At 45.0% G+C, this 106874-nt stretch overlaps 9 protein-coding genes and 1 long non-coding RNA gene across 14 annotated transcripts; 6 read left to right on the top strand and 4 right to left on the bottom strand.

Moving 5' to 3' along the window:
* Nucleotides 1–1990: 1990 nt before the first annotated feature.
* IK (IK cytokine) lies at nucleotides 1991–14083 on the bottom strand. Its single transcript, XM_077933518.1, has 20 exons — nucleotides 13935–14083; nucleotides 13014–13080; nucleotides 11793–11885; nucleotides 10996–11055; nucleotides 10220–10387; nucleotides 10023–10137; nucleotides 8967–9037; nucleotides 8671–8717; nucleotides 8415–8578; nucleotides 8198–8306; nucleotides 7706–7745; nucleotides 7073–7292; nucleotides 6577–6595; nucleotides 6348–6428; nucleotides 5561–5639; nucleotides 5245–5302; nucleotides 4694–4782; nucleotides 4364–4472; nucleotides 3702–3736; nucleotides 1991–2307 (listed from the first exon to the last, which is right to left on the bottom strand). Exons 1-20 carry the CDS (start codon nucleotides 13948–13950, stop codon nucleotides 2280–2282), a joined length of 1668 nt encoding a protein of 555 aa, XP_077789644.1. The 5' UTR covers nucleotides 13951–14083; the 3' UTR covers nucleotides 1991–2279.
* A 662-nt stretch (nucleotides 14084–14745) lies between these two features.
* Nucleotides 14746–20214, top strand: NDUFA2 (NADH:ubiquinone oxidoreductase subunit A2). The gene is made up of 3 exons (XM_028738235.2): nucleotides 14746–14903; nucleotides 18399–18505; nucleotides 20004–20214. Exons 1-3 carry the CDS (start codon nucleotides 14797–14799, stop codon nucleotides 20093–20095), a joined length of 306 nt encoding a protein of 101 aa, XP_028594068.1. The 5' UTR covers nucleotides 14746–14796; the 3' UTR covers nucleotides 20096–20214.
* Nucleotides 20215–20687: 473 nt separating this feature from the next.
* On the bottom strand, nucleotides 20688–31044 carry TMCO6 (transmembrane and coiled-coil domains 6). 2 transcript variants are annotated; one of them, XM_028738234.2, is made up of 12 exons: nucleotides 30326–31044; nucleotides 30045–30169; nucleotides 29557–29666; nucleotides 28496–28679; nucleotides 27201–27305; nucleotides 26315–26400; nucleotides 25050–25166; nucleotides 24308–24419; nucleotides 24038–24218; nucleotides 22615–22706; nucleotides 21067–21234; nucleotides 20688–20973 (listed from the first exon to the last, which is right to left on the bottom strand). In XM_028738234.2, the coding sequence occupies exons 1-12, from the start codon at nucleotides 30516–30518 to the stop codon at nucleotides 20791–20793; spliced, it is 1656 nt and encodes a 551-aa protein (XP_028594067.2). In that variant the 5' UTR covers nucleotides 30519–31044; the 3' UTR covers nucleotides 20688–20790. The 2 variants fall into 2 exon arrangements, with proteins under 2 accessions (XP_028594067.2, XP_028594066.2); XM_028738233.2 differs by having other exon boundaries at nucleotides 29557–29669.
* Nucleotides 22703–24516, top strand: LOC144328762 (uncharacterized). The gene is made up of 2 exons (XR_013394067.1): nucleotides 22703–23607; nucleotides 23983–24516. It is a non-coding gene; the product is annotated as an uncharacterized LOC144328762 (long non-coding RNA).
* Nucleotides 31045–34154: 3110 nt separating the features above from the next.
* On the top strand, nucleotides 34155–38432 carry CD14 (CD14 molecule). Its single transcript, XM_028738239.2, has 2 exons — nucleotides 34155–34477; nucleotides 36506–38432. Exon 2 carries the CDS (start codon nucleotides 36516–36518, stop codon nucleotides 37875–37877), a length of 1362 nt encoding a protein of 453 aa, XP_028594072.2. The 5' UTR covers nucleotides 34155–34477; nucleotides 36506–36515; the 3' UTR covers nucleotides 37878–38432.
* Nucleotides 38433–40722: 2290 nt separating this feature from the next.
* Nucleotides 40723–61103, top strand: LOC114601426 (uncharacterized). Its single transcript, XM_077933521.1, has 14 exons — nucleotides 40723–41132; nucleotides 42537–42622; nucleotides 43190–43237; nucleotides 43932–44060; nucleotides 44974–45051; nucleotides 45324–45406; nucleotides 46113–46241; nucleotides 48824–48943; nucleotides 49159–49289; nucleotides 51503–51717; nucleotides 55165–55242; nucleotides 58079–58219; nucleotides 58476–58643; nucleotides 59252–61103. The coding sequence occupies exons 1-14, from the start codon at nucleotides 40949–40951 to the stop codon at nucleotides 59465–59467; spliced, it is 1806 nt and encodes a 601-aa protein (XP_077789647.1). The 5' UTR covers nucleotides 40723–40948; the 3' UTR covers nucleotides 59468–61103.
* A 1215-nt stretch (nucleotides 61104–62318) lies between these two features.
* On the bottom strand, nucleotides 62319–64900 carry SLC35A4 (solute carrier family 35 member A4). Its single transcript, XM_028738240.2, has one exon. It carries the CDS (start codon nucleotides 64896–64898, stop codon nucleotides 63927–63929), a length of 972 nt encoding a protein of 323 aa, XP_028594073.2. The 5' UTR covers nucleotides 64899–64900; the 3' UTR covers nucleotides 62319–63926.
* Nucleotides 64901–64987: 87 nt separating this feature from the next.
* LOC114601157 (SLC35A4 upstream open reading frame protein) lies at nucleotides 64988–68509 on the bottom strand. Of its 2 annotated transcripts, none has more exons than XM_028738245.2 (3): nucleotides 67950–68509; nucleotides 66719–66778; nucleotides 64988–65712 (listed from the first exon to the last, which is right to left on the bottom strand). In XM_028738245.2, exons 1-3 carry the CDS (start codon nucleotides 67962–67964, stop codon nucleotides 65515–65517), a joined length of 273 nt encoding a protein of 90 aa, XP_028594078.1. In that variant the 5' UTR covers nucleotides 67965–68509; the 3' UTR covers nucleotides 64988–65514. The 2 variants fall into 2 exon arrangements, with proteins under 2 accessions (XP_028594078.1, XP_028594076.1); XM_028738243.2 differs by having other exon boundaries at nucleotides 66719–66817; nucleotides 67950–68506.
* Nucleotides 68510–69853: 1344 nt separating this feature from the next.
* APBB3 (amyloid beta precursor protein binding family B member 3) lies at nucleotides 69854–93489 on the top strand. 3 transcript variants are annotated; one of them, XM_028738237.2, is made up of 12 exons: nucleotides 71003–71332; nucleotides 77863–78041; nucleotides 79230–79306; nucleotides 79840–79900; nucleotides 82103–82249; nucleotides 82955–83082; nucleotides 83516–83630; nucleotides 84184–84271; nucleotides 84590–84673; nucleotides 84911–85026; nucleotides 91020–91208; nucleotides 91754–93489. In XM_028738237.2, the coding sequence occupies exons 1-12, from the start codon at nucleotides 71284–71286 to the stop codon at nucleotides 91985–91987; spliced, it is 1467 nt and encodes a 488-aa protein (XP_028594070.2). In that variant the 5' UTR covers nucleotides 71003–71283; the 3' UTR covers nucleotides 91988–93489. The 3 variants fall into 3 exon arrangements, 2 of the variants coding, with proteins under 2 accessions (XP_028594070.2, XP_077789646.1); XM_077933520.1 differs by lacking the exon at nucleotides 79840–79900 and having other exon boundaries at nucleotides 71225–71332; XR_013394068.1 differs by lacking the exons at nucleotides 83516–83630; nucleotides 91754–93489 and having other exon boundaries at nucleotides 69854–71332; nucleotides 91020–91156.
* Nucleotides 93490–96716: 3227 nt separating this feature from the next.
* SRA1 (steroid receptor RNA activator 1) lies at nucleotides 96717–103936 on the top strand. Its single transcript, XM_028738242.2, has 5 exons — nucleotides 96717–96842; nucleotides 96931–97110; nucleotides 99614–99822; nucleotides 100957–101065; nucleotides 101340–103936. The coding sequence occupies exons 1-5, from the start codon at nucleotides 96818–96820 to the stop codon at nucleotides 101534–101536; spliced, it is 720 nt and encodes a 239-aa protein (XP_028594075.2). The 5' UTR covers nucleotides 96717–96817; the 3' UTR covers nucleotides 101537–103936.
* The last annotated feature ends 2938 nt before the right edge of the window (nucleotides 103937–106874 follow it).

The following is a 106874-nucleotide window of genomic DNA, read 5'->3' on the forward strand; positions in this document are numbered from 1 at the left end:
AAAACAAATCAAAAAAGGTATGTAGTTTGGACTGTGGTTAAAAGCTGCTTTAAAATGCTGTTGCAATGCTGCTCCCCATCACTTGAGGGCTGGTTCAGTATACCACCAAAAACATATCGTTGATTTCTGACCCAGTGCAAAGTGCAAGTGATACCATACTATGCAAACAAACGTAATGTTAAATAGCTCCCTCCAAAGCTCACCCACCCAGGGAAATCTAGCACTAAGTTGTACAGTACACAGAAGCCTTGTGCTCAATTGACTTTTTTATTAAAAAAAAAATACTTGAATGTTTTTTTCAGTTTTACAGTTATATCTTCTTTTCCATACTATATACAGTCGTACCTTGGATCCCAAGTTCCGGTTTCCAAACGTTTTTTTGGAACCCGAATGTCTGGCAGGGCTTCCAGCTTCCAATTGGCTGCAGAAGCGTCCTGCAGTCAATCAGAAGCCGTGCTTTGGTTTCCGAATGTTTTGGAAGTCAAACAGACTTCTGGAATGGATTCTGTTCGTCTTCCTGTACAATAAATCTATTTGACTTCCCACCCAGCGTTTCATGACACTTCACGATACATCTCATTTGGCTGCATATACATTAGATCCTTCACCCAATTTTCCACACCCTCTTAGCTTTCATATTGTCAGCTGTTGGTCACAAAGTACCCCTACCTGGAATTTATGTGCTCAATTGACTTTCATGCAGTTTGAAATGAACTTTTTAATCACACTAACAGTGGGACAATATATCAGTCTAAATTTGCTTCACCTTTGCGCTAGGAGAAAACGAAAATGAGGTTTGTGTGGGGATTTGATAAAGGGGGATACTTATCTCTATTAGCAGCCTCGTGTGTCCTTGAAGGGTTTTCTCACACCACAACTCTGAATGGGTGGTGCTTCAAATCCCACAGAAATTGATCTTTTTGCCTCAACTTCATTGAAATGAATGTACTTTTGATTTATACACTTCCATATCTAAACTTCTAGTGTTTGCCTTTCTACAAAAGCCCAAGAATGAGGAAGCAGTGTGCTTCAGCCTTCCCTTTTCATGACCAAATGAACAGATTTAACAAACTTAGTTGGTCTCTAAGGTGCTACTGGAAGGAATTTTTTTATTTTGTTTCGACTACGGCAGACCAATACGGCTACCTACCTATAACTAGATTTTTTAAGAGACTTTGTTGACCAAGTGAAACTATGGCTCGTCTCCTGCCACCACTTTGCCCACCAATTGCCAAGAGTGGGACAGGCACCCAAGCAGCTGTATTATCTGTCATGTATGCCAGCCCAAAAGCCCAAATGCCTGTTGAAGAAGATGCTGAAAAGATCCGATAACTATGGAATGTCAAGGGTGTTAAAGGAAAAGTAAAGAGGAGGAGGGAACTGGCCTGATTGAGTACTTGCCAGTTTGAGTTTCTAACCCTAATAGGGTTACTTAGAAGCCAGATGAGTATCTCAACTGTGTGGTTAAAAGACCAGATTGATTCTGCAGTTTTCCACACCAATGCCTGGTAGACGGTTTTAAGTTATGTAAATATTATTCAAATAGAGCTGATTTATGTAACATTTATACAAGTAACAGAAGTACACACAATCCCTGTTGTATCTGATCAAGACATGCTAATTAGTATATAAGATTGCTGTTAACCTGCAGTTTACCTCCCTGTCATGTTATTTTTGGGAAATTATTATTTTTAATTAAACTGTATCCAAATGTTTCCTTTTCTTCTCTGCAATCTGTTAGTATTCTTATAAACGCTCCCCTAGAGACATTAATGAGCTGGGAGTGAGGAGAAAAATGTAAAGACACTGTAAAACATTACTGATTGACATCATATTCTAACGATCAACTCAAGAAAGACTTGCCGTAATGCTTTTAATAGAATGAAGAAATCATTACTTTCCAAAAGCAAATCCCCCCCCCACTCCATCATACTATTCAAGGAAAGTCTAACTGCATTACTGTTTGCAAGAAAAGAAAAAGATCAAAAGGTTTGTAATACAGACACCAATAAGAGATTTTATTGGATCTAAAAGGATTACAAGCCACAAAAACCTAAAGTACAGGCTCCCAGCGAACAGGCACCAGTGCCGCCAATACAGGACAAGGAGATGTGGCAAGAAGGTTCCTCAGCAGTTGCCCTTTGTGCTTATATGCCCAAGACATGATTCTGAGAGCAGGAAACAAATTAGCTTTGCTCCAGAGCAGGAAGAAGATCTAAACACTTCCATCAAAGCCCCATCTCCAATACAGCTGAAGGGGCCGGGAGTTCACGGTAACTTCAATATTTTGGTCTCTTCACCTCAACCCTGAAAATACAGACATTTTATGAGACACATGATACAGAAGAGTCCAATACAGAATACAGCTCACAGGAAGTAAAATTTACAACCAGTGGGACTTCAGCACCAATTCAACTCTTTCAGGCCTGCACTCGAATCTTCAGAGTTGCACTCCATCACAAAAGCAGACACGCTCACTAATGCGAATAATCTGCACTGTGTGCAGTAATACGTATCACCTTTCCAAGCCATGAGAACAAAATATGGCCTTGCATAACCTCAGGGATGCACAGTTGCTAAAACATACAAAAGAATCCTTCTGGCAAGTGCCAGATCATAAAAACTTTTCCTTCAGCTAACAAGTACTGCAGAGACAAGGCGTCTGCTAGAATCCAGTTACAAGCAGAGCATCAGAACTAAAGGACCAGAGAAGAGCTTCAGCCTTTGTACAAGGCTGACATGGTGAAGGCTGAATGGGCACATAATTTCAGTGGGATTCTGATCTATTGGCACCCGCATATTGCCAGCAATAAAACCGTACTGGGGTGGATGAAATAGCAGATAAATTGCATGGGCAAAACTCTACAGCTGCGCACCCACAAAGCATTCTGAATATTCAATTAAGAGGAGACATCAACATCATCAACATCATCATCATCATCATCATCATTGGGGGTTGGACTCGATGGCCCTTGTGGTCTCTTCCAACTCTATGATTCTATGATTCTATGATCATCATCATAATTTATTATTTGTACCCCGCCCATCTGGCTGGGTTTCCCCAGCCACTCTGGGCGGCTTGCAACAAAGATTAAAAATACATCAAAATGTCACACATTAAAAACTTCCTTGAACAGGGCTGCCTTCAGATGTTTTCTAAATGTCAGGTAGTTGTTTATTTCTTTGACATCTGATGGGAGGGCGCTCCACAGGGCGGGTGCCACCACCAAGAAGGCCCTCTGCCTGGTTCCCTGTAGCTTTGCTTCTTGCAGTGAGGGAACCACCAAAAGGCCCTCGGTACTGGACCTCAGCGTCCGGGCAGAACGATGGGGATGGAGACACTCCTTCAGGTATACTGGGCCGAGGCCGTTTAGGGCTTTAAAGGTCAAAACCAACGCTTTGAATTGTGCTCGGAAACATACTGGGTGAGTCCCTAGTTTTATGTGCACCCCATAGTTAATGAATCATAGTTGGGGGTCTGGACAATTGGACTTGTGAAAGGTGTAATTTGGCTTCACTTTTTAGGAATGTGGAAAAAAAATATGCATGGGTCAGAGCAAAAACCTACAAGGAGAATATTCCTCAGTTCATACATGCTGAACCCTCACCCCCTGGATCAGAAGTCCACCACAACTAAGTCACAGCACTCTGTTGAAGACCCATACAGCAGCAGATTCTCAAGTAAAAGCGTTTCTACTAACCCATCAGCCTCCAACTTCTTCCTTTTCTCGATGATCTGCAGAGAAGTTAAAATCACCGCATTACAATTATTGTATTATGTATACAGGGTTGTATCCAATGACATAATTAAGTTTGCGCAAGGACTTCCACTTGCACAACACCCCCCCCCCATGCCTCTCAGATCTGTTCAGGAGGAGGTTTGGGGGCAGCACTGGCAGAGGGCAGTTCCACTGCACAAACCAAACCACTACAACCCACAACTTTTAAAACTTCCTATGTTAGGACGGTACTGAGGTTTAGCAAAGGAGCATGCAACAACACATAACAGAAAACAACTGATTTCTAGCAGGCTAGATCAGCATTTGATCTGTTATACAAGGGAAAGCAGAGGAACAGTCTACAAGTTCTATAGGAGGAGGCACTGTTTTCCTTGCTTGGCTTTCTCAGCAGCAATAGAATAAACAGGATTGTAGAACAACTTGGTAATACTGAGCCAATACATAAAGATGGAGAAAATATATGCATGTGACTGAGTAAGCTGGCCAAAGATCCATTCTCCTTTTAATCTTAAAATAAACTCTGGAAAGTGTCTCTGGCACTCTGAATACAGTTCTGAAAAAATTACACATTCAGATGGAAAAAGGGAATATAACTAAAGAGCCATTCTGCTCAAAATGCTCACCGCACTGATCTTTTTCCACTGCCGATCCAACTCCGCTTTGTCATTGGTCTCCTTGAAACGACGTGTCTTACGGCCTTCAGACATCTTAATTCCATACTGGAAAGCCGCTCTAGGATAAAACAGCAAAAACTCTAAAATGGAGGTGAAATTCCTTCAGCAGGAAGGCTAGGTTCAAAAAAGCCTTCCCATGGTCTAAATATACATTCCCACCAATTTTACAGGAAGCAGCTGACCTGTAGGGTCCTCCCAAAAGCTTAAAATGTTGGACCCACCATAACCCACTGCTTCTGCTTCTCCCATTCTTACCCTCAGGACAAGTGGCAAACTTACTTGGGCAGAGCCTCTTTGTTATTCATGTACTCGCTATATTCTTCTTGTGTGTCAAAGTCCCAGCGACCAAGGGGTCCCTTTTTATTTCCCTTGAGGAGAGAGAGAAAAAAAGATAATCTTAACATATCCATGTAGGAGAACCATATTTCTGCAGGCCTCCCTAAGAAACAGCAACCAAAAATTCCACTGGACTCCCCACAACTATCATGCCAAGGAGGAACGTTTAAGACCACGCTGACCCTTGCTATAAGAGTTTTCTACTTGCAAGGAGGTTGGTTGTTATATTGAGGAGCACCTGGGGTGGGGGGAAGATTAGTGCCACACATGCAGCCTGAAGCAGTAGAATCAAATCTACACACTTCATTCTGCCACAAGCCAGGCCAGAGTGTGAGGAGCTGCCACCACACAGTCCAATAGGAAATGAGAGTCATGTGAAATCTTAGGCAATCTACACTTTAGGAGATATCACAACTAATAATATTCCCCCCCAAATATCAGCCCCACCCTGAAGTAGAAATGCTTATCTTGAAGCTAACCAATTGACAGTTTACCTGATCCATTTTGCTGTAGTCTACTTCTTCATCACTATCCACAGCCATGTCATCCATGCTAAAAAGAAAAGGGATACAATTGGAAGCTCTTATTTATACTTGCAGCCCCAAGTCTGTATACTTCCAAGTTTCACCAGTTTGCAAAGATTCCAGATTAATATAATTAGCTTGCCAGTGAAGAGGAGTACTTAACCACAAATATGGCAAACAGCTGCCCTTAATATCGTCCACTAAAGATTAGGGTAAGGCAAGTAAATATCTTGCTTGGCTTCATGTGGTTCCCCAGAGCCCACTCCCCATTCCGAGGAATACTTACGTCGCAGGGTAGCATTCAGCATAGCTGTTTGACATCCCAAAGAAGTCGCCCAATTGCTTTTTGTCTTCAGGCTTTTTTAATGTGCCCAAAGTTAAGGGAAAATATAATACAGGCATATCTAGGGTCAGAAAGCATCTGACATAGGAAAGTGTTGTCACCCCAAAGTAATTGGGGAGTTTAGATCTATAGGAGATGACAGGAGAATAGAAAAGAAGCAGTCAGCCAAGTCCCTCATTTCTCCTTAGCAAGCCAAGGAGTTAATGGCCCCAAAATTTGATGGTAAGAGATGGACCCTCCCCACTTATTGCTCCAATTCTCCATCTATAGCAGCTACTTCTTTATGGACACCAGCAGCACATGAGGCAAGTTACAGGTGTTAGGGAATACCTTTTCCCTACACGTTTGTCTCACAGTGGTAATTAAAACACTCTACCATGTTAGTTCAAGGCAAGGAAATCTTCCCATCCCATCTTGCTCTCAGAAGCCAATAGCCAGCAGCTTCTTGGTCACTTGAAACATACATGGATCTCAAAAAGGAAAGATGGGGAAAGGATCGCCTATGAACAACAACTGAATACTTAAAACGAAATGCTTCTGCCTAAAGGACCAGTGTCTTCTGGAGCTTTCCCAACTACACAAGAGGAAAATATCACCTTCAAATGAAAGTCTGAGCCTAGAGCGAGAGACAATTTTATATAAAAGAGGTTAGTAAAGATAAATCGAACAGCCAACTGTAGCTATTTGCACCCAGTGTCAGCACACATTTGTATATACATATAAAAAGGATATGATTCTGGCCCATCCCAGCCACCTGCTCCAGCAAACTTCTCATTGATTGATTTAATCAACTCTTTGGCTGAGCCAGGTCCTGGAAACAGTTTCATAAGAAGGTTAAGAAAGAAGCATACCTTTGGTTCAAAAGAACCTTTTATTTTAATGTTTGAAATGGTTAAAAGTTAAAATGTATAAAATTGTGAAAAACCAATTTAATTTTTTTTAAAAAGAAAGAAGCATACCTTTGTCGATATCAATGGGCTAAGGAGGAAAGAAAGAGCACATTACTCTAACATGGCAACTAAAAAGCAAGATGAACATCAGTCTTTTGTTGGGAGAGGGTGAAGTGGTGCAGGCCTGTTAAGTGCTAATTCTTCTCCATACATACAGTATACTCCACTGCCTTCTCTCCCTTGCCAAAATATTCATCCTGAGCCCAGACTGGAAAATCTGCACCATTTAACACAGTCTCAACTTATTTAAAACAAATCACCAGTATCAAATTATCCCTAACTCTAGGAGGATTTTATAACCATTTTATCCCAGTAGTGTTTGGGTGCCAGGCAGAAACATTCCTCTTCTTCCAGTTGATTAAACCATCTATGGCCTTTTAAATGTGGGTGATTATTTTTTGTTTGTTACTATGTTATGTATTTTTGTGTTTTTATATTGTAACCTGTGACCCTTGGAGGAAGGGCAGCATAGAAAGTTTTCATGGCCAAAGTACTGTCTGCTCACCTCGTCATCAGCTTTGGGTTTCTCAAAGTAGCTGTGCCTCTTCTTCTCCTCCTCACGTTCACGCTCTCTCTCTCGGTCGCGCTCACGATCTCTCTCATGTTCCCTGTCTCGCTCTCTCTCTCTTTCCCGCTCTCGGTCCCGTTCCCTGTATCTCTCTCGCTCCTTCTCTCGTGGCACTTTTGCCGCAGACGGCACATAATCACCAATGTCCTCAAAAATACTTTTTGCCAAAAAGATACAAATTAAAAGGGCATGAAACATAAATATACAATAGCCTCAAAAATAGCAGAACATTTCTTACAGGCTTCTTGAACAAATTACTCCATCAATCAATCCTGCTACCAATCTGATGGATCCTAAGGTGGCTTCTTCTTGCTAAAATATTACTGTTTCCTGCGCTCTGGGAGAGTGATAAGCCAAAATTAGCCCACTTTCTAACAGACAAACTCCGGCCCTCCAGATGTTTAAGACTACAATTCCCATCATCCCTCCCAAGGTCTGCTGGAGGAGCTTTCAAGACCTCTCATTTCAACCAAGTAAGAGCTTCTCGTCAAGGGTGGCAAATGCAATTAAAAGGAGTCTTGCTAAAACCCTGGAGGATAATCCACCCAGCAAAGAAGGTAGATTACTTACCTCATATCTGCTTCTGGAGGTTTCTTTTCATCTAGTTTTCCTACAAACAGAGAGAAGTCAGAATAAACCTACTTCTGTATTCATGTTATCTGTTTCATCTTTGTTGTCTTAGGAGGGGATAATGAAAACACTACACTGCAGATATATGTGGCATCTGTGCATTGTGGCATGTGAAACTACATGCTTGACAGTTGAGATCACTCAGCTTGTGCCTCTTCACCTCTCGAAGATTCAAGAAGATGAAGATTAAGTACAGATCACCCTAATTTCTCCCATTTTAAGTGGTTTCCTCAACTAGGAACTCACCCCTGCTGTGTAAAAAACAACAACACTAGCATCAGAATTCTGATAAGCAAAACTCTGGTGTCTCTCTGCCATTTGTTTAATTTGTACAAATTTTAATGACACTTTCCCTTCAATGCCCCTTGTGCTTATGGGAAAAGATCCCGTCAGATCCATACATCCTGTCAGATCCCAAAATACAAGGCCCACCTTTGTCTTTCTTCTTCAACTTTTTGTTACGAGTGCCTTGCCTCAAGTAGGAAAGAATCTGGGTCAGTTTACTGATAACGATGTCATTTGTAGTCAGTGTTGTTTGGGCCTAGAAGGAAAGTCAAAGGTATCAGACCCCAATAGATAATGTGTGCCTCATCATACACACAACAAGAAAAGCACCTGCTAATTCAGAGAAACCATTCATAACTTATACCTCCATGGTAGGGCAATCTGCCTTGCTTCGGATCAAGGTGGTAGGAATATCTGTGTCTGCATATTCATCATCAAGATCCACCACATACGCCATCCTCCCTGGCAGGAAGAGCTCATTTCGCTCATATGCCTTGCTCTTGAATAGCATTCGGTAGATGTTTCGACCTAGGATTTGGTGACACTAGAATATTTTAGTTACTTGCTCATGGTACCGTGATTGCAACCAAGCTTCATAGAACATATATGAACATGCCTACCCAAACGAGTCTTGAATTCAATTTTGTTTTCTGGATCTTCATCTTTTCTAAAGGAGAAACAAAATGAATAGATATAATATGCCTCTTCTCTAGACTACATTCTCTGTTAAGCTAGAACAGGCATAGGCAAACTCCGGGCCTCCAGATGTTTAAGACTACAATTCCCATCATCCCTAGCTAACAGGACCAGTGGTCAGGGATGAAGGGAATTGTAGGCCCAAACATCTGGAGGGCCGGAGTTTGCCTATGCCTGAGCTAGAAATTCACAGGCCAGAGTTTGTCTTGTTACCACTTACTTGGTTTCTTTTTGGGGCTTCTCCATCAGTTCCTCTTCTTCCTTTTCTTTGCTGGAAATCTCAGCACGCACCTGACCAGAGAGAAATTTTCTTCAAAATGCTAGAAGAGTCCCAAAACCCAACAAATTGGATAAGGTTTAGATGCCCTTTATCTTACACGTTGGCAAAGGAATGTATGTTGCTCTGGAGTTACCTGTGTGGCAGTATCAATTGGTGATCTACACAGAATATATGAACCTGAAGTTATTTGTATGAGACTGTGTCAGTGTTATGTTACTCCTGGTTTTGTTACTAATTTGGGGTGGATGTGATTTTTATCACACCATGTGTGCTCTGTATACAATGTATGTTGGAAAACTCAATGAAGACTTTAAAAAATGCTACTCTAAACTATAAATAATTTATAAACAATATTGAAAACTGAAAAACAAATCAACAGTACTGTTTGTTTGTTTGTTTGTTTGTTTGTTTGTTTGTTTGTTTATAATAGCCTTAATCTCTTCAGGAAGAGATAAATTACCAGAACAAGGTGGAGGCTGAATAAAGTCAAATTTCCCCCACCTGTTGCTTTATTCACATCTGAAAAATACAGTCAGTGGCCATTCAGACAGAGGAAGTACCAGGTGACCACATATATGAAGTAGTTTATCTTATGCAGTTATAGGCCAACTGCATAACTTAATAACCAACAACAATCTCTTAACAACCAAATCTCTAGCAGCCAATAAAAGACACTGAAGATTTATGAAAGACGTTCTTCAGAAAAAGCATTGCAGAAAATTAATCAGCTCTTAAAGCAGAGAACATAACCCAGAGTTATTCCAAAATTCCAGACAAGTTTAATACTACATAGATTATCATAGTGTTCTTGATCAAACAGAAGTAAAAAATCCTTAAAGGGACAAACATTACATATCAAATATGGAATGGTGGCAAAGTGAATAGCAGTTTAGCTATCAACAACATGCATTACTGGAGATCTCACTGAACACATGGGGAAGAGGTTCTCCAACATGAGAATTGCTCATTTACTATTGATTGTATCATCTGGCTTACCTTCTGTAGCAAAGCAAAATCCAGACCCTTCACCAAGTGAGTGTGCTCCATGTCACCACCCAAGAATTTGGACTCCTGAATCAACTGCCGCCTCTTTTCTGCAGCTGATTTGTCCCTAATGCAATAAAAAGAACTCCATGACATCAGAGCCACATTGTATTGCAAAGCAGAAAGGCAAAAACAGTGACTGTACTCACGCTTCTGCAGTGGGTCCCACTGCCCTGTAGTTAGCAGTTGTGCTGATCAGCTCCGTTTCCTCGTAATCCTTGTTGACACCATCTCTTCTCTCCTTTGCACGGTCCCTGTATTTCTCAGCCAGCTCCCTCTCTCGCTCAATCTCTTGTTGGCGAAGCTTTGCATAGTAGCTGGCGTGAGAAAAACAAACCGATTATCACTGAAATATTCAGACCATGGTATTATAAGAGAATTCCCAGTTCTCTTAACAGCGTCAGATAGTAGCTAGAATCGTGAAGGCTTGTCTCTGGCATCTCCAGTTAAATGCCTTTTTTCTGGATCCTGCCTCCCTGAAGTGATGGCACATGGCTACAGGCTTTGTAGACATGTCACCAATACTTCCTGCTCAATTATTTCAAAGGCCACAGAAAGATCTAATAAGATCAAGAAGATAAGCAATACCCCTCAAGCTCCAAGTGAATCACTGACTGAAGTCACAAGTGTAATCTCAGCACTACAACAAGGGTAAAAGTCAAGATGGCAGAAGCACTGAAAACAAAGTTTCCAGGTGTTTCTGAAGATGTCCATTACCACCACTATACAGAAGGTAATTCAATGGGGATAAATAAGGCACAATATTTATTTTAAGGTCAACTAATCACTGGGTATCCCTCTCTTAGCGAGGAGACAGCCAAGAGCCCGACTTTTTCTGGCAGGGTTTTTTATTTAGGATTTTTCCTCCACATTAAGGAAACATCAGGGCCTTAGGAAAGCTTTGGATCAAAATCTCTCAATTTACCTTTTCTTTTTTCTCCTCCGAGCAGCTGGATCTTCATCTTCATTGTACTCTCTTGGCATCCTAAACAGGACAAAAAATTGTGCTCACAGAATGCCCAACTTTGAGACAGTGTGCTACGAACATTTCATGCCATTTAATAAAACAACTAGCTCAGTCAAAGGAAGCCAAAGGTGACCATGAAAGCCTTCCGAGTAAGAGTTTTGAGGCTGCTTTAAGATCTGCATATAGATTTTGAGAGCTAGGTAGCATACTGGCAAAACCTAGGAGCTGCAAAATCCCCCAAACAAATTTTGCCCCAGTCATATATGGTAACGTTCTCTCAGTCTCTGCGCATCTCATTAACAATTTAGGATAATACTATCTTATCTCTCATTGCTGTAAGGACTGATATAATGTATGTGAAATGCTTTGAACACTCAAAAGCAGGGGTAGCCAACTTGATGCCCTCTTGGTAGCCAACTCCCATCCAGCCTAACCAGCATGGCCAATGATTAGGGTGATGAGAGTTATAATCCAGCAACATCCAGAGGGCACTAAAAACAATACTGCTGCTCTGAAGTGTTATATTACTGCCAAGCATGATCACTACTGTTTTAAGACCAATGTATTAGCCTCATTAGATACCCAATTCTGAATTTAGTTTCCTTCTATTTTGTGCCCAAATTATACAGAATACACAAGCTTATGCCAAAACTAAGTACTGAATAAATATGTACCAGCTGACCAGGGGTGGGCGGGGGACAGGGAGAAAGACCTCAACAAAGTTTTGTTAAGTAGTACAGAAATTACATGCTTACTCATGATGGCGAGATTTGGAAGGTGGTGCAGATGTTGGAGCTGCTCGTGGGGTCATAAGAAGTTTTCGGAAGTCTTCATTGGTCAGTTTAGATCTAGAATAAAAACAATTGTGATTTACTGCCAAAAAAACCCCCACAATACTTTATCCTGCCTTCAACACACCATGGTACAAGATTTACTGAAGGACAAAAACTTTCCAAATTCCATTTTATGATACCAAATAGCCAACATGCTTGTATGGACTGAAAAACCTCTGCAAGCAAAACAAAAACAAAAAAACAGGCATCCATTGGCTAACCCATGGGTAGGCAAACTAAGGCCTGGGGGCCAGATCCGGCCCAATCGCCTTCTCAATCCAGCCTGCGGACGGACTGGGAATCAGCGTGTTTCTACATGAGTAGAATGTGTCCTTTTATTTTAAATGCATCTCTGGTTATTTGTGGGGCCTGCCTGGTGTTTTTACATGAGCAGAATGTGTGCTTTTATGTAAAATGCATCTCTGGGTTATTTGTGGGGCACAGGAATTTGTTCATATCTTTTTTTTTCAAAATATAGTCCGGTCCCACCACAAGGTCTGAGGGACAGTGAACCAGCCCCCTGCTGAAAAAGTTTGCAGACCCCTGGCTATCCTGTCCTCCTCCACTGGTTGAAGAAGGAAAATTAGCTGATGGATGGTGGGACAGTGGTGGGTGGGAGGACACATAATAAAAACAAAATGCATCAGGGCCACTGCAGGACACACTATTGTTCCACCATGATTTGGTAACTGTAATGAACTACACATGATTCCCTCATCTGCACTGGCTAGAATTCCACTTATCCAGTTCTTTTGGTCCTTTGCAATAGTAGTGGCATGAATCCAGAACTTTTCAGTAGTCTTGATAGCCGGGCTCATGGTTGCCAAGACCCCTTATCCCAAATGACATGCTGCATCTCTGTATGACGCAATGGACAATCCCCTGATCCCACCTCCAGTTTCAAGTTCAGGACTGTCCATGTGGTTGCCTTGGAATTCACTATCCCAGCACAACTGGTAGGATAATCCCACCCCTCCCCAGCTCTAAGGTAGAAAAGAGAAGGATGGGCAATCCTTGAATCACCCTTGCTTGAAGCCAATAATACATTCACCACAGTGAGTAGTTTAGTTACACTTGGACAGCAGCAATGGTAAAAACAGGACACTTGAACCAACACAAAACATAACAAAAAGTTCTACTCACTGGTGAAAGGAATGAGAATCATCCACCTCATGGCCATCTGGGGCCAGAGGATTAGAGAACGGCTCACCTAGAAAGAAGAAAAAGAAGTGATTCCAAGCCAATGCGGTGCCAGACATGTAAACACACCATTTGCACAGATTATTGCAGGGTTTTCATTCAGAAATGAAACCAGCCAGAGAAAAAGAAACAAACAAACAATGAAGATGTAACTTCAGTGTGTCAGAGAGACAGCACATTTGCAGAAGAGACTGGAGACAAAGTTAGCAAAGAGCAGGCGGCTCTAACAGCAAGAGTGAGGAACCTACACACACACACACACACACACAATGTTGTTGAACTACAATTTCCATCAGCCCCAGCAAATATGGCTAACGGCAAGAGAAAAATGGGAGTTGTAGTACATCAGTGCCTGGAGGGCTGCAGCGTTTTCCCCACAGCTGCTCTGGATTGCCACTGCCTACCCAAGTTAGGATCGCCCCCTTCCTTCCCAGCCACCCCACAGATTAAGTCCCAGGCAATGTGCCACAGGCGCAACTAAGTTCATTTATCTACCTGCCGGTATTTCACAAAACGTGCACATTCCTTGGTCGTTAAAACAACACAAAACCCTCAGAGCGGTTTACACAAAGGTGAGGCGATAAAATCGAGGAAGATTCACAACCCCACACTGAAACGTGGGGAGGGTGTTTTCGGCAGGCGCCCCAAAGGGGGACACGGCCGCGCTCTTCCGGGGGCGCCGCGGGCCTGACGGGGCGCCGGCAACTCGCGCCGATTCCGGGGGGCGAGTGAGGGGGCGAGGCGGCGGCCGAGAAGACGACGAAAACTCGTCTCTCAGACGCGGCCGCTGCCTCAGCCGGCAACTATACCCCCCTCCCCCCGGAGAAACACGGCCCGCCCCCCGCCCCCTCCGGAGACACTCACTCTCCCGCTCCGGCATCTTCGCTCTCGCCCTCGCCGCCGCCGCCCGTCTCGGCCTGAGGTAAAAAGAAACACAACAACAACAACGCAGCGAAAGCCCTTCGCTTTTCCCACAAGGCACCGCGCGGCGGAAGGAGGCGGCGGAAGGGGCACAGCCTGTGGCCCACAACGCCCTGCGCGGAGATCGAGAACATAGAGAGACGTAATATTATAAACCTGTCATTTCCCTCAATAGCAAAATTCCGGGTTTACTTGGGAAGCCACGTACAGTCTTTATTATTATTATTATTATTATTATTATTATTATTATTATTATTATTATTATTATTATTCCCCTGGCATGGGGTTGGGGCGTGAAAATTGACGCTGGAAATCCACCCGGGAATGTAGCATGTTTACCAAGAAGATAAGCAGTTCCTCTTCTTCTGACTTGGGCTTTATTTCATGTGGTCACCTATCACCCCCAACACAAACACTCACACCCCCCCCCCGAAAATAGCCTTGCCAGTCTTAATTGACTGATATGCATTTAGACTCGAGCATGAAATCTTGAGTTTCCAATGGGTTGGATCGGTCTCTAGTCAGCCCCAGGGAGAGAGGCGTCGGGCGGGGGTAGAATTAGAAGTACCCGTATTGCACCTTTGGTGTATCACTCTATTAATTAAGTCTATGGTTCGGTGCCCCCATTGACTGAGTAATTGGTTGATTTACCCACAATACCGCGCGACTCCCCAGAAAAACTTTGCATAGCCACGCCCGTCGCCTTGTGCTGATTGGCCGCCAAGACGACAAGACTAAAGCAACGGGACGCGCGGATTGGCCAGCAGGTTGCGCTTCGGGGAGCGGGGGAACCTCGAGTGCCAAGATGGCGGCCTCCTCAGCTGCGCGGGTCGTTCAGGGCGGCCTCTCTCGGAACCTCAAGGAGCTCCGCATCCACCTCTGCCAGCGCTCGCCGGCCAGCCAGGGGGTCAGGTACGCGAGGCGAGGGGAGGCCTTTCCCTCCCCTGACAGCCCGGCCTTTTCCGCTCATTTTTTTAGAAGGTTGCAGCTTGGTAGGTCGTGGGGGGGGGGGGCAGATGCTCACAGGCAGCTTTATTATAATATTTAATTGAAATACTTTATTGTCACTTGTGCAACTTGTATACAGTTGTTGGGTTGAAATAAACGACAGACGAATGGCAAGTGTTATATGGGAGGCATCTACCGAGCATGTCTCGGGGAGTCCCTTTTATTGAATATTGCAGCATTGCCACATATGTGCTTGTTGCTGATTGGTTAACACAAATACAATACAAGGGTTGCATATAGACATTAATAATCAATAGATTAAAGGTTGGGAAAGGGAACACAGAATTGGACAGGCATGAAAACCTCCTTATTAAACTATTACTAGTGATTGATATCTAGGGACGCAGGTGGCGCTGTGGGTTAAAGCCTCAGCGCCTAGGACTTGCAGATCGAAAGGTCGGCGGTTCGAATCCCCGCGGCGGGGTGCGCTCCCGTTGTTCGGTCCCAGCGCCTGCCAACCTAGCAGTTCGAAAGCACCCCCGGGTGCAAGTAGATAAATAGGGACCGCTTACCAGCGGGAAGGTAAACGGCGTTCCGTGTGTGCTGCGCTGGCTCGCCAGATGCAGCTTGTCACGCTGGCCACGTGACCCGGAAGTGTCTCCGGACAGCGCTGGCCCCCGGCCTCTTGAGTGAGATGAGCGCACAACCCTAGAGTCTGGCAAGACTGGCCCGTACGGGCAGGGGTACCTTTACCTTTACCTAGTGATTGATATAGCAAAACTTAAAAGAACATATAAACTATTACTAGTGATTGATATAGCAAAACTTAAAAGAGCATAACTTGTATTCCGTAGATGTGGCCAACCATGCATTAAGAATAGGTCAGGGTACGATGTTTCATGAACTCAATGTGAACTGAACATTCTAGGATGGGTGCGGAAGGAATGCTTCAGCTTAGATGTTTGCCAGAGTCATGTGCAGAAGCAAAACTTCCCATCATACAGTGAGATTACACGAGCACCTCCACTCAGGTCTTTTAGTCTTAATTCCCCTCGTTTACTGACGCACACCAACCAAACCCCAAAGTCAGTTGCCCTGTTGTTATCTTTTCATTTAGCAGCCCAACAGCCCACGGATAGAAGCTGTTCTTTACCCTGTTGGCGCGACGAATCCTGCTTCTATATCTTCTGCCTGAGGGCAGGAGATCAAGAAAGTGCCGGCCAGGGTGGGAATCATCCCTGAGAATTTTCCACACTCTCCTGAGGCACCGTTCTTCCGCAATGTCATCCAGCGGATTCACGGGACAGCCCATAATATCTTGTGCTGTATTCCTAGGAATTTAAAGGAAAAGACACTCTCCACACAGCCCTCCCCAATGTACAGCGGGGCTAGTTCTCCTCTCTTCCCCCAAAAGTCCAACACCATCTCCTTTGTCTTGCTGATATTAAGGTGCAAGTTGTTCCCTAGGCACCATGTAGATATTTTTGGACCTCCCCTCTATACGCTGATTCGCCTCCACCTGTTATTAAACCTATTATGGTGGTGTCATCTGCAAACTTAATAATTGCAGTAGACAGGTCAGATGATACACAATCATATGTATACAATGAATACAGGTAGGGACTTAGCACACATCCCTGTGGTGTGCTAGTGCTGATTTTTAAGGAATTAGATGTTACATGTCCAATCCTCAATGTTACTATCATATATTTACTGTGCTCATTTCCCTCTTTTTTCCCTTTCAGGGACTTGAAGCGGCTTAGAGATAAAAATTAAGAACCACAAAACAAAAATAGGAAAAGCAATAATTAAAAACAATTAAGTATTCATAGAATCATAGAATTCTTAGCCTCTCTCCTCTTTCGCAAGATGAGGTTTGCTGGTTTGCTTAGGGAATGAGGGGGCGCTGGTATGAAAAGCAGTAATAGTGGCCGTTAGTTGTCCTTTTGCGTGTTCGTATCAAACACTTGAAAAAACTCCCAGAATAAGCCATAGTGGACTTATACTCAAAAAGGAATCATAGAATCATAGTCGGGTTGGAAGAAATCCCGAGGGTGATCTAGTCGACCGCCTGCAATGCAGGAATCTGAACTGGATGCTTTATCTGAGATTCCTGCATTGCAGGGGTTGGACTAGATTGATAGGTGTGTGTGTGTGTGTGTGTGTGTGTGTGTGTGTGTGTGTGTGTATTACAATAGAAACAGCAGAGCACTAGCTTTACTACTAGGAATGGACATTGGTTTTGAATCACAAAAGTAAAGGTAAAAACCATGTTGACTAATAAGGAAAAAAAGCCCAAAAGGCATAGTATTTTTCTTATTTATTAAATTTGTATACCGCACTTTATATGGATAACAGGGCAGTTCACAGCACAAAAATAAAATATAAAAACACAAAATATTTAATAAAACAAGAACAAAAACCATTCAAATAACCCCCACATTTTAAATGATAAAGGATGTTAATCAGCCAATAATATTAGAAGCAATACCTTTACAAGGCCAACTCGTGCTTTTATGGAGGGGGGGGGGAGCAGGAAGAGTAAAAAATGAGGTTCCAATAAATACTCCTATTTTGACTAAGGTGCTGTGGGTGCCCTAACACAGATTATGGTAATTTGATTTGGATGTATCCAATAGGTCAACCCACCTTGAACACTTTATTGTGATAGCAGCTAACCAGCTGAGCAGAGAAGCCACAAAGCCAAGTCCAGTGCTGTTCTAGTTGTTGTTATATATACAGTATATGCCACAGAAGTAGTTTGCTAAAGCTTAAACACATCTGGTATCAGGATATACTGAACATTACTGGATTATATTAACCTCTAAGGCTACTGGGAAAATTGTAGAAAAAAATTATATACAGTCAAACCTTGGTTCCTGAATGGCTGTTTTCAAACATTTCGGCTCCCAAAGCCAAAAACCTAAAAGTAAATGCTCTGGTTTTCAAACTTTTTTGGAAGCCGAACGTCCGATGCGGCTTCCGCTTGAGTGCAGGATGCTTTTGCAACCAATCGGAAGCCGTGCCTAGGTTGTTGAACATTTCAGAAGCTGAACAAGCTTCCAGAACAGATTACGTTCAACAACTGAGGTTTGACTGTACTAGTCATATTGTTTTCTTCACGCCTTGCTGAGCTTTAGCTCAGTTTTTTAAACTGTGTTCATGGGAAACAGGGTTTTAAAGAAATTTGTAATGTTGGACAAGCTGCTCTGAAATACAATGTACTCACCACTACAACTCTGGAATTTTGTTGAATGTGTTTGGAGCGCACCCAGTTGTTTCAAAAATGGCAAGACTCCTGAAACATGCCCCCAAACCCCTGTGCTCCAGATAAATATAGGAAGTATTCTCTGAATGTTTGACACTTGAAAGCCACTATCTGTATCCTGCTGACTTTTCATGAAAGTGTAGAAGACCCTCAGCCTAATGCATGCTGGTGTGTTTGCTTCTTCTTTGCAGAGATTTCATTAAACAACATTATGTGACTTTAAAGAAAGCAAATCCAGATTTCCCTATCCTGATCAGAGAGTGCTCAGATGTGCAACCCAAGCTCTGGGCTAGATATGGTGAGTTTGGCAGGGGGTGTATGTTACAAGTTTGCTATACAATTACCGTAGGTAGAAATAATACGTTGGGCAGTTCAAGTATTAGCCTTTCCTTGAGGAACAAAGCTTTTCAGCCCTGCCTGGATTTTTATTGTTGAAAGCCACTAGCAAGCACTTCTTGGACAACTCCAGCCCAGTAAGCCACTTGCGCTTTCCCCCCACAACTACTCCAAATCTGCTCTATGATGTTTTCTCTCCAATACAAATAGATCATGTCAGAAAACATTTCCATTGACAGTCAACAGAAACCTTGGCAGTTTTTTCAAACGTTGGCTGGTAGCTTACATGAAGTATCTAGTGGGAACAGAGCTGGCAACTCTATTCTGATAGAAATATGTGTCCCCAGGGTGCTCCCCCCCCCCCAGATTTACCTTTTAGAATTTTTAAACAAAAAGTGTTTTTAAAAAATCGAGTTAGAATTTTTTGTTCGTGAGAGCTGCTTTTGTTGGACATGGAAATTGCTGCATCTCTGTAATGCAGAAAGTATCAAGAGAAAAATGGATAAACTTAAGACAAGAGAGTGGATAGAAATGGTCTTTGGCTGCCAGAGAGGAAACTTAATTGAGCACATGGCCTATGGCAAATAATGAATTATCTCCCTCTCCCCCCCCCCCCACCCAAGGGCTCTTGTTTCAACACTTATCCCACTCATTTTCTTGCAAAATAGGTACTTAAGTTTAGTAGCTGCTGAAAAAATTCAACAGCTTTAAAGTTTTAAAGTAAACTTAGCTAGTCTTGACTTAATTAAGGCTCAGGCCCCTGACTTAATATTTCTGATAACTGGCACCATGAGGCCTCTTTACTAGTACTTTGCCAGATACATCTAAATAGAGAATAGTGGCATGGAATCATAACCCTACAGCAGACTAGAGTTCCCAATAGCTAAAGTAGCTGAGGACTGAGGTGATAGTGAAAACCTTTCTTCTAGCTTTATCTGATGTGGCAGCTTTGATGTCAACTGGGTAGTCTACAAAGTGGGGGAGCTAAGGATGGACCAGCTGGCCAAATCCTGTTCCCCACCCCTGAAGCAGAAGTGAATGTCAGCTCTTCTGAAAAGCATTTGTTTTCACCAAGTCTGTGCTAGTGCATCCAAAAGCAATTCAGGTTATGGGTGGAACACATCCCCCTTGGGCACTGCATTTCAGTTTTTAATGTAGTAGCTTCCTGAAAGTAGAAATCCCTGTATCATGCATTGTCTGTGCAGGGCGTTTTGTTTCCTAACACTGCTTGCCAGTGAAATTGTAGGAAAGTGAAGCTGCTATGTGTATGCATTTCCTGAGTTTTATTGCTGTACCTACATTTACATCTGTGTATAGTAAAGCAGAACATGTCTAAAGGGAGCTGTTAGCAGTGTAGGTTGCAGACACATGGTGGCTCAATCAAAGTGTCTGAAATCATTTCTTCAAATGAAAACAGTCCATGGTATATGCCTTTCACCCAACTTTTGTGTTTTCCTCAGCGTTTGGCAGAGAGAAGAGTGTACCACTGAATAACCTAAACATGGACCAAGTTGCCAAAGCCTTGGAGAATGTTGTTAACAGCAAAGCATAAGGAAAACAAATGGCAACTGAATTTGAGTCTAATTCCAGATGTGGATCACTTCTATGTGTAACTTGCATAAAAAAGAATTCAACTTAGAAAATAAAGCTTAAGTATATTGTTTAAGCCAAGACAGTCCCCTGTAAGTTGATTCTTTTCACTATTGTTAATCTTTGCACAACAAGTGCTAGGCTAAAGAACAGTTTAGAGAACAGTAAACATCACAGAGGGGACGCAGGTGGCGCTGTGGGTTAAAGCCTCAGCACCTAGGACTTGCCGATCAAAAGGTCGGCGGTTTGAATCCCTGCGGCGGGGTGCGCTCCTGTCGTTCGGTCCCAGCGCCTGCCAACCTAGCAGTTCGAAAGCACCTTCGGGTGCAAGTAGATAAATAGGGACCGCTTACTAGCGGGAAGGTAAACGGTGTTCCGTGTGCTGCGCTGGCTTGCCAGAGCAGCGATGTCACGCTGGCCACGTGACCCGGAAGTGTCTGCGGACAGCACTGGCTCCCGGCCTATAGAGTGAGATGAGCGCACAACCCTAGAGTCTGGCAAGACTGGCCCGTACGGGCAGGGGTACCTTTACCTTAAACATCACAGAATAAGGCTTCTCTAGAAGTGCCAGGGATATTTACTTTTACCACTCTTCAGAAAAACAAGAAAGTGTTCTGTTCACAGGCTTGTTAGCTGGCTGCTTTGTATGTATCGCTATCAACTTTGTAAGGAAGTAGACTGTAGATTTTCAGCTGAAGCACGAAGGGGACAATTCTGGGGGAGAGCGGTCAGCTCTTTGGCAGTCCAAATGAGCACTTTGACCCGTTCTTGCAGCTGTAGTTTATCCTGATGCTGCTCTAGGGCCTGTAGTCCTGACTGACCTACAAAATCAGGGGCAGCCTGGGGCAAAAAAGAGAAGACCAGAGTTAGTTCTGAGCTTGCTCATGACTCTTGAGCCTTCAGAAAATACAGGAACAACAGATAGCCAAATACCTCTGGCCAGTGATGGAAGAGGAGATGCAGTAGTTCAAGATCTTGAGCCACGACTTGGTCATCAGGAAGGGCAAGGATGCTAATGAGGGGGAAGAGTACAGCCTTCTGATGCAGTGCCTGGCAGTAGGCAGAGCCCTTAGCAGCTATGTTGCACAGCACTGTCAGAACCTGAAGAAGACACCAAAAGGCTAAGGTTAGGATTCTGCCACTCTGATCTTTACAGTAGTATCAAGGAACTTCTGTGGCCTTAAATATCTGGCACTGATTGCTTGCCTGTTTGCTTTTCACTGCCGCCTCTTTGAAGATTCAGGAAGCTGCACCAGCTAGTGACATACCTAGAACTTCCTATATTGTTGAACTGGTGCTCAGAATATGTAGCCTGCTCAGTTCCCTTAGCTGATGCAGCTCTCTTAATTTCAATTGGGCTGGAAGCAAGAAGGGCACCCTCAAGCAAAATGAAGGTTTCCAAATACCTAGTGGAACCCTGAGGAATACTAGCATGGCTTGGGACCCAACTACCTTCCCCAGTACCAACCACCTTGGACCCTACAATCAGCAGATGAGTCCTTGCTGGTGAGGGCTGCCTAGTTGGCATTGACCTGTGACAGAGCCTTCTTAGTGGCAGTTCCTGGTGAAGTGCATTTGTCTCCCTCACCATTGACATTCAGGAAGAGTTTAAAAACATTACTGTTTAGCCAAGCTTTTGATGGCTGAAAGATACTGCTCCTGGCAACCCTTGAAATCACTGGTTGAGAAAATGTTTAATTGCTTTTAGAATGCTTCCTCCCTTTGTGGGGAAAGGCAGTATATAAATTAAACTTCCTAGCCTCTAAAACCCCTTGGAAAATGGTGTATTACAGAACCAAAAGACAAAAACTGACGAAACAGCAAAAAAAGTTTTGCTAAGAATTTAAGTACAGAATGAATCTCATCGCCATTGACAAATCCAGTATTTATAAATTAGTATTTTTATTCTACTAAATACCCTTTTAAATGTATTTATGGGAGAGGGGAGGGAGGTTATTGCATTTGGTTTGTAGTTTTTTTCCTTGTTTTTATTATTTTGTTCCTTGTTTTTATTATGTATTTTGCATTTTTCTCTCCTATTTTTATGTTGTGAACCACTTTGAGAGCTAAGGATGAAGGATGGTATACAAATTGAACAAATAATAAAGTAAGAATAATTTAAAAAGACAGATTGCCAGTTTCACATCAGTGGCTGAAATGGCTGTTGAGAGCCATCCCCTTAGGCGTCCATCTGCAAGCAATTTGAACACATCACACTTCAAAGGGATGGCTCTCAGCTCCCATCAGCTAATGAACACTAAAAGCCAAGCAGCTGCACTAGGGGGTTCCCAATGGATACTTCCTAGTATGGCTGATTTTGGTGAGGCTCTCTACCAATACCAATCAGTCTTAAGAGGCAGCCCTAATTGCCAAAAGTCACCTTTCCCAAAACTGCACAAAGTGAATATCCAGTTTCAAATTCTCTGGTCTTCATAGAGGGGAGGAAATCCATCCTCAACCCTGATCAATACTGTAACGTACCAGCAAGCTCAGCCTCTCGTAGCTCAAGAGTTTCAGTAGAGATGGAAAGAGGTCTGGGTTGAGCAAAGCAGAGCAAGATCTGATGCTGTCAGCTGGGGAAAGAAAGAAAAATCTCAATCCCTATTGGCATTCTGTTCAACAGAGAAAAAGTGAGCTACCTGGAAGAGTCATCTGCAGAGGAAACTTTCAGCATGTTTACAGTAGGCAGCTAAAACAGGCTTTAACTACTGATTCTAGCCTTTCCCAGCCCCAATGGAGAGAAGCCTAGCAAGTCACCCTAGTTTTTTGCTGCATGGTGCAAGGATACTAGACCTCACAAATCATTTTGTCTGCCTGAAAACCTCTCTGTACTGGAAACTTTTAATAATACCTTATGCTGTATGCCACCTAGACAACAATGTTATTAGGTGACTTTAAATGGGTGTGCAGGCGGGTTTAAATCCTGAAGAATTTAAGCCCCACACATCAGCTTAGGAGCAGGGGTTAGATCTTTTCAGTCTGGCAGGATTCAATGCAAACCCTGATTCAGGATGGTGTTTGCACTGCAGTCACCTGCTAAAATGGACACCCACCTACAACCCCCACCCCGGCTTTAGCAGAGGATTCCACTCACCCCCTCCATGTATCAGAAGGGGGTATGCGTCAGAATCTCCTGCTAGAGGGGTGTTTTTCACATTGTTTTAGCAGGTGATTCCATACAAGCCTGCTAAAACGATGGGGGAAAGCCTCTTTTTTTTAGCAGCACCTTGCACAAATCATTGTGATGTCATGTGATTGACAAGCAGGCAGCCCCACCTACCAATCCTGTTAATCTGGGTGGGGAGCCAAAAAGGTCCCCCCCCCACCCCGTTATTAAGTAAATTATTAGGCTGTAAAAGAAAATGCTAATCTCATCAAATTATTTTAACTGTTGAGATCTACCTAGCCTTAGTACTATCAAGGTCAATATACTTTGCCAAATTAGAAGAATCCAATCAATAAAGGAGAGGCAAGGCAGCAGTGGGGACGCGGGTGGCGCTGTGGGTAAAAGCCTCAGCGCCTAGGGCTTGCTGATTGAAAGGTCGGCGGTTCGAATCCCCGCAGCGGGGTGGGCTCCCGTCGTTCGGTCCCAGCGCCTGCCAACCTAGCAGTTCGAAAGCACTCCCGGGTGCAAGTAGATAAATAGGGACCGCTTACTAGCGGGAAGGTAAACGGCGTTTCCGTGTGTGGCTCTGGCTTGCCAGAGCAGCGATGTCACGCTGGCCACGTGACCCGGAAGTGTCTCCGGACAGCGCTGGCCCCCGGCCTCTTGAGTAAGATGGGCGCACAACCCTAGAGTCTGGCAAGACTGGCCCGTACAGGCAGGGGTACCTTTACCTTTACCTTAAGGCAGCAGTACCACTTGGTTTCTCATCTAGTGCTAACTGTGTGTGCCAGGACATACCTGTCAGGTTGTTGATGAGCCACAGACACTCCTGGGCAATGAAGAGGTGTTCGGAGACAAAGTACTGTATGAATTCAAACAAGGCCCTTAGAAGTCTCTCTTCCTGTTCTACGAGTTCACCATCGCCCACTTCATCTTCTGCAAGAAGATTGGCAACACACCGCACCACAGGACAAATCAACTGACAAAGAGAATTGAAAAAAATAGATTCAGAAGGAGAGCTGCGGGGGCACAGCCTGGCACTTCAAATATATTTCCTATTTACTTTACCAGTTCTACACCCTCAACTGAAGTTGTTGACATCACAGAAGCCAGTTCTAGCAACAGCTGCACAAGGGATGGCACAGTCCTTTGAGAGATCAGCAGTGAGTTGTTCACCCGGCTACAGAAAGGAAAATAAAGGACAGCTATCCCACTTCAATAGGACTAGGTAGAGTCCCACCTCTATCCAACCCATTAAAAGGCTTTTTTCCTATTCAGTCTGCTCATTTTTCAAGTGAAATCAGTTTTTGAATATGCAAAGTTGAAAGCGGGGGGAATGGGATGTTAGAAATGGTTGTAAGGTGCAGGCAACAGTAGCCATGAAAAACAGTTAGACTTTGTGACCATGTTATATTATCTCACTCATCACCCTGGCTTTACAGGAAGGGGTTAGCTCAGTGGGCCTTAGGCCATTTTCAGGTGAACCTCAGGGGACCAGCAGGATTTAGAACCAAAGGATACTGCCCACTTAACAAGATGACTGGCATGGATAAAAATGATCTGCCATTAAAGAGCCAACATTTTCCATTCTTCATATTTCCTCAGCAAAGGGGTGGGAGGTGGGGAACGTTGTTTGTTTACGGAGCAAATATTTGTGCAAGCGTCCCTAAACTGGAAGTCAGGCCCATGCCCTTTGCATCTTTCTTCCCAATGTGCACTACTAACATGCACAGACAACCCCACCTCCATGTCTCACTCAGGAATCCTAACCCACTACTTAGGACCTCCTATGTACCACAGAAACATTTACCTACAAATAATGTAGTGAAGACCCCATGCAAATTCCACTGCAGCTCCTATTCCTTCTTCCAGGTTGGAACAAACCAAGTGAAGCATGTCTTTGGGGAGGGTGGAATTTAGGACCAAGCTGGGGGCAGAAGAAAAAAAAATACTCTGTTAAGTTATATGGGGAACCATGTCAACTATCCCAGAGGCAGAGAGTGACAGTAGGTGGAGGAGATATTGCTTTTGGTAGCTTTACACATGCCTTTCTGTATAGTTTTAAGGACAAGCTACATATCATCTACCATTCCATAGATATATTTGACCCCAAAAAAATCTGATTGACTTTTTAAATATATCTGTTCTAGTGAAGGGTTGAGGAAGATACACATGAAACTGCTCCAACAGCTCCACGGTCAGGACATCGGCATCAGACATGGTCTTTTAACAATACGTCCACCTCTCCTCAAGCCACATGATTTCCTCCCTCCCTCCCAGCCTCCCCAAAACTTCAGCATTTCAGAAACTAAAGGTGCAGCTTATTATCTACTTGCTTAATTAACATGCAGAACTTGGAATGTTAAAAGGGTATTTTGAATATGACAAGGTACCAAGATTCACATGATAACACTTGATACTTCGTATCAAAATACAATGTATAATTTGTGGGGCTGATCTTCTTGCAACATTGATATAAATACAAGTGACAGTTTCTATGAATCTAACTGTAAAGTAAGGATATGAAAGACATCATAAAATAAAGGAAGAAATTTCACGGTATAGGCAAGGTCCACCACGTAAAATGATTAACACCACACAAACTCCGATGAGAAAGATGTTGGTGTGGCAAAAGAAATCTTCAGGATTTTAAAGCCAGATCATTCCACTAATGTTAAAGACTAAGATTATAGCTAAAGTATGTCCCCATAGAAAGCTTATTTGTGGAGCTGGTTGATTCATTTCTGCTGCCAGCATACAGGAGACCAGGGTTTGAATCCCCACTCAGCCATGAAGCTCACTGGGTGACCTTGGGCCAGTCACCATCAGGGCTGAAATGGGCAGGAGGAGAACCATGTACACCACCTCAAGCTCTTTGGAAGACAAAGGAGATATATAAATGCAATTAATAAAATAAATAAAAAATAAGTTAGTAAATGAGTGACACCGAGATTGGTGCCTCATGTGCACATATACTTTTTTTAACGGTTTGGAGTAACCAAGAAGGAAGCTGGCTATGTCATGCACAGACACACAGATACACGTCAAATTCTGAAATGAAGAGATTCCACTTACGGTATGATTTCAGCTGGAGCTTCCTTAGACTGCAAGAGCTGTGACAGAACGTAGCCAACACCTTCCCGCACCACCACATGAGGGGACTGAAATCAGAGTACAACAGTCACCATCCACTGGTTCAGAGTAAAAGGCTTCAGTGTGTTATGTACCCTGTGGAAACACATACAGTGGTACCTCGCAAGACGAATGCCTCGCAAGACAAAAAACTCGCTAGACGAAAGGGTTTTTTGTTTTTTGAGCTGCTTCGCAAGACGATTTTCCCTATGGGCTTGCTTCGCAAGACGAAAACGTCTTGCAAGTTTGTTTCCTTTTTCTTAACACCGTTAATACAGTTGCGACTTGACTTCGAGGAGCAACTCATAGAACACGGTGTGGTAGCCTTTTTTGAGGTTTTTAAAGACTTTGGTGATTTTTGAAGCTTTTCCAAAACTTTCCCGACACCGTGCTTCGCAAGACGAAAAAAAATCGCAAGACGACAAAACTCGCGGAACGAATTAATTTCGTCTTGCGAGGCACCACTGTACGTGGTTGCGGGGGTGGAGGGTGCTGATTAACTGCTGTATTCCTTCAGACATTTCTCAGGAAGTTAAAAATATAAGCAAAAAGCTTAACGAGGCTAAGAACAGCAAGCTGCTCTTTGAGAACATCTTATTAATTGCTTTCATGGGTTATTGTATAATCAAATGAAATAAGCCACAATAAATCATTCAGTTCTGGGCAGCAGGGTACAGAGTCCTCAGTCTCTGTGTTGCGTATGCAGTCGAGGGATTCTACTTATTCTAACATTGGTAAATGGATAGTGCATGACTCAAATGCACTCTTTGACAAGGCTTGTACGCAGCTGGCATTCAGAATGTCTGGGCAAAGACTGTTTCCCACTTACCTGGATGCAGGATGCCAATACTGGGATAATGCCCTGAGGTAGAAGTTGTTTCTTCACAGCCGTCATCTCAACCACCAAGTTCCCCAATGTGTACAAACACAGCTCCTGAAATACAGCAGAAAAGAACATGCTCCATATTCTATAACTGCAACTTCTTGCACAATGCTACAATTCCTGCAAACAACTCTAGGGGCAGGAAACATTTCCACTGGAGCGGAGAGTAGCTGAGAAGATTTGGGGATGCAGAGATGTAACAGCTCAAGCAGAGCTTGAGAAATATAGGCAATGGAAACATATACTTCTGAAAATAATATTAATGTGATCAATAACTTTACACCAATTGTCAGAGGTCAGCATCCATGTGAGCCTTTGCTGCCACCCCTCAATGGGAAACCCCCTATCCAATTAACCTTACAATGATTCTTCCAACTATAGCCGGACTACAATCACTCCCTCATTCCAGGATGTACTTGCAGCCAAGTTCATGTCACTGCAAAAGGCCCAGGCAGCCGCAACTTTCTCTAGTCTTCACTTTTAGCTCTCCCATGTTCTTCTGACATTTAATCCACACTTTGCTGGTATCTAATGGCCTACACTGAGGCACATTTGCTTCAAATGTGCAAAAGGGCCTGTTTTATCAGATAAAACCCAATTAAGTTGAAGTCAATAGCAATGTACTTTGTTCCACCTTGAGCCACTTTTTAAACTCAAAAAATAAAGAGCATGCTGTGTTACGATATGGATGCAATGCGACCGCGAGCAGCAGGTGGCTTGAAAGCAAAACATAATGGGAATGTTGGAACTGTTCCGTGGGAACAGAGGGAGGGTCTATTTTCAGTGCAGAGCACCGGAATTGGCTCAGAGTGAAATATGACCTGTACAGGAAGTACAGGAGGAGGAGTTATGTCTCTCTACTGATGGACTCTGATGAGAGCAGACGTGTTTCTCTGTAATGCTGCAAAGACAGAAATAAAGGCATGTAAATACATTTCTGTCTCTCTCTTTCCCCCTACCTGGGAGGGGGAGAAGAGCGGTGTGTTCTTCTCACGTTGAGGAGGATCGCCGATCGCGACCTAGCCTGCATCTGCCGGGAATGCAGACAGGGAGGTCATCAGGAGATCATGCCGGGTACCTGGAGAGTGGCCAGTTTCTCCTGAGATATGGCAGATTTCCTAACATGCTGGAGAGGATAGTTTTCATACTCTGTAACGTGGAACCTGGTGTAGGCAAAAGGTCACACTTCACTTGCCTTACCAGAAGCTGGAACAGCCAAGTACTGCCAGCCTGGATCTTACCATAAGGGCTACACTGTGTCCAGAGAGGTACGTCAAGAGGTAGGAGGTTGCTGGCAAACACGCCTCAACCACATCAGGGTCACTGGAATGGGAGAGTTCATGTAAACAGCGAGCTGCATCCATCTGCAGATCTGCCAGATTGCCAGTGAAGAGACCGATCAGCACACGCATACTGCCCTCCAGCCTACAAAATTAAAACACCATCTTTATGCAGTCCTCTGCCAAATCACATACTCTTTTTACTGAAGGAAAGTAAGTGTGAAGTTGGAGCTATCCCAATAGCCTAGTAGTTGTCACTATTGCTCCTACTATCATTATTATCACCATATTTCTCTTTTACATTGACATAGCCACTCATCAAAAAATATCCCATGGGATATTACTGTTCATCTGCATGGCCCAGGAAATCAGACGAATTCCAACTGAATGGCACTTAACAAACCTAAACAACTTGACAACTTATTTCCCACCCAACCCAAACTGGAATAGAACATTGGAAAGTTTATTTAACCCAGATTGGAACAGAATATAAAGTTTACCCGTTCTTCCCACACTAAACCCCCACAAGTTAGTTCAGGTTATCAATTCAAAGTTAGAGTCTGTCTTAAAAAAACAGGAGGTTGTGCACACACTAGCCACAGCCAAAGAATAGTGAAAACAAACATCCAAAATCTAAAAGAAAGTTTGTCCTTGGGAGGCTTTTATACTGAGCCCTCTTCTCAACCCAGAAAACAGCAGGGAGGCCAGAAACTGTAACAGACTAGCATTCAACACCCTGTTGGATGAAGAAGACGAGAGCATTTCTGTGCACTAGAGAGTGCCTCTCTTCTTCTGGGGTGCTCACCTAATCTCTGGAGCTGCCACACGTTCAGGGTCATGGACATCTAATAGAAATCCAGCTAACAAGGAAGTTGGACCTCTCTCCACTTAAGTTTGGTTGTTTCTGCACAAGGTAAGATGGTGTACTGCACCTAAATAGTTCCATTTACTTCAACACAGACAAGGAGCAACCCCCCCTACTCCAGAATAGGCATCAGCAGGTCAAGTGCACATTAACTAACCTGATGAATTTCTGCTGGTTTTCTCTGTGCTGAAGTCCTTGTCGAAGGAGACGCAGAGATGCTGCCCTGTCTTCTTTTCCTCTTTGGATGTTTTTCAGCAGCTGTGAAATCTGCTAGTGAGCAATACTGAATCAGTGACAGAACTTGAAGAGAAAGCAAATCTCAGGTGGAAGCCTCTTGCTGCTGTCCACCTCTGTGGTATGAAGGGCTGAAACAATCCTGGAGTCTCATAGACCAGGGTGCGGTGGGCTATGAAATTTAACTATTTAACATCTCTTTTGAAAGAAAAGGGACATCAACTTGAAATATTACTTGGACGTTATACTGCTTACATGGCATACATGGCACTTTAATATACTGTGATCATAAGCTAGCTATAAATAAAAAATATCAGTTATATCTAAAAGGATTGTGTGATTAAATGAACTGCATTTATTAATATCTAACACTCAATCAACTTCAAAAAATAGACGAGACGGTCTTCCTACCTCTTCTTCAGAGAAAGGAACTGCTGCCCCACTGTCCGTTCCAACCTCCCCTTCATCCATCAAGGTGTCTTCACATAAAAGCCGCTTGCTGATCAACTGCTGATGCCTCCGCGCACTCCGTAGAGCTGCAAACAAAGCAGCACATTGTTATCAAACAGCCGCAATACAAGGAGCAAAACAAAGGAGCAAAAAGAGCTGGTTAAATGTTAATTATGATACTGCCACACGGAGCAAAGTAATATGCAACTCTCTCAATAAAGCTGCAGAAGGAAGTCACAAACCTGACTCGCGCTCCCTCCTCCAAGTCCGCAGGTCCTCCACGCTGCAGTTGCGTGGCCCCCAGCGGCTTTTTCTCCAGCTCCTTGGACCAGCGACTCCATGGGAGGCAACAGCTGCCGCTGCTTCAGCACCCGGGACGGACCAAAGAGAAATCATAGCTCCTGCTCTGAGCCTGGGCTGCCCCCTTAGCAACATATAGAGGTATGCAACATATAGAGCAACCCTCCTAAAAATTGGGGGCGGAGCTGTCCCTTTAAAAGGACCAGCAGCCGGTCACTACTGTCGGCTCCCAACGCGTGTCCACAGAGCCACACATTTGCGTGCAATTATTGTTATATATTTATTTGCACCCCGCCTTTTTCCCTGACATGGACTCAATATGACTCCCCCCGCGCGGGCCACGGCTCAAGGGCCTTCTCCCTCTTCCCAGCAAGGGGCTGCCGCCCAGAGGAGCCGGGCCTGCCTCTCAGGGGCCAACACCAGCGAGGCCGGGAGGAGGAGGAAGGCGGGGAAGGTCTCTGAATGGCAAGAGAGATGGACCAGCGGAGCCGCCGCAGCCGGAGTGCGGGCCGGGCGGAGGCCTTGGTCCAGGCACAGACCAACTTCGCGCGGTTGCCAGGACAACAAACCCAGAGCTATCAGACGGGGTGGCGGCCGGAGGAAAGGAAGTAAGGAGAGGGAGGGGCAGCCATCTTGGCGGATGTTTCAACTATCGGCTCAGTGCGCCTGCGCACTCCGTCCGGGAAAGGAAAAACTCAATGAAGGGAACCATAGACCCAAAAAGGCTAGAGTCGTCGAGCTCCCTGAATGAATGAGTTCCCTTGTCACATTGCGATGTTATTTTCAACCGTCTCCCCGGGCCAGAAGTGAGGGGTGCCCTTAGGAATCCGAGGTTTTTCTTTAGCATCATTTGGAAGCGAGATAGGAGCAAAGAGACGAGGTCATTCGGGTCTTATAATTTATACTGCCTATTCCAATGCACACACAGTCCTCTTACGCAGCAAGGATGCGTTTGGCAGAAAGCTTGTGACTTCCAACAGCCCTGCAGGGCAGGCCAGTGTTTAATATTGGGACTGGCGGGGGGGGGGGTCTAACTCAGGCTGAGAGGGCGGTTTGCCACAGCCCTGCAATACACGTCACTGCCCTCCCCCGCGATCAAGTAAAACAATAGAAATACTTTACTAACTGACCAACCATGTCGGTTCTGTACCCCCCCCCCAAAAAAAAAATCCTGACTTCGCCCATGAAGCAACGTAAGGTTCCCCCCCCCCCTTTCCCTTTTGTGAACTTCAGTAGCCCTATGGCAAGAAAGGATATATTGTGAGGGTAGCTTACGATAGCCCTGCAGTGAGGCCTACTGTTAATGCTACAAGTCAAATATTTTTAGGGCGGGAGAAGTGGTTTGAGAGAGGGGTTTGAGTTACAGACAAAACTCCCCCAAAGAAAGCACCCCACAGGTTGCAGCAAAGGCGTCAATCTACTCATATTAATGCATTGGTTGGGGTGGGGACGAGGCTGAAATAAAGAAGTACAGAAATAATGCTCTTTGATGGGACCTCTAAATAAATCATGCTTGGTTATCATACCAGCTATGGGAAAGAACTTTAATATATGAAAGAAATATTGATATGTTAAGTTAAGGAATAGAGAATTCTATTTGCATAGAAGAGGGGAATTTCGGTGATGAAATGGCTAAAATAGCTTAGGTTAACTGAAGCATAACATTTTGACTGCTGATAGTAAGTAGAATTAGAAGGCTGAGGACTTATCCACATCAGAGCAGCTCATGGATCTGCACCGTTCTAAGCAAGGAATTTTGAGAAAAGTCATATACAAAGTCCAGTGTTCACCATTAGAATATACACATAGACAGTATACATTTGAAAAGGGACCCCACCTTATCTAACCACAGCAACTGCTGGTTTAGTATGATTCTTACCAGCTGATTGGCCTGATCAACCAATTCATAGGGTTGATTATTAGAATAATGAGTGTGTATTGAAGTATTGCTTATAAGAGTTGTATTGATCATAAGATGAATAAAGCATCACAAAGGTATTTTGCGTCTGTCTTCTCTTGCATCTGTAACAAAAAATACCAGTGGTCACTGGCTGTATAAAATCCCTTTTTAGGACAATCAGGTACATCAACCATGACATGACGAAAGCTGGCAAAATCAGTATATATTTGGTGATCAAGAACCTGATTGGCTAACAGTAAAGGTAAAGGGACCCCTGACCGTTAGGTCCAGTAGTGACCGACTCTGGGGTTGAAGAAGAGGTAGGAAGATCGTCCATTTTTTGAAATTGATTGGGTCTTAAAGGTAAAGAGACCCCTGACCATTATGTCCAGTCGTGACCGACTCTCGGATTGCTGTGCTCATCTCGCTTTATTGGCCGAGGGAGCCGGTGTACAGCTTCTGGGTCATGTGGCCAGCATGACTAAGCCACTTCTGGCGAACCAGAGCAGCGCATGGAAACGCCGTTTACCTTCCCGCCAGAGCGGTACCTATTTATCTACTTGCACTTTGACATGCTTTCGAACTGCTAGGTTGGCAGGAGCAGGGACCGAGCAATGGGAGCTCACTCCATCGCAGGGATTCGAACTGCCGACCTTCTGATGGGCAAGTCCTAGGCTCTGTGGTTTAACCCACAGCACCACCTGCGTCCCCATGATTGGCTAACAACTTCAGGCCAAATCCAGCAGCCAACTGCATGCAGAAGCCTTGTGCTCTACTGCAGGGCCAGCCTTGATAGTAGGCGGAGTGAAGTGGCTGCCTCAGGCACAGATGTTGGGCAATGTACAGTTGTGAGGTGTCTGAGGGGGAGAGAACTGGGTGCCACATTGCCTGCCCAGTGACCCCTGAGCAAGCTTGCTGCCTTCATGTGTGCTGACCTTTTTGCCAGTGTTGATGTGAAATTTAGTAGCTGTGTCTACTAGGACAACATTTTTCCTTCCCCTCAGGGAGCAAAATACCTTCTTGGACAATGCAGATTAAATGGTAAAAAAAACCAAAAAAAAACCACATTCGTTTTTTTAACACACATGAAGAGATAAGTGAGAAAGAACACAAACCACATCCTTGGTTGTTTCTTTTAGTTTCTTTGTGGTCATGCCAGCCTAAAATTAATTGATTTATGTGGACAGTTGACTTCCCCACCCCAGAAGATTAAAAAAAACACAGGCCTGTTGAAACTGGAAATTCAAGTCTGTACATTCCCCACTCACTCCTTATCTATGAAGGGAACATGATGGAACTGGTTTTCAATACAACAGAAAATGCATATTCATTGCATGTATAGCCACTCACAATTTGTATGCTACAAGTGCCTCCTTGTGTTTTGGCATTCCCTCCATGTTACTGAAATACATTTACAGTACTAACCTTTGTGGGCCTTGGTAAAAAACCAGATCTAGTATTATTTACATAGATCCTCATGAATTTGCATGAGTTTTATATACAAAGCATACAAATTGGTAAAAATGCAAACAAAAATAAGCTTAAAAGCACTATCAGAACATTATCAGTACTGCACTGCCAATATAAAAATTAGCACAGGACAGCCCAAAATCCAGTACAAAGCAGCACTCAGGAATGTGAAGTCCCTGTTTGCTTTTTATACCACATTAACCACATGCTGTCTGCTCTGAATAGGAGCCAGTGTGGGGTTGAGTAGTTTGGTCTACTTATCTTGTTTTTCTGTAAGGTGGTGGCTGGAATACTAACAAATACCATCCTCTGCCCGGGAGCTAGCCTGACTTTCAGGAAGTGTGTGCAGGATGGACATGTGGAATTAGTAAAACAAATGTAGCTGCTGGGCTACTTTTGACAATAATGCCTTCTGCCTGTTATTTTTCGGAAATGAACCTGAAAGTTGAGATCACTTTCCATCTCACTGTTTCCCAATTTGGAGCTCTTTGTTATGTAATCTTCCTGTGTTGGAAGTTCCTCAAAAGGCTTGTAAAATTCTGTTAAAATAACTAGAAGCAGATTGGGAGGAAGAACTCAGCTGGAAAATTAAAACTGAGTAATCTTTGCTGCTACTGAACACAACAGGACAGTTACTAAGATATCGTGTTGTGTGTGGAAAGGAACAGAAGGAGATCTGTGGCAGATCTGTGGCAGAAACGAGTCTCAACTTCCAGAGCAGTTGGTAGGTGACTTTTAGCTTTGTTGTTGAAATGCCATTTTTCTCCTCTTAAGCACTAGAGGGCCATTCTGGCACATGTACAGCACAATCCTGTACGTATTATCCGCATATTTTCAGAAGTAAGCCCTGCCACCCGCCCGCCGTGTTCAGTGGTAGCTTTCTTCCAGCTAAGTATGCAAAAGCATTTTGTGATTCTGACATACCTTGCTGGTAAAGAAATGCCATCTCATACGCTACACTACTTTCCAGTTCTATTTTAGCTTTGTGGCCTACTTCTGAACATAGCAATATTTAAATAGATTTCAGTTCCAGGAGAGCACTATAACTGGCAGAATGCAAAAAACCCCAGACACGAACATTATTATTTTCTAAGGATGAACTATACGTAGTCAGTGGTTGTGGGTCTTCCAGGAAAAAACTGCACATGCAAACAGGGTGATTTGTATATAGTGATTATCTGATGCCCTTAGAGAGTGATTTCATTTAGCACGTTTATTTTTACTTGTACTGTATTTAGTAAAGAAAGCTATGAACTTTGATAGGGTCAAGCTTGTCTAATAATTAGTTGCAATTGGCACCCATTGTTATTAAAGAACTTGTGAAATGTAAACTTTTCTGCAGAAAAGTTAAGCCCTGGAAAATTTTGTGTCCCACATCACTGAATGCAACCATAAACCAAGAGTGTCATTTGTGTCACATTTCTCTCAACAATAGGCTTGTTAGGAGTGTTTCCTTGGCTATGTGTTATTTGAAGTAATTAAAAGTATCCAGGGGAAAGATCCTCTCCTCTCCCCATCTCCTCATTGCTCACAAACACAAAACCCATCTCCTGTTTGTTTTGTTAAGTAGTGAGCAGCAATTTCCTTGCCTACCCTCTCACTGAGGCAAGTGTCCCATTTCTGACTGCAGGTGGCACTTCATGAGACTGAATGCCTTTCCATGCAGAAAATAAAATCAAATAATCATTGTACATGGAAAACTTGTCTATCAGGACAAAGGGCTCTAGCTTCTCCCTGGGCTGCTAGTTTTCTGTGTGAGGGAAGTTTTTGCACACACCACTATTTCACATGGTGTGAGCCTGTGAGGTCTATGTTTCGGCTGGAAATGCAGATGGGGCTGAGCCAGGAGGGGAAACTGGCATAGTGGCGAGTGGCATCACAAGGCCAAACCTGCACTGTGTCTCCATTATAGTTTCTAGAGGGAAGGAAGGGCATCTTTTTATATGCGGCGGCGGCAGCAAGAGTTCTGATCGCGGCAAAATGGAAGAGTAATGAAATCCCCTCTATACAAGACTGGATCCAAAAGCTGACAGAATATGCTAAATTAGACGGTCTATCAGAAAAAATAAAGAATAAATCAAAACAGGAATTTGTTTCAAAATGGGAGGTTTTCAAAGAATATTTGAAAAATAAATATAGTTGTTTAAATTCTGTAGCAGCATTCGAGGAACTTCAGTATTAGTTGCAAGGTGGATATAAGAAACTAGATATATTAAGAAAAAGTTTAATTATGATAAAAGTGTGTAATGGCAATAATATGAAATCGAAATATGGAATAGACGGGAGGTTGGGTCTTTAGTGTTAAGACCAAGTTTTATTGTTTGTTAAGAAAATTATGTGTCTATGGTTATTACTGTGTGTATTTGTGTTTTTTCTTTTTTCTTGTGTATCATATATATATATATATATATATATATATATATATATATATATATATATATATATCTGTGTGTGTGTAGTTTCTAGAGGGTCTCGGGTGCCATGCTACCTCTCCCATCCCCACTAGCAAAGGAATCCAGAATGGGAAAATAGACAAAACCTCAGAGGTGTGTGGCATTACTTGGAGTACGTTGTTCCCACTGACTTCCCATGCGATCTGTCAAATCCTGCAGCATACAGATGGTTGCTGACACTTTAGGAAATAATGTTGTGATTTAACTGTGACTTTTCTGGCATGTGCTTTTGTAAACCAATAAAATCTTTAACAATTTTTTTTAAAAAAACACAACAACTGTGGCTTTTCTCTTTTCAGGGTTTGCATCATGCTCAGAACTCAGGCCTTTGTGTTCTCCCTTCTCCTGGGACTGGAACTCCCCAAAGCAAAAGCCAACTGTAACTTTACAGAGTCCCAACGTCACTGTGTTTGTTCACTAGAGGCGAATAACTTCATTCAGTGCCTTCCAGCCACCACATATGAGCTTCGAGGAGGAAATCTGGAACAATTTGCAGGTTCTTCTGGAATGAAGCCAAACCCACAGATAACTGACATTCTGGAGGCCCTGCTAGTTCGCAAGCTCATATTTACAGACCTCATTGTGCCAGAGGTTCTCGTGCCAGGGTCCCTGCAATTTCTTTCCTACACGCAGGTCTCAGAACTTGAATTTGTAAACTGTACTTTCCTTAGAGCCACTGACTGGAGCCTCAAAGGTGGGCTGGACTTGAAGGTTTCTTCCTTGCGCTTTCACAAAGTGACAGCTGCCCCCCTGGATGACAGACTGAACATGTCCCGCCTGAGAAGGTGGCTGGAGACCCTGCAGAATCTGACAGTTACAGAGTCACAAGTCACATCTGTCCCGTGCGAAATTAGCAAGATGTTCACATCGTTGCATTTACTGGATGTTTCGGGAAACAATTTCCAGGACCAAACCATGAAGTCAACATTCTGCGAAGGGGTTTTCCTGCAACTCCAAATCTTAAAACTCCACCATAACAATCTGACCTCTTTTGAGACTGTGTGCAAGACTCTTGGCCATCTCAAGATGCTCACTCACTTAGACCTAAGTCAGAATAACTTTCAGCCCCGAGTCTTTTCCTCCTCCTGCAGGTGGCCACATTCACTTCAAATTTTTAATTTGTCCAGTACAGGGTTAGAGCAAATAGGTAGCTCTCTGCCACCCAACATTGAGATATTAGACCTGAGTGCCAATAACATTTTTACCCTTGACTTCTCACTCCCTGCCTTGAAAGAGCTCTACCTGTCCAAAAACAGGCTGCAAACTGTTCCCTCACTTGACAGGCTTCCTAGTTTGCAGGTCCTCAGTCTTGATCAAAACCAGATCTCACAGCTTCCCAGCAACCATCTCCTGCGTCTGCAGAGCTTGAAAGCTGGCCACAATCTCTACAATTGCTCTTGTTCAAGGGATATCCAGGACTTAGCAGCAAAACCATCATTACTGCCTGATTGGCCTCAGGATTATATATGCCATTCCCCTCTCAATTACCAGGGCTCCCTGGTAAAAAATGCACATTTTTCATCACTGCAGTGCAAGGCTCTGGTCACTCGTGGCTCAATATTCAACTTGCTGATATGCCTTCACCTTGTTTTTCTGTTTGCTTTCAGTGCTACAATTTCTGGACATTTTCTTTCAGCAATTCTGAACTGTTGGGAATCGTCAGGGAGCTAACAAGCAGATCACAATTGATTGTGGCATAAATTAAGTGTAAGCTACTCGACTGGGCTAGATTGAATCGTATTTGTACATTTTGTACTGTATTTTATGATACTATTTTATGACACTGCCTGTGTGGTGTAGTGGTCAGACATGGGAGACCAGGGTTCAAATCCCCACTCTCAATTAAGTGTACTAGGTGAGCTTGGGCCAGTCATTATCACTCAGCCTAGGCTACCTCACAGGGTTGTTGCAGGGGATTAAATGAGGTGGGGGAGAACCATGAGCTTATTGGAGGAAAAGCTGGGTTATAAATGCAATAAAAATGCCTGCATAACAGGTGGTATATAAAAACCTCAATAAATAAATAAACTAGAAAATTAGAATTTGGGGTTGGGTATTGAATATTACTGGGCAAATGGTATGAGTGAAGAATTTGTAAAAAAAAATAAAAAATAAAGAGGGGGAGCAAGAGTATGCTTCAGTTAGAATATTCCATGTTGCTTTGACTGTAACTTTTCCCCTACCTGCTGAAACACAAATGTTATTTTTATTAAAAATTAACCACAGTCTTCCAACATCTTTTTAAAATAACCCCCTGTGCTAAAAACTCATAAATATTTACAATTGTTATAAAGCAACAACAAAAAGGTAGAGTGTACATTTGATCTCCAGCTGCTTACAGATGCCATTTTTAAGAGAGAGATATATATAATTATCCCATACACTGCATACATCCCACAGAGCCTGCTCTAAGAGGGGTCATCCATGGATGTGGAAAACAGCGAGAGGCAATTTCCATATGCTCCACTCCTTCTCCAGTGCCGCTGTGATCTGAATCTCCCATGGCTGCATTTGCCATGTTTAAAAACCGTAAGAGACCCAGCCACCTATATGTCCAGTTTGGTCTTCAGAATCTTTTTCTCACTGTGGGGGAGAGGGAGGTGTACAAGTACAGTCAGCCTACTAGAAAACTAATAAATCTATTATAAACAGTTTAATAGGTTGTATGACCCTAGAAAGAAACCTTGGATGGGCCTTGGATTAATATACTTTCCTTCCTTGGACCGTTGAAAATAAGATGTCATTATAAAATTGTATTAGCTATCCCATGTTATCTTGAAAGGTAATACTCTTTGTAGACTTGAGAAGCTATATCTAATAAAATGAAAATTATAAAATAAAGAGGAAATGGGACAATGATTCTATGTTGGAAGTCAGCTAGAAGGTGTGGCTTTAGATCTTTTTAAAAAGCCTCCCTGGCTAGTTCAGATGCTGCTCCCTTTCTGCTGTGACAGGCTTCATTGCCTGGGGCTCAGGGGCTGAGCTTCAGAAGGCTTACAGTGGTACCTCGGGTTACATATGCTTCAGGTTACAGACTCCGCTAACCCAGAAATATTACCTCAGGTTAAGAACTTTGCTTCAGGATGAGAACAGAAATTGCGCAGCAGCGGCATGGCAGCAGCGGAAGCCCCATTAGCTAAAGTGGTGCTTCAGGTTAAGAACAGTTTCAGGTTAAGAACGGATCTGCAGAACAAATTAAGTTCTTAACCCGAGGTACCACTGTAATTAGGTAGGGCTCGGAGCCAACAGTTAGGAAGCAGTGAAAATTGCTTCTACACCATGCTGCTTTCTTCTGCAAAGTGCCCTTTTGCCATAGTTGCCATTGCCAAAGATTCACCATGCACGCTCTGAGTGCCACATGAGGCCAGAGTGGTATATGCCCCCATTACGTTCCATGTCACCTGAATGATAATGGAGGGGTGGGATATAGGTCTTGGTCAGGGCCCAGGAGGCAACTGCCTCAGGCGGCAGGATCTCCAGGGGCAGCAGATCTGGCCTCCAAGGAATGCATCACTGTCGGCAGCGGTGGCTCCCTCCTTGTGGCTCACAAGCTCTGCCCCCTCCTCAGCAGTGTCCCCCATGCCTCCTCCACAGCAGACTCTTGACAAATAGGAGGCACTGCTGGTCTCCTCCTAACCCTAGGAAGGCCTCCTGGGGTCTTCACCCACCCAGAGTGATTCAGAGTGGGCCTTTGATTCCCATTTCAACCATCGGGTAAGTTTGATTTGATCACCCCGTCCCTTTTTCCTGCCCTTCTTCCCAGGCTCTCAATAAATCTCAGTGGAAATGGTGTAATGTACGCTACTGTTTTTCTGGGGCAACATTGCACAATAACTGAGTCATGATGTGGACTAAGTTCTGCTACTCAGTAGGGTTCATAGCTGTCAACGTTTCCCTTTTTTAAAGGGAAATTGCCTTATTCCGAATAGGATTTCCCTTAAAAAAAGGAAAAAGTTGACAGCTATGGTAGGGCTTATGGCCAACCACAGCCTATATGGAATGTGCAAGCAGTTCCCATCTCTATGGGGTTCGTCTCTCTGCTCTAGGGCCACCTTTCACTTTCCAAACAGCATTGCTTTCACGTCTGCTTCTTTTCTCTCTCCCCTCCCCCAAATTCCAGAATGGGGAACAATCATGTTCTGGGCTATATCAAGGGAGTAGGGAGCATCATCCCAAAAATAAATTGCCCTTCCAACTTTTGGGGTTGGGGAAACAGGGGTTGCCTTCCTGGCTACAGAATGCTGAAATAACATTCCAGGAGTCTGGAAGCAGAGAAGCTATTCCGCTTGCAGGTTAAAGCAGAAGAATAAAGCTGTTTGCTGCCTAACTCTTCACACCCAGAAGCCCTAGCCAATGTTACCACAGGGCCAGTTAATTCTCTCCCTTAGACTGCCTGTCCATTTCTTGCTGTCACTGCTAGGCCCCAATCTGCCCTTTCTAGTGCTTCAAGGACAGCTGCCAGGAAATGCCTGGGCCACAGACAGAAGGATTAAACATTAACGGTAACCCTATCACTCTGGTAATGCTATCTGCTTCTCACAGCTCCCATGGGGAAAGCATTAGGCAAATAAGAGCGCAATACAGTCAGCCATGGATGCTGGGCAGGTGGGTACTGCAGAGGGGAGCCCTGCATGAGCTAGTCAACATGCAGGGCGTTGTAGAGAACACTCTTTTTAGGGAGCTGAGAACTGTTCTGTCTCCACTGCACCCTGCTCAATGTTTCCATCTTCTGCTAGAGCTCTATGTTGATATTGATGTCCACCAGAATTTGGGACCTGGCTGCCTGGTTGCACATGCCTCTCCAAAACAGATTCCCAAGAACTGACTCTCACTGGCACCCCAAACTGAGCTGTCTCTGCTGTGTTTCCTTACAGGCTGAACAGGAAGTGCGTGTTCAAGCAGCTGTGGGAATTCGACAGATACCAGGTATAGTACTCAACAGCTGGAGAATGGGAACCCGCTTTCTTTGGGGATGGCTGCATAGCACCAAAAAACTTTGCTGTATCCTATTCTACACTATTCCTTTTTCATATTGGCGAATTACATATAAGCAACAATAACATTTAGGGGAAACAGAAACCTTCTCTGCAGCCTACAGTGAGGAACGACCTCTTCTTAGCAAGAATAAAAATGGCCTTGAGGAGTGACATGTACAGATGTGAGCAACGAGGGACTAGCAGGAGTTGGCAAAAGCTAATTTTCCTTGTCCCATTTTTATTGATGGCACTTTTTTGTAATAGTAAAGATTGTCTTCCATTTTGACAACCCCTTCCTGCTTTCAGGTCAATGCTGCCTTCTTACCATTGCGGGCTGTCTTCTCCTCTATTTCCATATGTGGTGTGGGAATAAATGTCTGTTGCCTTCTTGATCCAAGAATGTCTTTAGCGAGTAGTTACTAGGTACTGTTGCACTTCACTTCTCAATCCTGTCAATCTTTATTATGATTAGAAAATCTAGCTGAAACACTCTGCCATTGGCCCTAAACCCCTTGGCTTCATGATGTCACCTAAAGGACCCAGCGTCCTTCAGAGACCTTTACAGAAAAGGTTGTGCCTCTCAGAGATTCCAGGGAGCCTTTGGGGCTGAGAGATGGACTACATGTGCTGAGGCTTCAGGGTTCTTGTAAGATGCTAAGGGGGAAATGGGTGTTCCTAAATCAGCTGCATAACTCTTGATTCAGCAGTTCCACAGCTAACCCTTTAAAATAGTTTCTCTGCCGCAACTTCCACTTTATCAAACTGCACGGCAATAGTAGGCCACAAGCTTAACACGAGTCAACAGTGTGATTCACTGTTAAAGAGAGGGGTTCCCCAGGGAAAGCAGTAGGGCAGAAAGAAAGAAAGAAAGAAAGAAAGAAAGAAAGAAAGAAAGAAAGAAGCATTCAGACATGCAGCTTTAAAGTATAAACCTGTACTTAGAAAGCACAGGGCAAAGTGTGAGTGAGTCTTTCCTTGCTCTTAATCTCTCCTGAGATTACAGCCAAAGGCAGCATGTGCTGCACATGTTGTCTTATGGAAATCATGTAGACTTTACCAACAAAGGTTTCATTCAGCAAAGGCCACTTTAAAAAAACCTGTATTGCTTTCAGGTTCTGCCCATGTTATTGCTTTGTATTGATTCTGGCTGGGATACTTAGGAGTCATTTCCACTTGATCTCTTTGTGAATTGCCCCATCCCAGATTTTTCTTCCCATAAGGGTGGAGAACCTTTAATTAATAACATTATTATTCAGAAATGATAATTAATAAAGTCTCTCCCTGTGCCCATAGGATGCTGAAGAATAAGGTGGCTGTATTTCTAATTAGTACTCTTGCTTGATGTTCCTTCCAGGCTCATTGAAACAAGACAGCTTCCTGGTGGTGAACAAAGATTCTAACCGTCTGATATTCATTAGTAAGGCAGACAAAGGAGTGCAGGTGAGAAAGCTCCCAGAGCAGGGGTACCCTCCAGATATTGTTGTACTCCAGCTCCCATCGCCCCCAGCCAGCATGGCCAATGGTCAGGAATGATGCTGTTGTGTTCCCTAGCCCTAACCCCATTCAAGCACAGAGGAAGACACCTCTTGGAATGTTGCCAGCCCCTGAGTTCTTCCAGGCCATAAGGCATTGCCTTATCAGATTCAGAAGACTCACTCTCAGGGCAGTCTCCATCACCTCAATGTCATAAGAGTCAATGGCCCCAAAATAAGGCAGTGGCCCTTTTAGGCTACAGACAGCTCCTTTGAGCGGATAGGTCCAACTAGTTCTAGGCTAGCCAGCCTTCGGTTGGCTATGGGAGATCTGTGCACAGCTTCTTTCTAGACGCAAGATACATTAGCCAGCTTTCTCACAGTGATTTGCCCAAGGTCCTGACCGCATCTGCCTTGTATGTATTATCCCGTGAACCAGACACTGACGACAAAGAAAGATGGGGAAATTACTGGAAGGATTTGAGAGAGACCTCAAATCTTCAAGCACTAATTGAGCACTGCTGTCTCTTTCCAGGAAGGATGCTTCACCATTGATGGAGTCTTCAGTCTGGACACTGGGCAGGTACAACATACCCAGGATATTGTTCTGTGCAGCCCTTGCAATATATAACTTGATGATGTGCTGAGCTAGGGTGGAACACTTGGTGCACCAATTTTGATTTCTGACATGACAGCTTTGATTTCACAAATGAGAGCTAGTTCTTAGGAAATTTTGAGAGGTTCAAGTCCCCACCACCACAACCTAGGGCAGCTGTTGTGGCAGTGAAGTCTATAAATTAATTTTGCACTGTGTGAAGAAATACCTTATTTTGTTTGTCTTTTCTGCCAATTAGTATCACTAGATGTCCTGAGTTCTAGTATCACGGCAGAGGGACTTTATCTCCACCATGCATAATTTTATAAATTTCCATTATGCATTCCCCGGCCTTTTTTCTAAGCTAAGCTAAGCTACTGAGCTTTTCTTCCATGTGAAAATGACAAATGTATTAGCATTAGCAGCATAATTTGTTGCAAACATGTTCCAAAATGAATTTGGGGGAGGATGTTTTCACTAAATTTTTCAACATTTAATTTGTAAAAAAGAAAAAGAAAAAAAGGTTCATGCTGTACAGTAGGTTGTATTCAGGGAATAAACCAGTAAAGAGGGCTTCGTTTTGTCAAGTGTCTGGAGCCCTGGTACCTAACCCAAGGCCTTATCTGGGTTGATATGCACTAATGCTGGGCATGCAGATTATCATTTTTGTCCTTCACTCCAGGACAAGCTCTTCCTGGAGCAGCTGCAACCTCTGCTGGACATGGTGCCTTTGGGCTACAGTGTGTCCCTGCTGGTTTGTGAAGCCCATCACGACGGAACCCAGACACAGATTCAAGCCTTTGTCCAGAAGGTGAGGGAGACTTCTATACTGTAATATGTAGTCATTATGGAATGAAATTATGAACAGGGGAGGATGATACTGTAGATGGCACCTGACTCTTAGAAAGAAGGATGCTGCCTATGAGAGCTTTGTTCTTGTTGTTTAGTCGTTTAGTCGTGTCTGACTCTTCGTGACCCCATGGACCAGAGCATGCCAGTTACTCCTATCTTCCACTGCCTATCGCAGTTTGATCAAACTCATGTTAGTAGCTTTGAGAACACTGTCCAACCATCTCGTCCTCCGTCGTCCCCTTCTCCTTGTGCCCTCCATCATTCCCAGCATCAGGGTCTTTTCCAGGGAGTCCTTCTCTTCTCATGAGGTGGCCAAAGTACTGGAGCCTCAGCTTCAGGATATGTCCTTCCAGTGAGCACTCAGGGCTGATTTCCTTCAGAATGGATTGGTTTGATCTTCTTGCAGTCCATGGGACTCTCAAGAGTCTCCTCCAGCACCATACTTCAAAAGCATCAATTCTTCAATGATCAGCCATGAGAGATTACATGCAGTTCATTCCCCATAACACTGGGGTGGGGAACCTCAGGCTCAGGGGCTGAATGTGGCCCTCCAACGTTCATCCCCAGTCCAAACCCCCCACTGGCCCAATAGCACTTTGCCAGTCTACACGTGAAAGGCTTCAATTCCATTGCACACTGAGAAACTCACCACAAATCAGCTAAAAGGGAGGGCAGCTCAGAAAACACCTGATTGCATTGTGGGCTGATAATGACACCATTGGGCTGCTTTGTAATAGGTGAGCAAATAAAGTACTGAACAACAATTCCAAAAGGATGCAAAAGCATCAGTTGTAAGCAGCCACTTGTGTATGCAAGGCATAAACTCTGATGAGTTGCATTTTTCTTTCTTTCTCTCTCCCATTTGTCTTCAGGTAATAGAATCTGTCTTGCAAGAAACTAGCCCTGCCAAAAATAGTACTCAGTACCTCCAAACCATCACCTTTGTCCAGGTGAGCATACCTTGCATAGGGTGGCACCAGCTTTATGCACTCAATGCTCTTCCATAAAAACATTCTTGTAAGTTGCCTGTGTCCTCATTGCTGTGGCCCATGGGCCACTGTCCCAAGTATCTGTTTGTTCTGCAAGCCATGGAAGCTGTATTTTCATTTTGACTGATGTGACTATAATAGTTTTTGCCCTTTCGGGTTTGCCATTGCCATTTTCCAGGGTTCATCCCAGTCACAGCTGCATTGATACTTTTCTCACATCCATCCCATTTCAGATCTACACAGATGGAAAGGCTCAAGACCTCCTCAGCCCCAGAAGTCAAGTCCTGCAGGTGATGGACCTCCCTCCGCTGGGGCTGTAAGCATCCAATTCCAAGGCTATGGTGTTGGATTGGTCTTTGTTGAGGAGGAGAGGAAACATTAGCACAGAAAACAGAGAAGAATCTGGGATTTCACTTTTTATTACTCAGAGATCAGGGAGAATTTCACCCAATGGAACAGAATATGACAGGGCTGTTCAACAGTGGAATGGACTCCCTTGGGAGGTGGTGGACTCTCCTCCCTTAGAGGATTTTAAGCAGAGGTTGGATGCCTATCTGTCATGGGTGCTTTAGTTGAGATTCCTGTCTTGCAGAGGGCTGGACTAGATGACCCTTGGTGTCCCTTCCAACCCTACAATTCTATGATTCTGTGAATGGCTGGGGAGGGTATGCACAAGAGGGTATGACTGGATGGTATGCACAAGAAATTTAGTTCAGACAGATTACAGTTTATCTAAGACATAAGGAATGTGGATATGTTGTTGGTTTTCTTGTCCTGGCACTTTCCCTAGGAAAATCTGTGTTTTACCACTGAATCGGAGCAAACAGCAATCGGGTTTTTCCAGGAAAAGTGCCAGGGTAAAAAAACAACGCCCACCATCATGCTTGACCATGGAGCTGTAAAGCTCGGACCTGTGCCTGGAAAGGGTGGCGTAAATTCTGGATGAGCCCTGAGTTTCTGAGGTACCTCTAACTGCCTAATTAAGATGCCTCACACTATCAACTCTCTCCATCTCTCTTTAGGATGGTAGAAGAAGCGACTGAAGTAGTTGTGGCCAATTCACAAGCTGCCACTCATTGCTACTTGCAGGGGATGTCGTTGCACCAAAGTTATTTGCAGGAATCTTTCCAGAAGCAGCACAAAGCAGCCATGTAAGGGCAGCAGAAAGGAAAGTGCTCTTTTGAGGGGAAGAGAGCAGCACACACAGCTAACGCTGCTCAAGATTCTGACATTCTCTCTGATGCACCTTCCTGAACTTGGAGATCTCCACTCGAGAGGCCGAATATTCTCCTCCTGCAATCTGTGCCACTTGAGTGCCCCTCAGAAGTGTACTGGCCAGATTTTGGCCTTGCTCACATATGTGCAGCTCATAAGCTGCTTGCTTGCATCATGGACGTGCAGTTTAGCTTCAGGAGCTGCACAGTCACTGGTACAATCACTACTCTTTGGTGGAAAGTTGAGACTAAGTCAGCCCACACACTTTTTCCTGGTTCTTCCTAGGCCAGGGGTGGCCAGCTTGGTGCCCTGCAGATTATCTGAATGAGAACTTCCACCAGACCCAGTCAGCATGGCCAATTAGGATGGCAGCTGTAGCCCAGAACATTGGGAGGGCACCACATTGGCGTCTCCTGCACTAGGCCTTTGGCTTCTGTGACTTACGATCAAAGATTTGCTTTTTAAAGCATCATCATGTCTTGCTGAACCCCAAGGCTATTCTTACTCATGATGACACAAGAATACTTCCCTGCCAGTCCTTTCAGTTTGAGGAAGGAAAGAGCTAAGAACTTGCACAATGCCTGCTAGGAACGCCCCAGGTTTTACAGGAATGCCACAGCCGTTTCACGTGTTTTTAGAATGTACACAGCAGCATCCCAGCAGTGAGCTGCCCCTTTAACTTATACACATTCAACCTGAAGTTTAACAGACACCCGTCCATCCAAAGTTGTCTCTTCTCTGCACATTTGGGACCTTGCATTTCCAGGGTTCGGATCTTACTAATTCAGTCATGGGGCAAGAGGTGGGGTGCTATTGCTTGCTGGGACTGTGAGGGAGAAGGGCAAGGGAAGCACTAGGTTGGAGGTGAGGAGCACAGATACACACACACTAGTGCCCCCCTGCTGCCACCAGCCCACTGCCTTCTGCACCTGGCCTTGGAAAACAGTCATGCACTGCACTATAAAAAGAAAAAATCTGATCTGGGAGGTAATCAGTAGCTGAAGCTGTAGCAGTCCTGGTATGCCAAGGAGTTCCAGAGTATACCAGTCTGTCTGGATGAGGGATGTTGCTTAGGGAAGCAGTGTAGGATGAGGCACATCAATATCTGGCAGAGACCTTTGCTTCACCCGACAGCAGAGCCGGCCCAGGGTCAAGGAATGGCACCATCAGGCAGTTTGTTGATCCACTGCCTATCATGCCACTAACTCTATCTGCTTGCTGGCTTGTTTATGAGACACCTCATAAAATAATTTGTCTAGGGGGCTGTACATATAAAAGAGAACAAAAATGTAACAGTAAAACCACACTAATAAAACCAAATTAAACTTAAGAGAATCAATCTCCAAAAATAGCACAGCTGTATTAAAAATAACAATTGCCCTTGCAGGTGAGAAAGGAAGGCAGGAAAGGAAGTGGCAGCCTTTTGTCCAAGTGACTCCAAATCTTTGCCTGGCTTAGAGAGGCACACACATTCATTCATTCATTCATTGACTGCTCTTTTGTGCAAATCTGGTATATATTAAAAACTTGTATTTCATTATTTTTCTTTTAAAAGGGGTGTGTTCATAGCTGCAAATGCATGTTTGGATACCCACAAAGGAACTCAAGTGTTCCTTTGCATGTTTGGATACCCACAAAGGAACTTAGCAGCGACCCACATACATTTTTAAAACTACTCCTTTGTGCAAATCATATACAGTATGCATATGCATGCAAGGAAATGTAAAAAAGGGGTTGTATTAAATGCTGTGCTAGCAGAGGTCCACTGGTGCAAGAGGACTTCTGTTTCCTCTTCCCTCTCTCACCCTGCCCCCAATGTGCCCTCGAAATCTGCTGTGGAAGGTTCTGCAACCCTCCAGAGCTGATACTGAGGGTGCAGAGCGTGCTGGAAGTGACAGGAAAGGAAGTTCCATTGCAGACACAGAAGTCCCTTGCACAGCAGAGCTGCAGTGTTGGTTTCATTCCTCATACTTGCATGCATGCCAGACCTCAGCTTCCAGAAACTTACAGTGAGTGGGGAAATACTGAGGGGAGAAGGCAACACAAAACCACACAAAAACCTCCCATCAAGCACCGTCCAGGAAGCATCAAGGTATATTTTGGAAGTATATACTTGAGTGCACTCATATGTGGGCAAAGGTGCACATATGTGCACATGGAAACAGCAACCCATGTATGCATTAACACCCTAGTCTGGACGCAGCCCAAGTCATACATTGGTCCATATAGCTTAGGGCTGTTTGCTCCATCAGGATTCCTGATGCAGGTTGGAAGAAGGCCTTCCATTATCCTTTCCCTCACTGCCATTCCAGAACATTGCAGAAGCAGAGGCGAAGACAGCACTGGAAATTACACAGTGGAGCATTAACAGTGAAACTGAGTTGCACAATTAGGACAACAGCTTTATGTAAAACGTAAATGACAATGGCCAGATACTGGTAGTGGGAGCTTAGAGATGGCAATTCTCACCAATCTACCCAGACCATCCTAACCTTCTCTTTCCTACCTTCCCCCTGAGATGTGGCAACCTCTTCACCATCACCATGGAGACAAAAGCAGAGGGTGGTCAGGGGCTTCAGCGTGCTGCTGTCAAGATCTTTGAGTTTTCTGGAGGGAATGAGCAACACTCAGCTGATCCGTGAGTATGGGGTGAGCCTCAGTAGAGGTCAAGCAGATTATCAGAGAATGCGCAGGAAGCACAAGGCCTCCTTTTCTGGGAATGTGTAGCCCCTAAATCTTTGGTACTGGGGCACAGTCACCTTCACCGCTCAGCCAAATGAATTCTGCTTTAAGAAATGTGCTTATTCTCTGCCTGCTGGCTGATCTGTTCCTTGCTGCTCCTTTTCTGTACAGTTTTTTGCCTCTTTTCCGAGCTTCATCTGCTGCGGCACTTCCTGCTGACACAGAGTTCCCCTGCTGGATGCTGAAGCATTTGCTGGAAGAAAATGCCCTCACCTTCCTGCTGTTGTGCCTCACCCTGCCAGGTACCACAATTACACGTATCGTTTTCTTTTTCTGTATGATTTTGAAGGAAGGTTGTTTTTGCTGTAGCTCGTCAAGCACTGTTCCCTTCTCAAGTACAGTGGTACCTCGGGTTAAGTACTTAATTCGTTCCAGAGGTCTGTTCTTAACCTGAAACTGTTCTTAACCTGAAGCACCACTTTAGCTAATGGGGCCTCCCGCTGCTGCTGTGCCGCCGGAACATGATTTCTGTTCTCATCCTGAAGCAAAGTTCTTAACCTGAAGCACTATTTCTGGGTTAGCGGAGTCCGTAACCTGAAGCGTATGTAACCTGAAGCGTATGTAACCCGAGGTACCACTGTACATACATGTTCCATGATCTGATTGTGAGGCTTGTTAGTTTTTCTCCAAAGACCTGAAAAAGGCTCTTGTGCCTGAAGTAGACAATGTCTCCATCCATTAGATGGGGAAAGGATACAGTACTCTGCTTCTGGGCGCTTCCTTACCTCAGGCTTAAAACAGTTTAATATTAATCTTGGGACCCTGAGGATTGCAGTTCTGTGACAGGGAACTAAGGTTCTTATCACTTTACCAAACTACACTTCCGTGAGTAATATCAATTTATTATCAATTTACAGCATTTTCATACTCCCCATTAACAATTCATTCTCTAGGCGGTTTGCATTATTCAAAAAATATTGTGCTTTGAATAAGTAAGGTAATTTTTTGTTCCTTGTTTCTTTTATTCTGGTGTGCTGAGCTGATTCTGCCTCTTCACTGCAAAAGGGAACCGGAGAAACATCTGTCTTAAAAGCCCTAACATTTTAAAAACTCACAGGAAGTGACTGTTTCAACCAATGTGAACCATGGTTATGCAATGCATTTTTTCCACTCTGTCTTATAAGCAGCAGTGGTTGTTTTTCAATGGAATTGGTAAGAAAAAACATTGCCACAAATACATAGCCCCAACATTTACTCAACCACTCTGAGGCCAAAATATTAGCAAGTACATAGCTTGGATTTGTTTCTTCATAAAACATATAGGGCAGATGAATTCTTAACATAGGTTGCAGCTTGAATATAAAACCAGCCTGCTTCTGCACTGCAGAATTTAAAATACTATAAACAAGCTAGAATCTGTTTGCTCCTCCTTGAAAAGCCGCAGTTTGAGAATTCAAAATCACCAAACTGGGACTGTTGTGTAGGGTTTTAATATTTATCCTTTAACTAATGAGCAGTGAAAAATGCTAGCTAGATATTTTTTAGGCCAATGATAAGATTTCTTTGCCTGTTGAAAGCATGAAGGAAACAGCGCAAACCAAGTGGGAAGTGGCTGCAAGTGTATACAGGTAATCTTCACAGCCAGGCTGAATAAACGCAGCCCAGCAGGTGGGTTCTAATGCACTCTGCTGCCACTTGCACGAGAATAAAACACTGCAATTCTCACACAAATAACGGTCTGTGTAAAAGAGTTTTAAAACTTTACTACAATAGCTTTATAAAACAAAAACTACCGCCATGAAATATAAAAATACAACATGAACATAAAAGTAAATACATATAAAATAACATCAAAATAAAACAAGTTTAAAACTTGTGGTTGTAGGATAGTTATCCTTCTCGTGTTGGTTCAGATCCAGCACAAGTATATTGCTTTATTTTATTAGCAGGAAAGGCAGTTAGTCTCAGTAGCCCCTGCTGGAAACTGAGTGGCACCTGTTTAATCTGGAAACAAAATTTTTGCAGAGTACTACTACTACTACTACTACTACTACTACTACTACTACTACTAAACTTAGTTCTTACCTTTCCTCTGCTCTGTCTAGGAACAGTCCACATTTTAAAGCACAGGGTCTGATTGCCCTTTTGCATTTCTTTTTTGCTCTGGAGCTTCCTCTGCAAAAACCCGCTTTTTAAAGCTCAGTTGGAGCAAACAGCAATAATGGAAAACCTGAATTGATGTCCAAGTGCTAAAGAGCAGGGTTTTTTTGCAGGGAAAGCTCTGGAGAAAAACCCACACACAACCAAATGAACACTTGGACATAGAGCGTTTAAGCATGGACCTGTACTTGGAATGAGCAAGGCAAAATATGTGTGGATAAGCCCACAGTGTGTCTTTATCAGAGATTTAAAAGAGAATGATGTTTGCCTCAAGTGGTGACTACTGCTCTAGAGGCCAACCAAGAAACCCAGATGTTACAAAGTCTGGCTGAGAGTTTTGTGGGGTTTTTCCCAGATGCTTCTGGAGAAGAGATACGGTCTGCCATCTCACTGACTGAACAAGTGAGGACTGTGACAAAGAAAGTGGCACCAGTCCATTGGGATCCCATGCATGAGGCTCAGAAACGAAGAGAGGTGATAGGAGAGCTGAGAGCCCAGCTGTCCTTCAGGAGTCGGGTGGAGCAGGAGAGCATGCTCAGCCAGTTGGAGAGGGTGATCAAGGAGATACAGGTAACTGTGCAGCATCAGCATACAGCGATACCTTGGTCCATTCCGGAGGTCCGGTTGTAAACCAAAACAGGTTGTAACCCAAGGCGTGCTTTTGCCAATGGGGCCTCCAAAAAAAATATTGGTTGTAATCCAAAGAGAGAGAGGTTGTAATCCAAAAAACAGGGACACACACTTCAGGGTTTGACGTGCTTGTAATCCAAAATGGTTGTAATCCAAAACGGTTGCAAACCAAGGTACCACTCTAGTTGGTATGAACTCTGCATAATGAAGTATTTGCCAGAAATCTCATGCAGCCAGAGTTGAAAGGCCATGTTTGAAGCACAATATTCTGGACTCGCAGAAGACTGGGCAGTTGACTGTAGAATCTCTCAGGCACTCACAAGAATGATCTGCATTTAATGGACAGTTATCTGAATTAAAGCCTAAATAAGTAGAACACAGCCACCCATAGAGCTCTGCTGGATCAGACCAACAGAGCATCCTGCCTCCCAAAGGGACCAGCCGGATGCCTCCAGGGGTGTCAGAAAGAGGAGCCCTCTACTGTTAGTGCTGCCTCGCAACTGGTATTCCATGGGATACTGCCCCCATGTGCGAGAGTTTCACATGGCCATAATGACTAATAGTTGATACAGGACTTGACAGCTGTGAACATGTCACATTGTATTCTAAAACCAAGTTTATTTGCTATATAAGTACATCTTGTGGCAGCAAGTTTCATAAATTAATTAGGCACCAATTAGTTTCATGGGTGGATTCCAAATTTTATTATAATGAGAAAAACTTATGTTCACTTTCTCTACACCATGCATAATTGATAAAACTCTGTGTATCTGAAGAAGTGTGCATGCACACGAAAGCTCATACCAAGAACTAACTTAGTTGGTCTTTAAGGTGCTACTGGAAGGAATTTTTCTTGTTTTGACTATGGCAGACCAACACGGCTACCTATCTGTAACTGATAAAACTCGAGTGTGTGTCAGCCCCTGTCCCTTAGATTCCCCCCCCCCCCCTATGTTATAAAACCTCGAACACATTAGCCTTTCATTGTAGGCAAGGTGCTCCAGTCCTCCCTGATAATTTTGGCTGCTCTTTCCTTCACTTTTCCAAGTTTACAACATCCTTTTAGAGATGGGACAACTCAATTTATATGCCATGTTCCAATTGCAGCTGCACTGTAGGTTTGTCTGTGGTCATTGCAATACTGAAACTCAGTTTTAGTCTCAGTCTGTTTCCTAGTTATCCCTAACATTGAATTCATCTCACTAAACTAAATTAAAATTAAAATTAAACTGTAATATTACTATTTTCTGCTTATAAATAGATATATAAAAGATTTTGAAAAATGTTTAGCAATTTAAAAACAAGTTAATTTTGAAAATGCTAATCATTGACCAGTCTCTTACATTTTAATTATGGTTTCTAACCTATGTGGGGGGTTCCTCTCCTTAATTGCACTGTTCCCCCCCCCCCCGAAAATCAGTAAAGTCGTACCTTGGATACTGAAAACCTTGCGACTCAAATGTTTTGGCTCCCAAACAACGCAGACCTAGAAGTGAGTATTCTGGTTTGCGAATGTTCTTTGGAACCTGAATGTCTGACGCAGCTTCCGTGGATTCCGATTGAGTGCAGGAAGCTCCTGCAGCCAATCAGAAGCCGCACCTGGGTTGCTGAACGTTTTCGGAAGTCGAATGGACTCCCAGAACGGATTCCGTTCGACAACCAAGGTATGACTGTAATAAAAAAAATGAAAATTCAGACATTTAAAAAAATCTGAATGAAAAGTGGTTTTACAGTAAATTATATTTCTTTAAATCAGATCAGAACATACGATTTGGCATCCTGGATCAGGTCAGTTCTGTTTCCAAAGAGGCCAGTCAAGTACTTCTGGGAAGCTCAACGGTGGGGAATGGAGGCAGAACTCCCTGTGTTGTTTGTCCCCAGCTGCCCCTGTACTCCAAGTTTTTAATTTAGCTGTTATAGTGATTCAGATGCTACATTTTACTGGCTTAGTAGTTGACAAGGAATCTTATGATGCATTCCATGAAGTGCTTTTGAAGGGATATCCCTTCTCTGGTTTTAAAAAATCAAGGGGTTATCTCACAATCTCTTAGGGTACACAGTTGTGGTAGATGTGCATTTGTGTAGGTTGAGGTACTTTCCAAAGCTCTGAGCACAGGGCTGGCAAAGCCTTCTTTCTCTCGTTCCCATCAGCTGACGGGGAGGGGAGAAGAAGGCTGCATTTTGCAAACATCAGCTCCATGAGGGAGAAGTCCCTTTTAGAGCTGATGCCTGCAAAAACCCAGGGCTGCTTGATTTGGCTTCGTGCGCAGATTGGCTTGGAGGCTGGAGGTTTCCCCACCCCTAGTCTAGGAATAGCATAACCACTGGCTTAGACTAATCAGTAGGTTGAATATGTTCCATAATTGAGTGAACTGGTAAGACAATCCTGGTCCACCTGTTGCTTTGTGTTGATTTCTGTCACCTGGCAGAATGTGGCAAAAATGTAAAGTACAATGGGCTGCCCAGAACATTTATTATTATTATTATTATTATTATTATTATTATTATTATTATTATTAAAATTTATATACTATCATTCATCCATAGGGCGGTTCACAACAACATTTCTGTGTCTCCATGTTGCAAGAAATTTCAGATAGGGTTGGCGCTGTGGGTAAAACCTCAGCGCCTAGGACTTGCCGATCGCATGGTTGGCGGTTCGAATCCCCGCGGCGGGGTGCGCTCCCGTCGTTCGGTCCCAGCGCCTGCCAACCTAGCAGTTCGAAAGCACCTCTGGGTGCAAGTAGATAAATAGGGACCGCTTACCAGCGGGAAGGTAAACGGCGTTCCGTGTGTGCTGCGCTGGCTCGCCAGATGCAGCTTGTCACGCTGGCCACGTGACCCGGAAGTGTCTGCGGACAGCGCTGGCTCCCGGCCTATAGAGTGAGATGAGCGCACAACCCTAGAGTCTGTCAAGACTGGCCCGTACGGGCAGGGGTACCTTTACCTTTAGGGGTTGGTTCGAGTGTGTGTGCATGTGTCCCTATGCGAAGGATGCTGGCAGGAGAGAAATGAACTGCACTTTAAAACTCACATTGTGCCAACTCAGGGCCAGTCCATCCATGAGTCAGCTGCCTCAGGTGGCAGAATCCAAGGGGCACCCCCATGGGCATGCCTCCCCTCCGTCCCCGCTGCCAGAAAAGCAAGGAGAAGCGCCTGTGGCAGCTTCCGGCTTCCAGAAGATCTTGGAAGCCACTGCTGCCATTCAGATTCATTGAGTCCTTCTGAATGGCCATAGAAACTAGTGGAGATGGTAACCATTTGCATGGTTTTGCTTGCTAACTGTTTGGCTATTACAGCAGGGCTGGGTGGAGGGCTCCAAGAAGCGTGCCCACAATAGCTGTAGACTATTTTGAGGCTGAGGAATTGGGATCAACTGTTTTTAAGGTTCTGAAAAGCCAACGCTGGAAGAAAAAGAAAGAGGCCTCAGCATATGAAGCAAAGGATACTTCTCCTGAAGGCAGAGTAAGTACTTCTCAGGTATTTCAGCTTATCAGACCCACCCTGTAACCTTAGGGGAATAAATGTTCCTCTCTGTGTGAAGGGGGTTCAAGTTAGAGAGAATTCTGTTAAGCTACCAGTATCATCGCCACTCCGTATTTTGAATCACTTGACTGTGTTCCACTTCAGGGTAAAATTACATCAGATATGGATGATGGGGGTGAACTTGGGAATCAACAAGATGATACACGGCAGGACAAAGAAACATCAGGTTTGAAAACAATTCAAGGCCGGAATTACTCTGTACCTATCTGGAGGTGAAACAGCTTGATAAATATATAGATAACTCATTGATTTGTAGGATAAATGAAACGGTGAGTGATCTTTAAACCACAGGACAACAATAAAGGCATGAAATAGATAAACCATCCAAAGGCCAGGATGAACAGTTGCAACCTAAGTTATCTGCCAAAACATGTAAAGTGCCAGGCACACTCCTATGAGAAAGGAGTTTCATAGTTTGGGGGCTGCCACAGATAAGACCCTGTCATGAGCCATCACCACCCTGAGCCTCTAAAGGTGGCAGCACTGCCAAAGCTTCCCCCATTGATTTCAATACCCAAGCTGGCACATATTGGGGGAGGCACTCCTTCAGAAGTTTGGGGTCAATGTTATTTAGGGATTTATACATTAAAATAAGCACCTTGAATTGACACAATTTTCAGGATACATGTACTATGAATCCTTTCTGCCATGTCAGACACCATCTTGGCTGCTGCACTCTGCACTAATTGTGGCCTCCAAACCATCATCAATGGCAGCTCCACATAGAGCACATTGAAACTGTCAGTAGCCTGTCAGCAGCCTGTAGGCTACTGGAGCATGGAATATAGTGTCTCAGAGATGCTGTAGCTGGTGAAACAGCTGTAGCTGAAAGTAGGCCTAGCCACCCCGGCCACATGGGATCTTCGTTAACAATGGTGGATCCAAGAACAACTAACAGGTCACCACAACACCTCCCAGATTCAGGAAAGCAATCACACAAAATGCTAAGAACTAATAATTCACAAGTGCTAATTCATAAAGTTCTGCTGCAGAGTACTGTATATAAGAAGCAAGTATTAGGAGATAATGAACTGAATGCTAATACAGCTGCAGTTGAGATCACAGCCTGATATCAATCACACCTGACTCACCCAGGTCTACCTGGCTGTCATCACCCTCCATTCCCCCGCCCCCATGGACCATCTCTGGCTACAATCTCCACTCATGGGGCCCTGCCTGTGAATCGCCCAAAAGACCCTTTGGTATTGCCCTTTCAGCTCCTACAGGAAGCAATCAAGGGAAAACATGAAGTGTGGAAAAGAAATATGGAGAGAGAGATGGTTTTACAGTATAAAGACCTGTGTATGTAAACAACACGCTGTATGGCAAGACGTACTAATATAAATCGGGTATCTTTATATGGCGGGGGGCCCCAGGAATTGGTACATTTTATTTCACCATACACAGCAAGACATCCCCTTCCTTGTGTCTAAATATTGTCTTATTCCTCCTTGCTACTAGCTTTCTTTCATACAAGACTTGTTTCTGACAGGAGGTGGCAGCATCCCAAAGATCCAGCTTGAGCAGGTTGGTGTACTTCAAAGTGCCATGGAAGACAAACCTTTCACTGCTGCAATGCACAGAGCCAGAGACTTGAGCGAGGCAACCAAATCATCCAGCCCTGTAAGTGACGTGTGGGAGTCTCAGACCATGGTCTGTGCCTGAATCCAAGTCCTCAGAAGACTGGGAAGATTTGATTTCACCACCAGCAGTGAGATTTTTCAAGTGCAATGCACTTGAATTGCTTGTGAATGTAGCAGGGGATCCTGAGTCTACAGTAGCTCACACCTGCATCATGGAATATGTTCCCTCAATGTAGACCATTTTAATAATTGCCCATAGAATACTGAAAGTATGTGAACACTTCAACAGCTTCTCCCCTAAACACTTGTGTGAACTACTTTTAACTACAAGTAGTTGCATGCTGGGACGCGGGTGGCGCTGTGGGTAAAAGCCTCAGCGCCTAGGACTTGCCGATCAGAAGGTCGGCGGTTCGAATCCCCGTGGCGGGGTGCGCTCCCGTCGCTCGGTCCCAGTGCCTGCCAACTTAGCAGTTCAAAAGCACCCTTAAGTGCAAGTAGATAAATAGGGACCGCTCTGGCGGGAAGGTAAACGGCGTTTCCGTGTGCTGCGCTGGCTCGCCAGATGCAGCTTGTCACGCTGGCCACATGACCCGGAAGTGTCTGCGGACAGCGCTGGCTCCCAGCCTATAGAGTGAGATGAGCGCACAACCCTAGAGTCTGGCAAGACTGGCCCGTACGGGCAGGGGTACCTTTACCTTTAGTTGCATGCTAATTGAAACGTAATATGAACAGAGGCAGCCACACACGGCATGCATGGTGATTTCCAGGACATCCGTTCAACCCCACCCCATTCAATGGTTTGTACCAGGGACATGAACGTGGCCACAGCGTCATAGACAGCCTCCAGCTGTTTGCGTTTTTAAGTAGCAACCACATGGCTCTATGCACGTAAAAACTGGACCTTAGAAACAAGGGCCCTGGCTTTCTGTTTTTTCCCAATCCTGTAGCAGGAAAAGCTTTGCCTGATAATGTTTTGCATAATTCTTAAAGGCACAGGAGGGAGCAGAAACAGCCCCAGACCACAAATATTTCATGTGCATACTTTATGTAACTTAATGCACTCTTGCAAAGAGATTGAGCTGTATGAACAATTAAAACCAGAGAGTGGAGATTTGCTTTGTGAGCACTTATTGCAGTACTTTGGACTGTCTTCCTGCGCTGCTCTTTTTCAGAGCCTGGTTGGTGAGCAGCACCAAGACACAAAGGGGAGCTTCTCTCAAGCAAAAACCCGGTGGCAGGTTCTTCAAGAGCAACACCATCTCCTGATACAACAGGAACTTTTGAGAATGGAAGAGGAGCTGGCAAGGCAAGAGGTGAATAGTTCCTGTCTGTGATGGCAGGAGACTAACTTATCAGCTCCTTGAGGAAGCAGACTGTGTGTGGGAGAGAAACATACAGCAAGGGAGGGCAGATGAGCCAAGGGCTTTCCCACCAATCACACAATGCTGGAACCAGTACCAGGAATTAACATCGTAACTAAACAAATTCCAAACCTCTGTTTTATCTGTTCCATAGTCTGCAGTCCCACAACAACTCATCTGAAAGGTTCTTTCTCTTCTCAAATTGCAGCTTCCTCCAGGCCAGCAAGGAGCCATGCTCTGGCAGAAAGAAAAGTCTTTGCTGATTTTGCGCATGGAGGCATTGCAAAGAGAACAGGCAGAAGCAGAAAGGGATCTGGAGGAGCTGTACCAAGAATGCCAGCGAGAAACTGAAACACAAAAACAACACATCCTGCAGGTCAAGAGAGCTGTCAGTTCAAACTCATCCTGGGGAAGGGTCCTTCTGAGTTTCAAACCAGCCATTGTTTGGTAGCCCCTTTGAGATGGCAGGTTTAAGCTCAGAACTAGCTCTTTTGTTTCATTGTTTGGAGGCTCAGTGGGAACTTTCAGATTCAGGGAATCTTTAGGAGGGACAGACCTCTAGTGGCAGCATCAGATAAGGGCTTCACTTGATTGCGTGAGAGAAACAGCAACCCTCTGCAACATTAGAAGTTTGAAATAAATATCAATATAGCTGACAGCTTAGCAGCTTGCCTGAAGGACTAAAACACGTGATTCCAATGGCATAACCTCCTAAAGAGCCCAATTGATTTTTCTTTTTTTGGAGCTGGAGCAAGAAAAGTCTATGTTACAATAAAAACCCTGCAATTCCTTTATTTATTGGATCACTGGGATATCTCTCCATATATATACTTGCTCTGCAGGGCAGCAGTAGAGAGCACAGTTTCAGTTGTCAGGCCAGGCTATTTCCTGTTGAATGTGTAAGAGAATGGGAGAGTTCATGCCTTTCCATGCCTTGACCTCTCTCTTTCATCTACTAAAAGGCTTGTTGAACTTCCTCTACAGGTATTCCAGGCTTATAGGAAACATGCTGAAGAGCATATAGATGTCCTCGAACAGAGATATCGAAAGCTGCTCCAGGAGTCCCTTCAGGATGCGGTTCTCCTTTCCACTCAGAACCAGCAACTACAAGCTCAGAAGCAACTGGGCTACATGGAGAAAGCCACCCAGACTGACTTCCAGACCCTTACGCAGAGCCACGAGAGAGCCTCCCCATCCTAAGAGCCTGTATTTTGTGCTTTGTAATTTCATTTTTATGTGCTTTTGACACATTAGCTTTCACAACTAAGGTATTGCTTACACAAAGTTACCTGAAATTTTGTCCTACGGATGACACTTCCCCAGCCTAGTCAAACATTTAGTAAGTACTTTAATGGTGTTTCATCCCTATTTGCTTCCTTGTGGCCAGTACACATGCTGAAATGTAAAGAAAGCAATGGTTGAAACTGAAGAATGATCTCTCTCCAAAGTAAATTTGATAAGGCAGAATGGCATTCTATGACAGGAACAGAGATTATCCACATCCAGCTGGTTCAATACCAGGCAGAGGGCCTTCTCGGTAGTGGCGCCCGCCCTGTGAAACGCCCTCCCATCAGATGTCAAGGAAATAAACAACTATCTGACTTTCAGAAGACATCTGAAGGCAGCCCAGTTTAGGGAAGTGTTTAATGTTTGAAGTTTTTATCTGTTTTTAACGTTCTGTTGAAAGCCGTGAAGGGTGCTTGAATCTCTCTCAATCTGATCTGATTTGGGGGATGGAAATGGCCTCAGCGGCCTGGTTAACAACCTGCAATGTATGATGGGAAGGTGGCTCTTGGACCGTTTGCCAGTTTCAAAATCATATAGTCTTTTGCATTTTCTATTTCTGTGCATTGGTTTGGTAGCTTTGGGCTGTGATGTGGGACAGAACACAGGGCGCTGCTGTTCTGGGATGGTGGGTTTCAAAAGGTGGCATTAGAAGCTACTACTCTGCTCCCTTGGGCTTGGGGTTTAGTATTCTACCTGGTCTCCATGGGTTGGTGTTGACCACCAAGGTAGTATGGAAGACTGGTTCCCCATCAGAACTGAGTAAGTCATTCTCAAGTAAGTTTAATGCTACAATGCACTTCTACACACCACGCATTGAGCAACACAATATAATACTACCTCTTCTCATATGAAACTATTACCCTACTGGAAGGGTGTGTGTACAGTTAGCTATATTTTCTCTACCACATGCTCAGATTACTGTATTTACTTGAATGTAATGTGCACCTTTTTTGGCCAAATTACATGGTGAAAATTAGGGTGTGCATTAGATTCGATGGCACATTTACATCCTCCAGCAAAAAAAATTTGGTTTCAAGGTTTTGAAAATTGAGGTGCGCATTAGATTTAATGGAGCATTAAGAAGGTAAAGGGACCCCTGACCGTTAGGTCCAGTCACGGACAACTCTGGGGTTGTGGCGCTCATCTCGCATTACTGGCCAAGGGAGCCGGCGTACAGCTTCTGGGTCATGTGGCCAGCATGACTAAGCCGCTTCTGGCGAACCAGAGCAGCACACGAAAACGCTGTTTACCTTCCCGCCGGACCAATACCTATTTATCTACTTGCACTTTGACGTGCTTTCGAACTGCTAGGTTAGCAGGAGCAGGGACCGAGCAATGGGAGCTCACCCCATCACAGGGATTCGAACCGCTGACCTTCTGATCGGCAAGCCCTAGGCTCTGTGGTTTAACCCACAGCGCCACCCGCGCTACATTTGAGTAAATATGATCTTATTTGGAGTTAAGGGAAGTACAGCTGTTTCTCCCTCCAAATGTGTAAGTTCACAAAGTGTCTAACTTAAATCTCTCACCATAAAGTATTGGTAATATACATGACATTACTGGAAAAAATATTTGTTTACACCTGTCCCATATTAGCAAGCAAATATTTACTATGGAACCCGTAGTAAATACTGTAAGCCAATCTTCTCTGAGGTCTCCTCGACTAGCCTATTCAATTCAGATATTCTCAATTGCTTATATTTCATTGTTTTTGTGTCTATTTCCATTAGATCAGGCATGCCCAAAGTCTATTTTGGGGGCCTAATCCAGCCCATTGGTCGGTTTAATCCAGCCCCTGTGGCAGTTTATTTCCTGGGGTAAAATCCTAAAAAACCTCAACAACTTCAACCCTAAATAAAGGTCAACGGCCCTTCACTTCATCAAATCTGGCCCTCTTTAAAAAAAGTTTGGACACCACTGCATAGTTGCTATGCTACTTTCTTCAAGCAGTTAGATAATACTGTTTAAAAATAAAGCCATAGGAGGCTTTCTTCTACTCAAGATCCTTTGTCCACTGGAGATGTAAATACAGTGGTACCTTGGTTTACGATCTTCATCTGTTCCTGAAGTCCATTCTTAAACCAAATTGGTTCTTAAACCAAGGCACGCTTTCCCTAATGAGGCCTCCCGCCGCTGGTGCCCTTCCACCATTTGGCTTCCGTTCGTAGACTGAGGTAAAGTTCGCAAACTGGAACACTACTTCTGGTTTTGCGGAGTTCTTAAACCGAATAGTTCGTAAATAGGACTGTTTGTAAACTGAGGTACCACTGTAACTGAATATGGGAATGTGTGCTAAGCATATGCTTCTTTCACTCAATTATTTCAACTGTGTTAAATAAAACAGTCCCCTAAGGAAAACATAAGATACCATAATCAAAATAGTAAAACATTTGTTGAAATAATTTTCTCTGGAAGAGGAACCCGAAGTTGCATTCGGAAGAGGCAGGCTTGCCCAGTGGAACAGATCAGTTCTTTTGCTCTTTGCCTGGCTAGTGAAACTACCTTCTCCCAAACATCAGATAAGTACTGTGCTCCCACCTTGAAACTTTCGTTGAACCATGAAGGAGGTGGTAAATTATTTTGGATCCTGCACACAGAAACTGTTCTGGAAGAGTTGTGTGATTAAGCTTTCTCTATTATCTCCACATGAAGGTGCTCAATTCTATTCCATGTCAAATTCAAAGTTGTCTTTATGTTTCAGCATTTTAAATAGTTTCCTCTGCAACAAGCAAACAATAAGAGATCACACAAACACACAACCCTGTAAACTAAATTTTAATTTTATTTCAAACTAGACATTTTTGCTGCATTGAATTGATGCTAGTTGAACCTGAGTGTATAACAATCCAGATACAATCCCATCCAATCACTGAGCTATCAAAATGTTATCAAAATCATGAGCTAGAATAAATGCGGCAGCACCACAGATAAACACAGAGAGATATTGCAAAAAAGCAAAACAAATGGTAATAAAAAACCCTATGTAACCATAGCTCTCATTTAGAGCTGTTATCCCACCACACCTGTTCCAGACATTGGCACAGAAGGTGCATGAGAGGTAGAGTGATCAACCCAGTTTGTTAAGTTTATCAGTAATACTGAAGATAAAAAAAAGCAAGAGGCGCACAGTACATTTCTGAACATCTGTACTGGTAGCAAATATATATATGCCAAGTACATGTTACAGACAGAAATATTAGGGTGTGGGGAATTTCAGCTGTGTGGCAGCAGAAATGCGAATGTTGTCAGAAGCTACCTGAACACTTTAGTGTTGGATGAGGTGGATTATAGTTGCTTCAATAAGGAAATGGTGATGCATTGCATAATGTTCCCAATTACCAGCAGCTGAATTCAGCAGAATACAGATTATCAGAACATCACCTGGAAAAGTTAAGCATGTGTGTTTACATGGCTGGAACCTCTGGCTGTATATTGAGGCAGGTCTACACATTCAGTTTCAATACTGAAAGGGAGAAATGAGTCCTGTTTGGAAAACGTCCAGAGAGATGTAACAGGAAACTGTGCTCCATTTATTTTGGAGGGTTTTTACAAAACATTCACAACTCATCACCAACTATCTGGTAGCAATGGACTCTTTCAGGAGCAGACAAACACAGAAGGGCATTAACTTGCAAAAGGCACTTGTCATTTGTAATCACTGGGTTGAAGCAGAACCTCTGCCAAGAACATCAAAAGCAAAACACTTCCCTGTGCAGAATAAATAGCTGTTCATACTACACTCTTCTAGATTAGTAACAATGAAAGTGTTAGTTAAAAAAGAAAAGAAAGATACAGAGCTTCCCTTTCCACAAGTGTAGAAATGGGAGCCTGGGAGACTGCTTTTGCTCAATAAGAAATAATAATTCATTCTTTCCTTTTGAGGACTCATGAATCTAGACACTAGGTAGACAATACAGTGGGAAGGAGTAGAGGAGTGATATATTGGAGTCCAGTTTCCTGTTTGATACCAGGAGTGGCAGATCCTACTGAGCTGTAACCAAAAAAAGGAAGCATAATTTTTAACCTCTTGTGGGATGAAACCAGCTATATACAGAATACATACAACTCTTCTCTTTTCCACCAATGCCTATTCAAAATGACAGGAAAGTGGGCTTTTAGATAACAATTTGCTTCCTCAAACTATGCTTGCTGGCTAATGATCTAGCATACTAGGTTTAAGCTGCAGCTCAGCCAAACAACAAATACTTTTTCTGAGCCCAGGGAGAAGTATGAAACAATAGCTATTAAGCCATTCACAAGGGAGGTGTAAAGTACTTGTGCATTCTATTATACTCTTTTCAAGGTAATATATATATAAGCAGCAAATTCTTTCCATATAAATGATTTCTCTAAAGATACAGAGGCAAGGAAGCTATTTGATTCCATAATAAAAGTAAACAGCGAAGCTAATCAGCAAAACAGAAAGGAAAAAAAAGGTGGTTAGATGAAGACCAAATAGGAGGACAGAGAGCAAAGCATTAACCATAATAGAGGAGGAGATCACAAAGAGTCTAGTGATGTTACTACTGTGCTTCATGACCACAGACATTATCAAGCCATTCAAGGCTTGACTCACAATAATTAACAGAACCCAAAATGAGAAACCCTCCAGGAACCCAGCCCCTGAGCTGCTTGACAGATGGATGATTATGTTCAGCAAAACACCAAAAAAGTAGAGAAATGCATTTTGGAGGTTAAGAGGCAGATCCTGGGTCTTCAAGACAACTTCAGTGTAGACTGCTGAAAGGCCAGAGATCAGGCAATATAGAAAGATCAGCACTAAGCCAATGGGGGTGATGTGCAACTGCATGTCAGAAGCAGGCATGTGCTGTGGGTCCTGCAGGCCTCCATATGTATAAAAGGCTCCAGCAGCAATCAACAAGAAAAGAGCTAGCCACTTGCGGGCAGTCAGTCTTTGGTGCAAGAATATGCTGAATAGGAGGGCGGTGCTTCCAATTTTCAAGTTGCTGAGCACTTGGAAGGTACTAGGATCCATGAACAGCTGCAAATGAACTACTAAGTTGTTGTTGGCTGCATAGAGCAATGCCGAAAGAGCAAAGGGAGCAGCATGATGCCATGACACAGATAGCTTTTGTTGTCCACAGCCCCAGATCATCAGGAAGACTAGTGAGAGCATCAACTTGGTTAACTCAATCAAAACCACCACAGAGGAGGCACTGAATGGGATCTGGCCATTTTCTTTACAGAGAGTCAGGAGTGGTGCATGGGAGCCATAGATAAAAACAGACAAGATCAGCATCAGCCCCCATCGGATTTTCCCAAGTACGACAGCAGCAGCTGGGCTGACCCGGCTATCACCAGTACAAGTGTTGTCAAATAACATTTCTCTGAAGTGTGGAGGCAAGGGAAATATCAACCTCTAACTTTTATAAGAGGAGAAAAATGAAGTTAATATAGGGTTTTTTTTAAAAAAAATAAAATGTCATACTCATGGAAAGGCAGAAGTATCCAATGAATCAGAGCAATATGACACATTTGTGATGAGATTCACATGTCAGTATAATATGTATGCATGATTAAGAAAAGGTTTGGACAATGTGAACCACTCAAGCCACATTTTCTGGGTACATGAAAGGACATGGGGTGGGTTCCAGTTTAAAGCTGGCAGGCATGATGACCCAGCAGTTGCTCTGTGTTCCATCAGAATGAGAATCCCATCATGTGAGAAATGCAGCTGTCCGAGTTGATAGTCAGGAACCATCTAATCCCTGGATGGCTGAAGCAGCCACCAAGACTTTTCATGATTGAATGTCTGAGAATACTTACAATCAGACCTGCTGAAATTTCATCTCATCCAATATAAAAACACTTCAGATTGATATGACTGGTGAAAGGGGAGCAGCAGGAGTCATTTCTGACATAAATTGAGTTTACATTGTTTAGAAAGCCTAATATAAGAGGGGTTTTCTGGAGTGTATTGCTACATGAGATTCTATATTCTAGTCTGGTCCTTTCCTGAATGAACTGAAATAGTCTTTGATTGTCTTTTCCACATCAGGAACTGCATAGGTTTGAGCAGCATACACACCAGTACAAGTCCCCACTAAAAATCCAAGGACTGCTGACGATCTGAGTTTGGCTACAACATAGCCAGCAAGAAACCCTTTGAGAAAGGGGGATGCCAGCAAAGAGACTTCCTGTAAAAAACAAAAGACATAAACATAAACGGGCAATTGAAACAGCCATCTGAACACAACTAAAATGCAGACTAGGATGTGTTCTCATGGTTCACCCATTTCTCCTAATATGCTGGATTACAATTCAAGGCTGATGTAGTATTTATAATCAAAGGAGCAAGCACAGTCTCAGTATTTTCCAGATGTAACACACTGAAAATAAACTACAGACCGGTACAGGTATAATTACCATATTTTTCGCCCTATATGGCACACTTTTTGGGGGAGGAAATAAAGGGGGGGAAATTATCCCCCCCCCCGAGCTTGCGGGGCTGGGGGAAGCCCGAGCTTCCCTCAACCCCAGCCCCCAGAACGGGTCCAGGAGCAACGGCGAGGTTGCATTCAACCTCGCCATTGCTCCCGGAGCTTGCAGGGCTGGGGGTGGGGAAAGCCCGAGCTTCCCCCGACCCCAGCCCCCAGAACGGGTCCGAGAACGATGGTGAGGTTGCGCTCAACCTCGCCATCGCTCCTGGAGCTTGCTGTTATCCGAAGCCCGGGGAGCGCAGCCCGGGGAGTTCCTGCTGGGCTCCGCAGGCTTGCGGATAGCTTCCTGAAGCCTGGAGAGCGAGAGGGGTCGGTGTGCACCGACCCCTCTCGCTCTCCAGGCTTCAGCGAAAGCCTGCATTTGCCCCATAGGACGCACACACATTTCCCCTTCATTTTTGGACGGGAAAAAGTGCATCCTATAGGGCGAAAAATACGGTACATTGTACTCTAATAAGTTACTGCAGGCATAGTCAAATTCCGGCCCTCCAGATGTTTGGGACTACAATTTCCATCATCCCTGATCATTGGTCCTGTTAGCTAGCGATGATGGAAATTGTAGTCCCAAACATATGGAGAGCTAGAGTTTGCCTATGCCTGAGCTACTGGGCCAGACATATAAAGCACATTATTAATGACATTTGAGAGACAAATACGGTGACAACAGACTTGGAGAAATCAGTATTATCAGCCCCACTTTTACCTGTCCTACTCCAGCCTGTACCTCATTTTCGACTCTTCGTTTCAAGCTTTCCAATTGATCCTTCAAAAAAGCAAGATCTTTCAGCTTTGGCAGAGAGTCCTATACATTGGAAACATAAATGAGCTATTCCAAACTGCATGCACACATGCATTTTAGTATCTTTGTTATAGAAAGCAAATATCTAAGAGGAAAGGCACAGTCTAGAAATTCTAATGGGATGTCTAATACAAGACCAATATTCTGTTTCTGGCTATCACTGCCACCACATCAGAGGGGGCACTTTAGGTAGTTTTTTCTCTCCAACTTCTATCCCAGGTGCTTCTATCCACAATGAGTTCTATACAATAGTATAAAGCAATTTAGTATGATGCTGTTTTGGGTGTGGGAAATGGACTTGATCAGTGGATTAATTTTCAAATATTAACTTGTGTTATAAATCAATGAAAAAAATCATCTGTCTAGTCTTTTTATACTTTGCTGCCATGACCAATTATAGGCTGCATATGGATAGCTCACTATTTTAGTCCGGATAGGTTAACAAAAGACATGCATTTCGATTTTTTATACAGCTAGAATTTTCTGGATAAAAAAAAAAATAAAAATTGGGGGGGGGGGGGAGTTATTTTAGTTCCTTCCCAAAACTGAAAATGTCAACATTTATTTATTTGATTTATTCATTCCATTTATACTCCACCCTTCCTCCCGACAGAACTTCAAGTTCCGTCTTATACAAGCAAGTGCCCATGTTCACACAAGCAGTTTCGTGTTTTCGTTTTCCCTCACTTGATACGTCTCTGTCCTACCTTAGCACCCAAACTGGGCCTAAGAGGCAGTTAAAAAAAAAACAAGAAAGCTCCAAAGAGGCCCTTTACAAAGAAAAAAGAAAGAAAAAGCCAAAGATCATCAAGAAAGCTACAATCCCCGTCCCCTCCCAAAAAAAAAAACCTCCACAGAAGTATCAGGAAAACACGTGTAAGCAGAAGCTAAAAGTGCGGGTGTTAAAAAAGGGGAGCTAGCAGGGCTTCCTGAAAGAGGCCGCATCCTAAGGAGAGTCACGCTCCGGCTTCCGCCCCGAAGCTGCCCCGCTTCCCCTCCGGCACGACGACTCCCGAGTAAACGGGGCCGCAAAGCTTCCCCCTCGCCCCCCCCCTTGCAGGCCCCGCCACACGCGAGAAGCCGAGGAGGCCGCGAGCGCCTTCCTCCCGCCACCCCGAGAGGACGAGGCCGGTACCTTGTCGTCCGCCATCTTCCTCGCGGCTCCGCCCTCCGCAGGCGCCGCCCTTCTTTCCGGACCGGCCTTCTCCGCTTCCCGCGGCTCCTCTCTCCAAGGAGCCCCTGCGAGGGGGGCTCTGAGGGCTGCTCCCCCCGCAGAAAGGTAGAGGAGGAAGGGTCCGTGAGGAGGAAAGGTCCCTTAGTCCAGCCCCCTGCTAGGCGGGACTCAAGGGAAAGGAAGAGAGGCTGGGGACGGGGATTCACACGTTACACGTTACACGTGTCGCCCGGCGCCTCCATTGCCGCCAGGCGGAAACGCTTCTCCTCAGCCAGGTTCACATTCCATGGCTTTTTATATGTGTTTGTTTTGTTATGAATTTTGCATTCTCGCTCTCCCCCTGTCGCGAACCGGCTCTTCGGAGGCAGGGCGGTATAATAATAATTTAAGAAGTCATAATAACAACCATTTCCACATGAAGCAACGTCTAAGTAAGAAGAAGAAGGAGAACTGCTGCGCTCGCGCCTGGCCAATCGCTGCTTCGCCCGAAGCCTTCGATTTCTGCGGCTTCCCAAGGCTGATCCGGAAGATCCAGCCATCGAGGGGGTTTACTCTACAGATTCTTGTGTCTATGGATTCAGTTTAGCTGCCTACCGGCGGCGTTCTCCTGCCGCAGCCTCGGCACGTGCTCCTGACGTCAGTTTTGCGTCGCCCTCGCCGAGCGGGGCGCTCGTGAAGTTTTGTTTTTTGGCTCAGAAATAGGCGCGGGACTAAGCGGCAGCGGCAGCCGCCATCTTGGTTGTCGCGACCCCTTAAAGGTCCCAGGGACCTGAGGGCGCCGCGCTGCCGCTGCCAGACGCCCTTGTCCTCCTCTCACACGGTCTGAGCTGCTGCCTCCGTGACTGAGGGGGATGCGGGGCTTGGGGTTGGAAAAAATAAACAAATCAGTAAATAAATAGAAAACTAAACATCAGGTAGCAGCCTAGCGCAGTTGCATCGTAGCTGGAAGAGCTATTGCTGCCACAGCATAACACACAGACATACAAGCAAACCACGAAATGACCAGTCTTGTGGCACCACAGAGACTAAAGGATTGACCGTGAGATAATTTATTACGGTCAAAGACCAGCTCACGTAACATAACACGATAAAAACAGCGTTCATAAAGATAAAATATACAGTCGGAGCAGATTGCGGCATTAGCTCATGAGTTAAAATTGAGATATATACATACACCCGTACAACTGAGATTTGGGCTACCATAAAAAATTGACCCTGAGGCGCCCCAAAGGGCGACTTCAGCATTTCCCTAGTAAGCTATTTTATTTTAGAGGATGACCTGTGCCTACAAATCTGGGTGCAGAATCTGGCTACCAGCCAGGACCATGACTTAAGCTATACAATTTCAAGCATATTGGCAAGGCAACTATGGCTATGGCTCGCCTCTCCAAAAGAGTATGGGAGAATGTGATGATATTGACCGATACCAAGAGGAAGGTCTACCAGGCTTGTGTTTTTCAGGCTTGTGTTTTGAGCACGTTGCTTTATGGAAGTGAGATGTGGGCAACTTGCACCCTCCAGGAGAGACTCCTCAAAGCCTGTGTCAGGCAGATTTTGGGATTCACATGGCAGGACAGATAAATATGTATTCTCCCAAGCCCGTATTCCCAGAATGTTCGCACTCCTGTCTCAGTGACATCCACACTGGCTTGGTTATGTTCCTAGAATGTAAAATGGCAGGATCCCCAAGGATCACCACAACTGGACACCTTCATTTGCCCCAACTGCAACAAAACATGTCAGGTTTCGGTCTCTACAGCCACAGCACACAAACTTTCCGAAGGTTTGACTACACCGCAAAAGGCGCACACTTCCATTGTCTCCTGAGACAGATGAGTGTCAGCCAACCAGAGGGGTAGTTGGGTTAGTCTCTTGGGGCAAAAAAATAGCAACAAAGCGCTTTGTGGCACCTTAAAGTCTGGACAAATTTATTAAGGTTTACACTTTGATGGATTACAGCCCATTACTTTGGTTGCATGAAATGGAACGGACTTCCTCGGAAGGTGGTGGACTCTCCTTCCTTGGAGTTTTTTTAGCCAGGGATTGGATGGTCATCTGTCATTTATACTTTAGATCCATGCATTGCAAGGGGTTGGACTAGAAGACCATTGGAATCCCCTCCATCTCTTTCAACTACTAGCAACTCCAGGCAGGACTGGAAAAGACCCATGTCCAAAAAACCCCAGAGCCACTGCCAGTCAGTGTAGTAGACAATGTGGAGCTGAGCTGCTATAAGGCAGCTTCTGGTGTCCCTCCCAAGTTCTGACTTGGTTGCCCAACCCACAGAGGGTGGACGTGTTTCAAGGCACAGAAGAAGCATCATAGTGGGTAGCTGGATGAAGATGTTGACCCAGTGTGTGACAACTGAAAGGGTGAATTCCATGATAGGAGTCGTTGGGAAAGTGATTGAAAATAAGACTACCGGTATCATAATGTCATTATACAAAGTGTCATTATACATGATGTGAGACTACACTTGTACTGTAATACAGTACTGTGCGCACTTCTGGCCACCTCACTGCAAAGAGGACATTGTGGAGCTGGAAAGGAGGCAGAAAAGGCAAGCAAAATGATCAAGGGGTTAGAGCAGGTTACAATATTTTGGGCTGTTTCGTTTATGTGTAATAAGGGGAACGTGTTAAGAGGTGTATAAGATTATGCAAGGTGTAAAGGAAGTGCGAAAGGAGTTTCTCTCATAATGCTAGAACAGTGGGGTTCTCCAATTAAGCTAAATGTTGGAACATTCAGAGCAGGCTAAATAATTAGCTACCTCAAGAGGCTGTAATGGCCACCCACTTGGACTGCGTTAAAAGAGGGCTGGAGAAATTTATGGAGTGTTTGTGGCTGTGTTCTGGCTCCAATGCTTGAGGCAGTGTGCCTCAGAATACCAGTTGCTGGGAATCGCAGGTGTGGAAAGCTCTGGTCCTTTTGGTGGGCTTATCAGGGGCATGTGGTCCAGCAGTCTGAGAGCAGGATGTTGGACGAGGTGGGTCCTTGGCCTGATCCAGGAAGGCTCTTTTTCCCCCCAGCCTGTTTACTCGGAAGTAAGATCAGCAGACACTTCCTCCCACCTTGGGCTGCCATTCTGTGCACGCTCAATTTGGGAGGCCAAGTCCCACTGGAGCCCGTGGGCCTCTTGCGTCACGGCTTTGGATCGCCCTCCCTCGTCAGCATCTCTCTCCTCCCGGATCTTCGCTCCGCCCGCCCCGCATTCTGGGGCCGGCCTCTGGCACAGCGCTCCTGCTGCTGTCGTCCTCCGCGCTCGGGGCTGCTCGCCGCCCGACCGAGCGAAGCCATGCTCGGCAAGGACTATATGCTGGCCATCATCCTGGTCAACTGCGACGGTAAGAGCAAGGGGTGGGGGAAGATGGTCGCGGCGCCCACCCAGGGGTGCTGGGGGCGCAGCCCCAAGCGGAGCCCCCTCCGGAGAGCGGGGGCCGCGGAAGAGCCAGGCGGGCGTCTCCAGGACAGAGGCGGGCGTGATCGCGCGGGTGCGCGCCTCTTCCCTTCGCCTGCGCGGCTGTTTTGGAAGGGGCGCCCGGACTCCCCCCCCCCCAGCCCCGTGCGGGGAGCATTGCCTCGTGTTCCCGCCCCGCTCACCGGCCGGCTTGGGACTTCGGGCTCTTCGGCCAAGTTCTGCTCCCGGGGAGTTGGGTGGCTCGGCTGAAGCAGCAAGGGTGCGCGCCCCCTCCCCAGGTCCCCGCTATGTACTCCAAACCACTCGGGCTGTTTGTCGCTTGGGGAGAAAAGGAGGGAGGGGGAAACTTGCTGTCGGGGAAAGGGTTATGGCGACCCCTTGCACTTCGCCGGAGACGTCTGCAAGTGCTTTTTCTCGACGCCGTGGGGCAGAGGCTAAGCGCCGCCTGTTGTCCCGCTCTCTAGCTTTGCATTGGGGAGCTTTCCATAGTGCTGAAAGGAGAAGCCCGCTGTACCCTAGGGAAAGTCGGCTCGAGTTCTGAAATCCCCCTTGAGTTCCCCAACTTCACAGGATTAGGAGTACAACACACACGCAGAGGATAAATTGTACCATATTTCACCAGTTTCTTACAGTGTGCAGAATAGAAAGGCAAGCCTGCGATGACTGGCATCGTCAGAGGGTTCTACAGGGCCAACAACAACCCAGTCTAAATACAGCTGTATGGAAGCACGTCCTTTCAAGTTCAGTGGAATTCATTCCCACGAGATACGCTTAGGAACTCAATCTAATAGTCCAGGGATAACCACCTTCTGAATTTCACTCCCCGTTGCTCTCATATTGACAGGAGAGCTCTTACTTCAGGCACTCTGAACTGCAAGAAAGTCTCCAGGGAACCCTAGCAAGTTCTGCACCACAGGCATCCACTTGGCCACTGTGAGAACATGATGCCGGACTAGAAAACCCATTGTCCTGACCTAGTAGGGCCTTCTTATGTTCTTCCTTGTTTCACTCACCAACCCTGCCTACCCCCACACACACCCCAAATCCACTCATTATCTCCCTTTACCCCTCACCAAAGCCACCAATACTCTCCCTTTATGCCTTACCAAAGCCACCCCTCTCCCTCTCCTTACTCATGAAAGCCTAACTCATCATCTACTCACCCCTTATACCACATCAAACATCAGCTTGCTGACCTGGGCCCTCACCAGCCTTGGCTGGCTGGCTGGCTGCCTCCCTCCCTCCCTCCCTCCCTCCCTCCTCCTTGCCTTCCAGTGCTGCTGTCATGGCCCAGCCGCTCTGGGGCCATGAGGGAGGCTCCTTGTCAAAAAGGGGGTGGGGAGGGGAGAAATGTAGTTACGAAGTTGCCTGCATGCTTCAAGGGTAGGAAGCCATACACTTGGGTGCAATATCACTAACCAAACCTGTGCAGTCTATGCTACAGGAACTCTAATATATCAACATGGTTATTTTGATGTTTTATTTGTTTCTTACAATGAAAGTTTAAGATAAAATAAACAACAGATCCGCTTCAATTTCAATAGTTTTACATAGTGTTCTCTAAAATAAACCACCAAGATAAAGTTCATTGTGGTATACTACACAGTAAAAATAACAGATCCAGTGCTTGCCAGCATCACAAAAAACATTTATCTAGGCATGGATCTTCATGAGTTTTGCAGAGGGTGACAAAAAAACCAACAAATCAACAAATATATGTGGATACAGGGGTGAACTATGGTTTGATGGTGGTTTTGAGGAGTTCCCTTTTGAAAAAGGATGAGGACCCATAGGGATCTATGCCTCTGATCTATGGTTCAGTCAATAGAAACAGATGTGATCTGTGATGTGGTGCTGCTGGTAAGCCTGTGAAAAAACCTGAAGTTTCAAGAGGATGGGTGTTCCCTGGTCTGACATGGGTGTACATGTGTGCATGTTTCTCCTGTCTCTGCCCCTCCATTCTGTCTGTCTGTCTGTCTGTGTCTCTTTCTCCAGGTCTTTCTTCCACCTGGATTCATGTGGCATCCTACTATCGCCTCACCTTCCCCTTCATTACAATGTTTTCCTTCTCTCAGTCACCCAGATCATTCTCCTTCCTCTCTGATACCCACTTTCTTTCTTACCTCTCGGTCATTTTGTTGTGAGCCTGAGCCTTAAAAAGCACACAGAGCTTTGCATTTTGCTCTTCCCACCACCTCCTCCAGCTGTATGTACTCATAATAAAAGCGGTAGTGAGCACAGAGAGGGGGCACACATAGGTCTTTCATGTGCCAGGGGAGGTCCTCATAACTGCCATTGCATCCATAGATGCCATATTGACATTCCAAACCTGGGCAAATACAAGCATATTTGCCTGGTGCTGGCAAGACAAGAAACTTGGTGCCAGTGTACCTCTGTGTCGAGAGCATTTAATAGGCATGGCACCACCCCCTCTCCTTGGTTACCACCTGCCAATTGCCACTTAAAATGTAGCTGGGTCTGTTTGAGAAGAGCTATGTTATTTGGAGATTCTCAAGATTCACTCTCAAAGCCAAAATTTTGCTCTGAACCCTGTAAGATTTGCAAAGAGCAGGATTTTGCTAAAGTACGGTACTTGCTAAGAAAATCACTCCCACACAATTTCCCAGCTTTTTTGAGCCCATCTGCTGCCTTTTTCCAAGAGGGGAAATGCTTCCATTTCTTTGCAAATAAAAATGAAGGAAAGTTACTACCATCCCTCATCCCAAATATTCCATCCCCAAGGCCTGAAAATTGGGAGGAACGGGCTGCGCTGAGTTGTGGACATCACTGTTCTAGCCAAATCAATCCCATCTGTGAAAGCTGCATTTCCTTGATTAAATTCTCAGAGCTTGGCACAAGCGTAACAATTTATTGGTTTGCCAAGGTAGGGAGGAGGAAGGTTAAGATGTTATTTCCCCCCCTGTGCAACCATTTTAGTAAAGGGACAGTAGAAGAGGCAATTCTACTGTACAAAGGGTCCTTAGCAGCACAGATCTTATAAGAAGCCACCATACAAAAGCCTATCAAACAAAATACTATGGTGAGATGCACAAATTATCTAACTTCTTTTCTTCTTACTCTATTCCAGTATGAATTTGCTCAGAGCTGAAGTGATAGGGAGGATATGTTTAACCCTTTCCCCACTGACCATTTGGCAATTAGTGTGGCCAGATGTAAAAGCAGACAGTGTTCTTTAATAGTTGTGTAGAAGTGGGAGTTTTAGAAGGTGCAGCATATGTGACAAGCTATGCCTGCTCCAAGTCCCATTTCTGCATAACTATCCAAGGTGTAGGTGTTCTGTCCTCTTTCACATCTCATAACTCAGTCAACACACTTTGATTATGAAGGGGCCTTGCGGTGAATGCTGTGGTTTAATGAAAGCTGTTATTAGAAGCTCTAAGTCTGGGTAGTGTTGAGTGTTCCTAGTTGCTGTCATATCCTAATAGTTGGAGTGCACACAGAATTAGGGACTATTTCTTTCGTGTAATTTTGGGCAAGTCAACACACAGCCTGGTGTGTAGGCCTATGCACATAGAGGGCTATGGGAAAGAACCTGTAAATCTCTCCCCTACCCTGCCAATCTACATCATCTTTCTTATTAACTTGCTGTTTAGTATGAATAGCCTCTCCATTCCAGTTCCCAAACCCCACAACAGAGAAAATTAAGCCTACGGCTACCTCACTGATGTTTGTTTATTGTTTTGCTTCTTAAAGAATAATGCTGCCTTGAAAAACGTGTATTATTCTTCAGTGATCTCTCCTTTTTATTCTTGCTGATCTTCAGATTGCACCATTACTGACCAACTGCTTCTCTACAGAGGGCAAGTTAGTGGTGGACTTGGTTAGATGCTAATCCTTTGTTATGTCCTTGCATTTGGAAGTCAGCAGCTGACAGTTTCTTTGCCAAATCTGACTCACTTGTGATGCTAGATGATGAAAGTGGGAAAAGGATGGAGTGCCATTTGTGGCATATGGATACAAATAGGCCGAGTTGGACAGTGGAGGGTTGGGGCTTCATTCCCACCGCATTCCTTTATGCAGGTGGTCTTACAGCAAAATTAGCTGTTGGACTAACTCCCATTCCAGGTTGGTGAACAGAGAAACTTGCCTCCCACACTCCATTTCTCTTTGCAAAATATGGATATCACCAATTTTTCCAAAGTGGGTACTTCTGAAAACAAGAGCAGATGGCAGAGGTAAATGATTAAAACTAGAACTCAGCTTTGGTTGAATTAAGATGTCAGCTCACTGCCTGAGCTATGCTGAGTATGAATTTCAGGGCAGGGCACTATTTGGAGGAAATGGAAAATTGGAGCATTCTTTTTCAGGAAAACTTGCCAGATCCACTATCAATTTCTAGGATTTTCAGAAAAACTTTTAGAGACACAGTCTGTTATAGAAAAAATACAATCCTGAAAGACCAACAATTTTGCTATGGTTTGGATTTAAGTCTGCTTCCCCAGGTGAGAATACACATAAGACCTGTTTGTGTGTTCACCTGAACACTTGTAGCCTCAAAGTGGGTATGGGCAGAGATGAGCATGCTTAAGCCCCATTCTAACAGCCCCTGGGCACACAGGCTTCCTTTTAGATATCTGCACAGGGCTTCTAAGTGCATTCATGGGAACATGCTTCAAATCCTCATTGTGAAGAAAAACCCTGATAAGACAGGGATCCTGACAGTGATAAGGTCTCTAAGCACATTCAACCGAATGCAAGTGGCTGGGACTTTCATGTGCAGCCCTTCTTGTCCCCACTTTGAGCCTGCACAAGTTCAGGAAATTGCCTGAATGGGGGCATCATTAAGGTGAAGTCAACAAGCTTTTATTTTCATTTTCAACTAGTGAATTGGGAGCCAGTTTGATGAATCCAGTGGCAGTCAGGAGAATTTGTCTATTGACTCTAACAGTTAAGTTCTTGCTGTGCTTGTGCATACTGATTAGTCACTAGGCATGTCTGCATTTTGCTCTGGCTACCCTTTCCAGAATGGTGTGAACAGTCAGCCACATTCAGTCCAGCCAGAGGCACCCAAATCAACTGCTACTTGGAGGCTGTTTTATCTTATTCCCCATAGCAACAGCCTCAGCGTATCAGTCTGCTCACATCTAGCATCTTGCCACAAAGTTTGGCACAGAAATAGCTTTGTGTGGCAGTTAGAAAATAGCCCAGCCTGCAAGGTGCGATGCTGCGTGTAAACGGCTTGCTACCTGAAGAAGGCTGCTCTGGAGAATAATTTCAGATAGTCTGTGCGTCATGGCTGTCCATCAGCGCAGCCTTTGCTGGTGCAGGTCAGGCTCTTGGGTGCTGTTTCCTGGGAGACAACTGGCAGTCAGGAAATGTGTGAATGTCAGAAAGCAGTTTGGTTGGTGCTTCTCTGCTCTGATCTCTGCAGGCGGGAAGTGTCAACCTCTGTGCTGCTACTTCTGGCAGCTGGTTGAGCCACTCTAAAGGATGGCGAGACCTGATTAAATAGAATGCAGCTTGGCAGGCAAGAGACAGCAGGGCCTGCAGTATGTAATTGAATGGCAAGTGATGGATTATTCACCTTCTGTCCCCTCCATACTGGGAGAATCAACAGGATAATAAAGCAGAAGGGGCACACTGACCTTTGGGTATTTTTAGCTGTGTGCGCTGGGGCAGATACAGTTACGGTCATAGCTCTGCTCCTGGAAGTCCTGCAGGGAAACAGCAGGTTTCATATTCTGGTGCCTGTACATTCATTCTCCAGGAAAGTAGAGAGTGGGGGAAACTGGGCTCCATCTCCTCATTAAAACCGTGCTTTTTAGGATTTCCAGAAATTTTGCATACTGCTTCTGATACTGAAGATTGTGCATAGCTATCATGATTAGTAGCCACTGATAGCTTTATCCTGCATGCATTTGTCAGATCCCTTTAAAAAGCTGTCCAAGTTGGTGGCCATCACCACTGTTTCTGGGAACAAATTCCATAGTTTTACTATGTCCTCTGCTTCTGGTATCTGTGTGATGGCCGTGGGGGTTGTGGCTATTGATTTCACATCTTTACAGTGTTGAGTCTTCTGCTCAATGCTGAACACCCCACTGTGTAATGTTACTACATCCTTGACTTTTGTTAACTCTTTATTAACCAGCTAGGGAGAAGAAGGCTTTAAGTTTAACCCTTGCAAATATAGTAGTAAATACTGACTGAAATTTTCCACTGGACTGCCCAGCAAGGACTGGACAAGGGGCTCAGAAATATTCTGTGGTTTGTAAGAATAGATGGAAACATGTAAATGTATATCCTTCATGCACCTGTCCTCTGTTGTTATTCCACATTAGATTTTTCAGCTGGAATATTCAGAAATGATGTGTCTTAAAATAAAGAGAGAGTGGCATTTTGATGTATCCCTTTTCTACCTTTCTGTAGAAGCTGTTGTCACCATCCTTTGAAATGACACTTGCCCTTTTCCTCATCTGAAGTCTTTTCTCTCTTTAGACAACCTATGGAACGACCAGAATCTGGAGGCAGATCTTGATCTTCCCCCAGGATGGAGGAAAATCCACGACTCCTCTGGGACCTACTACTGGCATGTGCCCACGGGCACCACCCAGTGGCAACACCCATCTTGCCCCTCTGGTTTAGCGCACACTGGGGAAGCGGCATTGCCAGAAACGGTATCAGGATTCCAAAGCCTTTTTGTGTATGATTGACAGGACCCATGTGAAAAGTAATGCCAGCAGCCCAACCCTTGCTCTCTCTAGGGCTGCTGTTTTTCTTTACATATACCCATAAATGCACTCGCCTGTGTCTTGTGGTGACACATATACAGAGCCTTGTGTGGTAAAATTTAACAGAGTAGTAACTGTGGACTGTCAGTCCCACCTGGCACCATTTGTAGGTTTGCATGCTTCTGCATGATCTTCTTGTTCTTACTGGGCAACAGGGACTTCTGGCTTTCAAAGCTGACCCCAAAGACTGATAACATCCAGAGGGCATAAACTGGTGGGGGTCAACTGAGTCACTTGACTGGGTGAACAGCTGTGGAGAGAGGGAGATTACAGCTGCATTTTCCGTGGCGCTTCTGCTGTAAAATGCAATGTCTTAAAAAGCCTAAATTCGTTTACTTGGATTGATTTCAGTGGGTCTTCCAGGTATGTTTAGGACTGTTGTATTAGTCAGCAGAAGCTATCCAGTAAGGTACTGTGAATGCCTAGGGTAAAATAGATGTAATCAATGCTAAAATCTATTGATTTGCCATAATGATCTTTTTTTATTCGTGCAGTAAAGTAACATTGTCTATTGGGGTACCAAACTGCTTTCCATTAGGACTTGGCTCAATGCATCTGTTTTGAAAATCATGATAGAATTTACTTTTTTAGAAGAAAACAAATGGAGAGTACAACAAAATATGTCCTCAGCTCCTTTCAGAAGTTCTCTTCTTCACAGCTCCAGCCAGCCCAAAACAGAAGTCCTTGTAGTGCTGCTTGGGGCTTGCAGATGACATGTTTCCCCCCCCCCCCCCACCTTTCTGAAATGTTCCTGTGCTGTCTAAATAGTGCTAAAGGACTCAGTACTTCATTAGAAGTGTGGGGATAAGAGCTTTTTAATATCAAGGTATACATCCCGCCAGAGTACTATAGTGGCTTTAGCTGGCCAATTGCCTCTCCCCCTCCTCCCGGGATTTTACTTTCTTTTTTATATAAAAAAATCATCACAAATGTTTCATGGCTCAACTGCTTGCAACCGTAGACTGAATTTCTACATACACACTTTAGCTGCTTGGCTGAGCCTCAATGTTAATAAAACAACAACGGTGCCACATTCTCTTCACTTTCACAACCTTCTTTTCTGTCCTCATTCAGGATCTTCAGGTTACAACAGTAAGACGTCTGCCAAGGGAGAGACCTATCCCAAGTCCGATGGCATCGCTGCCCAGAAGGTAGGGTTGTCTCCTGGGGGCAGGGGCACTTCATCCAAACACTAGGGCACATCGAGTCTGAGTAAAAGTGAAAGAGGGCTCTAGGGCCTGTTCATGGTCTCTTCTGGTGACCTCACAGGTAACCCAGCTCTGTGCAGATGCAGAAGCAAGCAGGTTTGTTTCCATCCCACAAGTCTTTGGTCTAACTTTTGTGTCATAAAGAAATACTGATCCTCTGCTCCAATCTCCATCCTACTCAGATGGCTCCACCAAAATGGGAAAGGACTGGGATTGCAAAGTACAGGCTGGAGGTGCCTAGTCCCTGCAAATCACATCAATAGGGTTAGAGCTGACAAGCCCTTTGGTTAGGACCAATGGAGGCTGATACCATTGAATTAAACTTAATGTAAGTGAATTAAACTTAATGATGTGTTGGAGAGTTGAGAGAACGATGAGATCCACAGCTGCCACTCTGGGGATGAACAGACGCTTGCTAGAGTTATGCCATGACTGAGAACCTCCATGTCACTGCTATGCTTGTCTACCTGTTACAGGACATCAGTGAGCTGGCATGGGGAGGAGCATCACCAGGGCAACCCAGAGCTTGGCTCCAAGGTACAGTCAGGTGAGGTGGGGGACACAGGGGGTACATAGCTCAGAAACCTGGCTGATTGAGGAAGCCCCTTCCTTTGAGGCAAGGGGTCCAGATTCAGCATAGGTAAGGCCCTTCCTTGGAGGCTGCTGCAGAAAATTTACCCCTCTGTGAGCTTTGTTAGTTTGTTTATTAAATTTGTATACTGCCCTATACCCATATATCTTAGGGCAGTTCACAATATATCAGACTCTTCATTGGAACCTGAGAGTCTCTCTCTTATTTTGGAGAAGCTGGCATGTGTCACCTTCTGGTACTGCTCTGAAAATCATAGCAACTGCTTTGAATATTCCCTTGGCATTTTACAGTGCATTCCCAGTATCACTCAATATGTTTTAACTACCCTTTCATTCATGTGAAAGATTGGCTAGATGGTATAAATGAGTAATCTAGGCATGTTGAGTGGTCTTATCCATGTCCTTTGTGATGTTCCCTCAACTATCCTTGAACCCTGTGGCCCCTTTCCTTGATAAAATAGTTTATCAAGTAACTGAACTATTTTTAACTGGGTAACCTATGTGTTTTTTTAAAAACTGAATGATACCTCTCTTAAAATTATTTTTAAAAATTACAAGCTCCTTCCCCAGAACTTAAACACAGCCCAAGTATTTTGGAATCTATTGTTTTACTGTAGTAGGATAAGTTGTAATTTTAATTGTGAACTGCCTTGTGTGCTGTGCTTGGTGAAGACAGATGACTAACTGTGCCACACATCCCTGTTGTCAGATTACTATAAACATGTATGAAGTACCCTGCCTCTGAAGAATAAGTTATTCAATCCAGAGTTACCTAATACCTAATCAGAATTAAACAGCTCTTAAATCACACAGCGCTGCAAGTCCAATTTATAACAAAATAGTAATTAAAGAACGCTTTAGAAAGGGGGAGAGGGAAGGACTTTCTAAAAGCAAATTTTCAGGATTCGGAACTTCTAGCACTTCCAGTCAGATATTATCTGCAGAAGAACTTGTCTCTGATGTGGGCAGGAGATAATGGCCTTTCCCACCCATACCCTTTTAGGTAGGTTTATCCTTGACAGCATCTCCCTGCGGCATCACCTGTGATTTCTTTCATTTTGAGAGTTCACATACAATTACACAGATCTGGTTTGCTGTTTCCTTCTCTCACCTGAAGGCGTGCCATCCAACTTTTTTGGAGCCAAAGCCAGGATTCGCGTCTTCTGGGATGCGCTCCTGGGTGCTGCATGGCCCCAAAAAAGTGATTTTTGTTCAGGGCAAGAGCACAGCGCAAGAGTGCAGCATCCAAAATGGTCACCATGATCTCCCGTAAAGAAACAGGATGTCCTGGGGCACTTGGGAAGTATGGAAATGAGGGGAAGTGTTTTTCCTAGATGGGTAAATAATTAGAGATTTGGAGTAAGGCAATTAAAGACTAGTTCACTGACACACCAGTCTGAGCTATGAATCCTTAACAAGCTACAATTTGATGAGGGAAAAGAAGCTAGGAAAGCCTCACTTTCTATACCTCTAGTCTTTCTCCATGCAGCACAAGGAGTGGGTGCAAACCTCAGAGGCCCAGGGGCTGAGTGTGACCCTCCAGGCCTCTTCCCCCAGACCCTCACTGGCCCTGCACCCTTCTTGAATGTTTCTGCCTGCCTGGGATGTGTCATTGAACACTGATAATGCTTACTGATTGTCTAGGTGGAGGGCAGAGAGGGGCGTGAGTAGGAACTCATCTATTGTGCAAAGGTGAAAACCACATTTCTTAGAATAATAGAATTGTAGAGTTGGAAGGGACCCCAAGGGTCATCTAGTCCAGTCCCTCTTGCTCCACCCACTTTTGCCTCTGGCATGTGAGCCATGCCCCCCTCCAAAAGATTGCAGCCCTCAGGCTGAAAAAAGTTCCCCATCCCTAATCTGGTGGGACATCCTACGAATAAGGACAGGCACGAGGACTCCTTTGTGACATACAATGTGGTAAAGAAGGGCACAATGAATTTGGCAGTGATGGTATCAGTTGATGCTCTCCAGAAGTGTTCATGATGGCTAGATTTGAGGTACAGTCAGGGAGGGAGGGGCTGCTCCAGTTCACATGAGCTGAAAAGTTCACAAAAAGCTGCCAATGGCCTGGGCTGCATAGCCAATGGTGAGCTAGGAAGGCTGGCGACACGCCTTATGGTGACCCCTCCGCCCCTCTCTTGCCAGTGCTTCGTTGTGCGTTCGTTGGGCTGGGTAGAAATCCCTGAGGAGGACTTGGCCCCTGGTAAAAGCAGCATTGCCGTGAATAACTGCATCCAGCAGCTCTCCCAGAACAAGTGTGACGACTGGGACCCTGCGGACAGGTGGGGCGAGGTGAGTACAGGAGGCCCAGGGAGAGATCTACTCAAATGTGTTCTCCCACGTAGACTTCCAGCAGCCCTTGTGCTGAATGCAGCCATAGGGGGCAACTCCGATGTGGACGGGCATTGCCAATCCAATGGTGTGCTGGTACCATATCTTGTGATCAATTATGTGAGATGGGGTGTACCTGCCCCCACTGGCAGAGGAAGGGGGTGTGGTAGGTGCGGTCCGCCCCGGGTGTCATCCATGGGGGGGGTTGACATCACTGCCCCGCCCCCTGGGACGCCTGCCCTGCTCCTGCGGCTAGCTCCGCCCCCAGGTGCACAGCATGTGTGCCACTCTGGGCACTGAAGCAACTAGCTCCACCTCTTTCTGCCCCCTCCATATTTTATTCAAGTTGTCACCCTTCAATGGAGCAATTGATTTCCTGGGTCTAGGCACTGCTTTGCATCCTTTCCACCTTTGGTAGGGACCTAGGCATGAGCTGCTGGGTGTCCCCATTCCTCTTCCTTGTACATATTTGCCAAAAATGCACCCATTCAGTCCATGGCATTACATACAGGTGTTCTTATGCACTGCTGGGTGGATAAACATGCCAGCCCCTGTTTTCCCTAGGAAAGGGACATCATTATCGCTCTAGTTGCAAGAGGCAAGTGGAAGTTTTTTCATACCCCTGCATTGTATCTCAGTCACAGTCCTCTAGTCTTCCCTTTACAGGGCCAAAACATGGTGATGATCCTGAAGAAGGACACAATGAGTTTAGTGGATCCTTTGGACCAGAGCCTCATCCACTCCCAACCCATCATCAACATCCGTGTCTGGGGTGTCGGATGCAACAATGGCAGGTGAGGGAACCTTTGCTCTGGGGGTGGAGAGGAGAGGGCATTTTCTGCTGCTGGAAATTAATATGAAGGACGACTCCTCAGTCTTTTAGCATTGCACCAAACTGAGCCACAGGCCCCGTAGGAGGGAGAATCTGGAAATGGTGGTCTCTCTCTCTCTCTGTGTGTCCATCTTGCTGTCCTCGCCTTGCCACGAGGTCCTTCTGCTCACTACAAAGAAACCTTTGCTCCTCTTGCCAGAAACTATTACAGCTGATAGTACACAGACCATTAAGAGGGTTGCTTCTTGAGGGATTCTGCATTAACCAGTTTTTTTCTCTCTTTCCCTACATGCTGTGCTTGACCCAAGGGACAGGTAAGGCCCCTTCTTCCTTCTGCAGCAAGGACCAGTGCCTGGAGCCCTGCCCTTGCTTACTGGGCTCTCCTCTCCTTGCAGGGATTTTGCTTTCGTGGCCAGTGACAAGGACACGTGTATGCTGAAGTGCCACGTCTTCCACTGCAATGTGCCTGCCAAGGCCATTGCCAAGGCCCTGCATGAAATGTGCTCCAAGGTATCCCTGCTGATTCTGGCATGGTTCTTTCCCTACATACACACATGCACACACGAGGAAGGAAGAGTGTCCCAACCCCTGAAGTGCAGCACCAGTCCCCTGCACCAGGCTGCTCTCATTTTGCAAGGAGGTGGCAGGTGGAATTTCATCCTGGTTGGCTGGGGGCTGGAAGAAATTCCTCTGAACCATGCATTCATTGGACCTCTGTATTAAATGAATCTTGTCAGATTTCTAGGAGTCTAGCAGTCCTTGTTGGTGGAGGGGCACAGCTATAAGGAAAGTGGCAATTCTGTGCATGCTTACTTGGCAGTAAGTCCTACTGAAAGAAGGGTACCTACTTCTGAGTAAACATTCATAAAGCAAATGGGATTCCCACTTGAATTGCAACTTCTAGCCATGTCACTGAAGACTGGAAATGTTCTTTCTATACTTTCTCCTGGGTTACCATCTAGGAGGGTCTTCTCCCTGAGCTTTGCCACCACCACTATTCAGGCTTAGGTGGGAGGTTCCAGCAGGTGGTCCCAACTTTTCATGACCTTTCTCTGTATTACAGATCATGGCTGAGCGAGCCGTGGCAAGTAGCAGCCTCAGCCGATCTGTTACCTTTGAACCTGTCACTCCAGATGACGTCTCTCTACAAGGTAACAAACGTTACAAATCCCATGAGTCCCTTTCTGGGGCACCTGTCAGCACTTTATCAGTTCCGTGCTCTGACAGCATTGAAGTAATTATTCCCATCCTTGGTCTAAAGAAGCACCCCTGCTTCTTCCTTGAAATAAAGTGCTGGATTTGGCTAATAGGACTACCCACCCACCCCAGCTGGCTGGGAGAAGGTTGAGAGAACCCTCAGAACTGTGTCTGGGAAGAGAGAGGTTGTTCCATCAGGCAAACAGAAATGTTTGTGCTGATGAAGCATTTGTTTCAGTGTGACGTTGAATTCCTCCTTTTGCTTTGGGCAGTTGACATTCTGGATGCCTTGGGAGAGTCTGTCCGGAAATATGAAGCTTTGTACATTGGCACCTCACCAGTGTCCAAGGCCATGGGTAAGTAGCTGTGCTCTTTGAATTCTGCTACCTATCTCTGGTGTGTTCAGTGGGTGAAGTTATTGCTTATGGGGCACCTCCTCCCTTACCAAGTCTGTCAACCCCTAAAATCTGAAGAAGGGGCCCTTCTCTGTGCCCCAGTTATGGTGGAAGTCTTGAGAGAACCCTGTTCTCTGGCTGATGAGCATTCTCACTTTCCCTTGGATCACCCATTTATTTCTTGCCTCACCACTTCAGGGATGGATGTGCTAAATACTGCCATCGAAGACCTGGTGGGCAGCCGTGGCCGTGACCAGTGGACTCCATCTGTTGTCAGTGTTTCAGACTCAGTGATGCAAGCAGACCAAGCTGAGGTAAGGCTCCTTGTGATACTGGCCACCCTGGCAGCTTTCTCCTCTTACCAAGTGACTGACAGTAGCCATCCTATCTGGCATCCTGCCTGCCCCAGAGGCTGAGCGACTGGAAAAGGAGCTAGACCAGAAAGACAAGAGGACCGTTGGACTTTAGTGTAAAGCCAGTCGCTGAATGCCATAATCAGGGGTTTGCTACATGTAGTCAGGACATCTTAGCTCTACATATGCCAAGTAGAAATCGAATGATTTTATACCTAATTTCCAATGCCCTAGTTCATCTATGAGCTCTCTCCAGATGTTCAAGGCTACACAATCTATGTTATGTGTGTGACCCCAAACTCTGTCTTGCTCTGTCCTGGAAGCATTTGATAATCACCAGCTTGATGGTGTAGGGATCCTCCATGAGCAGCACAGGCTTCCTCCTGCAGATGTTTCTCCTCCAATGCAGGGAGGGCAGCACAGCAAACATTGTGTTATGAGTGCAGCCTCAGTATTTTACTGTATGCTAGCCATTTTCCAGGGACGCGGGTGGCGCTGTGGGTAAAACCGCAATGCCTAGGACTTGCCGATCGTATGGTCGGCGATTCGAATCCCCGCGGTGGGGTGAGCTCCCGTCGTTCGGTCCCAGCTCCTGCCCACCTAGCAGTTCGAAAGCACCCTTAAGTGCAAGTAGATAAATAGGTACCGCTTTATAGCGGGAAGGTAAATGGCGTTTCCGTGTGCTGCGCTGGCTCGCCAGGTGCAGCTTGTCACGCTGGCCACGTGACCCGGAAGTGTCCTCGGACGGCGCCAGCTCCCGGCCTCTAGAGTGAGATGAGCGCACAACCCTAGAGTCGGATACGACTGGCCTTCGGGCAGAGGTACCTTTACCTTTACCTAGCCATTTTCCATGGCAATCATGTGATCTAGACAAAGCTAAGCACTTTCAGATCCCATTTATTTCAGTGAAAGAGATTGATGCCACTGCTTAATTCTCCCACCAAAATCAATGGAACCTTAAAGTGCTTCGTTTTGGCTGGATCATACAAGTCCAATTGATTTCAATCAAAGAGTTGAACAGTTTCATTGATCTTTTTCACTGAATTCAATGGGACTGGATTATGTGCATAGTTTGATTTAATTTATTAAATACAAATTTGGAAAATAGTTCACTAGTGGGCATGCAAACCCCTCATTAGCCTTTTTGTTCCCAGTGATTTCAGTTTTCAGAGAACAGATGGCAAACACAATAACACTCTGAATCAAGTCCAGAGAAAGTGACTTGTAGCTGGTTTGTTCTATTGATTTCAATGAGAACTAATCACAAGTTTCTGTGGAATGAGGCTGAGACAGTTACAAAACATCTTTCCTTTTATTGATCTTTTTTTAAAAATTTGCTGCCTGCACAAACCCGTTTTAGTCAGAAATACATATTTCTGAAACTGAAGGCAGAACTACAATAAATTTGTTTGAATAAACATTGGTGCAGTCAGAGAAAATACCGATACATTCTGTTCATAGGCTCTCACAAAATAAAACAAACTGTCTATAAGAATTATGTGCTGGTGGCAGTTCTAATTGTTAGGCACAATCTCAAAGCAGAATACCAGAATAATGCTGCCACTTAAGGTATACATTTTAGCGGTAGTCACAAATCATTAGGAGGCATTGCTGGGGTCTCCATTGAGATCCTGCATGTACACTGACTGACAGCTTCCTTGGTTCACTTGAGTATTCTTCACTCTGCACACCCCTTCACGTGTCTTTTTTTAAAAAATCAACCTTCTACTGCCCACCACCAAGAGTGCCAAAGGGTGAAGGAGGAATTAAGAAAGGAAGCAGTGGAGGGTAACATCAGGGGGACAGAAAAGTCTGTTGTAGAAAACTGCTGCAGCCCGTATTTATTTAAGTTAAGACCTTTCTTTGGATGGACTGAATTGGTACAGAAGACAGCAAAAATGATATTATCTGGTGAAAGAAATGACTAAAGAGTTGCCTGTGATACACGCTGGGCAGCAGCATTTCCCCACTGTTTCCTAATACCTTACGAGATCCCCCCTTCTTTTGCTAATTTCTGCCAAATGGTTGAGCACCTGGCACGTACCATTTTATTTTAGTAAAATTGTGAAAGTGGTTGGGATTTTCCCCTGGAGCTGCACTGAGCCTCTGGGGTGCTGCACAACTATGGGGAAGACCCCCCTCCCTTCTTTCCAGTTCCAAAGGAAGGCTAGAGATGGTGCTCAAAATTGTCAGGTTTGGAACTTAACAGGTTAAGAAGTTCCCAGGATGCCTCAATTCTGACGTCAGCTTCTAGAAGCTGGGAGGAGTTTGGGAGGAGTTTCCTCTTCCCCTCTGGTCGTTGAGGGAGAAAGACGTAGCCGGTAATGGCGGAAAGGAGCCCAGGAGATTCCTGGGGGAATGTCGGAATAAAGAGCTGAAAAGGACAAACCTGGACTCTGTGTGTGTTTGTCAAAGGACGTGACAGTTTCATCACCGCTGTGTTTATCTCTGCTAAGGTGTGACTGGAGCTACCGGACGACGGAGCTGAATGGCGCAGCTGAGGGAAGCGCGCAGGACCGGGCTGCCATAAATCGCTAATTGAGGACCAATAAATCAATTAGCTGGGGTCCCAAAATACCAATTTCGCCACAGGTTATGGGTAATTACCGCTTGTAAAACTGTCACTCAAGAAGTGCCGGAATGCGTTTGAAGCTGGCCGGAGGTCGGAGGCTGCTTTCAGTGAGTCTCGCCTGATGTCGAGGAGTTTTTTTTGCCTGGTGTTAAAAGGCAAGGAGAGCTGCGGAGTTTAAAAGCAGCTGGCTGAAAGACGCAAAGTGTTTGCCTGTGCCGAGGAAACGTTTCTCCACGGAAGGGAGAGCCAGAGGAGCTGAAACTGGTCCGTAAGTACAGCTTGGGGCCCCTTGGGAGAACGGAAGAGGATGGCAGGCTGCCAGGTCTTGGAGGACATTCCATGCTCACTTTAAGAAGTTGGGCAACCTGGCTGCTGACCTGAGGTCTACTGTTCTGGGTGCCAGGAAGCCAGAGGCCGTTTGCCTAGTGCTCCAGGGAATTTGTGAGGCTGGAGGCGGACAGCAAGTGCTGGGAGATGGCTGCTTCAGAGCAGAAGGCAAGATGGCGCTGACCACCTTCGTGAGAGCCGGTGCACAGCTGGGAAGGGCTGTGGGCCCCAGAGGGGGGGCGAAAGGGCTATCTGGGATTGTGCTGCATTTGCTGTGAAGCTTCAGCAGGAGGCCAGAGCCTGGAGAAGGAATACAAAAGCCTAAAAAGGCTGGAGCCCCTGTCCCTGATGCTTTAGCCACAAGGAGTGCTGCTGAGCAGGTCGGGGGGGCGAAGGTTTCCAAAGGCAAGTTTAAGAGCCTGCTGGAATGAAGTGGCGGTTCAGAGGGGGCAAAGCTGGCAAGGAGTGCTTTTCCGGAAGAAGGAGAAGGAGGCCAGCGGGAGGAGCCCAAGGCAGTGATTTTCCACTGGAGTTCGTCATTGCTACACGTGTAATGCAACGGGACGCTTGCGACGCTGCTGCCCATGGAGAGCGGAGACAGCTGGGCAGGAAGGTCCCAAGGTCAACCAGCTGAGTTCTCACAGGGAGTCAGTCTGGGAGAGGAGGCCAGCGTGGGAACGCAAGGGAAGGACGTGTCTCAGACGCTGGGGAGGGTTGTTTTTCTCATCACTGCTTCTATGGCAGCTGTGCAGAACACTCCAGCCAGGACACGGTGACACGCTGGGTGTTTTGGTTTCTGCTATCAGGCAGCACCTGATAGGCAAACTGCGGAACTGCAGGGCTGTTTTCAACAGGATTGACTGTTATGTTCACAGACAGAGCACAAAAAATCAGTCTGTGGTGTGGCTAACGTGTTTTTCTCTCTCCTTTACTGGAGGAGCAAGGGGTCTACGTTGTGCCGGGACTGAATAGTTGTCGGTTATCTGTATCTGCTCTAATGACGCAGGGGTTCAAAAATGTGCTTTGAAAATGATACCTGTTCCATTTTCAGAGGGGGGCGACAACGGGTCAACACGAAGAGCAAGGACAATTTCTTTGTTCTGGAGACACCTCTGGAGGGTGGTGGGAATGCTGAAAAAAGCACAGGTGCAGTGTGCTAAGGTTCCTAGTCATGTGCAAAAGTTGCACAGGTGCACAAAAGGGTACAAACTCTGGAAATGTGGGAGGTCCCTAGGGTGCAGGGCATGCAAAGGTGCAAAGGTACTTGGTTTTCCCGGGTTTGGGAGGGTAGCCAAGGAAGCTTTTGAGCTTGTTCACACAGATCTGTCATGACCCATGGGGTGTGAGAGTCTGGGTGGGGCCAGGTATGTACTGTCGCTGACAGATGGCCACAGCCAGGTTGGCTGGTGTCTCTCTCTCAAATCACAGGGGGAGGCGGCGCAACTGATCAAGGATTGGGTTGCGGAGGTGGAACTAAAGTTTTCCACCAAGGTGCAAGGGTTCAAGAGCGACCGAGGGTCACAGTTTACTGGGTCTGCTCTGGAGGAGTTTTTCAAGGAAAAGGAAATACGTCACCAGGTGACGGGTGCAAAGTCTTCTCAAGGGAGAAGGGGGGCTGTGGCTGAGCCCGGTGACGGGGATCAGGTCCAGAATCAGGGTTCAAAACCCGGTGATGGGGACCAAGTCCAGGGTCAGGGTTCAGGGCAGGTTTGGGCATCTCCAAGGGTTGTGAAAGGAGTGTCCAGGTGTGAGGCTTCATCTCCGGTAATGGAGAAAGCTCACAAACAGGGTGTCAAGTCAGAGGGGGAAGAGTCTGACGGAGAAGACACAGCTGCTGGCTCTAAAGGGTCAGTAGGGTATCAGATCACAGGTGCGTGGAAAAGTGTCGCACAGTGTGATTCTGGGAGTGTTGAAGGGGTTCAACAGGTGCCTGGGAAAGATGCCGGGAAGGGGCACAAGGCAAAGGGGAAGGTGTTGAACTCAAAAGGGTCTTGCCAGAATGTGAGGCATAGAGGGGGTGTCAGGTTTGGAACTTAACAGGTTAAGAAGTTCCCAGGATGCCTCAATTCTGACGTCAGCTTCTAGAAGCTGGGAGGAGTTTGGGAGGAGTTTCCTCTTCCCCTCTGGTCGTTGAGGGAGAAAGACGTAGCCGGTAATGGCGGAAAGGAGCCCAGGAGATTCCTGGGGGAATGTCGGAATAAAGAGCTGAAAAGGACAAACCTGGACTCTGTGTGTGTTTGTCAAAGGACGTGACAGTTTCATCACCGCTGTGTTTATCTCTGCTAAGGTGTGACTGGAGCTACCGGACGACGGAGCTGAATGGCGCAGCTGAGGGAAGCGCGCAGGACCGGGCTGCCATAAATCGCTAATTGAGGACCAATAAATCAATTAGCTGGGGTCCCAAAATACCAATTTCGCCACAAAAATTCCTCTGCAACACACTGCCTGGCTTTGCTTTCCCTCTGGCTTAACGCTGCAATCCTATGTACATTTATGGAGGAGGAAGCCCCAATGAATACAACGTAAGGGCTGGGCTGAAGGAGAGGGACAGAATCTTAGTGACCACATATTTTAGGCTGGTTACTAAAGCCAACCACAGTTTGTGGTTCCCTCTGGATCTCACTGCTGTAAGGATTACAGAAAGATAATCAAGAGCCCTGCTCAAGGACTTCCGCTTGTGCAACAGGGATTTCCTCTCCCCACCCCACCCCCACAACTGGCTCTGAGGGGTCAGAAGAACTCCAAGAACAGTGCATGGGTGGGGGGAGGAGAGGGGAGATCATTCCATCAGGCAAGCTGCAGTATAACACTGAAATCCACCTTTTTTCTTATTGTTTTCATTTAGCATGCTTTACAATGTTGGAAGCCTATGCTATGATTATGTATTAAATTTGTATATCAAGGCCACTGCATCAGGTTTATTAGAATGTGTACACAGGTTCAATATTTGGCCTAGGACATATAAATATTAGTACCTAGGATAAAACTGAAATGCAGGAAGAATGGTGGGCTTGATGCATCCTTAAGTCTAATCTTTTTTGTGTTCTTTCTTGAGGCTGAGGACGAGGACGGCTCTTGCCTGTGGGAATGTCAGGTCCGCTATGTGACTTTTATTGGGATTGGGAAAGACGCCCACACCTTCGCACTCATTACTGACATGGGCCAACAACGTTTCCAGTGCACAGCTTTTTGGTGTGAGCCAGATGCCGGCACCATCTCAGAAGCGGTGCAGGCCGCATGCATGGTAAATGCCAAGACATTTAAGCAGGGCTTGCTCAGTAGTTCATGCCCATTTATTTATTGACTACATTTACATCCCACCTTTTTTCCACCACAGGATCCCAGGCGCCATACGTAAGGTTCCCTTCCAAACACTGGCCACGCACTGTTCAGCTTCTGCAAAGGGGCTGCACCCTTTGCTAGGCCTCTTAACCAACACTGCCCACTTTGAGCTTCAGAGTGGACCAATCTCACCCCACTTCCACCCCTTCAGTTAGAAACCCTAGTGTTTGATCTCTGCCCTCAGCAGCTTCAAAGCATCTGAAGCTGGGATCCTGCATCAAAGGGTCTCATATGTGCATTGTAAGCAAGCATTGATGATGCTGTTGGAGCTCTCTCTCCCCCCCCCCCCCCCCCGCACTTATAAATGTGCTGCTCTGAGCTTTATAAGCCTATATCATAGACTGAAAGAATTTATGTCAGGAAATAACTAGATTCAGCAACCACCAGGTTTTGGTAAGCTCTGCCCTTTGTAAATCCACCATGATTTGCTTATTGCTTTTTTGGTAGGTCCAGTATCAAAAGTGCTTAGTGGCTTCTACATCGCGAATGAGACCAAAGAGTGGCTCACGCTCCATCCTGAAGATGAAAAGGACAGTGTCAGTGGACTCGCCAGTCTGTTCCTTCCCTGTCACAGGGCACTCCCTGCAGAAAAATGGCAACGCGGCCACTACACGCAAGAGGGGTTTATTCTCATTCTTCGAAGCATTTCGCCAAAAACATTCCATACTACACACCCCTTAGCCCAAAATATATGGTGTGAGACAGGGATGGTGGGCCCCTCGTGATACTTAACAGTGGCCTTCCTTTGATATCCAGGTTCAGAATGTAAATAGCGTACTTTTGCCTGTTGACTCTTTCATTGAATCTAAGAGCCAACAGATCCAAGGAAATCTGGCCCCTGAGAGAGGTCTGTGGCTGATTCTAGACATGTTATGCATAGTTTTGCTAGTCCTTTGCCATGTAGATGCTATGAGAAGGAGGCAATGTTGCTTTCAGGGGGAAGAATAAACAAAGCTGCACCTGAATGTTCCGATAATGTTCCCTGGCATGTGGAGTAGGCAGCATCTAATGCACCACACAGGCTTAAAACGCTGCTCCTGCTTGCCCAGGTGGGTTATGGAACAGGGCAGAGCAGGCATGCCAGCTTGAAGCAGTAGCTCCACTTGGTTTTTTGCAGTAAAAGCTGTGAGTATCACCACTCTTCCTTCCCCAGCTTGCAGCATGAATGCTTGGCATACGAAACCTGACTGCAACCCTAGGCAGGCCATGGAACAGCCACTCGTGTTAATTTGCGGCAGCAAATAGATGCTTGTGAGCCTCTGGATTTATCAGATGTCAGTACAGATAGACATTTCCCTTGAAAAGTGACAAATAGTCTCTTCTTTTTGAATCGGCATACTGAGATATAAGGACTCTCTCAACCCCCCTCCCTCCCTAAATCTGCTCCATAACAGTCCAACACAGGGGGAGGACGGGGGGTCCACGTTTTATTGTGCAATTGGATGTTCTTCACACAGTGCCATGTTGGCTACTTCCCATACACTGTTCCATCGATGCCACCACACTATTATCTCTTCACAGTATAGCCTGCAACAGGCCTGTGTTTCTTTGGCAACGTCTGGGCTAATCCTTTAACTTCTGTACGTGCTGTAGCAACTATTCTTTTGAAACAAGCCAGTGACCATAATGAAGCCTAGAATAATCAAAGGGTGCACTTAGCTCCAGTGCTCACTAGCAAAATGTCTGGTATGTGAGTGAGAGAGTCATCAGCACTCATTACGGTCCTAATAACACCAGCATGCCTAGTCAGGCACTTGGATTGGGAACAATGAATTGACCAGGCCATCACTGTAGGACCCAATGCTGGCTAGCAACTCTGACAGACAAAAGTGATTCACACTTGTAAGATGCAGGTAAGGAGAATATAAAGCTGCCTGTTGATTCTCCCCCCCTTTTTTTTTTTAAAAAGAGAAAGCCTATAAATATTGAGAGCTTATTGCACCAACATTGGCAAAAGTGACTGCTGAGTCTCATTTGATCTGTGTCCAGAAATGGGGAGTGAGGCTGGTGCGATGAAAGGGTAAATCTCCAAACAAGTTCCTTTCTTTTCTGTTTGGGAGATAAGGTAACCCATCAACTTTATCTTATTTATAATTAGCCCCAGATTAAGATAGACTCAAGTCTACCTCAGTGATACTTTATATCTGATCATTTGTGCAAATAAACTACTAATATGGAAGAAATCTAGAGTTGTTTTATCTTTGGTCTCTGTTTCCACGTAATTTTATTGGTGCTAGAATGAGCTGCTGATATCGGTGCGAAATGAATTACTTCCCTTTGGTGTCACTGTCCAATGCCAACTCTATGGCCATGCTCACTTCAAGGCTAAATTGGAAGTGGAAAATGCCAAGTTCTGAATGAGGAGCTGAGTCCTTTTCTATGATATAAGTAGGCAGAAAGGGGGATAGGCAGCAAGTAAGCCTAGATTGAACAGCTCCTGCCTCCTGTGGTTTGTTACCTACCATGAATGGCAGCAGAGAAGTGGAGTAAATGGAAGGAGTGAATGGATATTAGCAGGAACAGTGTGAGGTGAGTGGTCTGCCATCTGTATAGCTGCTCATTTTCTAATGTGCCTTGGTCCAAAGAGTAGGGATATCTGCAGAGAATAGACCTTTAGGAGAAAAACTACCAAAGGCCTATTAAAGCCCAAAGATAAATGCCTCCATACAGAGGAAACGTCTATGAAAGGGATTAAGGCCCAACTAAAACAACTAAAACAGTGGACGCGGGTGGCGCTGTGGGTAAAACCTCAGCGCCTAGGACTTGCCGATCGCATGGTCGGCAGTTCGAATCCCTGTGGCGGGGTGCGCTCCCGTCGTTCGGTCCCAGCGCCTGCCAACCTAGCAGTTCGAAAGCACCCCCGGGTGCAAGTAGATAAATAGGGACCACTTACCAGTGGGAAGGTAAACAGCGTTCCATCTGCTGCACTGGCTCGCCAGATGCAGCTTGTCACGCTGGCCACGTGACCCGGAAGTGTCTGCGGACAGCGCTGGCTCCCGGCCTCTAGAGTGAGATGAGCGCACAACCCTAGAGTCTGGCAAGACTGGCCCGTACGGGCAGGGGTACCTTTACCTTTAAAACAACTTATGAGAAATTCAGGATTGTACCTTTGTGGTATGCTTAAGGACAGGAATCTTGTGTGATTGAACTCAAACACTGTACATGGAAAATATAGTAATTCATGCTGGATTAATTTTAGACAAAGCTGTTAAAATGACTTAACCCAAAGGGCTTATGGAAATACTGGGCCTTGGGCTGTGCACTTTCATGAAACAAAAAGGCAAAGACGCAACAGACCATTAGACACTGGCTGTGCAGAGACTGGCATGCAATAAAACAAAAACTCTGTACGGTCATACGTTTGCTTCAGGTTGAATCTTTTCAGGTTGCGTCCCGCGGCGACCCGGAAGTAACAGAACGGGTTACTTCTGGGTTTTGTCACTCGCGCATGCACAGACACTCAGAATGATGTCACACACATGCGCAGACATGGCAAATTGTGACCCGCGCACACGCAGATGCACAGACTGGGTTGCATTCTGCTCATGATGCGAACGGGGCTCCGGAATGGATCCCATTTGCACCCAGAGGTACCACTGTATTAACAATGCATGTGCAATGCTGTGGGGGAACTGTAAGGAGAGCCTGCTGGATCAGGCCAGGGGCCCATCTAGTCCAGCAACCTATTCTCACAGTGGCCAACCATATGCCTGCAGGAAGCCCAAAAGACCTGAGCATAACAGCACTCGACTTTCCTGTGGTTTCAAGCAACTGGTATTCAGAAGCGTCACTGCCATCAATCATGGAGAAAGAACAGAGCCATCATCAGGGTTATTAGCCAAGTGGAGTATGTGTAGGAAATATAATACAATTTTTTGTTTTATTATATAAACAGGCAGGCAAACAAACGTCATATAATCCACACAGTGACTGAGATGCAATGCCTATCTCTAGCTACAAAACATAAGGATTATGGTAAAGATAGCAAGGTCACTTAATATGGGAAATATCATAATGACAGCAGCACTGATTGACAAATAGCATGAAAAAAGAGTTACATGGCCTGCTGGTATGATTGCCAGGATGCTCCAAGATGAAGCTAATCAAATGCAGAACGAGTCATGCATGAGCTGCAGTGATTGCCAAAAAGTGCAAACCAAAGATGAATAGCTTTTGCCATCTATGTTCTGGTTCCCTCTAGGTTAGGTTACGGCAATGTGTTATAAGGAGGCTGTCTTGGAAGATGGTTCAGAAACTCCAGCTGGTGCACCAGGACAAGAAGGTTTAAGCACATTACACTGATCCTGGCCCAACTACACTAGCTGCCAGTTAGTTTCTGGGCCCAATTCAATGTGCTGGTTTTGACCTATAAAGTCTTAAATGGCTCAGGATCGCAGTACCTCAAGGCCTGCTTCCTCCCTATGAACTGACCTGGACCCTGCGATCCTAAACGGAGGCCCTTCTTTGGCATACAGCTGATGAGGGCCTGGGCCAGTTATGGGAAGCCGGCAAGCGGGACCAGAGCCCAAGAGCAACTCTCCCCTCCTGCGCTTTCCAGCAACGGGAACTTGGAAGCAGTTATATGTTTTTAACGGTTGCTATATCTGCATTGTCTCTGTTATACCTAACTGCAAATTCAAATGTATCCCTATCGTGGTTTATGACTTCCTTGATATTGTATGTGGCTGGAACTGGTCTGTGACCGAAATAATAAAAATCCCTCCTCCTCCTCCGCGAACTGCTCTGATCCTGAAGCCACCCGAGTTGGTCTCCGAGTGCCAGCCAGAGGGAGCGAGTTCCGCAGGTCCGACCCAGCGCGGCCTGAAAAAGTCCTTTCTTTTCTCTGCCCACAATCATTTCTTGTCTTTCTTTTATAAATTTATTGTTGTTGTTGTTGTTGTTGTTGTTGTTGTTAACATGGTTATTAAAAAGGCGCTGCTTTTCTGCACAGCAACGGCGGGGACCCACCGAGTTGTTAATATGATTTTAATTAAATGTGTATATTCATATCCACATTCATTTTTCTAAGTATTACCTTTGAGTAATGGCAGCCCTGTTCAGGGAAGTTTTTAATATGTAACGCTGTACTGTTTTTAACACTGATTGGGAGCCGCAGAGAGTGGCTGGGGAAACCCAGACAGATGGGCGGGGTATAAATAATAAATTATTATTATTATTATTATTATTATTATTATTATTATTATTATTATTATTATTATTATTATTATTATTATTAGAGTTACGCAGCAACCTTTACCTCGGCGGCTCACCTTCTGAGCAAGGCCCCCTGGCTGGCACTCGGCCGCAGGAGAAGGGAGCGGGGCGGGCGAGGCCGGCCGGGCTCCTGGGGCCAGAGGCCACCTGCGAAGCGCCGCCCGGGCCCTGACCAAGGGCCTCCGTCTCCGCCGCCGCCTCCTCCTCGGCGCATGCGGGCCTGGCGTCCTTTGCCCTTCCCCTCCGGATCCGGCCCGCCACGTCACACCGAGGGCGCGTCTCGCTGAGGGGGAGGCCATGGCGGAGCTCTACGTGAAGCCGGGTGAGGGGGCGCCGGAGGGGCGGGCGGGCGAGAGGGCGGGCGGGCTGCCGGCGGAGGGGCGGCCTTGACGTCTCGCTTTCCTTTCCAGGGAACCGGGAGCGCGGCTGGAACGACCCGCCTCAGTTCTCGTACGGCCTGCAGCAGCTTCAGGCTTCCGGGGCAGGAGGCGGCGGCGGCGGCGGCAAGCGGGGGATCCTGACGCGACGCCCGGCAGCGGCTCCGGGAGCAGCACCGCCGCCGCCGCCCCCTCTTCCTCCTCACGGGCCAGGTGAGGAGACGCTGAGATGCTTTCTTCCTTTTCGTTTTCGTTTTCGTTTTCCTTTTCCTTTTCCTCCTCCTTCCTCCTTCCTCTTTCCTCTTTCCTCCTTCCTTCCTCCTTCCTCCTCCCTCCTCCTCCTCCTCCTTCTCCTTTTCTTCCTCCTCCTCCTCCTCCTTTGTTAACAGGGAAAGCGTAGAAACCAAACCAAACTCGGGACTATAAAATCAAGGTTCCCACCCAAATCCGCTTCGCGGGCGGATTCGCCCTCTCCGTCCCGATACGTTCACTTATTCAGTCATCCATCTATTTGTTTCATGGAATTTGTAGACAAGCCAGCCAACAGCCCCTGCAAGCGGCTGTCTTAATGGGACCCCTGGAGGAGCCTCTGGGACTCTCCATCTCTTCCTGTGCTGAGATGGGTCAAGTTCCCCACACCTCCAGAGGCTCTTCCTTCCTTCCTCTCTCTCCCTCCCTCCTGTAGCCAACTTCACTCCAAGCCCTAGGGCCTCCTGTAGAAGGGCTGCTCAGGAGTCTTGCTTGCATTATTAGTTTTTTTAAAAAATAAATGTACCCATAAGAAACATGCAAAGAGCTGAAGCTATTAGAAAGGGCAAAATACATAAAACAGAATGAAATACATTAAACAGTTAGCTTAATTATTAAAACCAGACATTATGTCAGGATAAGAGCTTGCTCCCCTGAAGACCTCAACTTGTCACCCCCACAAACGTCTCCCTAAATTGCCACTCTAAAGGCAAAGCTGGCTGTTTTTTATTTGTGCTCTAATGTTATTCAAATACCCAGTCGATCTCCCACCTGTGAGATTTAACTTGTTGAACAAGGCTGCTCTTAATTCTCAGACTGGGCAACCAGTCTAGTGGGGTAAGTCTTCAGGCAGATTTCCTCCATGTGAGCAAACTCTCTTCATAAGGGATCCAGCAATAGTGCCCTTCAACTATGGCAGAACGCATAGGCTGGAACTGCAGAGCTGTAAAGGCTTTTCTCTGTTTGATATTTGGGATGCTGGTTATATAGTGAGGGCAAGGAGTCTAAATGGGTAGTTTGGCATACCAAGGGGCAAATTCGGACAGACAAGCAGAAGTGTAATCAGCACAAAAATTATGCTTTAAAATATGAGATTTCATGTGGCGAGATGTCCAAACTCAGAATGTCCAAAGGAAGGCCATGCTTATCAATAACTTGTAGCATTTCCTAATTCCAAGATGGATTTGAAGATCATAATGTAAAACAGAAATAAAAGTCAGTTCCAGAGATTGACTGGCACACAGCAGGAATCACACAGGAATTTTTCTCTAAGAATATCACAAGTGTGACTATGGGTTCCCACAATGAAGAGTGCTGTGAGAGGCCTGTGAAAATTTCTCAAACGAGTCCAGTCTGCCTTCAGTTTGCCAGTTGTACCCAGAATTCATTAAAGTCTTTTGTTAAGAGTTCTCAGCTGGTCTTGTATATGGTTTAGGTTTTGAAGCTGGGCCAGGATATTTTGTAAAGTAGCTGTGTTCGCGTCTGCCTGTTAATGCTCAGTAGCCTTTGAGTCAGCTTTTTTTTTTTTGCATCAGCCATATTATTTTCAGTGTTAGTTTCTGCTGCTTTTTTTCTTTCAGCACCTCTCTTGTTGGTAGACATGGTGATTTATCTTAAGTAGTAAAGAGATAGTAGAAAGTTCATTTACCATTTGACATTAATCTTTTGGCAGCACAGAGCTGCTTTCCAAGTATTTAGTCGGAGCGATCAGAAGGACGTCCCTCACAGCTCCATTCCCAGACTGGAGGCCCCACCCCTTTCTTCTTGGAGAAAGTTGTGACCTGCTTAAAGATTACTGATGCAATTCCTGGACCCACCTCAGAATTGCACTCTTTCTGCTAGTGGTTTCCCATCAGATATATCTATTTAAAAATATTCTGTGAAACTCTCAACATGAAACTGCTTCATCCAGCCCCATTTTTAAAGGGATCAATAGGTATTCTTCAGAAAAAACTGGTCATCCTCTGAGAGCTATTTGGTTTTGATCAGGAGGTTGGGTTTTTGTGTGATGTGTGTTCTAAGGAAGTGTGTGCAGAAATTCTGAGGGTGGGAACTACATAACTGAATCAAATTTATTTATTTACTTACACAAATACTGCTATTCTTAAAAAAAATCAAAGCTGTGTACAACAATTGTACATAAAAACATACAACAAAAAATATACAAAGTTGAAATCAGCTAACTATTGTGGAAAGTTGTGTTCTTAATTCCCTGCATAAGCCTGATGGAATAGAGAAGTTTTCATCAGATGTTTAAAAGTTGAAACAGAAGGTGTCTGCTGAACCTCTGTTGACAGAGCGTTCCACAATACTGGGCAAATGACATAAAAGTCTTGGTTTCTATCTAAGGGGTGTGGCTTGGCTTTGCTTTGCTTGCCCGATTCTGAGACCCAGAATTCGATTTTCTCTTTGTACTATACACTGGTTGTATGCTTGATTGTGTCTTTCTCCTGACTTGTATTTTTAGCACCTGGTCCAGAAAGTGCTACCTGCTCAGCAGCATCGTCAGCTCTTCCACCGCCACCGGTGGGCTTGCCTCCTCCTGGTTTGCCAGGCCGCTCTGTGAGGGTAGATGCCACAAACCAACCCGTCACTGAGGCTGGAGAGGATTGCCATGTGGAGGATGTTCTCGCCCCCTTGAATGAGGCTCTGGCCAATTGCAGGAGATCTGTACCAGTAAGTAGAATTGCTGCCTTTTCAGGATTTCCCCATTTTACTTTGGAGGGAAGAAAGTTCTTTTGCCTCTGTATGAGCAGTTGTGGTCTGCTTCGTTGTACTGAAATGATTAGTTGATCAGCTAGAGCAGAGGGTGTGGGGGCACATTTGGAAATCTGAGAAGGTGTAATGGGCACCATTTCACAGAAGAAAAAACTGGCAGTGCTCTGAACCTCATGAAACAATAAAAACACCTATATACACCTCAAAACAAAGCACTTTTTTTAAAAAAAAAGCTGGCCGCCTTCCCCCACAACTCATGCCTCAAGCATACCCAAGCAAGTAGGTAGCAAAAACTCCAGACAAAACATCTTCCAATAAACCAACGGCACAACACTCCCAGTAACTACAGAAAGAAGAAAAAGAGGAGAGAGAAAGATAACAAGCAACCCCCCACAAAAAACCCCATAAGACATAGCAAACAAAAACGCAGGCAAAATGATCCCCAGATAATGGAGACATTCTGGGGAAAGGGAAGTAAGAGGATGAGATGGCAAGATGCTTGCAGTTTTCCAGCCACCTGTATGTGCGTGTAAGCCAAATTCCTAAAATACTGAGGTGCTGATCATTAGAAATATATGGAGTGAGGCTTCTGTCTCTTGCATTACTGTGGATCACATCTAAGTGTAGCATCTAACGTTAAATGGTTTTGACTTTCTGTAGCTGGAATTCCAACAGGTCTAGATATTATTTAAAATTGGAGCTCTGTTGTTGTGGACTTCTTGCAATGAGGGCTTGATTAATGTGTCAGGCAGTGTTGAAAAGATGGTATCCACAGTGAGCTAGAGATCGTGCCAGACTCTGAAAATAGATGGTTTAACTAGGACATCATATTGAACTATGGTTTGGCACGATGTCTGCAGTGACAAGTCTTAGGTATAGCTATTGCTTTAGCAGAGATTAGAGTGAAATTATAAAACTGGTAGGATGAAAATGAAGGCAGGCAAACAGCTTTGCCCAGGGTTTGCTTTTTTGTGAGCTCAAAGCTAATGAGGGTTTTGCCATTCCCTTTTAGAGGACCAAGAAGACTGTGGTGAGAAGTTATAAATATAACCTTTGCGAGATGTGCTTCCTAATAAGAATTGCTTCTTTCAGAAACAGGTTTGTGATGACATCAGCAAGCGCTTAGGAATCCTGCAGCAGATGTGGGTACAAGGGAAACTCTCTGCCCCAGTGAGAAAGGGAATGAAGATTCTGACACAAGGTAAGGAGCAAGGACAAGGTTCAATGCTCTGCGGCAACATTCCTCATTGTAAACTCTTATCTTACAGCCTCTGGCCACCTTAAATAATTCCTATAGCAGAACTACTGCTGCAGTAGGATTAGCATGCAGTCCATGTGTATGGCCTATGGAGCCACAAACATCTGCATTCCTTAATTCTTTAGTGACTTAGGAGCTAGGCTCAGGGGAAGCAGTTGAATTGGGCTACTTTTTCATTACCTTTTGCAGTTCTGAGATGCTTTCTTTTTACTTTCAGAGCTCAAGAAGCGGCACTGGGATGCAGCTGATGAGATCCATCGCTCACTAATTGTGGACCATGTCACTGAAGTGAGCCAGTGGATGGTAGGAGTGAAAAGGCTCATTGCAGAAACAAGAAACTTGCATACAGAAGATCTGGCCACAGAAGATTACGAGCAAAAAGTTGAAACCTCTTTGGAACCAGAATGCCAGTAAGATTAGGCCACGTCCAAGGAGTTGGCAGTATAAGACTGGGCCCACAGGGGACTGAATTCCTAAGCAGCAGAGGAAGGCGTTTTATCTCCTGAGCATTGGTGACCTACTCAAGTTAATTTTTGCCAATCTGACCAAAGCTCAAAGCTTAAGGAGAATCTCTCAAGTAAGCTGGAGAATTCTGTGCAGCTATTTGAAATTGGTGACTGTGGTTAAAAATAGCCAGCCCTTTCTGGACTTGGTACAAATGGAAGGAAGTGACTTGGTGATGCAATTGTAATGCAAGTGTACAATGAAAGTCCAGACTGATACATGTGGTACTGAAACTAAGAGCTTGCACTTACAGCTACTGATGCTCTGAAGTTCATTTCAGTCTGGATAAGGTTCCTGGTCTTCATCTACAGGCAACAACCAATTTATGTGTGACTGCACGCATGCGCATTGCGGCAACCCAGAAGTGGCTGGAAAATGGGGAGGTGTGGGCTTGTGCATGCTCCTCCACTGGACACAATGACCTGAAACGCACCCCCACACACACAGATGTACCTTGTATTTTTCATTCAAATCTTTCTAGGAAAATGTAGACTGTACAAAAGTGAGGTCTCATGTTTCCCAGCAATTGCATCTCTGTCCCCAGCAATTCAACCAAAATGAGGGGATAGATCATGGGTAGGCAAACTAAGGCCTGGGGGTTGGATCTGGCCCAATTGCCTTCTAAATCCGGCCTGCAGACGGTCCAGGAATCAGCATATCTTTACATGAGTAGAATCAGTGGCGTAGCGTGGGGGGTGCAGGGGGGGCCGGCCGCACTGGGCGCAACATCTGGGGTTAGGGCAAATCCACAGGTTAGGGGGCGCAAATCCACAGGTTAGGGGGTGCAAATCCACGGGTTAGGGGGCGCAAATTACTTGCCTTGCCCCGGGTGCTGACAACCCACGCTACGCCACTGAGTAGAATGTGTCCTTTTATTTAAAATGCATCTCTGGGTTATTTGTGGGGCACAGGAATTCGTTCCCCCCCCCAAAGAAAATATAGTCTGGCCCCCCACAAGGACTGAGGGACAGCGGACCGGCCCCCTGCTGAAAAAGTTTGCTGACCCCTGGGATAGATGCTATTTCTATTTTATTTTAAAGGAACCATTTTTTACTGCAATGTCTTCATTGTAGAGAGGATATTGTGCTGCTATAATTTTTTTTACTGTAACCCCTCTACTGGCTTCCATTCAACCAGTTCCCACTGTGACGATCTTTCCACATGCCCTTGGGGCAGCGTGGAGAATATGATGACAACAGTTGCTGTGCATCCTGCTTCTTTCAGTCTTAAACACTGCAGTTTAATTCTGGAAGTAATTTTTCCATTGTGGCAACTATTGAAGGTTACTATAGTAATTCAGTAATAACATTCCATTTAGCTTTGGGTGGGGAGTTACTATTATTCAGCAATGATCCTTCTGATTGGCTGATAGCATCTATAAGTTTTTGCGGTTTTTTTGTTTTTTAATTGGAATACAGTATACACAGTTTCAACGTAACATTACACTTTATTTCCCCTTTATCTCACATGGGGCTCAAACCCAGAACCCTGATATTAAGCATTTCATGCTCTACCGACTGAGCTACGACAGCTCAGTGACAGCATCTATAAGTTAAGGCTTATGTTGTTACCTTAATTTTGCTAATTCTTAGAAACAAGTCTTGTATCTTAACTTGTATAATACACATATTAGACGAGTTCCCAGCTTCCAGCTGTTGGCTGCAAATGGGCCTCTTAAATGTCTTGCTGTACACAAGCATAACAGCAGCTAGAAGCCAACGACACCTCAGAAGCAAGGTGTCATCCTCCATCTAGGCTGTACTGGACATTGCCAACAGTCTACATGTTGGCATGATTCACACATTATGCTAAACCAAACCATGGCTTAGTATGAGCACGTGGGCTCTAGGAGAAGAGACAGCAGCCACTTTTCTCTTCTGCCATGCTGAGCTAAACCATAGTTTGGCTTAGTGTGTTGTCTGAACCCAGACTCATTGTGGAGTTGTGACCAAGGGTTGCCCTATGATTTTGCTCCTCTTCTCTCAAGTGTTCCAAGAACCACTTCCCAACACTGCAACACCAACACTGAAAAACAATAGCAATTGTATTCAGTGATTTACTGCCCAATGTTTTAGATTCAGCTCCTCTGCCTTGGTTTCTTACCTACTAGAGGCAATTTGCTCTACAAATATAGTGTTCAAAGGAGTCAAATTGCAAGTAGGGCAAACATGGAGCACTGGACTAGCCATGAAGCTCACTGGGTGACCTTGGGCTCCTTCACTAGCTCTAGTCTGCCTCAGGGCTGGGAGGAGAAAGCTGGGGAGCTTGGTCAAAATTGTGCATAAAAAATAATAAACTGCTAGAATCCTAGTGTAGTTTGTTTTAAATATAAGGACTTATACTTTATGTCGAATAAAAATGCGACCATACCCATATATTAAAAGACCCTACAGGAAAGGTGGGTGGCCACAAAAGGGATTTTTTCTTCGGTGGGTCTCAAACTTTAGACCACCACCTGTAGTTTCTCAATGTACTCTATACTAACAGTCAGGAGTTCTCCAGGGTTCAAACAGCTTTCTCAGCCTTATGTAGAAGTGCTGGAGGCAAAACATGGACCTTCTGCATGCAGGACGTATGTTCTACTATTGAGCTATGGTCCTTCCCAAAGATAAGTTTTAGGTACCACTTAAAAATGCTTTAGCTTTTGACAGCATTAGATTTGATTGGCTCTTGTTTGTGTACTGGTATTTAGTTTTAATCTATTAGCATGATTATTTTCAATTTTAATGGTTTTAAAACCATCTTTGGGTACTAGTCAAATAGATTTTACTCAGAGTAGGCCCACTGAAATTAGTGTGACTGCTAGGTCTACTCAAGAAAGGCCAACAACATATGATGCTTCAGTAAAAAAGGTACTTGGCAGCCTTTGAGCAAATGATTTTTACCCACAATACCAATGCCACGGGATGTTTCCCAAATTCATAATTATAGGCTATTGGCTGGGCTAGACTCAGGTGTTCCAAGGGTGCTGGGAAAAGGTAGCACAATAGACACCTCAGATTAGGGAAACATTTGGTTTTCAGTCTCCATTCCCTTGATCTCAGCCCACACCCAAGAGGCCCTGTTAAAAATGGCCTTGTGGTGGTACTGCACACCTGCAGCTCTATCTTACAACAGCAACAATCTCTCTGTGATGCTGGAGATACAAGAAAGTAAAAGGCAAACATATGCTCATCTGGCAGGAGTGTTGGGCAGCAGAATTTTGGGAAGTTGTGTTTGCAGAAATCTGATCACAAAACAAAACTCATAGCCAATCCCCACCTTGGCTCTTTGGGGATGGCCCCCAGACCAATGGAAAGATACTTACAAATAAGATACTTACAACTGAAAGAATGCTAGTATCAAGATATTGAAACTATCTAGGTGTAAGCAAAGAAAAATATATGACCAAGTATGGCCATATCAGAGAAACTGAATTATCAGCTTGGATTAAGCAGAGACTTAAATAACCCCCCCCCCCGCCCCGTTTGGAAGATTTTTTTCTTCATGCAACAGCCACATGATCCTAGTACAATACACCAACGTCTAGAACTTGTTACCAGCACCACACAATATATTAAAAGTTTTTCTTCAGAAGATCTCTAAATACCGAGATACAGAGATATAGTTGTGAACTCTGATCGATACTCTGATGCTGTAGAATCCTTCTGACTTCAATAATTTATGGATATGATTTGTAATTTGTGAATTGTCCTAATGTATTCAAAGGATATTAGCTGCATTTTTCTTTTCTGTATTCTATCTTCTTTCATGAATAAAAAATATTCTCCCCACCCGAGAGATACTTGGTAACATCCAAAATTAGAATCATAGAATCATAGAGTTGGAAGAGACCACAAGGGCCATTGAGTCCAACCCCCTGCCAAGCAGGAAACACCATCAGAGCACTCCTGACATATGGTTGTCAAGCCTCTGCTTAAAGACCTCCAAAGAAGGAGACTCCACCACACTCCTTGGCAGCAAATTCCACTGTCGAACAGCTCTTACTGTCAGGAAGTTCTTCCTAATGTTTAGGTGGAATCTTCTTTCTTGTAGTTTGGATCCATTGCTCCGTGTCCGCTTCTCTGGAGCAGCAGAAAACAACCTTTCTCCCTCCTCTATGTGACATCCTTTTATATATTTGAACATGGCTATCATATCACCCCTTAACCTCCTCTTCTCCAGGCTAAACATGCCCAGCTCCCTTAGCCGTTCCTCATAAGGCATCATTTCCAGGCCTTTGACCATTTTGGTTGCCCTCCTCTGGACACATTCCAGTTTGTCAGTGTCCTTCTTGAACTGTGGTGCCCAGAACTGGACACAGTACTCCAGGTGAGGTCTGACCAGAGCAGAATACAGTGGCACTATTACTTCCCTTGATCTAGATGCTATACTCCTATTGATGAGGCCCAGAATTGCATTGGCTTTTTTAGCTGCCGCGTCACACTGTTGGCTCATGTCAAGTTTGTGGTCAACCAAGACTCCTAGATCCTTTTCACATGTACTGCTCTCAAGCCAGGTGTCACCCATCTTGTATTTGTGCCTCTCATTTTTTTTGCCCAAGTGCAATACTTTACATTTCTCCCTGTTAAAATTCATCTTGTTTGTTTTGGCCCAGTTCTCTAATCTGTCAAGGTCGTTTTGAAGTGTGATCCTGTCCTCTGGGGTGTTAGCCACCCCTCCCAGTTTGGTGTCATCTGCAAATTTGATCAGGATGCCCTTGAGTCCATCATCCAAGTCGTTGATAAAGATGTTGAATAAGACCGGGCCCAAGACAGAACCCTGTGGCACCCCACTAGTCACTCTTCTCCAGGATGAAGAGGAACCATTGATGAGCACCCTTTGTGTTCGGTCAGTCAGCCAGTTACAAATCCACTGAGTGGTAGCATAGTCAAGACCGCATTTTACCAGCTTCTTTACCAGAATATCATGGGGCACCTTGTCAAATGCCTTGCTGAAATTAGTCATACCTCTGGCTAATGTTGGATATATGTGGTAGCTTTGATTATAAGAAAGAGGACTAAAATACAACTGTCAGTACTGTAATGTCCTAATATGTAGTTGCAGTGCAGACACACTTGGAATACTTTGCACAATTCTGACAAGCCCATCACATAGTATCGTAGGGAAATAAAAATGAATGGGGACCTGGAGTACCTTTCCTACTAGGAAAGGCTATGTTTGCAGCACAGGATAGTGTTTTATAAAATTATGTATGGTGTGAAGATTTATCCATTAGCAGTGGATTGTTGGTTATAAAAGACTGAGG

This window comes from Podarcis muralis, chromosome 8 (assembly GCF_964188315.1).
Source record: "Podarcis muralis chromosome 8, rPodMur119.hap1.1, whole genome shotgun sequence".
In the NCBI taxonomy this organism is placed as follows: Eukaryota; Metazoa; Chordata; class Lepidosauria; order Squamata; family Lacertidae; genus Podarcis; species Podarcis muralis.

Excerpts from the sequence above, each read along its gene's own strand:
- IK (XM_077933518.1), bottom strand. Across the intron at positions 5,640-6,347 it reads CTGGGATGGGCCAGAATCAT|TAAAAAAGCCTGAAGACAAA; the intron begins ATCCTTTTTATA and ends CTTTGGGCACAT. Across the intron at positions 5,303-5,560 it reads GCTGAATGCTACCCTGCGAC|CATGGATGACATGGCTGTGG; the intron begins GTAAGTATTCCT and ends TTTTCTTTTTAG.
- NDUFA2 (XM_028738235.2), top strand. The coding sequence starts at position 14,797 with ATGGCGGCCTCCTCAGCTGCGCGGGTCGTTCAGGGCGGCCTCTCTCGG. Across the intron at positions 14,904-18,398 it reads CCGGCCAGCCAGGGGGTCAG|AGATTTCATTAAACAACATT; the intron begins GTACGCGAGGCG and ends TCTTCTTTGCAG. Across the intron at positions 18,506-20,003 it reads CAAGCTCTGGGCTAGATATG|CGTTTGGCAGAGAGAAGAGT; the intron begins GTGAGTTTGGCA and ends TGTTTTCCTCAG.
- TMCO6 (XM_028738233.2), bottom strand. The coding sequence starts at position 30,518 with ATGTTGCTAAGGGGGCAGCCCAGGCTCAGAGCAGGAGCTATGATTTCT. Across the intron at positions 26,401-27,200 it reads TATTGGCATCCTGCATCCAG|TCCCCTCATGTGGTGGTGCG; the intron begins GTAAGTGGGAAA and ends CTCTGATTTCAG. Across the intron at positions 24,420-25,049 it reads CTTCACTACATTATTTGTAG|CCGGGTGAACAACTCACTGC; the intron begins GTAAATGTTTCT and ends TCCTTTCTGTAG.
- CD14 (XM_028738239.2), top strand. The coding sequence starts at position 36,516 with ATGCTCAGAACTCAGGCCTTTGTGTTCTCCCTTCTCCTGGGACTGGAA.
- LOC114601426 (XM_077933521.1), top strand. The coding sequence starts at position 40,949 with ATGTTGATATTGATGTCCACCAGAATTTGGGACCTGGCTGCCTGGTTG. Across the intron at positions 42,623-43,189 it reads AGGCAGACAAAGGAGTGCAG|GAAGGATGCTTCACCATTGA; the intron begins GTGAGAAAGCTC and ends GTCTCTTTCCAG. Across the intron at positions 44,061-44,973 it reads TTCAAGCCTTTGTCCAGAAG|GTAATAGAATCTGTCTTGCA; the intron begins GTGAGGGAGACT and ends ATTTGTCTTCAG.
- SLC35A4 (XM_028738240.2), bottom strand. The coding sequence starts at position 64,898 with ATGTTATTTGACAACACTTGTACTGGTGATAGCCGGGTCAGCCCAGCT.
- LOC114601157 (XM_028738243.2), bottom strand. Across the intron at positions 65,713-66,718 it reads TACAGGCTGGAGTAGGACAG|GAAGTCTCTTTGCTGGCATC; the intron begins GTAAAAGTGGGG and ends TGTTTTTTACAG.
- APBB3 (XM_028738237.2), top strand. The coding sequence starts at position 71,284 with ATGCTCGGCAAGGACTATATGCTGGCCATCATCCTGGTCAACTGCGAC. Across the intron at positions 71,333-77,862 it reads CATCCTGGTCAACTGCGACG|ACAACCTATGGAACGACCAG; the intron begins GTAAGAGCAAGG and ends TTCTCTCTTTAG. Across the intron at positions 85,027-91,019 it reads TGCAAGCAGACCAAGCTGAG|GCTGAGGACGAGGACGGCTC; the intron begins GTAAGGCTCCTT and ends TTCTTTCTTGAG.
- SRA1 (XM_028738242.2), top strand. The coding sequence starts at position 96,818 with ATGGCGGAGCTCTACGTGAAGCCGG. Across the intron at positions 96,843-96,930 it reads GGAGCTCTACGTGAAGCCGG|GGAACCGGGAGCGCGGCTGG; the intron begins GTGAGGGGGCGC and ends TTTCCTTTCCAG. Across the intron at positions 97,111-99,613 it reads TCTTCCTCCTCACGGGCCAG|CACCTGGTCCAGAAAGTGCT; the intron begins GTGAGGAGACGC and ends TTGTATTTTTAG.